The 143,176-nt window shown below is 44.1% G+C and overlaps 7 protein-coding genes and 1 non-coding gene across 14 annotated transcripts in view; 5 read left to right on the forward strand and 3 right to left on the reverse strand.

Moving 5' to 3' along the window:
* Positions 1 to 1,835: 1,835 nt before the first annotated feature.
* LOC129854645 (U7 small nuclear RNA) lies at positions 1,836 to 1,890 on the forward strand. Its single transcript, XR_008759352.1, has one exon. It is a non-coding gene; the product is annotated as a U7 small nuclear RNA (small nuclear RNA).
* Positions 1,891 to 10,588: 8,698 nt separating this feature from the next.
* Positions 10,589 to 63,781, forward strand: LOC129854478 (solute carrier family 12 member 4-like). Of its 3 annotated transcripts, none has more exons than XM_055921560.1 (24): positions 10,589 to 10,609; positions 38,939 to 39,033; positions 39,553 to 39,684; positions 40,318 to 40,464; positions 41,868 to 41,922; positions 42,120 to 42,250; positions 42,692 to 42,933; positions 43,283 to 43,497; positions 47,792 to 47,956; positions 48,128 to 48,226; positions 48,444 to 48,501; positions 48,708 to 48,882; positions 50,256 to 50,374; positions 52,100 to 52,198; positions 57,179 to 57,298; positions 57,420 to 57,524; positions 57,719 to 57,887; positions 58,139 to 58,334; positions 58,611 to 58,780; positions 59,083 to 59,214; positions 59,443 to 59,550; positions 61,031 to 61,218; positions 62,255 to 62,388; positions 62,726 to 63,781. In XM_055921560.1, exons 1-24 carry the CDS (start codon positions 10,606 to 10,608, stop codon positions 62,815 to 62,817), a joined length of 3,150 nt encoding a protein of 1,049 aa, XP_055777535.1. In that variant the 5' UTR covers positions 10,589 to 10,605; the 3' UTR covers positions 62,818 to 63,781. The 3 variants fall into 3 exon arrangements, with proteins under 3 accessions (XP_055777535.1, XP_055777533.1, XP_055777534.1); XM_055921558.1 differs by lacking the exon at positions 10,589 to 10,609 and adding an exon at positions 20,154 to 20,602; XM_055921559.1 differs by lacking the exon at positions 10,589 to 10,609 and adding an exon at positions 37,117 to 37,274.
* A 58-nt stretch (positions 63,782 to 63,839) lies between these two features.
* Positions 63,840 to 83,040, reverse strand: LOC129854480 (dipeptidase 2-like). 2 transcript variants are annotated; one of them, XM_055921561.1, is made up of 11 exons: positions 82,719 to 83,037; positions 76,363 to 76,508; positions 75,834 to 75,960; positions 75,484 to 75,613; positions 73,649 to 73,790; positions 69,563 to 69,632; positions 68,435 to 68,611; positions 66,213 to 66,297; positions 65,959 to 66,034; positions 65,622 to 65,757; positions 63,840 to 65,294 (listed from the first exon to the last, which is right to left on the reverse strand). In XM_055921561.1, exons 2-11 carry the CDS (start codon positions 76,503 to 76,505, stop codon positions 65,070 to 65,072), a joined length of 1,311 nt encoding a protein of 436 aa, XP_055777536.1. In that variant the 5' UTR covers positions 76,506 to 76,508; positions 82,719 to 83,037; the 3' UTR covers positions 63,840 to 65,069. The 2 variants fall into 2 exon arrangements, with proteins under 2 accessions (XP_055777536.1, XP_055777537.1); XM_055921562.1 differs by having other exon boundaries at positions 65,208 to 65,294; positions 65,560 to 65,757; positions 82,719 to 83,040.
* A 995-nt stretch (positions 83,041 to 84,035) lies between these two features.
* Positions 84,036 to 95,996, reverse strand: LOC129854481 (E3 ubiquitin-protein ligase AMFR-like). The gene is made up of 14 exons (XM_055921563.1): positions 95,673 to 95,996; positions 94,697 to 95,084; positions 94,496 to 94,588; positions 94,048 to 94,212; positions 92,745 to 92,897; positions 91,991 to 92,031; positions 90,337 to 90,469; positions 88,525 to 88,658; positions 88,165 to 88,275; positions 87,583 to 87,785; positions 87,287 to 87,393; positions 86,924 to 87,058; positions 86,515 to 86,702; positions 84,036 to 85,984 (listed from the first exon to the last, which is right to left on the reverse strand). Exons 2-14 carry the CDS (start codon positions 94,982 to 94,984, stop codon positions 85,834 to 85,836), a joined length of 1,902 nt encoding a protein of 633 aa, XP_055777538.1. The 5' UTR covers positions 94,985 to 95,084; positions 95,673 to 95,996; the 3' UTR covers positions 84,036 to 85,833.
* Positions 95,997 to 97,624: 1,628 nt separating this feature from the next.
* On the forward strand, positions 97,625 to 99,204 carry LOC129854483 (leukotriene B4 receptor 1-like). The gene has a single exon (XM_055921566.1). The coding sequence runs from the start codon at positions 97,641 to 97,643 to the stop codon at positions 98,730 to 98,732; it is 1,092 nt and encodes a 363-aa protein (XP_055777541.1). The 5' UTR covers positions 97,625 to 97,640; the 3' UTR covers positions 98,733 to 99,204.
* An 85-nt stretch (positions 99,205 to 99,289) lies between these two features.
* On the forward strand, positions 99,290 to 101,523 carry LOC129854482 (leukotriene B4 receptor 1-like). The gene has a single exon (XM_055921565.1). The coding sequence runs from the start codon at positions 99,537 to 99,539 to the stop codon at positions 100,668 to 100,670; it is 1,134 nt and encodes a 377-aa protein (XP_055777540.1). The 5' UTR covers positions 99,290 to 99,536; the 3' UTR covers positions 100,671 to 101,523.
* An 8,888-nt stretch (positions 101,524 to 110,411) lies between these two features.
* Positions 110,412 to 137,759, forward strand: LOC129854486 (epithelial splicing regulatory protein 2-like). 3 transcript variants are annotated; one of them, XM_055921571.1, is made up of 17 exons: positions 110,413 to 110,577; positions 110,749 to 110,901; positions 111,380 to 111,508; positions 120,889 to 121,002; positions 124,681 to 124,795; positions 124,886 to 124,987; positions 125,342 to 125,396; positions 125,949 to 126,059; positions 126,223 to 126,355; positions 126,575 to 126,617; positions 127,182 to 127,483; positions 128,464 to 128,691; positions 128,883 to 129,081; positions 130,269 to 130,479; positions 131,350 to 131,545; positions 135,631 to 135,730; positions 136,237 to 137,759. In XM_055921571.1, the coding sequence occupies exons 2-16, from the start codon at positions 110,770 to 110,772 to the stop codon at positions 135,718 to 135,720; spliced, it is 2,160 nt and encodes a 719-aa protein (XP_055777546.1). In that variant the 5' UTR covers positions 110,413 to 110,577; positions 110,749 to 110,769; the 3' UTR covers positions 135,721 to 135,730; positions 136,237 to 137,759. The 3 variants fall into 3 exon arrangements, with proteins under 3 accessions (XP_055777547.1, XP_055777546.1, XP_055777545.1); XM_055921570.1 differs by having other exon boundaries at positions 110,413 to 110,901; XM_055921572.1 differs by lacking the exon at positions 135,631 to 135,730 and having other exon boundaries at positions 110,412 to 110,901.
* Positions 137,760 to 138,903: 1,144 nt separating this feature from the next.
* LOC129854485 (nuclear factor of activated T-cells, cytoplasmic 3-like) overlaps positions 138,904 to 143,176 on the reverse strand; it is a 104,723-nt gene continuing 100,450 nt past the window's right edge. For both annotated transcript variants that reach the window (XM_055921569.1, XM_055921568.1), the window contains exon 10: positions 138,904 to 143,176. This exon is cut by the window's right edge and continues 1,601 nt beyond it. The gene's annotated coding sequence lies outside the window, so the exon portion shown is untranslated.

Genomic DNA, 143,176 nt, shown 5'->3' on the forward strand with positions numbered 1-143,176 from the left:
TTCCAGGCACCTGCAGCCAGTCTGTCTTCCTCCATGCATGTCTGCCTGCCTCCATGCCTGTTTTTCTGCATTTATGTCTGCCTGCCTGCCCGCCTGCCTGCCTGCCTGCCTGCTGCATACCTACCTACCTACCTACCTACCTACCTACCTACCTACCCACCTACCTGCCTGTCTGACTGTCTGTCTGTGTTCCTGTCTGCCTGCCTGCTTTTCTGTCTCTGTGTACCAGCATCCGTCCATCCATCTGCCTACCCGCCTGCCTCCTTCCCTTCCTCTCCCTCTCTTCCTTCCCTCCGTCTTCCCTCTGGCCCGGGGCCTCGTCTCTCCATGGGCCAGCTAGATCCTGATCTCAGATCAGATGTTGATGAGATGTGAAATGTCTCTCACAACAGTCCAGAAAGGCCCCGGCCTCCTCTAGGACCACAGCCAGCCAGGGACCCCTGTGCTCTCTGTCCACACCGCTCTCCATCTTCCAGGCCTGCACAGCCATCGGAGTACCACCCCATCTCTTAACCCTGGAAAGAGCAGAGGCATTTCCACCTCTGCCTGGCCATTCAGGCTCAGTCCAAGTGACCCAGACAAGAGAGTGGGGAAATGTTGTTTGAGCTAGGATGTGTAGGTCACTTTACTTTAGATTGTTTTCCATATGTTTTTGAGATTAAATGAAATGAGCAGTTTCTTAAGTACCATGTTCTTATGTTCCATATTGTACTGAATGCATTGCCAAAGTTATATGGCATTCAAGTTGATTTCCATGCACTTGTAATATGAACTTAGGCTACAGTACTTTATGTTTCTTTATAGATTTAGCCCACATTAAAAAATACTAAAGTTTACTATGGAATACTACAGTACTTACTGTAGACTCCTGTAGTAAACTGTAGTATAATGTAGAATACTATACTACACACTAATATCCCTCGATCATGTGAACAACTTAGTATATAATTTTGCAGTATACTGTAGAATACTATAGTAAATACTACAGTATTATCCCCAAAAAACATTGTAGTAAATACTATATTTAGTATTAGTCCGCAAAAACACATTTTTTGAAATACTACAGTATTTCATTTGAATTTACCCTGACCATTCCTCTCACCATATCCCAATTTGTGAGAAACCTACAAGCCAAGTATAGTTGAAGTCGGAAGTTTACATACACTTATGTTGGAGTCATTAAAACTCGTTTTTCAACCACTCTACAAATTTCTTGTTAATTAACAAACTATAGTTTTGGCAAGTCGTTTAGGACAGTTACTTTGTGCATGACACAAGTAATTTTTCCAACAATTGTTTACAGGCAGATTATTTCACTTATAATTCACTGTATCACAATTCCAGTGGGTCAGAAGTTTACATACACTAAGTTGACTGTGCCTTTAAACAGCTTGGAAAATTCCAGAAAATGATTTTGTGGCTTTAGAAGCTTCTGATAGGCTAATTGACATCATTTGAGTCAATTGGAGGTGTACCTGTGGATGTATTTCAAGGCATACCTTCAAACTCAGTGCCTCTTTGCTTGACATCATGGGAAAATAAAAAGATATCAGCCAAGACGCCAGAAAAAAACAAAGGGAGACCTCCACATTTCTAGTTCATCCTTGGGAGCAATTTCCAAACACCTGAAGGTACCACGTTCATCTGTACGGACAATAGTATGCAAGTATAAATACCATGGGAATTGTGAAAAACTGAGTTTAAATGTATTTGGCTAAGGTGTATGTAAACTTCCGACTTCAACTGTATATACCATATTCCATACAGGTTATAAAAAAGAGCAGAAGCTCTGAACTCTCCGTTCAGAGCCCAGTCCTACCTACCTACAGGTTATAGAAAATTTGCTCTCTTCATATTTCTCCAGTAGGTTTCCTCAAGGAGAAAGCCCCCCCCCCCCCCCCCCCCACACACACTTCTATGTCCCCAAAAACACTACAGTAAATCCTGCAGTATACAATCAATCAAGTTTATTTTATATAGCCCTTCGTACATCAGCTAATATCTCGAAGTGCTGTACAGAAACCCAGCCTAAAACCCCAAACAGCTAGTAATGCAGGTGTAGAAGCACGGTGGCTAGGAAAAACTCCCTAGAAACGCCAAAACCTAGGAAGAAACCTAGAGAGGAACCAGGCTATGAGGGGTGGCCAGTCCTCTTCTGGCTGTGCCGGGTGGAGATTATAACAGAACTATGCCAAGATGTTCAAAAATGTTCATAAGTGACAAGCATGGTCAAATAATAATCATGAATAATTTTCAGTTGGCTTTGCATAGCCGACCATTAAGAGTTGAAAAACAACAGGTCTGGGACAGGTGGCGGTTCCATATCCGCAGGCAGAACAGTTGAAACTGGAATAGCAGCAAGGCCAGGCGGACTGGGGACAGCAAGGAGTCACCACGCCCGGTAGTCCCGACGTATGGTCCTAGGGCTCAGGTCCTCCGAGAGAAAGAAAGAGAGAAGGAGAAAATTAGAGAGAGCCAAGATTTTCAAAATGTTCATAAATGACAAGCATGGTCAAATAATAATCAGGAATAAATCTCAGTTGGCTTTTCATAGCCGATCATTAAGAGTTGAAAACAGCAGGTCTGGTCTACTACAGTCCATAAAAGCACTACAGTAATTACTATAGTATATACTACTTTTTTTACCACAGTATCAGTCCTCAAAAACACCACAGCAAATACCACAATAAAGTCCGCAAAAACACTATAGTGATTTTTATAGTAATCCTAACATACACTGCTCAAAAAAATAAAGGGAACACTTAAACAACACAATGTAACTCCAAGTCAATCACACTTCTGTGAAATCAAACTGTCCACTTAGGAAGCAACACTGATTGACAATAAATTTCACATGCTGTTGTGCAAATGGAATAGACAACAGGTGGAAATTATAGGCAATTAGCAAGACACCCCCAATAAAGGAGTGGTTCTGCAGGTGGTGACCACAGACCACTTCTCAGTTCCTATGCTTCCTGGCTGATGTTTTGGTCACTTTTGAATGCTGGCGGTGCTTTCACTCTAGTGGTAGCATGAGACGGAGTGTACAACCCACACAAGTGGCTCAGGTAGTGCAGCTCATCCAGGATGGCACATCAATGTGAGCTGTGGCAAGAAGTTTTGCTGTGTCTGTCAGCGTAGTGTCCAGAGCATGGAGGCGCTACCAGGAGACAGGCCAGTACATCAGGAGACGTGGAGGAGGCCGTAGGAGGGCAACAACCCAGCAGCAGGACCGCTAACTCCGCCTTTGTGCAAGGAGGAGCAATGTGCATGTGTCAGCATATGGTCTCACAAGGGGTCTGAGGATCTCATCTCGGTACCTAATGGCAGTCAGGCTACCTCTGGCGAGCACATGGAGGACTGTGCGGCCCCACAAAGAAATGACACCCCACACCATGACTGACCCACCGCCAAACCGGTCATGCTGGAGGATGTTGCAGGCAGCAGAACGTTCTCCACGGCGTCTCCAGACTCTGTCACGTCTGTCACAGGTGCTCATGTGCTCAGTGTGAACCTGCTTTCATCTGTGAAGAGCACAGGGCGCCAGTGGCGAATTTGCCAATCTTTGTGTTCTCTGGCAAATGCCAAACGTCCTGCACGGTGTTGGGCTGTAAGCACAACCCCCATCTGTGGACGTCGGGCCCTCATACCACCCTCATGGAGTCTGTTTCTGACCGTTTGAGCAGACACATGCACATTTGTGGCCTGCTGGAGGTCATTTTGCAGGGCTCTGGCAGTACTCCTCCTGATCCTCCTTGCACAAAGGCGGAGGTAGCGGTCCTGCTGCTGGGTTGTTGCCCTCCTACGGCCTCCTCCACGTCTCCTGATGTACTGGCCTGTCTCCTGGTAGCGCCTCCATGCTCTGGACACTACGCTGACAGACACAGCAAACCTTTTTGCCACAGCTCGCATTGATGTGCCATCCTGGATGAGCTGCACTACCTGAGCCACTTGTGTGGGTTGTAGACTCCATCTTATGCTACCACTAGAGTGAAAGCACCGCCAGCATTCAAAAGTGACCAAAACATCAGCCAGGAAGCATAGGAACTGAGAAGTGGTCTGTGGTCACCACCTGCAGAACCACTCCTTTATTGGGGGTGTCTTGCTAATTGCCTATAATTTTCACCTTTTGTCTATTCCATTTGCACAACAGCATGTGAAATGTATTGTCAATCAGTGTTGCTTCCTAAGTGGACAGTTTGATTTCACAGAAGTGTGATTGACTTGGAGTTACATTGTGTTGTTTAAGTGTTCCCTTTATTTTTTGGAGCAGTGTAGTATATAGTCCACTATAGTATTTTTTCATGTGGGAGTGGGTGGGAAAGTAATAGTGGGTGGTTGGGTTGGGTTGGAACATCTTGTTTATAGAATTCTAATTTCTAAAATGTTCTCATGCATCATAGATTTGATCATTGTGTGAAATTCACACCAATATTGTAATTTATTAACAGGACATGATCGTGGAAATGTGCTAATTCTTTTGATTTTGAATTAGATTTACAAATAAAATGTGTTATAATGTATTAATTTACATTACCGGTCAAAAGTTTTAGAACACCTACTCATTCAAGGGTTTTTCTTTATTTTACTATTTTCTACATTATAGAATAATAGTGAAGACATCAAAACTATGAAATAACACATATGGAATCATGTAGTAACAAAAAAAGTGATTCTTCAAAGTAGCCATTCTTTGCCTTAATGACAGCTTTGCACACACTTGGCATTCTCTCAACCAGCTTCGTGAGGTAGTCACCTGCAATGCATTTCAATTAACTGGTGTGCCTTCTTAAAAGTGAATTTGTGGAATTTCTTTCCTTCTTAATACGTTTGAGCCAATCAGTTGTGTTGTGACAAGGTAGGGGGGTATACAGTAGATAAAAGACCAAGTCCATATTATGGCAAGAAACAATGGTTTTATAGTCTTTAAGACATGAAGGTCAGTCAAAACGGAACATTTAATGAACTTTGAAAGTTTCTTCAAGTGCAGTCATAAAAACTATCGTGCGCAATGATGAAACTGGCTCTCATGAGGACCGCCACAGGAAAGGAAGACCCAAAGTCACCTCTGCTGCAGAGGATAAGTTCATTAGAGTTACCAGCCTCAGAAATTGCAGCCCAAATAAATACTTCACAGAGTTCAAGTAACATACACATCTCAACATCAACTGTTCAGAGGAGACTGCGTGAATCAGGCCTTCATGGTCGAATTGCTGCAAAGAAACCACTACTAAAGGACACCAATAATAAGAAGAGACTTGCTTGGATCAAGAAACACAAGCAATAGACGTTAGACCGGTTGAAATTTGTCCTTTGTTCTGGAGTCCAAATTTGAGATTTTTGATTCCATACGCTGTGTCTTTGTGAGACGCAGAGTAGGTGAACGGATGATCTCCGCATGTGTATTTCCCATCGTAAAGCATGGAGGAGGAGGTGTGATGGTGTGGGGTGGGGGTGCTTTGCTGATGACACTGTCTGTGATTTATTTAGAATTCAAGGCACACTTAACCAGCATGGCTACCACAGCATTCTGCAGCGTTACGCCATCCCATCTGGTTTACGCTTAGTGGGACTATCATTTGTTTTTCAACAGGACAATGACCCAATACACCTCCAGGCTGTGTAAGGGCTATTTGACCAAGAAGGAGAGTGATGGAGTGCTGCATCAGATGACCTGGCCTCCACAATCCCCCGACATCAACCAAATTGAGATTGTTTGGGATGAGTCAGACCGCGGAGTGAAGGAAAAGGAGTCAACAAATGCTCAGCATATGTGGGAACGCCTTCAAGACTGTTGGAAAAGCATTCCAGGTCAAGCTGGTTGAGAGAATGCCAAGAGTTTGCAAAGCTGTAATCAAGGCATATGGTGGCTATTTAAAGAATCTCAAATATAAAATATATTTTGATTTGTTTAACGCTTTTTTTGGTTACTACATGATTCCATGTGTTATTTCATGTCTTCACTATTATTCTGCAATGTAGAAAATAGTAAAAAAGAAAGAAAAACCCTTGAATGAGTAGGTGTTCTAAAACTTTTGACTGGTAGTTTATGTGTGATTTATTTTATATACAGTAGATGCGTATGCACATGTTCTAAATTGTATGACCTCACTTTGAAGAACTGACTCCACGCTGAGCACATTTTATAATTTAGGCCCTGATCTATGGAAGTACACAATGTGCTGGACGAGACCTAGTGCAAGCTGTCATTACCAGCGTTAAGCCCTGTTAGTGTCCCTGAACATGCCTTATGTAGGGCAGCACTTTACCATGTGCATCTATGTAGCCTGGCTGGGTAATCATCATACCAGGAGAATGGCACTAGCAGTCAGGTCAAATGAGATTTCTGAGGGGCTCCTTAGGATGTGTGTGTTGGCTCTAAACACCCTGTCTCAAACATCATACTCTACTATACACTTCAGCTTCTTTTACAAATCCTCTGGTTCATATTGTGGTTCATTTCCTTTGTGCCTATAAGCCTCTCCGTGTGACCTACAGATGTGAAGAGATTTAAGTACCCCAGCAATGTTAAGTCTTACTGAGTCAGACCCCATCCACACAGTGAGAGAAAAAACTCCCTTCAACTGTCATTTGATCAATCGACAATTAATAATAGGACTTTTCATCCAGTTTCAGCTGCTTATAACAGACATACAAATTAATCACCAATCAGAGATGCACAAAAGCTCTTCGTAGTGACAATAGGATCAGCTGTGCAACAAATTTGAAGCAGGGTTTATTGGTTGGTGTGGAATGCTATTTGGCATCACAGAGAAAAGATGGTTAGAGTGATTGATAAATCGGTGTAAAGCCTAATTTACCACTTCCCCAAAATTAAAAAAAAATTAAAATCCTATCAAATACATTAATAATTCCTTATTAATCAAGCAAAATATCCTATAAATCAACTTCAATTTCCTATCAATCGAACAATAAGATTGATTGACAAGGGGACATGGGTTTGTGTTTGCAGTGTGGGCATCTTCCTCTGCCCAGGCGTTGCTGACGCATGCCAGATCTTACAACGCTTGCATAGCTATTTTACGTATCAGCTAACCCCATCATATGTTGTAGCAATCTGGTTCCCGACTGGCACAGTCGATGATGTGGCACGCAACCATTGGTTGATGGATGCAACGTCTGAGCAGGGGAAGGCGACCTGTGTCTGTGCTCAGTAGTCAGACATGTAATCAATCTTATTGTTTCGTTGGCAGGAGGCCTTTTGTTGGATTTATAGTCTTTAGTTTGGACATGCCTGTAGTTTCCCTTTTGTACATATTTATGTTTCCTCACCATGTGAACAAATAATAGTCTGCTTTGACTGACCAACCAAGAGGTCAAGATAGACAGAGCTGGCCCTGGACCACGTTTAGGTTGCTGTGTCCTAGGGCACATGTATCTTCAACACCTAGGCGCATACGCTGATTTCTCACATAAATGCACATATTCATTCAGGTTACAGACCATGTAACTAGGCCTAGGAACCCTACACAAAGCGAGTGCAACAATATTCGTAGGCTAGTTATTGGTTTCGTAGCAAACTAATAACTGGCCTACCTAACAAACCTTCCTCTCCCAGCTGTCTCCCATCTTCTCTGGCCACTTTCACCCCATTAAGGATCCTCTTTTCCAACCTAAGAGCAAGCTGACCCACACTTGAGCTAGAGCTCAGGAAAACTCTATCCCGCTCCAAACAGATGTCTGGAAACAAATCACACACACTCTATCCCAGGGTTGTGAAATTATACAATGAGTTGGAAAACAAACGTGCACAACCAAATATCGGTTAGTTGGCCATTGATATTCAAAACTTTCTCCCAAAATATTTTTCTTTGCCCAGAACTTTGTTATTATTCTGGAAAGCCGTTGAACAGGATTTTCTTTTTGAGAAAATAAGAGAATTGAGAAAATCAAGAAGATGTCCTCTGCCAGTTTAAGCTAACTGGAGGAACTAGTAAGTGCCAACAATGAGGTGTTGTGGCACTCCCTGAAACTCCCAGAGGGCTGAACGGTAAACTGGGGGACTGTGCTACAGCCAAGGGTGACTGGGTGTCAGCTGGAAGAGCAAGAAGACCCTACAGATACAGTCAACTCCAAAATTATTTGGCAAAAAAAATACTATCAAAAACTGTTGAGGGCCTACCGAGTGGCGCGGTGGTCTAAGGCACTGCATCGCAGTGCTAGCTGTGCCGCTAGAGATTCTGGGTGCGAGTCCAGGCTCTGTCGCAGCCGGCCGCGACCGGGAGACCCATGGGGCGGAACACAATTGCCCAGCGTCGTCTGGGTTAGGGGAGGGTTTGGCCGGCAGGGATGTCCTTGTCCCATCGTGCACTAGCGACTCCTGTGACGGGCCGGGCGCAGTGCACACTGACACGGTCGCCAGGCGTACGGTGTTTCCTCCGACACATTGGTGCGGCTGGCTTCCGGGTTAAGTGGGCATTGTGTCAAGAAGCAGTGCGGCTTGGTTGGGTTCTCAAGGCTCTCAACCCTCTCCCGAGTCCGTACGGGAGTTGCAGTGATTTTTTTATTTTATTTTTTTGTTAAACAAAATATATTTCCTGAGCAATTGTATTAGTACAAAATGATATAATTTTAAAATGTTTGTTGGGCGTATAAAATAGCTCAGTATTTATATAATTTATTTTATACAGTCTTGTTTGCTCATCTTTATCAAGGATGTCAATCATTTTTGAGGTGACTCTATGTCACACCTCTATGTTCAATGCCTGACTGGGGGGTGGTGGACTCTGTAGGGGGGCATAGATGTACAGCACCTCCTAGGCTCCATCTTAAATATCAACACATGAATCAACACGTGTATACACTCAGATAGACACTAGGTCACTGTCCTTTACAGTCAAGGGAGGGTCCTACTACTTACAGTGTTTAGCACCCATCAAGATTGATTGACAGACACTCGGCACACATGTTCTTAGTGGAAACCTCCAGGCATGAAACACACATAAGTTCATCTTTCAGTGTTTGCTGTCTGTATTATTAAGCCGTCAGCGCAAAGGAGAACACGCACCCATCTGACTCCTCCTACCTTCCTGATGAGATAAATAAAAGCCATTCAATTGCAGCGTGTCAATTAGCCTGTTGTTGCTGTCAGGGATGACCTTTTCTTTATGGCCCTGGTCAGCACTGAGGCCTCTCATCTGTCTGACCGCTCGGTCCAGCCACAGCACCAATGACCAGCCACATCTCTGCAGGAGAGGAGGCCAAACCCGATTACAAACACTGATCGCCTGCAATCTAACCAGACAGGTTTACCCCCGGGTAGGGTTGGAATGGATACGGTAATATTGAGAGAGATGCAGAACAGACTGAGAAAGAGAGAGAGTAGGAGAAAAACAACACCAGACAAGACAACAACAATGTGATTTAATTGATTTGAATTGTGATTAAAATTAAATGGGCTCTGTACATTTGAAAAGGTTAAATTCAATTGAAGGTGGAAATCACAGCTGGCAATCACGGTCTGTCTAACAGCAGGCTTTTAATGAAGCACCCTGGTCCCCATCATTTATCTGGAGGTGTGTGTGTGTGTGTGTGTGTGTGTGTGTGTGTGTGTGTGTGTGTGTGTGTGTGTGTGTGTGTGTGTGTGTGTGTGTGTGTGTGTGTGTGTGTGTGTGTGTGTGTGTGTGTGTGTGTGTGTGTGTGTGTGTGTGTGTGTGTGTGTGTGTGTGTGTGTGTGTGTGTGTGTGTGTGTGTCTGTGTGAGAGAGATGGAGATAGAGAAATTGCATCTGGGTAGTATACACTCTTCATGCATCGTTCTAGGGCAACAGACATCATGTTGACAGTTATCAACTGACAAGTCACAGCTATGATGTAGACCTGTTACTTTTGTCATGACTTTCTTTTATGTATTGTATGTTGAAGTATAGGTTCCATTTCATTTAAGAAAACAATGAGGACCAATATGATCCAGTGACATTTAGACCTCTCCTAGATTCCAAATCCTTCATCTTCTGAATAATTATTTCCAGGCTGTGTTATGTTATCAATAACTCTTTACTGAATGAAACATATTAATACTGGATAACGTCATGATCTCCATCTATTGTTCATTGTCAGCTCCTGACTGCACTGCTCTGTAATGTCAACGAGGAGCGTTATTGGTCATATTGGTAAGTTCATCTTAAAAGTCCCAGATTTTCTAGTTAAATTAAATATTACAATCTAACTGCTATACATGTTGAGTTGAGTCAAAGATACTCTGTGGTTGAGTGAGTAAACCCTTTCTTCTCTAACAGATGTGTGGTTTTAACATGATAAAGTGTATGTAAATACCTCCATCTAGTGGTTAATTTAGAACTGCGCACCTGTTTTTTGTTCTGGCAGTGGACTATGGGAATATCCAATTGCATACTCTGTGCGTCCTCTTTTCTCTCTCCTCATCTCCTTCTCAAACCCATTGGATGAGAATGCCAGAGGTCCCGCCTCTCTGACCTTCTCCTCCAATGGGGTTTGAGAAGGAGGCAAGGAGAGAGGACTCGAGGAGTATTCATTTGCGATATTTTCTATGCCCGCAGTGACCATTGACCAATTAGGAGTCGGGGGTGGAGAATGGCGAGAACAACAATGAACAACATTTTAATCAATGGGTTAGTAACGCTCACATAACATTCAAGTGATGCTCCAGAACTTTTGTACAATTTCAGACAGTAGTTTTGAAAGTAGTCCTCACGTTTATGTACTAGAGTACTTCATCCAACTGTGTATTACGTCATCCATTTCGTATGATATGTTGTTGAATTTTTTTGTAATTCATACATTATGTTAGGAATCCAATTCGTACAATATGTTACAAATTTGTTCTGCTTAAGATCCCAGACTGCATCTTTAACTCAAAGTTGTGACATGGGATTTACACTAAACACCGATTGACATCTAGGCTTACTGTTAATGATGTAGAAGTCCTTTTGTTGACCTCTAGGCTTACTGTTAATGATGTAGAAGTCCCTTTGTTGACCTCTAGGCTTACTGTTAATGATGTAGAAGTCCTTTTGTTGACCTCTAGGCTTACTGTTAATGATGTAGAAGTCCCTTTGTTGACCTCTAGGCTTACTTTTAATGATGTAGAAGTCCTATTGTTGACCTCTAGGCTTACTGTTAATGATGTAGAAGTCCTTTTGTTGACCTCTAGGCCTACTGTTAATGATGTAGAAGCCCTTTTGTTGACCTCTAGGCTTACTGTTAATGATGTAGAAGTCCTTTTGTTGACCTCTAGGCTTACTGTTAATGATGTAGAAGTCCTATTGTTGACCTCTAGGCTTACTGTTAATGATGTAGAAGTCCTATTGTTGACGTCTAGGCTTACTGTTAATGATGTAGACGTCCTATTGTTGACCTCTAGGCTTACTGTTAATGATGTAGAAGTCCTATTGTTGACCTCTAGGCTTACCGTTACTGATGTAGTCTTATTGGGGGGAAATGCGCTTGACCACTTTGAATGGATTTGCTTGTAGACTTGTGTGTTCAGAACAGTTGTTTTTTAGCCTCACCTCATGGTGAACGTTGCTTGAAGTTTACTTCTCAGTTGGTAGTGTCAGTTGGTAGTGTCAGTTGGTAGTGTCAGTTGTATGACGTCCTTCCCAGAGTTTGTTTAATCTTGTTAAAGATAAAACAAGCCTTTGTTGTCTAAAAGCAATTGTTTGTTTTAGTATGGGCCTTTCTTTAGACATATCTGTCATGCACAGAATTCATTCAGGATTGCAAAGGTACTGTACTTTGTTATTTATCCAAAAGAGGGCGCTAGACGATGACACAGACAACTAATCAAGAGCTTTTGGGTCTGCCAAATCAAATGTAGAAAGGTGAGTAAAGGTGTAAATTGTGTCGAGAGTATGCTTTCGTGTGTGATCAATTATCTCCCACACATGGCTTTGCTGCTTGTTCAAAGCTTCTGTTTGCACTCTAACCATAAATTTACAGTGGCCTTGCTCTAACCCCCTGATCTGCACCACACAGCACACTTTCATAGCTCTGCTCTACCCTGAGGAAATGCTACACTAGGTCTATACAAGAGATTGTGTAGTGGAGAACTATGTCCAGCAGCTCCTTTGGTCAACTCACTTCCTGCTGTGAATGTCTGTACACAAGCTGACCCCTGTTTACAGGAACTTTTTCCCCATGACTGGGTCACTGTGAGTGGGAGAGTCTGTCCCTGGCTGCTTGGCTGCCTAGTGTTCACTGACGCCGCACTTACCGTACACCAGGGGTGTCAAAGTCATTCCATTGAGGGCCTAGTGTCTGCTGGTTTTTGTTTTTTCCTTTCAATTAAGTCCTAGACAACCAGGTGAGGGGAGTTCCTTACTAATTAGTGACCTCATCAATCAAGTACAAGGAAGGAGCGAAAAACCCGCAGACACTCGGCCCTCCGTGGAATGAGTTTGAAATGTGCCGTACACAGTGAGCAGTGGGCTGAAGCTGGGGTTGTGCCTAGGAGCTGGGGTTGTGCCTAGGAGCTGGGGTTGGAGCAGGGGCTGGGACTGGGGCTGTAGCAGGGCCTGGAGCAGGGGCTGGAGCAGGGGACACTCGGCCCTCCGTGGAATGAGTTTGAAATGTGCCGTACACAGTGAGCAGTGGGCTGAAGCTGGGGTTGTGCCTAGGAGCTGGGGTTGTGCCTAGGAGCTGGGGTTGGAGCAGGGGCTGGGACTGGGGCTGTAGCAGGGCCTGGAGCAGGGGCTGGAGCAGGGGCTGGGACTGGGGCTGGAGCAGGGCCTGGAGCAGGGGCTGGAGCAGGGGCTGGAGCAGGGGCTGGGACTGGGGCTGGAGCAGGGGCTGGGACTGGGGCTGGAGCAGGGGCTGGGACTGGGGCTGGAGCAGGGGCTGGAGCAGGGGCTGGGACTGGGGCTGGAGCAGGGGCTGGGACTTGGGCTGGAGCAGGGGCTGGGACTGGGGCTGGAGCAGGGATTGGGGTTGGAGCAGGGGCTGGGACTGGTACTGGGGCTGGAGCGGAGCTGGGGCTGGAGCAGGGACTGGGGCTGGAGCAGGGGCTGGGACTGGGGCTGGAGCAGCGGCTGGGACTGGGGCTGGAGCGGAGCTGGGGCTGGAGCAGGGACTGGGGCTGGAGCAGGGGCTGGGACTGGGGCTGGAGCAGTGGCTGGGACTGGGGCTGGAGCAGGGGCTGGGACTGTGGCTGGAGCAGGAGCTGGGACTGGGATTGGAGCAGCGGCTGGGGCTGGGACTGGGGTTGGAGCAGCGGCTGGGACTGGGGCTAGAGCAGGGGCTGGGACTGGGGCTGGAGCAGGGGCTGGGACTGTGGCTGGAGGAGGGGCTGGGACTGGGGCTGGAGCAGGAGCTGGGACTGGGATTGGAGCAGCGGCTGGGGCTGGGACTGGGGTTGGAGCAGCGGCTGGGACTGGGACTGGGGTTGGAGCAGCGGCTGGGACTGGGGTTGGAGCAGGGGCTGGGACTGGGGCTGGAGCAGGGGCTGGGACTGGGGCTGGAGCAGGGGCTGGAGCAGGGGCTGGGACTGGGGCTGGAGCAGGGGCTGGGACTGGGACTGGGGCTGGAGCAGGGGCTGGGACTGGGGCTGGAGCAGGGATTGGGGTTGGAGCAGGGGCTGGGACTGGTACTGGGGCTGGAGCGGAGCTGGGGCTGGAGCAGGGACTGGGGCTGGAGCAGGGGCTGGGACTGGGGCTGGAGCAGCGGCTGGGACTGGGGCTGGAGCGGAGCTGGGGCTGGAGCAGGGACTGGGGCTGGAGCAGGGGCTGGGACTGGGGCTGGAGCAGTGGCTGGGACTGGAGCAGGGGCTGGGACTGTGGCTGGAGCAGGAGCTGGGACTGGGATTGGAGCAGCGGCTGGGGCTGGGACTGGGGTTGGAGCAGCGGCTGGGACTGTGGCTGGAGCAGGAGCTGGGACTGGGATTGGAGCAGCGGCTGGGGCTGGGACTGGGGTTGGAGCAGCGGCTGGGACTGGGGCTAGAGCAGGGGCTGGAGCAGGGGCTGGGACTGTGGCTGGAGGAGGGGCTGGGACTGGGGCTGGAGCAGGAGCTGGGACTGGGATTGGAGCAGCGGCTGGGGCTGGGACTGGGGTTGGAGCAGCGGCTGGGACTGGGACTGGGGTTGGAGCAGCGGCTGGGACTGGGGTTGGAGCAGGGGCTGGGACTGGGGCTGGAGCAGGGGCTGGGACTGGGGCTGGAGCAGGGGCTGGAGCAGGGGCTGGGACTGGGGCTGGAGCAGGGGCTGGGACTGGGACTGGGGCTGGAGCAGGGGCTGGGACTGGGGCTGGAGCAGGGATTGGGGTTGGAGCAGGGGCTGGGACTGGTACTGGGGCTGGAGCGGAGCTGGGGCTGGAGCAGGGACTGGGGCTGGAGCAGGGGCTGGGACTGGGGCTGGAGCAGCGGCTGGGACTGGGGCTGGAGCGGAGCTGGGGCTGGAGCAGGGACTGGGGCTGGAGCAGGGGCTGGGACTGGGGCTGGAGCAGTGGCTGGGACTGGAGCAGGGGCTGGGACTGTGGCTGGAGCAGGAGCTGGGACTGGGATTGGAGCAGCGGCTGGGGCTGGGACTGGGGTTGGAGCAGCGGCTGGGACTGGGGCTAGAGCAGGGGCTGGAGCAGGGGCTGGGACTGTGGCTGGAGGAGGGGCTGGGACTGGGGCTGGAGCAGGAGCTGGGACTGGGATTGGAGCAGCGGCTGGGGCTGGGACTGGGGTTGGAGCAGCGGCTGGGACTGGGACTGGGGTTGGAGCAGCGGCTGGGACTGGGGTTGGAGCAGCGGCTGGGACTGGGATTGGAGCAGTGGCTGGGGCTGGGACTGGGATTGGAGCAGGGGCTGGGACTGGGGCTGGAGCAGCGGCTGGGGCTGGAGCAGGGGCTGGGACTGGGGTTGGAGCAGCGGCTGAGACTGGGGCTGGAGCAGGGGCTGGAGCAGCGGCTGGAACTGGGGCTGGAGCAGGGGCTGGAGCAGCGGCTGGAACTGGGGCTGGAGCGGGGCTGGAGCAGGGGCTGGGACTGGGGCTGGAGCAGGGGTTGGGACTGGGGTTGGAGCAGGGGCTGGAGCAGCGGCTGGGACTGGGGCTGGAGCAGCGGCTGGGACTGGGGCAGGAGCAGGGGCTGGGACTGTGGCTGGAGGAGGGGCTGGGACTGGGGCTGGGGCTTGGGGCTTGGGTTAGGGCTTGGCAGGCTGAGGCTAGGCAGTCCGGGGCAAAGCCTTATATGGCCTTTCACTGGCATCCCGGTGGCAATTACACTCCAAGACAGGCATGGTAAATGCAACGTAGGCGAGTAGTTAGGAAAAATCTCTCCTCTACTACGTCAAAGGCTTCTGTCAGTGGAGACTGGAGAGAGAGAGTCTGTGTGAAGAACTGGGAAATGTTTGATGGGGAGCTGGGGAGACACAGAGGTAACAATTAGTTTAGAGGGCTGGGTAATACTACTGAATGAATGAATTGTGAGTAACTAACTTGTTACCATACTGTTCCATGTAATAACTTTATTCCGTTCTGTAAAGTAAAGTGCTACCGAATGTTCTACAAAGGACCACCGCTTTCATTCTGTCACGCCCTGACCATAGTTTGCTTTGTATGTTTTATGTTTTGGTTGGTCAGGGTGTGATCTGAGTGGGCATTCTATGTTGTATGTCTGGTTTGTCTATTTCTATGTGTTTGGCCTGATATGGTTCTCAATCGGAGACAGGTGTTTTGCGTTGTCTCTGATTGGGAACCATATTTAGGTAGCCTGTTTTGTATTGTGGGTTGTGGGTTATTGTCTATATGTTAGTTGCTTGTGTCTGCACTGTTTATATAGCGTCACGTTCGTTTGTTGTTTTGTAAGTTTGTCAAGTGTTCTTCATTTCTTCTTTAATAAATAGAAGAATGTATTCACTTCACACTGCGCCTTGGTCCTCCTCTCTTTCTCCCGAAGACGATCGTGACAGAATAACCCACCATCAATGGACCAAGCAGCGTGAAATGGAGGAACATCGCTTTGTGGAGAAATTAACTTGGGAGGAGATTCTGGACGGTAAGGGACCCTGGACACAGGCTGGTGAATATCGCCGCCCAAAAGCTGAGCTGGAGGTAGCGAAGCGGAGAGGCGGCTGTATGAGGAGGCTGCACGTAAGCGCGGCTGGAAGCCAGAGAGGCAGCCCCAAAAATTTCTTGGGAGGGGGCACACGGGGAGTGTGGCTAAGCCAGGTAGGAGACCTGAGCCAACTCCCCGTGCTTACTGTGGAGAGAGAGCGACCGGGCAGGCACCGCGTTATGCAGAGATGCGCACGGTGTCCCCGGTGTGCAGGCATAGCCCGGTGCGGTACATAACAGCACCTCGTATCGGCCGGGCTAGATTGGGCATCAAGCCAGGTGCCATGAAACCGGCTCTACGCATCTGGTCACCAGTACGTCTCCTTGGGCCGGGGTACATGGCACCAGCCCTACGCATGGTGTCCCCGGTTCGCCAGCACAGCCCAGTGCGGGCTATTCCACCTCGCCGCACTGGCCTGGCTACGGGGAGCATTCAGACAGGTAGGGTTGGGCAGGCTCGGTGCTCGAGACCTGTAGTGCGCCTCCACGATCCGGTATATCCGGTGCCTTCTCCACGCACCAGTCCGCCTGTGACAGCCCCTCGCACCAGCCCAGTACCACCAGTGCCTACACCACGCACCAGGCTTCCTGTGCGTCTCCAGAGCCCTGTACGCCCTGTTTCTCCTCCCCGCACTCGCCCGGAGGTGCGTGTCCCCAGCCCAGTACCACCAGTGCCGGCACCACGCACCAGGCTTATAGTGCGTCTCGGCAGTCCAGTATGCCCTGTTCCTTCTCCCCGTACTCGCCTTGAGGTGCGTGTCCCCAGCCCGGTACCACCAGTTCCGGCACCACGCACCAGGCCTACAGTGCGCCTCGGCACGCCTGAGCTGCCCGTCTGTCCAGCGCCGCCTGAGCTGCCCGTCTGTCCAGCGCCGCCTGAGCTGCCCGTCTGTCCAGCGCCGCCTGAGCTGCCCGTCTGTCCAGCGCCGCCTGAGCTGCCCGTCTGTCCAGCGCCGCCTGAGCTGCCCGTCTTTCCAGCGCCGCCTGAGCTGCCCGTCTGTCCAGCGCCGCCTGAGCTGCCCGTCTGTCCTGAGCCGTTAGAGCCATCCGTCAGTCAGGAGCCGCCAGAGCCGCCCGCCAGTCAGGAGCCGCCCGCCAGTCGGAAGCCGCCAGAGCCGCCCGCCAGTCAGGAGCTGCCAGAGCCGCCTTTCAGTCGGAGCTGCCCGTCAGTCCGGAGTTGCCTCTCAGTCCTGAGCTACCCCTCAGTCCTGAGCTACCCCTCAGTCTTGAGCTACCCCTCAGTCCTGAGCTACCCCTCAGTCCGGAGCTGCCCCTCAGTCCGGAGCTGCCCGTCAGTCCGGAGCTGCCCGTCAGTCCGGAGCTGCCCCTCAGTCCTGAGCTACCCCTCAGTCCGGAGTTGCCCCTCAGTCCGGAGTTGCCCCTCAGTCCGGAGTTGCCCCTCAGTCCGGAGCTGCCCCTCAGTCCGGAGCTGCCCCTCAGTCCGAAGCTGCCCCTCAGTCCGGAGCTGCCCCTCAGTCCGAAGCTGCCCCTCAGTCCGGAGCTGCCCCTCAGTCCGGAGGTGCCCCTCCATCCAGTGGCGCCCTCTAGGATGGTCTTCAGTCCGGGACCCGCTGCAAGGGTCCCCGCTCCAGAGGCGCCACCAAAGCGGGTTATGACTATGGTGGAGTGGGGTCCACGTCCCGCGCCGGAGCCGCGTTGTCTCTGATTGGGAACCATATTTAGGTAGCCTGTTTTGTATTGTGGGTTGTGGGTTATTGTCATGTTATGTACGGAATTGAACTTAAAGACACAATGTACTGTGTATTGAACTGTTCTGCTTATAATTGTTACTGTTACTAGGCAGGCCAAAGTACGATATGTGACATTGCCAGCATTGCCTGGATTACGCAAGAAAGTCAGACTGTTTAATGTCCTAACACAGTCATTGAACTGTGAACCATAAACTGAAAACAGTCAGTTTTGGCTGTTGTGCAATAAGATAGAAGGGGGTAAATATGTAAACCCATGACACCCACTACATAATATAATAATAATAGTAGGTGCCATTTAGCAGATGTTTTTATTCAAAGTGACTTACACTATTCAGTGAGCACAAACATTTCCGTACAGGTGAGTCTTGAGTGACCCCAATAAGAATTGAACCCATAACCCTGGTATTGCAACTTGTAAGTGCCATGCTCTACCAACTGTGACACAGTTTTCTACAGAGGCCCCAGAAGTCCAAAGAGAGCAGAAGAGTAGAGCTCAAATGACTTAAAATAGGATGTTTAATGGGCCTCTGTAATTACAGGCTGCTGTAGGCCCTGTGATCTGTCTTCCTGGGGACTTCTGGTTTTCAGTGAAAGAGGGAAGGAAAGAGATTACGTTATTTAAGGTTAGTTCCCCTGATATCTTAAATAGATGCCATGAAACGCACAACTAAAATGGTCTGTTCTGGATTATGGGCAAAAAGGTATTAGTAGGCCATTTATATTTACAGGAGGCCAACATTCTCTTGCCTATAATTTACATTGTTACTTTAATGTCACAGTACCCTACATTTCACTTTAAATTTATGTCAAACAAAAAACAATGATTACAAAGTTAAACAAACCATACAACTCTATGCACAAGGCCTACTTTTATAAATTTCCCAAGAAAATTTTACAAAAACACATGTATTTGAAGAACAGTGCAGATGCAACGTTTGGTAATCATCATTGTTTTTTGTTTGACATACATTTTAAAGTGAAAAATTGGATTCTCAGCATCATTACCGTGGAATTGCCTGTAGGGTAAAGCTTACTACATTCAAGGTAGATTTAGAAAATAAAAGAGGACCTTAGCTAGGAGTGCCAAAGACATGAAAGCGCATGAGGTTTTTCTTCCAGCTGCAGTCTGTTACTGATGCTTTGGGTTGGGTCGTTGTGGTAAAGACGCTGTAAAGATTCTGTTGTAAAGATTCCGTTCATCTTCATTTTACTGTATACAGTAATTGTACTGTATAATTTTACTGTATAATTTTACTGTATTGTATTACAGCTATAAAGGCTAAAAGGAAAGCAGAATAATTTATATCGTAGGCCTATACAGTTTAGGAATACAGAGGATGTTGCTGTCTGTTCCTCAGGTCAAAGGCTGATATGACATCAGCATTATGTTGTTTGTAGGAATAGGAGGGGGAGAGTTGGGTAGTTCACTGTGTCATATTTTCCTCTGCTTATGCCAAACACAGGGGTTGTGTTACACACTTTCTCTCTCTCACTCCCTCTCTCGCTCTCTCGCTCACTCTCGCTTTCTCTCTCGTCTCTCTCCGTCTCGCTCTCTCTCTCACTCCCTCTCTCGTCTCTCTTTTATCTCTCTCTCTTTCGCTCTCTCTTTCTGTTGTCTCGTTCTCGCTCTCTCTTTTCTCTATTGTCTCGCTCTCTCTCTCTCTCAAACAAACAAACACGTGGTTTATTTGATTATTTTCCAAACTGCCACGTCTCAGAGTTGTGTGTGTGTTTTGGTAAAGACCCACATACACAGAGGACTGTTTGTCTGCCTGACTGTGTGTGTGTGTGTGTGTGTGTGTGTGTGTGTGTGTGTGTGTGTGTGTGTGTGTGTGTGTGTGTGTGTGTGTGTGTGTGTGTGTGTGTGTGTGTGTGTGTGTGTGAGTGTGAGTGTGAGAGTGTGAGAGTGAGAGTGTGAGTGTGAGTGTGAGTGTGAGTGTGAGTGTGAGTGTGTGAGTGTGAGTGTGAGTGTGAGTGTGAGTGTGAGTGTGAGTGTGAGTGTGAGTGTGAGTGTGAGTGTGAGTGTGAGTGTGAGTGTGAGTGTGAGTGTGAGTGTGAGTGTGAGTGTGTGTGTGTGTGTGTGTGAGTGTGTGTGTGTGTGTGTGTGTGAGTGTGTGAGTGTGTGAGTGTGTGTGAGTGTGTGTGAGTGTGAGTGTGAGTGTGAGTGTGAGTGTGAGTGTGAGTGTGTGTGTGTGTGTGTGTGTGTGTGTGTGTGTGTGTGTGTGTGTGTGTGTGTGTGTGAGTGTGAGTGTGTGTGTGAGAGAGAGAGAGGGTTCAGTGTGGAGTCAATTAACAACATATGGGTCTCCCTGCTTTTCTGCCTCTCTCTCAGTATATGACCACTGAGTATATGATATGAGTCAGTGGTGCTGACGACAGTGGGACACTGACTGTGTCTCAGAGTCCTCTCCTCCCCTGCCAGACTGAGTATCCCAGGCTACATGACAGGCAGCACCTCTTTTATTCACACAAGCAGCCCAGGAGGCCGGGCCTGGTTGGGGCCGGGGCTGGTAGAGGGGGCAGGGCCATGGTATGGTAATGTGCTCAGAGGAAGTGAGCGCATGGTAGTGGAATGCTGCTGAGATTAGTAGGACTGACTGACTGCCTGGGAGTTGAGCTGGCTGATCAAGGCTGGCAGGACAGCGCTAACCGCTAGCTGCTGAAAGCCTATCCGGAGATACTGAGGATTATTAGCGTCAGGGCCTAACCAGCGGATGAAAACATGCCCCATTTCACAGTGGTACCGGTGGAGGACAGCGCTACGTCCAACTATGACAGTCTGGAAGGAATTAACTGGGTGGACTACAGAGACACAGGACAGGGGGGACACCCTGGACATCTAGACACTGTCAGCTCTGATGGTGAGTCTCTCTCTCGCTCTTTCTCAGACAACAGACAACTGTTCCTCTCAACTCTTTACAAAGTAGAACAACATAGTTGTTTTGTTAACTAAGAAGTGCTTAGAAGAACAGACAGACAACTGAGATGTTTTCTATAGTGTGTTGTTATGAGTGTGACCTGAGGAGAAGTTGTGGGAATGCTTTACATTGTCCTGGGGGCTGGCTGGGACAGAACAGCTGGTTGTATGTTTACCATGGCAATCCTCCAACCTACCTGGCAGATTTACTTTTCTGGCAGACAGTTCTCCAGCCTATTTTTGACAGCTCAGGGACTTTTCTATGGGGTGTTATCGATTTCAGAGATTCAGGACAGATTACCCCATCATGAGCCCCCTCATGCCAAATATGTCTGTGGTGACAAAGGGAAAATAATTGGAAGGAGGAGGGGGTAGAGGGGGCGGAGATGCAGGGGGACCAGCCCTGCTTAGGCCTCAAGTGTTCCATCTGACAAAAGATGGAGCACTCTTTGTGCAAAGCGTTTATTTCTTTTCACACACAGGGGTTGAGCAGGCTGTTAAACCAGTGTGAAACAGCTTTTTCTTTCTCTCAGTTGATCTCGGCTGTATATCTAGCTCTAGTCCCTCTTTCAGTTTCTCAATTCGCTTCTGTATCAAGTACGAGAAAGTGGATAAACCACTCCTAGGTGGAGAGGAGAGGAGTTTGTAGCCAGGGGGCAGGATTATATGAGACTGCTGATATGCAAGGCTTACATGGAAACCGACCAGGCGTGAGTCTGCTGTATGAGGGAGAGAAAGGAGAGCTTTAATAAAAGGGAGCTGCCTCGTAATGAAGCACCCACACACAACCACAGGCTGGCCGGCCGGACACACAGACCTACGCCTGCCTGGCCTTCCATCCATTACTGCCAGGGTAATGAATACACCACCATCACAGGCTGGCCAGCCGGACACACAGACCTACCCCTGCCTGGCCTTCCATCCATTACTGCCAGGGTAATGAATACACCACCATCACAGGCTGGCCAGCCGGACACACAGACCTACGCCTGCCTGGCCTTCCATCCATTACTGCCAGTGTAATGAATACACCACCATCACAGGCTGGCCAGCCGGACACACAGACCTACCCCTGCCTGCCTGGCCTTCCATCCATTACTGCCAGGGTAATGAATACACCACCATCACAGGCTGGCCAGCCGGACACACAGACCTACGCCTGCCTGGCCTTCCATCCATTACTGCCAGGGTAATGAATACACCACCATCACAGGCTGGCCAGCCGGACACACAGACCTACGCCTGCCTGGCCTTCCATCCATTACTGCCAGGGTAATGAATACACCACCATCACAGGCTGGCCAGCCGGACACACAGACCTACGCCTGCCTGGCCTTCCATCCATTACTGCCAGGGTAATGAATACACCACCATCACAGGGTGGCCAGCCGGACACACAGACCTACGCCTGCCTGCCTGACCTTCCATCCATTACTGCCAGGGTAATGAATACACCACAACCACAGGGTGGCCAGCCGGACACACAGACCTACGCCTGCCTGGCCTTCCATCCATTACTGCCAGGGTAATGAATACACCACCATCACAGGGCGTGTACATAGTACTGAGTTATAGAGGAAGTGGGTGCTCAATGTTCTGGCCTGGGATGAATTACTATTGTTTCCAAGATAGTTACTATTGGTTGCGCAGTTTTATCTCTCCTGTGGAAAATGCGCAGGCAGGGAGAATGGGTGGGTAGGGAGAATGCGCTGGTAGGGAGAATGCACGGGTAGGGAGAATGCGTGGACAGGGAGAATGCGTGGACAGGGAGAATGCGCGGGTAGGGAGAATGCGCGGGCAGGGAGAATGCGGGGGCAGGGAGAATGCGCGGGCAGGGAGTATGCGCGGGCAGGGAGTATGCGCGGGCAGGGAGAATGCGCGGGCAGGGAGAATGCGCGGGCAGGGAGAATGCGCGGGCAGGGAGAATGCGCGGGCAGGGAGAATGCGGGGGCAGGGAGAATGCGCGGGTAGGGAGAATGCGCGGGCAGGGAGAATGCGCGGGCAGGGAGAATGCGGGGGCAGGGAGAATGCGCGGGCAGGGAGTATGCGCGGGCAGGGAGTATGCGCGGGCAGGGAGTATGCGCGGGCAGGGAGAATGCGCGGGCAGGGAGAATGCGCGGGTAGGGAGAATGCGCGGGCAGGGAGAATGCGCAGAATGCGCGGGCAGGGAGAATGCGCGGACAGGGAGAATGCGTCTGTATACGTTTGTGGTGCACGTCTTTGTGACTGTGTCCCTGCATGTGGCGGGAACCTGTGCAGTAGAGATATTTTCCACTAGACCACAGGACTGATATCATCATCATAATCTCAAACACCCCGGAATTATGGGACATCTTTGCCTAAAGTCTCCTCTATATTCCTGGAATGTATGGAATTCATTCATGGCTTGTTTTGTTGGATTTTGGCCCGGGAACAAACTGAAATACAAAGTGAAACAAAGCAAATCTAGTGTTCACAATCTAGTGCTCACAATCTAGTGTTCACAATCTAGTGTTCACAGGCAACCTCAATTTAACCCAGTTTGCAAAAACACAGCTGTTATGTGTTATCACTGGCAGTTCATGTTTTGCCCATAAGAGGGGCTCCTGAATTAATAAAACAGCTGATGGTATGAAAGGACCTGGAATGGTTTTCCAAGCCTGTTGAGCTCTCTTTCTGCACATGCTTGTTTTGAGATGACTGGGAACTCTTACCTTCTTCTTCCTCTTAATCTCTCTCTCTGTCTTTCTCTCTCAGGCAGTGGGGGTTTCCAGAGAGAGATAGAGAGAGAGAGCTATGTCACCATTTCCTACTGACAGGAAGAATAACATCTAGGAAGTGAGATGGAAACAGATGACTAGGAAGGAGTAAAAATGTATATTATTATCTTGGGTGGAGTGTTGCATATGTGTTTGTAGGAAAAGGAGGAGTGGGAGGTGAGGTGAAGTGAGGCAGGAGATTGTTGAAGTAAAGGAGGCTATAATAGATGGTGTGATGGAGGGAGGAGGTGTGTGGGTCTGGTATGGTTGGGTAGAGAGGGTGGAGGAGAGGAGGGAGACAGCCACAGTCACAGTCACAGTGCTAACTCTGTTCCAGGCTAATCGCCCTGCTCTCTCCAGAGCTGGTCTGGACTGGACTACACACTGTGGCCATTGTACCAGAGAAGCCTTCCACTAGAGTGATAGCTAGCTAGGCATCAGTCAGTTCTAGTCAGTCAGCCAGTCAGTTTATCCACTGTGCAATATCTGGCAAGGCCGCATTTGCGTATGACCGAATTAGTTGTGAGAATTTGTGTGTGTGAAATAGTGTGTTTGAGTGAATGTGTGTGAGAGTGTATGTCTGAGTGAATGTCTGCATCAGCATTATCATCATGTCCTACAGTATTGTTGCCTTGCTGTAATCTAATCCACTATTAAAGGAATCTTTAGTTTTGTTTTCTATACAGAAAACAGTTGGCCTCATACTGAACTGTACAGTACAGAACAGAACAGTAGATTACGTAGGGGGAGAATCATTGTTTTCCTTCCTGGGTCTTCCCAGCCTGTCTTCAGGAGAACAGTGTCCATTCCTGTCATTCTGTCCCACATGCTTCATAGATAGGCTTAACCTCATAGAGATAAACACCCACCCTGCAGACAGCTGATTCTGTTTGTGTGGACTGAGGGATGACCGCTGGACTGCTAATTTGAACCCTGAGACCAGTGACAGATAAAGAGTCAGTCAGAAGAATTGATCATGAAGGGAAGCTGAAGGGTAAAGGATGGCTTGGAGACCTGTGTCAGTTACTGATTTGTAGTAGAATAAGGATAGCTAGTTGGCTGTGTTGATGAGGGGGCCTTTCCACTATACATTTCTTCTATACATTCATGTTACATGACAATATTTTCTCACAACCGTTTCTTTCTGTAAATCTGTAGGCAATTCTTTACTTCCTATCACATCAATGCTTCCTTTGATAGAAGTGGTGACTAAGCTCCTATATTTAGAACTGTTAAACATATGATTTTAGACTGAGAAAACCACATACAAATAATGCACTATAGAGTGTTCATGGGTGTACTCTGCTCTGCTGTCCCAAGTGGCTTACACATTACCCTGTGTTCCCCATAGGGCTCTGGTCAAAGTAGTGTACTATTATAGGGATAGGGTACCATTTTAGGACACAACCCCACTAGCTACAGCTATAGTTGTCTCCCTGAGAGGCTATAGCATAGCACTGCTTGTAGGGTTAGCTGTATTATTCTACTGGAGCCCCTGGGGTTAGAGCTATAAGAGACATGTAACAACAACACTGGGCTGTTTTAAAGTGGGAGTTGGCAGTCCTTTATGTAGGGATGACTATGTTTTCCACAGCCTCTAGCTTGCCCGGTAACAATGAATCCCCTCTCTCCTGATTGGGCTGCTACAGTGTATTAGCTTCTGTTGAAAGACAAACAGTCCTCAAAGTCTGTGTCCCAAATGACACCTTATCCCCTATATAATGAACCCTTTGGGCCCTGATCAAAGGTAGTGCACTATACAGGGAATAGGATGCAATTTGGGACTAACCCTAAGTCTTCAGCAGAGTGTCACTGTATGTATAATAGCTTGACTTGAGGAATTAACCGCATGCACAAAAACAACACACCTACCTAACACAACTCTCTGAAGAAAGTCATGACCTGATGTGCAATTATGTTGTATCTATTTGTCACTTTGCCTTGTTACACCTGTATCCAAAGAATGTTCACCTGTTGCTGTTTCTGTCTGCCCTGTTTCTGAATCCACCATTTCTGTCAATTTGATTTTCCAGTTGGTGGCGCCCCTCCTCTGTACAGATGTAGGATCTTAATTTGATCACTCTTTTGTTGCTTAGAATTTTCCTGCACAGCAGGAAATACTAACTTGTAGTTTATTTGAGTTTTAAAAAGGCTTCTAAAGTTTGTAATTTCCACTTTGAAATTTGCCCTAAAGAAAAAGGTATCAACCCCTACAAGAATGTTCATGAATTATAATCCACGTAATAATTCACATTTCCTGTTGCTGCAGGATTCTTTTTCTGCTGTAGCTGGTGAAAATTAAGATCCTACATCTGTACTGTACAGCGCTCCTCTGCCCCTCACTGTTGTGCTGTAATCGCCCTCTACTAACCCTAACCATAACCTACTCTAATCCTAACCACCCTCCTTCTACGCCATTCTCCGTCATTAGCGCATATCACAGCTAGCACACAGCGCCTCAGCACAGCGGGCTAGCATTCCTCTGCTCTACTGGGCAGCTGCTGTTGTTCATGAAAAACACCACTATAGTTAATGACGGTATATTGTTGTGGCAGAAAACACTGTTTTTTTTCCAGGAAAAAAAGGGATGAGGGTAGATAATAACAACAAAATGGAACAGTCCATTTAAATAACATTCTCCTAGGTAGCTCAATATGTTCTTAAAAACTTGGAAGAAAAATAAACTGACATGAAAAATACTTCAGTCATTCAGAATTCTGAAGAATATTACTAGTGAATTTGGATATAGTTGTCTTTATTTTTTAGATGACAGTAATTGAACAATTTATGTATATATCAAAAATATCCACAATCTCACTTCAGTCCTCAATCAGAATATATCTTCATCTCCATAGCCGATTACAAAGGGAATCCCAGACGAGAGCTGCCCAGTGACACGAGCCTACCAGACGAGCTAAATGCCTTTTATGCTCGCTTCGAGGCAAGGAACACTGAAGCATGCACGAGAGCACCAGCTGTTCTGGATGACTGTGTGATAATGCTCTCGGTAGCCGATGTGAACAAAACCTTTAAACAGGTCAACATTCACAAGGCCGTGGGGCCAGACGGATTACCAGGACGTGTACTCAAAGCATGCACGGACCAACTGGCAAGTGTCTTCACTGACATTTTCAACCTCTCCCTGACTGAGTCTGTAATACCACCATGTTTCAAGCAGACCACCATAGTCCCTGTGCCCAAGGAAGCGAAGATAACCTGCCTAAATGATTACCGCCCCGTGGCACTTACGTCGGTAGCCATGAAGTGCTTTGAAAGGCTGGTCATGGCTCACATCAACAGCATCCTCCCTGACATCCTAGACCCACTCCAATTCGCATACCGCTCCAACAGATCCCCAGGTGACGCAATCTCAATCGTACTCCACACTGCCCTTTCTCACCTGGACAAAAGGAACACCTATGTGAGAATGCTGTTCATTGACTACAGCTCAGCGTTCAACACCATAGTGCCCACGAAGCTCATCACTAATCTAAGGACTCTGGGTCTAAACACCTCCCTCTGCAACTGGATCCTGGACTTCCTGACGGGCCGCCCCCAGGTGGTAAGAGTAGGCAACAACACGTCTGCCACACTGATCCTTAACACTGGGGCCCCTCAGGGGTGTCTACTTAGTCCCCTCCTGTATTCCCTGTTCACCCACGACTACGTGGCCAAACACGACTCCAACACCATCATTAAGTTTGCTGACAACACAACAGTGGTAGGCCTGATCACCGACAATGATGAGACGGCCTATAGAGAGGAGGTCAGAAAACTGGCAGTGTGGTGCCAGGACAACAACCTCAACCGCAATGTGAGCAAGACAAAGGAGCTGATCGTGGACTACAGGAAAAGGCGTGCCGAACAGGCTGTAGTGGAGCGGGTGAGAGTTTCAAGTTCCTTGGTGTCCACATCACCAACGAACTATCATGGTCCAAACACACCAAGACAGTTGTGAAGAGGGCAGGACAACACCTTTTCCCCCTCAGGAGACTGAAAAGATTTGGCATGGGTCCCCAGCTCCACCTATACAATAGGCGGCGTCTGAGGAAAGCCCATAAAATTGTCAGAGACTCCAGTCAACCAAGTTTTAGACTGTTTTCTCTGCTACCGCACGGCAAGCGGTACCGGAGCGCCAAGTCTAGGACCAAAAGGCTCCTCAACAGCTTCTACCCCCAAGCCATAAGACTGCTGAACAATTCATAAAATCACCACGGGACAATTTACATTGACCCCCCACCCTCCCTTTTGTACACTGCTGCTACTCGCTGATTATTATCTATGCATAGTCACTTCACCCCCACCTACATGTACAAATTACCTCAACTAACCTGTACCCCCGCACACTGACTCGGTACTGGTGCCCCCTGTATATAACCTCATTATTCTTATTGTGTTACTTTTTAGTATTACTTTTTATTTTAGTCTACTTGGTAAATATTTTCTTAACTTTTCTTGAACTGCACTGTTGGTTAAGGGTTTGTCAGTTAGCATTTCATGGTAAAGTCTACACTTGTTGTATTCGGCGCATGTGACAAATAAAGTTTGATTTGATGTGATTTGAGAGAAAGAGTGGCCTATAGCGTACTTGAAAGAGCTACAGAGACTGGATGGCTGTGCTTTGAAATGTATAACCAACCCGCTGATAAGCATGTGCAACTTTTAGTTTTAAAATGAATCTCAACTTCATTTCCCCATTAGTGGTAAGGAAACAGTTCATCTGATTAAGTTCATCTGATAAACAATATATCAAACAGAACTGGATCCACAAATTCTTCTTCCTCTTCTTTTCTCCAGTGTCATTAAACACAATCTAACATCTTATCAGTCAGTCATTGTTGTTTGTATGATTATTAACACGGTCCAGACAGTGACTAAGTAGACACATTTCTAACTATGAAATATGAAGTATATATTCACAATGACTTAGTTGAGCACTTTACCGTCCTTTATAAATGTGTAAGGACAAGTCAAATCAAAGTTTATTGGTCACATGTGCCGAATACAGCAGGTGTAGACTATAGGTGTAGACAAATATTTTGTAAATAGAAAAGGAAGTAGTAACACAATCAAAACAATAACGAGGCTGTATACAAGCAGATCATGGATCAGTTCAAATGAGCTAGACAAACTAACACCAAGTTATCATACAATACACACTATTACAGTATCAAATCAAATGTAAGTTAACTGCCTAAGGCTCTGGTATAGTTGTGTAGCCACCTTAGTGTTGGTTGGTACAGTAGCAGACTAGCAGCATCTCTGTTGTGGACCCTGCTGTCCGTTGAGAGTCTAACCAGTGTTGACAGCTACTGTAGCTAGCTGACTAGTGTTCTTACACACACCCAAATGCTCACTCACATACACACACTCACGTTTAGGCATTCTATCTCGCGTGCATTTTAATCTGTGCTTGCATGCACGCGCACACAGTCTTGTTTTCGTGAATTTTCAGGGACTATTTTATTCCCATTCAAAATCCTATTAACTCTTACCCTTAACCTAACCCTAACCCTAACCTTTACCCCTAAACCTAACCCTTAAGCCTAAAATTGCATTTGAACATTTTTTTTATCTTGTTTTCCTACCTTGTCAGAACATTCTGGGGAGTTGTCAGAACATTGTGATCCTGATAATGTAGGAAAACATGTACACTTTCTCTCTCACACACACACATTGCCTTTGAACAGCACTAATCAGAATAGCATCTCTGCCAGCTAACCACACGAGGTAGAGCCATAGAGAGGTCTAAGCTGCATGACTTCTCCGCTGCTTAATAAAGTCTTAAATGTTCATTTAAGGAGAAGTTTAGCAAAGAGGCTTTCATACCGAATGAGCTAATAGGGTGACAAAGTGTTTTTCATGGATAAGCAGCTTTGGTGATTGCTGACATGTTGAAGTTTTCTTGCTTTCTTTTGCATTATTGGTTATATAAATGGTTAGCCACTGAAAAGTCACAACTCCAGAGTCTAGAGCCCAGATTCAACCTTATTAAGAAGAAATGCCATTTTTTCCTTAAGTTATACTTAATGTCTATTCCTCAATAAAGTTATTGGAAATGTTCTCAAGTTTCTTCCTAAGAAGAAAGTTGCGAAGAAATTTCATTCTTGAAAATAATGTTCTTGGATTTCTTCTTGGAAACATTTTTCATTCCAAGATACCTAAACCCTTGTCTTAAATTTAGGGCAGTGAGAGATTAAGCTAATGAAAGCAATTGAGAATGTTTAATTAATTTACAAACTTCATATGAAACTCTCAGTATTGGTTGTTTTCAACCGAAGAACATGTTTTAGAACAGTAATCTCAGTTTGAAATATGCTAGGAGGATTGTCATTACTAGCTAGATTGGTTGCCTAGTGGCAATCATCTTAAGAAGATTGTTAAGAAGTTTGCAAGAAGATATTTGGGAAGTCTGTAAGAAAAAAATGAAATCTTGAGATATTGTTAAGGAATTGCTCTTACGAATTGTCTTATGAACTTTTTTTCTTTATTAAGAAGCTTCTTAAGTTTTTGTGTTAGAAGTGTTCTGTGAATCTGGGTCCAGAACATCTATCGGGTTCTTTTGATGCTGACGCTCACTGTGCCTTTCTTAGAGATGAGAAGATTCTGACCGTTGTCTGGGACCAACAAGGTTGCATGGGTGTGGACACTGGTTCTGTGTCAGTCAGACTCTAGTCATGGGTATAGTTCTGTGTCAGTCAGACTCTAGTCATGGGAATAGTTCTGTGTCAGGCAGACTAGTCTGGGTATAGTTCTGTGTCAGTCAGACTCTAGTCTAGGATAAAGTTCTGTGTCAGTCAGACTCTAGACTAGGATATAGTTCTGTGTCAATCAGACTCCAGTCTAGGGTATAGTTCTGTGTCAGGCAGACTCTAGTCTATGGTATAGTTCTGTGTCAGTCAGACTAGTCTAGGGTATAGTTCTGTGTCAGTCAGACTCTAGTCTATGGTATAGTTCTGTGTCAGTCAGACTCTATACTAGGGTATAGTTCTGTGTCAGGCAGACTCTAGTCTATGGTATAGTTCTCTGTCAGTTAGACTCTAGTCTAGGTTATAGTTCTGTGTCAGTCAGACTCTAGTCTATGGTATAGTTCTGTGTCAGTCAGACACTAGACTAGGGTATAGTTCTGTGTCAGGCAGACTCTAGTCTATGGTATAGTTCTGTGTCAGTTAGACTCTAGTCTAAGGTATAGTTCTGTGTCAGGCAGACTCTAGTCTATGGTATAGTTCTGTGCCAGTTAGACTCTAGTCTAGGGTATAGTTCTGTGTCAGTCAGACTCTAGTCTAGGGTATAGTTCTGTGTCAGTCAGACTCTAGTCTATGGTATAGTTCTGTGTCAGTCATACTCTAGTCTAGGGTATAGTTCTGTGTCAGTCAGACTCTAGTCTAGGGTATAGTTCTGTGTCAGTCATACTCTAGTCTAGGGTATAGTTCTGTGTCAGTCAGACTCTAGTCTAGGGTATAGTTCTGTGTCAGTCATACTCTAGTCTAGGGTATAGTTCTGTGTCAGGCAGACTATTCTGGATATAGTTCTGTGTCAGTCAGACTCTAGTCTATGGTATAGTTCTGTGTCAGTCATACTCTAGTCTAAGGTATAGTTCTGTGTCAGTCATACTCTAGTCTATGGTATAGTTCTGTGTCAGTCAGACTAGTCTAGAGTATAGTTCTGTGTCAGTCAGACTCTAGACTAGGGTATAGTTCTGTGTCAGTCAGACTCTAGTCTAGCGGATAGTTCTGTGTCAGTCAGACTCTAGTCTAGGGTATAGTTCTGTGTCAGTCATACTCTAGTCTATGGTATAGTTCTGTGTCAGTCAGACTCTAGACTAGGGTATAGTTCTGTGTCAGTCAGACTCTAGTCTATGGTATAGTTCTGTGTCAGTCAGACTCTAGTCTAGCGGATAGTTCTGTGTCAGTCATACTCTAGTCTAAGGTATAGTTCTGTGTCAGTCAGACTCTAGTCTAAGGTATAGTTCTGTGTCAGTCATACTCTAGTCTATGGTATAGTTCTGTGTCAGTCAGACTAGTCTAGAGTATAGTTCTGTGTCAGTCAGACTCTAGACTAGGGTATAGTTCTGTGTCAGGCACTCTAGTCTATGGTATAGTTCTCTGTCAGTTAGACTCTAGTCTAGGGTATAGTTCTGTGTCAGTCAGACTCTAGTCTATGGTATAGTTCTGTGTCAGGCAGACTATTCTGGATATAGTTCTGTGTCAGTCAGACTCTAGACTAGGGTATAGTTCTGTGTCAGGCAGACTCTAGTCTATGGTATAGTTCTGTGTCAGTTAGACTCTAGTCTGGGGTATAGTTCTGTGTCAGTCATACTCTAGTCTAAGGTATAGTTCTGTGTCAGGCAGACTCTAGTCTATGGTATAGTTCTGTGTCAGTTAGACTCTAGTCTAGGGTATAGTTCTGTGTCAGTCAGACTCTAGTCTAGGGTATAGTTCTGTGTCAGTCAGACTCTAGTCTAGGGTATAGTTCTGTGTCAGTCAGACTCTAGTCTAGGGTATAGTTCTGTGTCAGGCAGACTCTAGTCTAGGGTATAGTTCTGTGTCAGTCAGACTAGTCTAGGGTATAGTTCTGTGTCAGTCAGACTCTAGTCTAGGATAAAGTTCTGTGTCAGTCAGACTCTAGACTAGGATATAGTTCTGTGTCAGTCAGACTCTAGTCTAGGGTATAGTTCTGTGTCAGTCAGACTAGACTAGGATATAGTTCTGTGTCAATCAGACTCTAGTCTAGGGTATAGTTCTGTGTCAGGCAGACTCTAGTCTATGGTATAGTTCTGTGTCAGTCAGACTAGTCTAGGGTATAGTTCTGTGTCAGTCAGACTCTAGTCTATGGTATAGTTCTGTGTCAGTCAGACTAGTCTAGGGTATAGTTCTGTGTCAGTCAGACTCTAGTCTATGGTATAGTTCTGTGTCAATCAGACTCTAGTCTAGGGTATAGTTCTGTGTCAGGCAGACTCTAGTCTATGGTATAGTTCTCTGTCAGTTAGACTCTAGTCTAGGGTATAGTTATGTGTCAGTCAGACTCTAGTCTATGGTATAGTTCTGTGTCAGGCAGACTCTAGACTAGGGTATAGTTCTGTGTCAGGCAGACTCTAGTCTATGGTATAGTTCTGTGTCAGTCAGACTCTAGTCTATGGTATAGTTCTGTGTCAGGCAGACTCTAGACTAGGGTATAGTTCTGTGTCAGGCAGACTCTAGTCTATGGTATAGTTCTGTGTCAGTCAGACTCTAGTCTATGGTATAGTTCTGTGTCAGTCAGACTCTAGACTAGGGTATAGTTCTGTGTCAGGCAGACTCTAGTCTATGGTATAGTTCTCTGTCAGTTAGACTCTAGTCTAGGGTATAGTTATGTGTCAGTCAGACTCTAGTCTATGGTATAGTTCTGTGTCAGGCAGACTATTCTGGATATAGTTCTGTGTCAGTCAGACTCTAGACTAGGATATAGTTCTGTGTCAGTCAGACTCTAGTCTAAGGTATAGTTCTGTGTCAGGCAGACTCTAGTCTATGGTATAGTTCTGTGTCAGTCAGACTAGTCTAGGGTATAGTTCTGTGTCAGTCATACTCTAGTCTATGGTATAGTTCTGTGTCAGGCAGACTATTCTGGATATAGTTCTGTGTCAGTCAGACTCTAGACTAGGATATAGTTCTGTGTCAGTCATACTCTAGTCTATGGTATAGTTCTGTGTCAGGCAGACTATTCTGGATATAGTTCTGTGTCAGTCAGACTCTAGACTAGGGTATAGTTCTGTGTCAGGCAGACTCTAGTCTATGGTATAGTTCTGTGTCAGTCAGACACTAGACTAGGGTATAGTTCTGTGTCAGGCAGACTCTAGTCTATGGTATAGTTCTGTGTCAGTTAGACTCTAGTCTGGGGTATAGTTCTGTGTCAGGCAGACTCTAGTCTAGGGTATAGTTATGTGTCAGTCAGACTCTAGTCTAGCGGATAGTTCTGTGTCAGTCATACTCTAGTCTAGGGTATAGTTCTGTGTCAGGCAGACTCTAGTCTATGGTATAGTTCTGTGTCAGTTAGACTCTAGTCTAGCGGATAGTTCTGTGTCAGTCATACTCTAGTCTAGGGTATAGTTCTGTGTCAGGCAGACTCTAGTCTATGGTATAGTTCTGTGTCAGTTAGACTCTAGTCTGGGGTATAGTTCTGTGTCAGTCAGACTAGTCTAGGGTATAGTTCTGTGTCAGTCAGACTCTAGTCTAGGATAAAGTTCTGTGTCAGTCAGACTCTAGACTAGGATATAGTTCTGTGTCATTCAGAATCTAGTCTAGGGTATAGTTCTGTGTCAGGCAGACTCTAGTCTATGGTATAGTTCTGTGTCAGTCAGACTAGTCTAGGGTATAGTTCTGTGTCAGTCAGACTCTAGTCTATGGTATAGTTCTGTGTCAGTCAGACTCTAGACTAGGGTATAGTTCTGTGTCAGGCAGACTCTAGTCTATGGTATAGTTCTCTGTCAGTCAGACACTAGACTAGGGTATAGTTCTGTGTCAGGCAGACTCTAGTCTATGGTATAGTTCTGTGTCAGTTAGACTCTAGTCTGGGGTATAGTTCTGTGTCAGTCAGACTCTAGTCTAGCGGATAGTTCTGTGTCAGTCATACTCTAGTCTAAGGTATAGTTCTGTGTCAGTCATACTCTAGTCTAGGGTATAGTTCTGTGTCAGGCAGACTCTAGTCTAGGGTATAGTTCTGTGTCAGGCAGACTCTAGTCTGGGGTATAGTTCTGTGTCAGTCAGACTCTAGTCTAGGGTATAGTTCTGTGTCAGGCAGACTCTAGTCTAGGGTATAGTTCTGTGTCAGTCAGACTAGTCTAGGGTATAGTTCTGTGTCAGTCAGACTAGACTAGGGTATAGTTCTGTGTCAGTCAGACTCTAGTCTGGGGTATAGTTCTGTGTCAGTCAGACTCTAGTCTAGGGTATAGTTCTGTGTCAGGCAGACTCTAGTCTAGGGTATAGTTCTGTGTCAGTCAGACTAGTCTAGGGTATAGTTCTGTGTCAGTCAGACTAGACTAGGGTATAGTTTTGTGTCAGGCAGACTAGTCTAGGGTATAGTTCTGTGTCAGTCAGACTCTAGTCTAGGGTATAGTTCTGTGTCAGGCAGACTCTATACTAGGGTATAGTTCTGTGTCAGTCAGACTAGTCTAGGTTATAGTTCTGTGTCAGGCAGACTAGTCTAGGGTATAGTTCTGTGTCAGGCAGACTCTAGTCTAGGGTACAGTTCTGTGTCTGGCAGACTCTAGTCTAGGGTATAGTTCTGTGTCAGGCAGACTCTAGTCTAGGGTATAGTTCTGTGTCAGTCAGTCTCTAGTCTAGGGTATAGTTCTGTGTCAGTCAGACTCTAGTCTAGGGTATAGTTCTGTGTCAGTCAGACTCTAGTCTAGGGTATAGTTCTGTGTCAGTCAGACTCTAGTTTAGGGTATAGTTCTGTGTCAGTCAGATTCTAGTCTAGGGTATAGTTCTGTGTCAGGCAGACTCTAGTCTGGGGTATAGTTCTGTGTCAGTCAGACTAGTCTATGGTATAGTTCTGTGTCAGTCAGACTAGTATAGGTTATAGTTCTGTGTCAGGCAGACTAGTCTAGGGTATAGTTCTGTGTCAGGCAGACTAGTCTAGGGTATAGTTCTGTGTCAGGCAGACTCTAGTCTAGGGTATAGTTTGTGTCAATCACTCTAGTCTAGGGTATAGTTCTGTGTCAATCAGACTCTAGTCTATGGTATAGTTCCCTGTCAGTCAGACTCTAGTCTATGGTATAGTTCCCTGTCAGTCAGACTCTAGTCTATGGTATAGTTCTTTGTCAGTAAGACTCTAGTCTATGGTATAGTTCTGTGTCCGGCAGACTCTAGTCTATGGTATAGTTCCCTGTCAGGCAGACTCTAGTCTAGGGTATTGGTTCATTGTATATTTAAATCCAGGGGGAAGAGTGTATTTTAGAGAACTCCATATCTAATAGGGAGAAGATAGTCAAGCAGATACAGCCTGTGTTTCCATTAGGTGGACTTCACCGCTCTTCTATTGATTGTTTATTGATTGACAGGTAAGTAACAGGTCAGGAACACTTTGGTCTTAGTGGTTGTTTTTACGGTGGCACACAGCAGCACTGATCACAGGCCTTTACACAAAAAGACACAAGCTCAATTGGTGCCCCACCCTCGTGCTTACTAAACCATTTGGATTTGCCTGTTCCTGTTTCCTTTCTTTGAATGGGACCACATTGAAAATATGGCAACCAAATGTGTGGTGGTTTTACTGGTGTGTTTAAAGCCTCAAATAATCTGCAAATATGGTATTTGTTCATATCTTGGCTAATAGTCTGCTTTGTATTAAATGTAAAAAGACAAAGAAAGAAGCGGTTGGAACTAGGAACAGAGTAAAGAAGGATCTTCCACAATTCATTCTGCAGATGGAAGTTGGCCTGTAACTTCACTACACCAGGGATATTTTGACCATTCTAGTAATAAGTCTAGTTCAAAGACCTCTTCAGTCAAGCACATATAAAACAACTTCATTATATGTCTGGATAGCTTTGGAAACTTGGGTAGTCATACTATTTCACTGGGTAAAAAGCTCAAGTGAGTGCTGCCAGTAATGTGCTGTCTAATAGTAACAAGGCGTTCAGACAGAGGTGCCTGGTCAGCACAGCAGGAGGGGCGGGACGCTCTGCAGGGTTGGTAGTCTGTCTCACTTTGTTGGCAGTCGTTTGATCTTGTGGCTCAGAGGCATTTTTGTTCGTTGACTTGTTGGGACCTGTCGTTGTAAATCCCTGTGTGCTGTTCTTTCAGCGCAGTGGAACTCAGGGGGGCTCTCTGTGAGTCGTTCATAACAGTTCTGTTAATCTTTCATCTGTTTTAATTAGACATCAAACGTCAGGTCAGGAGAACCCCCTCTGGACCCTTCAACTTTACAAACGGCACCCCGTCCCCATACTCTCCATCCTTTTAATAAGACCGACATGAGGAGGGTGTTGTGGTAGAGAGAGAGAGACATTTGGAAACATATAAGCGAACAGTACAGACAGAGATAAAGGATTATATGTTGTTTTCAAGTTCAGCATCCTTCGGTCATTGTTTAGAACTGACGCTATGATGGCATGCACATTGCAATGTAAACACAAACACAGTGACATCCTTCCTGTCATGTTCTCACATGGCACTAACAGCAAACTGACACTAGAGGACAGTATTTGAATTGATTTGATCTTGTCTCTTTCCCTGCCCATTTTCAATTACATCATACTAGTGAGTGAGTGTTAGGTCTTTACACACGTATTCCCATCTAATCTCAGAAATGGTACGAGGAGTTGACTCCCTCATCATTAGTGATTAAGTGGGCCATTTTTTTCTAAATGTTTCACAGCATATCATTTTGAGTTGCCATTATGTGTTGTCAGCATCCAATGACAAGCCCATCATGGCCCATAGTAATATCAATGTACTGTATGTAGTTGCGAAATACTTTAAGATCTTCATATGCTTACTGTGTGTTTGCTCTGGCCTCTGCTCTACAACCCACAGTATATATGTATTTGTGCCTGCGTGCTTGCTTGTGTGTACTCGCTCCTGTGTGTGCACTCCCCCTCCTGTGTGTGTGTGTGTGTGTGTGTGTGTGTGTGTGTGTGTGTGTGTGTGTGTGTGTGTGTGTGTGTGTGTGTGTGTGTGTGTGTGTGTGTGTGTGTGTGTGTGTATGCAGCCTCACACTGTGTGTTCTGGCCCAAGCCCCTCAGTGAGTGACAGTTTGCCCTGTGTGACAGTGTGTTCTGAATGGCGCCTGACTATGTCCCGAGCCAGAGATCACAGTACACTGCTCTCTGCACACACTGTGGCAGCATGATCACCCTCAGCAGCACTGAGGTACTGAACACTGTGGTACCGGAGACAGGTGAGTAGAGAACCTTGGCACCACAGAACCAGCATGGGTCTAGTTTTAGAATAGATGCCGGAGAGAAGTTACCATTTTTTGTCTTGTGTTCAGCCCTACTTATAGGGTACAGCAGTTGGGTAATTGTCTGTGGCTCAGGATGTTAGTATTGTAACCAGTTGGATATTGTTTATACCCAAATATTGTTTGAAGAGACTCGACGACTTGTCATGCTCTCTGTTGAGCCAAAGGTCAGGATCCTAATTTCTAGAAATAGATTGGTTTGTGTGTCGTGTATTATCATATCACACAGATGCTGTGTGCACTGCCAGTAGCCCCAGGCTCATATCCTGCCTCAGCTTGATGTATCAAGAGAAACAGAGAACAGAGTTTAAAACAGTGAGAAATTACAAAGCAACTTTTTTGTCATCTCTGCTCTATTTAACATGGACTGATTTTAGTTTTTGCCTGGATGATGTTTGGATATGAATTTATCTTTGGGTGAATGCTTTGCTTGCTGGTGATGCAAGAGAAGTCGCTCAATTGCTCAATCTTGTTTAATGACATCACATTAATCTTGATCAGCAATGCTGGGTTGAAACATTTTGCAATAGAGGGTTTGAGTGAATTCCTTCCTCTTTTCTCTGTGCCTGATATGCTAAAGACATTAAAAGCAGTATAATAGTGTAGGACGCAGGTCTCTGGTTACAGAATACCTCACATAGCAGCTGCCGGGGTTGATGACTTTGAACGTGGGAGTGGGAGACTGAGACAGACAGTGATGTCATACTGTAGGTTGTAGGCAGACTGTGGGAACTAACTTGGAGATTCATCACAGTTAGCACCATAGACCGTATATACTGTGGTTGACAGGGTTGCATCGTTGCATGGTTTTGATGGCTATAGTACTGTAGTTATTATTAGTCGTCCCTTTTCCTGTAACCTCTACAGATATCGCTAAAGTTTATTTGTCTCAAATGTCATTTTTCGTGTTTTTATGTTTCAACGTGTTGGCTGAGATGAAAACAAACAGACTGCTGGTTTACAATAGAGCACCAGCATGCATGATGGGAACTGATCACAAACAGACTGCTGGTTTACAATAGAGCACCAGCATGCATGATGGGAACTGATCACAAACAGACTGCTGGTTTACAATAGAGCACCAGCATGCATGATGGGAACTGATCACAAACAGACTGCTGGTTTACAATAGAGCACCAGCATGCATGATGGGAACTGATCACAAACAGACTCCTGGTTTACAATAGAGCACCAGCATGCATGATGGGAACTGATCACAAACAGACTGCTGGTTTACAATAGAGCACCAGCATGCATGATGGGAACTGATCACAAACAGACTGCTGGTTTACAATAGAGCACCGGCATGCATGATGGGAACTGATCACAAACAGACTGCTGGTTTACAATAGAGCACCGGCATGCATGATGGGAACTGATCACAAACAGACTCCTGGTTTACAATAGAGCACCAGCATGCATGATGGGAACTGATCACAAACTCTCTCATTATCACATTTCATACTTTATAATAACCCCTGTTTATCTTACCAAGGTACTGGTTGAAAATGTTATCCTTGCCTACTTTATACATGTTATCCTTGCCTACTTCATAAATGTTTTATTTCTCTACTTCTATCTTCTTCTATCTCTTTTTTCAGGCCATGGAAATCACAAGGAGGATAGTCCTTTCCTCAGCAGTGCAGATGCTGACAGGAAGACTGATTTCTATGACAGGAACCTGGCCTTGTTTGAGGTCTGACTTTAAAGAACCGTCCAGTGTTTCGAGATTTCTAGGAAATATGACCTATAATTAATTACAATTTGAGTGAAAAGTTTTCCTTCCAAAAAAAGTGTAATTAAATATGTTAACTGCTTTTTTGTGTTGGAATGTTGGTGGGTGTTTGTTCTCCAAATTATGATTTGGCCACAGATAGGAGCATAGGATGAGTCAACAACATTATTTGGGTGTGAGTTAACAGAATATGGACTTTTAAACGTGATATTTTCACTGGACAGTTATTTTAAGTGGCTCTCACTAATACATGACCTGATTATACACAACATATCACCTTTTAACATCAATATTTGCTAATCTCAACTGCCTAGATTGATCGATCACTAGATAGACCACCACTCCTCCTTCAACCTATACAAATTGAGTTCCTTACACTGCACTATAATACCTTTTTACTGTAGGCTATTACACCCCACAGACACATCAGGTACCAATCCAGCTCAAACTGTTCCCTGTTCTGCTGTCCCTGTCCTGCAGGAGGAGTTGGACATCCGTCCCAAGGTGTCGTCCCTCCTCAGCCGGCTGGTCAACTACACCAACATTACCCAGGGGGCCAGGGAGCACGAGGAGGCCGAGAACACAGAGACGTCACGCAGGAAGGCCCCAAAGGTCAGAAGTCACAAAAACTACCTCTCTTTCTCTTCTTTTGAGATTCAAACAGGCTTTAGTCTCTCTCTCTCTACCCCTCTGTCTCTGCGTATGTTTGGATCTGAGCTTGCATGCGTGTGCTTTGGTTGTGTTGGTGCCTGTTTGTTACAGGCTGTGCCCTGTGGGCCCCCTGGTGAGAGTTGATCAATATCTTACCTGATCAATAATTCTGATCAATTAGCTATTTCCTGTGGGTCTATCTGTGCTACATACCATATTCAGAAACACACACAAAAACAGACACTGAAACACACTACTCAAACAAATATGGAAAACTACAGCAGTACTATCATAGTTATCTTGACAACCAAATCACTCACATCTGTTTCCTGTCTTCTTTCTGTCACTATTTATGTTTGGTTCCTTTTCCCTTCCTGATTGATATTAGATTAAGATTGTAATGATATAAATTATAATTCATGTGAATTTTGTTTTCTTCTTTCCCTCTCTCTTTCTTAATTTCTATCTCTCTCTTTTTCTCTGTCTCTCTTTCTCTCTTTCATTATTATAACCCATCTCTCTCTCTCTCTCTGTTCTGTTTGCTCTCTCTCTGTCACTCGCTTTGTCTCACTTCATCTCTCTCTCTCTCTGCAGTCCCCCAACATGGGTACCCTGATGGGAGTCTACCTGCCCTGTCTACAGAACATCTTTGGTGTCATCTTGTTCCTTCGCCTAACGTGGATCGTGGGCACAGCCGGCATCGTCCAGTCATTCCTCATTGTCCTCATGTGCTGCTCATGTGTTAGTACACACACATACAGTGCTGTAAAAAAGTATTTACCCCCTTCATGAGTTCTTCTTTTTTGCACATTTTCACACTTAAATGTTTCAGATCATCAAACAAATCTAAATATTACACAAAGATAACCCAAGTAAACACAAAATCCCGTTTTTAAGGGATGATTTTATTTATTAAGGGAAAAAAGCTATCCGAACCTTCATGGTCCTATGTGAAAAAGTAATTGCCCCCTAAACCTAATAACTGGTTGTGCCAACCTCAGCAGCAACAACTGCAATCAAGCGTTTGCGATAACTGGCAATGAGTCTGAGGCAAGTGATGCCTGCAGTTCTTTAGATGTTGTTGTGGGTTCTTTTGTGACCTCTTGGATGAGTCGTCGCTGCACTCTTGGGGTAATTTTGGTAGGCCGGCCACTCCTGGGAAGGTTCACCACTGTTCCAAATTTTCTCCATTTGTGGATAATGGCGCTCACCGTGGTTCGCTGGAGTCCCAAAGCTTTAGAAGTGGCTTTATAACCCTTTCCAGACTGATAGATGTCAATTACTTTGTTTCTCATCTGTTCCTGAATTTCTTTTGATCGCGGCATGATGTCTTTCTTTTTGAGATCTTTTGGCCTGCTTCACCTTGTCAGACAGGTTCTATTTAAGTGATTTCTTGATTCAACAGGTCTGGCAGTAATCAGGTCTGGGTGTGGCTAGTGAAATTGAACTCAGCTTTCCAAAAAATGTGATTAACCACAGTAAATTCATGACTTAACAAGAGGGTCAATTACTTTGTCACATAGGGCCATGAAGGTTCGGATAGCTTTTTTCCCTTAATAAATACAATGATCACTTAAACTGCATTTTGTGTTTACTTGGGTTATCTTGGTGTAATATTAACATTTGTTTGATGATCTGAAACATTTAAGTGTGACAAATGTGCAAAAAAATAAGAACTCAGGAAGGGGGCAAATACTTTTTCACAGCACTTTACACACATTGTGGATGCACACACAGGCACACTCACATGCATGCACACACACACACTGCCTGGCAATGTTAGAAGGCCATTGACACACTGTTCTTGTCCACTTGCCAAACCCCATGTTAAAACTGGGTCACCAGCCAGTCAGCCAGTTAACATTACCAGGCTGAATAGAACCCACAGCAGTTTCCACACCCTGCTGTTTACTCCAAAGGACATGTAATATATTTGTGGTTTATGTCTCAACCTTTCCAATATGATTGATGAATTCTGTTCAGTTGTCCAATGACAAGTGATGCCTCTATTGCTAAGTGTGTTTATTATGTGGATAAAGAGCAGAGTGTATTGGTTGATGGGCACAACATAAAACATCCACAACTTTCTCATAAAGACTGACTGGCCTTATTTGATGGTGTTCACATTCTCTCCTGTTTGACAGACAATGCTCACTGCCATATCCATGAGTGCCATAGCTACAAATGGTGTTGTCCCAGGTGAGGGTACAGTACAAGCTTTGAAGACTGAGAATCCAAACTTACATTTTACACTTAAAACACTTTAGTTGTAACAGTTACATAAACATGACATTAACAATATAATATAATTTATGACATGACTAACAAATGATCCCACCGTCAGTCTATTCTGACCAGTTTCATCCATGTTAACTCTGTTCTGCTCTCTGTTGTAGCCGGAGGGGCGTACTTCATGATCTCTCGTTCCCTGGGTGCTGAGTTTGGGGGGGCTGTAGGAATCTGTTTCTACCTGGGAACAACCTTCGCTGCTGCCATGTACATACTGGGAGCTATAGAGATCTTCCTGGTGAGTTATCATCTGCTCCCAAATGGCACCCTATTCCCTATTTAGTGCAATACTTTTGATCAGGACCTATAGTAGTGCAATATGTAGGGATAGGGTGCAATTTGGGATGCAACCAATATACCGCAGTAAAATAGGTCAATGTACTCAATCATATTGAGATGGAGTAACTTACATGTAAAAATGGGATCCAATAACATTAGCTGAACCAACATTTGATCCACATAATGTTGCTTTTGTAGACTGTAGTATATGATTGATATTCGTTAATATTCGGAGTACTCAAAATACATTTAAAGTGAAAGGCTTCTGTTCTGCTCTTACTGTATAATGAGTTGTAGAAGCCATTATAAGTGCATTATGACTGCACATATAAGGTATTAAATGTGTGTGCCTCACAGAAAGTGTACCTTAATTACTTTTGTTGTCATTGTCCTCTCCCAGAAATACCTGGTTCCCCAGGCGGCCATCTTCCACGCCAGCGACCACCACGGGGGCGACAGTGCCATCCTCAACAACATGAGGGTGTACGGCACCATCTGTCTCAGCCTCATGGCCGTGGTGGTCTTTGTGGGGGTGAAATACGTCAACAAGCTGGCCTCTCTCTTCCTGGCCTGTGTCATCATCTCTATCGTCTCCATCTACGCCGGGGCCATTAAGTCCGTTTTCCAACCGCCCGACTTCTCGTAAGGCACTGGGGATTTTTTTACTTCTTTTTCTGAACAGGAAATGGGGATAATGGTATAATTGATGTGGATTTAATTTGGTGTTAATGATCAGTTTGCCCCTGACGGAAGCCAAAACACTTTCTGTTCCGCTGGCTGGAATGGTCAAGGGAGATATAATTGTTTCCATTGTTGAACTTTGTCCTAAAGATCTAGCTACTGTACGCATACTGTACATTTTTTTCAGTGTAGCTATAATATAGCTAATATCTGATCTAAAGTAGAGTGAAAACACATATCATCACATTATCATGACATGTTATCATCACTCTGTTGATAATCAGAACCAATAATATTCCTCTTTCTCCAGGATCTGTATGTTGGGTAACAGGACATTGGTGAGAGATCAGTTTGACGTGTGTAGTAAGACGGTTCTAGAGGGCAATGTGACTGTACCTAGTCAGCTGTGGAGGAACTTCTGTAGCTCTGGCAACATGAGTAGTCCTCAATGTGACGACTACTTCAACCAGAACAACGTTACAGAGATACAGGGAATACCAGGACTGGCCAGCGGCATCATCAGAGGTAAAGACCAAAGTCAGAGGATGGACCATATTTGTAATGATATGGCTATTACCACACTCCTGGGTCTAGGATACAGATCTAAGATCAGCTTCCCCCTCCCACAGTCCTTACCTTAACCATTAGTGGGGGGAAATGTATAACTGACCCAAGATTAGCATCTGGGGGCAACTACACCCTATTACTATAGCCAATGGGGGCCAGCCAGCTAGGGGGCAGCAGAGCCACATTCACTTTTATTTATTTTTATTTGCTTTACCTTTATTTAACCAGGTAGGCTAGTTGAGAACCAGTTCTCATTTACAACTGCGACCTGACCAAGATAAAGCAAAGCAGTGCGACACAAACAACAACACAGTTACACATGGAATTTACAAACACGCAGTCAATAATACAATAGAAAAGGTGTGTGCAAATGAGGTAAGATAAGGGAAGTAAGGCAATAAATAGGCCACAGTGGCAAAATAATTACAATATAGCAATTAAACACTGGAGTGATAGATGTGCAGAAGATGAGTGTGCAAGTAGAGATACTGGGGGGCAAAGGAGCAAGATAAATAAATAAATACAGTATGGGGATGAGGTAGTTAGATGGGCTATTTACAGATGGGCTATGTACAGGTGCAGTGATCTGTGAGCTGGAGATGCTTAATGTGAGTCTGGAAGGAGAGTTTACAGTCTAACCAGACACCTAGGTATTTGTAGTTGTCCACATATTCTAAGTCAGAACCGACCAGATTAGTGATGCTGGACGGGCAGGCAGGTGTGGGCAGCGATCGGTTTAAGAGCATGCATTTAGTTTTACTTGCATTTAAGAGCAGTTGGAGGCCACGGAAGGAGAGTTGTATGGTATTGAAGCTCATCTGGAGGTTAGTTAACAGTGTCCAAAGAAGGGCCTATCCAAAATGGTGTCGTCTGCGTAGAGGTGGATCAAAGAATCACCGCAGCAACAGCGACATCATTGATATATACAGAGAAAAGAGTCAGCCCAAAAATTGAACCCTGTGACACCCGCCATAGAGACTGCCAGAGGTCCGGCCAACAGGCCCTCCGATTTGACACACTGAACTCTGTCTGAGAAGTAGTTGGTGAACCAGGTGAGGCAATCATTAGAGAAACCAAGGCTGTTGAGTCTGCCGATAAGAATGTGGTCATTGACATAGAGTTGAAAGCCTTGACCAGGTCGATGAATACAGCTGCACAGTTTTGTCTCTTATCGATGGCGGTTATGATATCGTTTAGGACCTTGAGCGTGGCTGAGGTGCACCCATGACCAGCACGGAAACCAGATTGCATAGCAGAGAAGGTAGGGTGGGATTCGAAATGGTCGGTGATCTGTTTGTTCACTTGGCTTTCGAAGACCTTAGAAAGGCAGGGTAGGATAGATATAGGTCTGTAGCAATTTGGGTCTAGAGTGTCTCCCCCTTTGAAGAGGGATGACCACGGCAGCTTTCCAATCTTTGGGGATCTCAGACGATACGAAAGAGAGATTGAACAGGCTAGTAATAGGGGTTGCAACAATTTCGCCAGATAATTTTAGAAAGAGAGGGTCTAGATTGTCTAGCCCGGCTGATTTGTAAGGGTTCAGATTTTGCAGCTCTTTCAGAACATCAGCTATCTGGATTTGGGGGAAAGAGAAATGGGGAGGCTTGGGCAAGTTGCTGTGGGGGGTGCAGTGCTGTTGACCGGGGTAGGGGTAGCCAGGTGGAAAGCAAGGCCAGCCGTAGAAAAATGCTTATTGAAATTCTCATTCTCAATTCTCATGGATTTATCGGTGGTGACAGTGTTTCCTAGCCTCAGTGCAGTGGGCAGTTGGAAGGAGGTGCTCTTATTCTCCATGGACTTTACAGTGGCCCAGAACTTTTGGGAATTAGTGCTTCAGGATGCAAATTTCTGTTTGAAAAAGCTAGCCTTTGATTTCCTAACTGCCTGTATATATTGGTTCCTAACTTCCCTGAAAAGTTGCATATCGCGGGGGCTATTCGATGCTAATGCAGTACGCCACAGGATGTTTTTGTGCTGGTCAAGGGCAGTCAGGTCTGGAGTGAACCAAGGGCTATATCTGTTCCTGGTTCTACATTTTTGAATGGGGCATGCTTATTTTAGATGGTGAGGAAAGCACTTTTAAAGAATAACCAGGCATCCTCTACTGTCGGGAATTAGGTCAATATCGTTCCAGGATACCCGGGCCAGGTCGGTAGAAAGACCTGCTCGCTGAAGTGTTTTAGGGAGCGTTTGACAGTGATGAGGGGTGGTCGCTTGACCGCAGACCCATTACGGACGCAGGCAATGAGGCAGTGATCGCTGAGACCCTGGTTGAAGACAGCAGAGGTGTATTTGGGGGGCAGGTTGGTTAGGATGATATTTATGAGGGTTCCCGTGTTTGCAGATTTGGGGTTGTACCTGGTAGGTTCATTGATAATTTGTGTGAGATTGAGGGTATCAAGCTTAGATTGTAGGATGGCCGGGGTGTTAAGCATGTTCCAGTTTAGGTCACCTAACAGCACAAGCTCTGAAGATAGATGGGGGCAACCAATTCACATATGGTGTCCAGGGCACAGCTGGGGGCAGAAGGTGGTCTATAGCAAGCGGCAACGGTGAGAGACTTGTTTCTGGAAAGGTGGATTTATAAAAGTAGAAGCTCAAATTGTTTGGGCACAGACCTGGACAGAACTATGCTGGCTATCTCTGCAGTAGATTGCAACTCCGCCCCCTTTGGCAGTTCTATCTTGTCGGAAAATGTTATATTTAGGGATGGAAATTCCAGGGTTTTTGGTGGTCTTCCTAAGCCAGGATTCAGACACGGCTAGGACATCCGGGTTGGCAGAGTGTGCTAAAGCATTGAATAAAACTAACTTAGGGAGAAGGCTTCTAATGTTAACATGCATGAAACCAGGGCTTTTACGGTTACAAAAGTCAACAAATGAGAGCGCTTGGGGAATGGAAGTGGAGCTAGGCACTGCAGGGCCTGGGTTAACCTCTACATCACCAGAGGAACAGAGGAGGAGTAGGATAAGGATAAGTATAAGAACTGGTCGTCTAGTACGTTCGGAACAGAGAGTACAAGGAGACGTTTTCTGGGCACGGTATAATATATTGTACAGACAAAGGTATGGTAGGATGTGAATACAGTGGATGTAAACCTATGCATTGAGTGACGATGAGAGAGATATTGTCTCTAGAAACATAATTTAAACCAGGTGAGGTCACCGCATGTGTGGGTGGTGGAACTAAAGGGTTAGCTAAGGCGTATTGAGCAGGGCTTGAGGCTCTACAATGAAATAAGGCAATAATTACTAACCAAAACAGCAATGGACAAGGCATATTGACATTAAGGAGAGGCATGCGTAGCCGAGTGATCATTGGGTCCAGTAAGTAGCTGGGCGGGCTGGAGACACGGCGATACAGACAGCTAGCGGGCCGGGGATAGCAGGCTAGCAGAAGGGCCTTAGAGGGATGTCGTGACGGAAGAAGTCAGTTGTAGCCCCTTCATACGGTTACGTTAGCAGATCAGTCGTGATGGATCAGCAGGGCTCCGTGTAGAAAAGCGTCCAGGCCAATTGGCAAAATAGGTATTGTAGCCCAAAGAGTGGCCAGCTCCAGGCTAATTGGTGGTTGCTTCGGGACAGAGACATTAGCCAGGAGAAGCCAATCGGATAGCCGCAAGATAGCTGCGGTGATCCAGGTGAAGAGGTTCAGAGCTTGCGGTAGGAATCTGGGGATATGGAGAATAAGAAGTCCGATACGCTCTGGGTTGAATCGCGTTGTGCAGACTGGCAGGAGTTGTCCAGGCTGAAGGTTAGCTGATGACCGCTAGCAGTGGTTAGCTGACTACTAGCTAGTAGCTAGTTAGCTGGCTAGCTTCTGTTCCGGTTCTGAAGTAAAGAAAATAGCAGATCCATACCACATTGGATGAGGCTGGTTGCAGAAGAGTATGTTGAAGTTGGGGTTAAGAAAAATATAAACAATATATGCGAAGAAAAAATATATAAAAAGATATATACACGGGACAAGACGAAGACAAAAGACACCTGACTGCTATACCATTTTACAATAGTGATGACATCTAATTACAGTGAAACATAGACTTTGTGTACAACATGTTTATAGTGATTTAGCTATCTAAAAAGTGAATATATATACTTTGTAAAACATTTTCTGTTATTATAACAATAATTTGTGATGCTGTAGAGCTTTGGTGGGTGTTGTCGTGCCGTTAGGTGGATGCATTACGTTGCTTACTTTGTGGATGGCATGCTAGCATTTCTATAAACTTGGTTCCTGATGTATGTTTTAGATAACATGTGGGGAGACTACCTGGAGAAGGGTCAGATCTTGGAGAAGGCAGGTCTGCCCTCAGTAGACGTCCACGGGGCTGTGGAGAGCTTCGGCCTGTACGTCTCAGCTGACATCGCTACCTCCTTCACCCTCCTGGTGGGAATCTTCTTTCCCTCCGCCACAGGTAAGACCTGGAAACCCAGATCCATAACTGGCAACCCAGACCATGAATTGGCAACACCAGACCAATAAACCAGCTGGCAACCCAGAGACATTTTTGTTCACTGATTGGTTGAGTCAACATTCTGAGAGTTGTCAGTAACTGATGTGTGTCCTTCATGTCCCTGTACTGTAGGTATCATGGCAGGCTCCAACAGATCAGGAGATCTGAAAGATGCTCAGAAGTCCATCCCTATTGGAACCATCTTGGCTATAACCACTACTACCCTTGTCTGTATCCTTTCATGGAGTCAATAGTCAAATCAAATCAACATTTATTTGTCACGTGCACAGGATACAGCAGGTGTAAATGGTACAGTGAAATGCCTACTTGCAAGCTCTTCCTCATCCATGTCAATAGGCAGTGTTCTCCCCAAGTTGTTCAATGTCTAGATACATCTGTCTTCCATACTGCATGTGTTTCTGTGTGTTCCTTAACATCCTGCCGTCAGATTTCAGCTCTGTGGTTCTGTTTGGGGCTTGTATTGAAGGAGCGGTCCTAAGGGACAAGTAAGTGAACTTGTCTGTAGCATTAGGCCACATCTTTGACATCACAAGATACATTCAAGTCCAGACAATAGCCTGTCTGCTTTTCAACAACATACAGTACAAGCTTGTAATTATATTTGTTGGTATGGCAAAGAACTTCAGATGCTGTGTTTGTTGGTATTGATAATGGCCCCGCTAACAGGTCCATGTCCTCTCCTGTCCTGTAGGTTTGGAGATGCAGTCAGTAAGAACCTGGTTGTGGGGACTCTGTCCTGGCCCTCCCCCTGGGTCATCGTGATTGGCTCCTTCTTCTCCACCGTGGGGGCGGGACTACAGTCCCTGACCGGCGCCCCTCGTCTCCTACAGGCCATCGCCAAGGACAACATCATCCCCTTCCTCAGGGTAGGACCAGCCACCTTGGCAGGTAGCTGTGTAATTTCTATACAATGCAAAGCATCTAGTGGCCTGAAAAAAACAACCATAATTCAAGGTTTCTCTAGCTGCCACCACTGTTTGTACACATTGCTTGATACATTGCTCGGCTCTATGCCCGTGTGTGCTCACAGTGGCCCTACTATTAGATACATTATGATACACAACTAAAAACTACAGTGAACAAGAGAATAGAGTTGTGGTTGTCTTTGCTTACTCATTTGAATGAAGCTGAACATAGGAGTTCATTTGCATTCCCACATGTAAATTATTGTTGGTAGAAGAGGATTAGCTTTATAAAAGAAGGACATTATGTAACCCTGTTCTAGGATCAGCTTAAGCGACCATGAAAATTCTGGTAAAAAAACTGGCCTAGGACCAGTACTTAGAGGCCCAATGCACCCGTTTTTCAATCAATAACAAATCATTTCTCGGTAACAATTAAGTACCTTACAATAATAGTTTTTCATTAAAATCAACAAAAATAGATTTTTTTTGCAAAAACATTTTTCTCAAGCAAGAATTTAGCCAGGACTGTCTGGGAGTGGTCCAAGTGGGGAGGGGGAAACTGAAACTAGCTGTTATTGGCAGAGAGGTTGGAACCCTATTTGTTATTGGTCTTTTATAGTTGCACTATGCAGAAATCGCTCCGCCATTTCCTGGTTGCAAAAATTTGAGTTTGTGATTAAACAAAGCACACGTATAGTGTAGAGAATCATTGTACCATCTAAACCGTTGTGAAATATATTTTCCATAACCAAACATATATTGTATTTTCAGCTGTTTGAAGCTGGTGTACAAAACTGAAAGTAAAATATGCAAAAACAAAATTTAAGAACTGGAAGCATAGAAATAGTGCACATAGAACACATTTACCGCTTGTTAGATTTGCTTTCAATGTGAATGACGGATCTATAACTCACATTTCTATGTGAATTTGTTCAGGTCCCCCAAAAAGTTAAATATTACAACTTTAACCAATTTACTGCCTGGTGATGTCACCAGACAAGCCGAAACTCCCGCCCATGCAAACCTGCTGATTAGGAGGTCCTGTGTAGATTGTATTTTCAACCAGTAACTATCAGGAAATAACACTGATCAAATGTTTTCACATACCACCTTTACAGTGTTAGTTTCATCAGCTGTTGTACAATCTGATATGAAACACAGGGAAAAATTGAATTTTGACTGCAGTAGGCCTTTAAGGCCACTAAATCCATAATTGATTGGTCCCATTCGCTACAATACAACAATCAGCCTAAAATAAAACAAATAAAAAACAAACCATCACAAAAAAAAAGAATGTATTTATAAAGTGTATATTTTTATATTTTCTGGTGCAGGTGTTTGGTCATGGCAAGGCCAATGGGGAGCCAACCTGGGCACTGTTACTGACAGGGCTCATCGCTGAGCTGGGCATCCTCATAGCTTCTCTGGACATGGTGGCCCCCATCCTCTCCATGTGAGTCACACACACATATGCACGCAGACATGCACACATCAAACATGATTATTTAAAAGCAGGCAAATAGGGATTATTTCAAATCATATAACGATCTGTTGGGTGAACTTGCTGAACTTGAGGCCTCCTGAGTGGCGCAGAAGTCTAAGGCACTGCATCGCAGTGCTAGCTGTGCCACTAGAGATTCTAGGTTGCAACCGGCTGTGACCGGGAGACCCATGTGGCGGCGCACAATTGGCCCAGCATTGTCCGGGTTAGGGGAGGGTTTGCCCGGCAGGGATGTCCTTGTCCCATTGCGCACTAGCGACTCCTGTGGCAGGCCAGATGCAGTGCACGCTGACACCATCGCCAGGTGTACGGTGTTTCCTCCGACACATTAGTGCGGCTGGCTTCCAGGCCAAGTGGGCATTGTGTCAAGAAGCAGTGCGGCTTGGTTGGGTTGTGTTTCGGAAGAAGAACGGCTCTCGACCTTCGCCTCTCCCGAGTCCGTATGGGAGTTGCAGCGATGAGACAAGACTGTAACTACCAATTGGATACCACAAAATTGTGGAGAAAAAGGGGTAAAAAATCTAATTAAAAATGAATTGCTGAACTTACTCCCATCAGCCAAAGTCATGTAGTTTACATGGGAGGAAACATACTCTTGATGACTTCCCTTCTCAAACACTGCTAATAAACCAGAAACCATTTTAAACCATAACCATCTCACAGATGTTTAAAAAACATTATGGTCCTCAGGCCAGTAACTGAAAGGCTGCTGGTTCAAATCCCTGAGCTGACTAGGTAAATCATCTGGGGATGGGCCAGTACAAAAAAAGTATGAATGTATGAAAAAAAGTATGAATGTATGTACTTGTAAGTCGCTCTGGATAAGAGCGTCTGCTAAATGACTTAAATGTAAATGTAAAATGTGCCCTTGAGCAAGGCACTTAACCCTAATTGCTCCTGTAAGTCACTCTGGATAAGAGTGTCTGCTAAATTATACTTTAATCAAATCACTTGCTTTTTAACAACCACTTCACAAGTGAAACACCTCATTCCAGCCAGGCACTCTGTACACAATCAGCACAAGTGGCTTTGTGTGGAAGGTCACCAAGTGCAGTGGTTCACAAACTGTGGGTCCAGTTATTTTAATTATATTTTAAGAAACTCAGTCCGGCTTTTAACTTACTGTTGAAAGTTCTAATAGTTGAATGCACAAGGTAAACATTTTAAATTGGGTAGTGCATCATCAGTATTCCTCTTGTTATGTCAGTCATTGCATACCTTAGAGAACTATTTATAACATGTCAGAAATGTCCAGATCAACTAGCCCATTTCAGCTAATGTTTTTTAGCTAGGTTTTTTAGCCCATACATTTTGTAGTAATGTTCGAGTCACACAAATATCACATGAATACAGATTAGACATGGCATAATGTATAGAACTGCAGGAAATAAGCTTTAAACCTGAAAAATATTCTCTACTTCAACAAGAGGGGTGTGAACAGTTTGTGTCGTGAACAGTGCTTGTGCCCATAGAAATAGATGTTGCGCACATGCACTTTCTTGTGCTTCTGTGTTTTGCCATCAGTTGAGATGTATTTTAGCAGACTACCAGGCCTATACATCCTGCAACAAGTACATAACTGCAAAATTAATATATTGGAATTCCAAATCAATATTTAAATGCCTAAACCGGTTTGGACTGAATTACATTTTTTGGTGTGTGATTTTTTTTTTACAGGTTCTTCTTGATGTGCTATCTGTTTGTGAACTTAGCCTGTGCTGTGCAGACTTTACTACGGACACCCAACTGGAGGCCTAGGTTTAAATATTACCACTGGTAAGTACAGTACAGGTGTATGTGCATGGCATGGCTGTGTATCCGTGCATGCTGTATGTGAGTGATGTAACACTCATTTGTATAAGCGTGGGTGTTGGGTACACTTTCACTCAATTTGAATAATCTACTTTGCTTCCTCAGGTGACATATTGGGAAGCTTATCAAAATATCCTGTTGACTGACTGGAGGACTTTATGCAGACTCCAGCTAGAGAGGCATTTTGTTCTCTGGTGTTCTGATGGTAACCTAGAAAGAAGGAACTTCACTGTAATAAGCTTCAGTAGCTGAACAAGTATAGCACCTGTCGTGGAAATTCACCACTCAAACTCAATGTAAAGGAATCAATCTTTATTATCACGACTGGAGAGGTTCACATTCTCAATCCAAGTTTGATGAAAACTCTGAAAAGGGCTTTCCCTCTCAGTCCTTTTATAGTGCTATACAAACAAGTCATATATTCCTGCATGTGACTGACAAGGCTTCTCTCAAAGCTGGGACCTTGAAACTGAGATACTCCTTTTGGATTCCCAGAACAATGTTCTGGCCGTTCTGCCAATTGGTCTGAGAAGGTCACAGTCATCTGCACGAACCAAGATAGAGTGAGAGGAGATGCTGTTTACAATTCAATGCTAGCTCTTCAGACAACAACATTTCCCCTCACATTTACATGTTACATTTTAAGGTAAGCATTAGATTATGGCTTAAACTATCAAAGGAGGTTCTATCAAAATACGTCTATTAAAGTAAGCGGAATCAACACATAAAACCAGACACTTTATCCTTTCAAACCCCTTCACTCTGGGTTGTAAAATCTAAAATACACACACACATACACAAAGGATCTGTAGACCCAGAGGTAAATAAATCTCTAAAGTTTTTTGTTTCCATAGCTCTTACCACAATCGGGTTGCATTGACCTATTCTGTACTAACTGTCCCTGGGACATTAACTAGTAAAAATATAAAGCCTGTTGTTTAACAAATCCCCTAGGGCACAGGTGTCAAACTCATTCCACGGGGGGCCGAGTGTCTGCGGGTTTTCGCTCCTCCCTTATACTTGATTGATGAATTAACATCACTAATTAGTTAGGAACTCCCCACACCTGGTTGTCTAGGGCTTTATTGAAAGGAAAAACCAAAAACCTGCAGACACTAGGCCCTCCGTGGAATGAGTTTGACACCCCTGCTTTAGACAGTCATACTCATCAGAACACTGAGGCTTTATTTCCCAGTCCCTTAAGATAGTCATACTCATCAGAACACTGAGGCTTTATTTCCCAGTCCCTTAAGATAGTCATACTCATTAAACACTGAGGCTTTATTTTCCAGACCCTTTAGACAGTCATACTCATTAAACACTGAGGCTTTATTTTCCAGACCCTTTAGATAGTCATACTCATCAGAACACTGAGGCTTTATTTTCCAGACCCTTTATATAGTCATACTCATCAGAACACTGAGGCTTTATTTCCCAGTCCCTTTAGATAGTCATACTCATCAGAACACTGAGGCTTTATTTCCCAGACCCTTTAGACAGTCATACTCATCAGAACACTGAGGCTTTATTTCCCAGACCCATTAGATAGTCATACTCATCAGAACACTGAGGCTTTATTTCCCAGACCCTTTAGACAGTCATACTCATCAGAACACTGAGGCTTTATTTCCCAGTCCCTTTAGACGGTCATACTCATCAGAACACTGAGGCTTTATTTCCCAGTCCCTTAAGATAGTCATACTCATCAGAACACTGAGGCTTTATTTCCCAGACCCTTTAGACAGTCATACTCATCAGAACACTGAGGCTTTATTTCCCAGTCCCTTTAGACGGTCATACTCATCAGAACACTGAGGCTTTATTTCCCAGTCCCTTTAGACGGTCATACTCATCAGAACACTGAGGCTTTATTTCCCAGACCCATTAGACAGTCATACTCATCAGAACACTGAGGCTTTATTTCCCAGTCCCTTTAGACAGTCATACTCATCAGAACACTGAGGCTTTATTTCCCAGACCCTTTAGACAGTCATACTCATCAGAACACTGAGGCTTTATTTCCCAGACCCTTTAGACAGTCATACTCATCAGAACACTTGGTAGTGGCCATTCCATCAATCCTCTTGGTTATGAAGGCCAGCAGGGTTCAGCAGGGTTCTCCTTCTCCAATGACCATCTACTTCTGGGCCACTACTCCAGGCCTGCGTTGGTCCCTTTGGCTCAGGACTCATCTCACCCTCTTCTGCACTACTCCAGGCCTGCGTTGGTCCCTTTGGCTCAGGACTCATCTCACCCTCTTCTGCACTACTCCAGGCCTGTGTTGGTCATTTTGGCTCAGGACTCATCTCACCCTCTTCTGCACTACTCCAGGCCTGTGTTGGTCATTTTGGCTCAGGACTCATCTCACCCTCTTCTGCACTACTCCAGGCCTGCGTTGGTCCCTTTGGCTCAGGACTCATCTCACCCTCTTCTGCACTACTCCAGGACTGTGTTGGTCATTTTGGCTCAGGACTCATCTCACCCTCTTCTGCACTACTCCAGGCCTGTGTTGGTCATTTTGGCTCAGGACTCATCTCACCCTCTTCTGCACTACTCCAGGCCTGCGTTGGTCCCTTTGGCTCAGGACTCATCTCACCCTCTTCTGCACTACTCCAGGCCTGTGTTGGTCATTTTGGCTCAGGACTCATCTCACCCTCTTCTGCACTACTCCAGGCCTGTGTTGGTCATTTTGGCTCAGGATTTATCTCACCCTCTGTCAGGTTTCCACAGTGGAGGTGGTCAGAAGAACTTGGTACGGCACTCTCCAACAGAGGTCCTTCCAACTCTTTCTCCTGAAGTCTTTGACCACCACGAAATCACCTGGGTTGAAATAGTGCTCAGCTCCACCTGCCAAGTTCGGCAAAGACACCTTCACCCGGGGGAAAAGTCTCTTAAGAACACTTTTAAGGGTGACACAATTCTCAACCATGTCTTCCTCCATTCCTTGCAGGGACAACCTGTTCTTGGGAAAAGGTGCATTAGTCATCCTCATGGGATGGCCAGTCAGAACCTTATGTGGAGAGAGACCAGTGACTGTTTGGGATCTGCCTCTCATACTCAGTGCCAATGGAAGCACCTTTACCCATGTCAGGCTTGTTTCACCAATTAGTTTAAACAATTTTGTTTTCAGAGTTTGGTTCAACATTTTTAGTCATGCAAATAAAACATTGTACAACCCCACCACCAGAGAAATGTCCTGCAAGCACAGTAAAACCTACTGTACACCAATATCAGCCCCCCGCACCTCTCTGATTCAGAGGGGTTGGGTTAAATGCGGAAACACACATTTCAGTTGAATGCGTTCAGTTGTACAACTGACTAGGTATCCCCCTTTCCCTTATTTATTCATTTATTTACAAGATCCACCATCCCTCTTTTTGACCATGTGACAATTTGGCAAGGAATTGGAAAGTACAACGGGGCATGGCTGGTCTGCTCCACTCATCCAGCCATACACCCGAGGCGTCCTTCTCTGATGCATCAGCCGTTGCCTGCAGAGTCATTAACAGAGAAAGGGTTAGTGGAAGCGGGAACTGCTGCCATGTGAAGGAGGGGGAAACAGAAGAGGAATCAGCCAATGTAGCTGCGAGGTCAGCCTTAATGTTCCCCAGAGGAATGTTGTCATTAGAGGAAGAATGCGTCTGACACTTGATTATAGAAACAGAGGAGTGCAGCTGGACCGCCTCTAAGAGAGACCAAACAAGATTACTGTGTGCAATCTGTTTTTCAGACGAGGTCAAAAACCCTCTATTCCTCTACAATGTTCCAAAATCATGCACAACACCGAACTCAGATTTACTATCAGTGTAAATGTTAACAGAGCAAAATATAAGCTCTAGTCAAACCTGGGCAGATACGTGTGAGGGGAGTCGAGAACTTTACACAGTTTCCAAAACAGTCCAACAGCATAACCAACTAATTGATTCCCTTTTTCGTTTCTCTGGGCAGACCCAACTACAACTACAACTAAAAGTCTGGATTGTCTAATGGGGTGTCTCTCAAGTCCAACCTAGAGCTACAGTCAGCTTCAATAGCTAAATCACAGTCATGGTCTTCACCGGTTTCTGCTGCAGGGAGAAGAGTTGAAGGGTTAAGAATGTTCTGATAGTCTAGCAGTCTCGCAGGCATCAAATGAGCCGTTTTTGCCTGATTAATAATTCCCTCCACCACATGGGGCACATGTAAGGTTAGAAGAGACATTGCCACAATATCAGAACATCTCACCAGTCCAGACCACAGCTGCACTTGCCTCCATCTTTCTCCCATAAATACAATCCTGCAGCGGTTGAACTTATTAATTGCCTCTAATCTACCAGTGGAGAGGGCGCGACCCTCAGAAGTAATGTCATGACCCAAATATTTAACCGGCATAATTGCATCTTACTGGGGGAAACTTTATGACCATTTTCTGCCCAAAAAAATCAACAATGCCTGAGTGTCCTCGTGACATATCTCCTCTGATTTTGAGCAAACCAACAAATGGTCAACATACTGAACCAAAACACTCCCTCCAGGATCAACAAAAGAAGAGAAGAGAAGAGAAAAGAAAGAAAGAAAGAAAGCATGAGCTAAATCAATTACTAAAAAACAAACTACCTGGAGGCACCTGGGATAAAATGGTAACAGTGTTAGGCACGAGGGGTGCTCTAGCATGTACAGCATCGTTTACTATTCTGTCTCGCACAAAACGATATTCACCAGATGGTTTAATTGCAGGTAAAATTGGTGTGTTACAGGGCAAATTCGGGCAGAGAACCAGAGCGCCTCTTTCAACTAATGCACTATGGGAATGATACCCTTTTTGGCTTCTTTGCTAAACGGGTACTGAGCTTTGTACCGTCTGAGGGTGCTTTTTGGAACGACCACAACTGGTGCAGCTCCTTTCATGCGTCCAATAGTATAGTATAAAGAGTACTACATTATATCTGTGTGTTTACCCCACAGGGCTCTGTCTTTTCTGGGTATGAGTATGTGTCTGGCTCTGATGTTCATCTCCTCCTGGTATTATGCCATCGTGGCCATGTGCATCGCTGGCATGATCTACAAGTACATTGAGTACCAGGGGTATGTCTGGACTCTTACCCGTCTCATATCATAATTGTATATCATTCGGTCAATGTATGAGTTATCTATTTAGGCCAGAGTATATATTCTGATGCTGTCACTCTCTCTGTCTCTCTCTCAGAGCGGAGAAGGAGTGGGGAGATGGGATACGAGGTTTGTCCCTCAGTGCAGCGCGCTACTCTCTGCTACGGCTGGAGCATGGACCACCTCACACTAAAAACTGGAGGTAAACATCCTTCCTCATCCATAGTCTTAGATATCCGGTATCTCCAACTTCAGATATGCATAACTACCTCTTCCTCTTCATACATTCTGTACTTTCTAACACTCTACAGTTTCTACTGTTGTTTTTTAGTTGTTTATTAGTACTTCCAGGTAGATTCTCATGTTCTTTGTCTCTCTTGCCCCTCCACTCTCCAGGCCCCAGGTCCTGGTGCTGTTGAAGCTGGATGAGGACCTCCATGTGAAGTATCCCCGTCTGTTGACCTTTGTCTCCCAGCTGAAGGCAGGGAAGGGCCTGACCATAGTGGGCTCTGTCATCCAGGGACAGTTCCTGGACAGCTACGGAGAAACACAGGCCTCTGAGCAGGTAGGGATAGAGCTGTAACTTATTTCTCCGATAGCCTAATGTGTGTAGAAGGAAAATACATTTTGCCGTACTGTAGCTTTATTGAATCAGCTCAGGATTGTTTGAAGGCTGTTACCTTCCTCGCTCGGTCATACAGTCCACTTTATAAAGCTATACAGCTATAAGCTGTTGTCTCCTCTGTGCCAATAAGAATAAGGGAGTTTATTACCAGCTTTATGATTACCTGCATTGTCTGCTCTCAACCTCGTCAGGCCGTAAAGAACATGATGGAGATCGAGCGGGTGAAGGGTTTCTGCCAGGTGGTTGTGGCGTCCAAGGTGAGGGAGGGCATTGCCCACCTGATCCAGTCATGTGGCCTGGGGGGCATGAAGCACAACACAGTGGTGATGGGATGGCCCTATGGCTGGAGGCAAAGTGAAGACCCCCGCGCATGGAAGACATTCATTAGTAAGACTCTGATTTACTTTAAACTAGCCTGGTCCTACACATAGATCTGACCCGTTCCCATAATAATATTCCAAACCATAACCTCATCCCAGTTTCTCCATGAGAGCATTGGCCATCTCTATGTTTCTGTGGGTTTGGTGCTGTCCTTCAGCCTGTATAATATTTGAAACATTACGTGCTGACTCTTTAGTTAACTGATAGCATCAGCATTGAACTGTATTACATTACATATTACACAAAGTAAACATATTTACCTCTCTGTGCCCCTCCCCACAGACACAGTCCGCTGTACCACAGCAGCCCACCTGGCCCTGATGGTACCCAAGAACGTTTCCTTCTACCCCAGCAACCACGAACGCTTCACAGATGGCACCATCGATGTGTGGTGGATCGTCCATGACGGAGGAATGCTCATGCTGCTACCTTTCCTGCTCAAACAGCACAAGGTAAAGTCCCGCGCACATCAATGCAGAAACTCTGGGAGCATTTACTGTTGGCCACCATGACTTGAGAGAGACTAAAGAAGAAGGGATTTCTTGGTCAGAAAAGGATCTACATTTACATTTTAGCAGACGCTCTTATTCAGAGTGACTTAGAGGAGCAATTAGGGTTAAGTGCCTTGCTCAAGGGCACATCGGCAGATGTTTCACCTAGTCGGCTCAGGGATTGGAACCAGAGTCCTTTTAGTTACTGGCCCAATGCTCTTAACTGCTAGACTACTCCATTCTTACCATGGTGTGTGTTTCAGGTTTGGAGGAAGTGTAAGATGCGTATCTTCACTGTGGCCCAGATGGATGACAACAGTATTCAGATGAAGAAGGACCTGGCTATGTTCCTGTACCAGCTGAGAATAGAGGCAGAGGTGGAGGTGGTGGAAATGGTGTGAGATGTTCTTCCTTAAAGCTAATTATGTAATGATGGTGGAGACGGTGAGAGATGAACCTCCTTAAATCTAATTATGTCATTATGGAGGAGATGGGTAGAGAAGTCCCTCATACCAGGAGTCAAACATGCAATCCAACTAAGAGTTTCCATTTTTAAATCACTTCTCTCCCCTTAGTGTTTTCAAAGGTCAGGTATTTACATACTACCATGTTAATCATTTCAGCATGACAGCGACATCTCGGCCTACACGTATGAGAGGACTCTGATGATGGAGCAGAGATCTCAGATGCTCAGACAGATGAGGCTGTCCAGCGCAGAGAGAGAAAGAGAGGTACATATTACACATCAACAAACATCCACAGAATTACACCTGTCAGACCAAACATACATAACAATAGTTGTAGACCACAGTGAAGGACATATTGAGCTGGTTTCCCAGACCCAGATGTCTTCTCCTGTATTTAAGCATGCTCAGTTGGAGAATCTCCATTGAAAGTGTGATTTAGTCCAGTAGTAGGTTTAATCTGGGGCTGGGAACCAATACACTACATGACCAAAAGTATGCTCGTCGAACATCTCATTGCAAAATCATGGGCATTAATATGGAGTTGGTCCCCCCTTTGCTACTGTAACAGCCTCCAGTCTTCTGGCAAGGCTTTCCACTAGATGATGGAACATTGCTGCAGGGACTTGCTTCCATTCAGCCACGAGCATTAGTTAGGTCGGGAACTGATGTTGGGCGATTAGGCCTGGCTCACAGTCGGCGTTCCAATTCATCCCAAAGGTGTTTGATGGGGTTGAGGTTAGGGCTCTCTACAGGTCAGTCAAGTTCTTCCACACCGATCTCAACAAACCATTTCTGTAAGGACCTTGCTTTGTCATGCTGAAACAGGAAAGGGCCTTCCCCAAACTGTTGCCACATAGTTGGAAGCATAGAATCATCTAGAATGTCATTGTATGCTGTAGCATTAATATTTCCCTTCACTGGAACTAAGGGGCCCAGCCCAAACCATGAAAAACAACCCCAGACCATTATTCCTCCTTCACCAAACTTTACAGTTGGGGCAGGTAGCATTCTCATTGGCATCTGCCAAACCCAGATTCGTACGTTGGACTGCCAGATGGTGAAGTGAGTTTCATCACTCCAGGGAATGCATTTCCACTGCTCCAGAGTCCAATGTCGGTGAGCTTTACACCACTCCAGCCGATGCTCGACATTGCGCATGGTGATCTTAGGCTTGTGTGCTGCTGCTCGGCCATGGAAACTCATTTCATGAAGCTCCCGACAAACAGTTATTGTGCTGATGTTGCTTCCAGAAGCAGTTTGGAACTCGGTAGTGAGAGTTGCAACCGAGGACGGCGGTCCCATTCTGTGAGCTTGTGTGACCTACCACTTCGCGGCTGAGTCGTTGTTTCTCCTAGATGTTTCCACTACACAATAACACCACTTACAGTTGACCGGGGCAGCTCTAGCAGGGCGGATTGACTTGTTGGAAAGGGGGCATCCTATGATGGTGACACGTTGAAAGTCACTGAGCTCTTCAGTAAGGTCATTCTACTGCCAATATTTGTCTATGGAGATTGCATGGCTGTGTGCTCGATTATACAACTGTCCACAACGGGTGTGGCTGAAATAGCCAAATCCACTCATTTGAAGGGGTGTCCACATACTTTTGTATATTTAGTGTATCTACCCTTTTGTATATTTAGTGTTAATCTAGCATTAAATGAAGCAATGTTTGGCCATGCATTTCAAGTCACTCTAGTATGGACATTAGGACATTGTATCGCCTGCACTCTGCCCCCTATAGGCCCAGCTGGTAAAGGACAGACACTCTCTGATCCGTATGGGAAGCCTGTACTCAGACGAGGAGGAGGAGGTGGTGGAGCCTGTAGCTGATAAGATCCAGATGACCTGGACCAAGGAGAAGTACGAGGCAGAGAGGAGGAACAGGAACAACGCACCAGAGAACTTCAGAGAACTCATGAGCCTCAAACCGTGAGTCACTTGTTGTTGGTCTATTGGAAGGCCAGGAGTTTTTCTTGAGACACGTTATCTGACTAGGAAAACCCCCAGGCCTTTCATGTGGTTAGGAAAATCTTCATCCGGCCCCATCTGAGGTATTCCACTCTCGCTAGTCATCCTTCTTCCCTCTCTCCTCCTCATCTCCTCTCTCTCTTTTTTCTTCCTCTGTCATCTTGCAGACAGAGAATGGTTCATCCTTTGAGTGATGTGTTATTCTGATCACTCTGTCTGTAAATTCCTGTGAGTAATATGTTAATCTGATCACTCTGTCTGTAGATTCCTTTTAATGATATGTTATTCTGATCACTCTGTCTGTAAATTCCTGTGAGTAATATGTTAATCTGATCACTCTGTCTGTAAATGTATTTTAATGATATGTTATTCTGATCACTCAGAGTCTGTAAATTCCATGCAATGGATTGGATGGAGGGGTGGGGTGTGCTTTGTTATGTGGACTGCACTTGATGTCTTTCTGCTTTATGACTGAGTTGGTTCATGCTGTCCACTGTTGGATATCTGAACATTATTCCACGGCATTGTTAAAGGTATAGGTCACCCAAATTACAAAATGACATATTGGATTTCTTACCCTGTAAGCAGTCTATGTACAAGGTATGACAGCAATCCATGCTTTGGTATAGTTTCCTTGGCACCTTTTCCACATACTAACGTTTTAGCATTTGTGGCACAAATCCCATTAAAATCATGGGACCAATATTCACATTTTTTGCGCATCATGTTCAAAACTTCTATAAGGAACTTTTTTGAGGTTCAAAATCAATTGTAGATACTTTCGGATGATTTGAACACGATGAGTGAAAAATTATAATATCGGTCCCATGACATGAGCATGTGGAAACAGAGCCAGGGAAACTGGATTGCTGTCATACGTTGTCCATAGACTGCATACGGGGTAAGGAAACCAATGTGTAATTTGGGTGAACTATCCCTTTAAATAATTTAATGTTCTGGATTGCATTTGTAACATCTGTTTGTGGTTGTGTCCCAGGGACCAGTCCAATGTGCGGCGGATGCACACGGCAGTGAAGCTGAACGAGGTGATTGTCAACAAGTCCCATGATGCTCGCCTGGTGCTGCTCAACATGCCGGGGCCGCCACGCAACACAGACGGAGACGAGAACTGTATCCTTCACTAACAGCTGCTCTCATTGTACTGGACAACACTGGTCTTAGAGGTCTGTGTGATACAATATAAAAAAATTTAGGACAATGTTTTAGGGCTCATTATGGGGTTGGGGAGTGTAATTTGGGGTTGAGTGTAGCATGAGTTGTGTGAAAGAATGAGTAGGAGTAGATGGCCAGCCAGCATACACGAAAGATTTGGCAATGTGACCCGAGATGAAAGACTACTGGCTTTTAAGCTGAACATCAAATCTGTTGCGTACACAGATTTGCAGATGTAATCGCAGGTGCACTGATGCAGAGTTGCTGGTTATAACAGTGCTTAACTCTGGCCCAGATATGGAGTTTCTGGAGGTGCTGACGGAAGGTCTGGAGAGAGTGCTTCTGGTGAGAGGAGGAGGACGAGAGGTCATCACTATCTACTCCTGACCTATCAGAAACCACTCTGGTCACAGGTCATGACACTGCCTCGACAGGAGACATTCCACCCCGACCACCGGGGGTACTGCAGCACCGGCAGCAGCATCCAGCCGATCCTCAACATACAGTACATACAAACTGTGCCAATTAATGATGGAATTAAGAGGACTTTTATTGTGGAAAGCAATAATAATTTGCCTGGCATTTCTGCGGAATGTATTGCCTTCCATGAGGACAGTAGCCTTTAAAGATTACATGCTATAATTCCCTCATGAATCCCTTATTGCCAAGGCAACTAAAGCTTGGGTCATTCACAAACCTATTTCTGCAATAGGAGACCATTAACAACTGCTACTTTTACACATACATCCATCGAACATGAATTTTCTATGTCGACTGAGTCAGTATTTTTGGGTTTGCAGCAAAGAAATGATGGTGGGCTTTCCCTCATCAAGGATTAGCTTGCCAGATAGCACAGTCTTGGGTGGTCCGTATGAAGGCCTCTGTGTAGAGTGCCAATTTGAGTTCTTTTTTCACAACCTTTTTATGGTTGGTGGAATAAAAACTTTTGTATTTATTTTCTTATTTATTTTCTCAACCTTCCCCTGATCAGGATAAGATTTTTCGGATTGTAGATAATGAAATGCCAGTTGGGGTATTTCAACAGATGGCGCAGAGAGTGCTTGTAAATGTGGAGGCCAGAGATTGTATTGAAACATTATTTTACTGGATTATGATTTGTAATTGTTGAAAGAGAAGAGGTTTTAATTCATTGACAATTATACATTACATTTAATCTGCTATTTCTGTACAAAAGTCATTATTATAGGCATGAAGACTACTTACAGGGCCACCTGAACAGAGTAGCAGATGCACACATTTCCTTTTTTTTTCTGTAGACTGCAAGAGCTGTAAAGGCGAAGAGTATTTATCTGAATTTAGCAATAAAATCATAATTAATTTCCCTATTCAACCAGAATTGAACTATCTTGACTTCAGATATATCAATGTGTTCATAAAATGAGATGGTATAAAAACAGAAAACTCAAAGCATTATTTACTTAAGAGAAAGGCAAAATAAATACGATATAACCTATGAATACAGAATACAACATTCCTGAGATGATTGTAGGAGGCATTACAGTATATTAACATGTTACATACTGTTTCACTGCACACCCTTGTGAGGAAATGTTACATGAATGTTAATTTTAAGATGAAATGGTCTTTCTATGAAAGAGTTTCATTGTGAAACTCAGGTTTGTGTGATGGACATCAAGGTCTGTGTCCTCAGAGAAATACAGATAGTTTATAAATGCCTCAGTATGACCTTGTGGCCTTGATTGTATCATTAAACAAACATAACACAGAGATATTTTTAGAATGAGATATGTTAAAAGTGATTGTTACATGAAATTCAATGTAATATAGTATAAAGTGCGTGCAGAGCATTGTGTAAATATACAACTCCTTCAAGATCAGAATGACCAAAACTAAAAATTAGGTAAAGTTCTTTGTAGGGAAGATCACATGTAAGCAAGTGACACAGTAAACACGTTAAAGCTAGGCTTGTCACTGTCGGAGAAACATGTTTGTAGTGGATAGTGTATTGTAATACAACACTAGTAATACTACTAAATAGGTTCCGGTACTCATTTTGGGTGCAAGTACTGTTTATATTTAGGTGCAGGAGCTCCACTATACTTTTGAGCTAATATTCTATAAGAGTAAAACGAGCTCAAGCAGTAGAGAATTTGAGGTGCCGGGACTCAGATCCGTGCTAGCCGACATCCGGTTGTTTTGGCAGTGTCGAAGGTGGAACTGTGTTAGAACTGCTCCTTATGTTACATTATCACGGACACTGTCATTGGATGAAATGAAACCACACAGACTTTATATCTGACAAATCCCATGCAGCCGAGTTAGAAGTTAATGTAGCCACATTACAAGTACAAACACTCTAACGCGTAATGGTCTATTGTCTACATAGACTGATAAATCCCCCCCATCCAAATGAAAATGAAAACATGCATTTCATAACATCTATTGTCGATAGAGCCTGCACTTTCTTTTGTCGTTTTGAACATCTAATGCATAGGGATAATAAGGAAGGGAGTGGTTGGTGACACAAAAGAGCAGCCACACACTTATTTGTCAGCTCACACTACAGCTACACCTCTAATACTGCCAAAACATTCTTGGGGATATCGGTCAACGCGGGTTACTGCTGGATCTGATTGAATCGAGGCCATATTATAGTCTTAATGGTCCATCAGGACACAGAGGCAGGAGATTAGAATAACCATGGTCCAGACCAGACTCCTGGGGACCACCAGTTCACTGTGGCCCTTGGAGTACATCTGTTCCATCTTTGTCGTCTGGTGGTCAGGTCGCCTGAGTACCAGTCTGCAGGGGTTCTGAACCTCAGCCAAGTCAATCTGAGCTTCACTGGGTAGAGTTCCTTTCGCTTTCTGCCTGTCACGCTCCTGGGGAAGGGATAGAGGGGAGGGAGGGAGAGAGAGAGAAGTTTACACTGTATTATGATGCTGTGACAGTGATTCTACTGAACAAGAAAAAACAAGTGGGATTTTCCATGCACTATACAAGGCTCTTTTTCCAGTTCTCAGTTCCCTTCATACCACAAAGTACTCAGATGGACATTCAGTCCCAGACAGAGATGCCTTTCATTCCTGTCATTCCTTTGATGTTACTACTGCGGGTGTTTTTGATGGGCTTTGATACAATACTCACACTGTAGCAGTGAGCCTTTATAACGAGCAAGAACACCGCGCTCTTGTTCCTTTAGCACTCACTTTCTCGACCTCCTTGAACACACGTAAGAAGTTGTGTCTGAGGACCCCGGACAACTCGTTCTCTGTCCAGTGTCTCTTCAGCAGCTCCTGGATCAGAGCGGGATACTTGGACACATCCTCTAATCCAAGAGGAAACCTTCAGACAGTAGAACATAAGGCTATTCAGGCTATGTATTACTCAAACCCTCAGGCCACTTAAAATGCAGCTGATATCTGTTACCAGCCTGCTTACAAAAAAGTGAGTAATTCTGATAGCATTCAAGCTGGAGCATAATGTGGCTGTATTAATGAACTAACGCTGAATGTGCTGCTGTTACTCTGAGGTAAAAGTTCTTACTTAGAAGCTCCATCAAAGTCCCCTCCTATTCCTATTGACTCAGATCCAACCACCTTCCTAATGTGGGTAAAATGGTCTGCAAAAAGTAAGAGGAATATCAGAAGATAAGATAATCATAAGATAAATCATGTGTACACATGTTATTGATGTTCTTGATACTGGTCTTCTAAACAAGTCTTGATTGATAACAAGGCAGCAGATTTTGCGCATAAATGTTTGATGCCAATAAACACTAATCAAAGGCAACTGCTCACCAGCCACGATGGAGACATTGGCTTGGCCATGGCAAGCCACAAACCCACTGTGCAGATTAACCATGATGAGTCCTCCGTTCTCCTTCTGAAACAACAACACCCAGAATAGAACATAAAAAACATTCCACACTTCCAGGGACCTTCCATCCGTGTAGATACAGGGCCTTCAGATCGTATTCACACCCCTTGATGGTTTCCGCATTTTGTTGTGTTCCAGCCCAAATTTAAAATGGATTAAATTTAGATTTTGTTTCACTGGCCTACACACAATACCCCATAATGTCAAAGTGAATTATGTTTTTAGACATTTTTACTAATTAATAAAAAATTACAAGCTGAAATGTCTTGAGTCAATAAGTATTCAACCCTTTTATTATGGCAAGCCTAAATCATTTCAGGAGTAAAAATGTGCTTAATAAGTCACATTATGAGTTGCATGGACTCACTCGGATAGCAAAACTTGTGTTTAGCATTATTTTTTAATTACTATTTAATCTCTGTACAACACATACAATTATCTGTAAGGTCCCTCAGTCGAGCGGTGAATTTCGAACACAGATTCAACCACAAAGCCTCGCAAAGAACGGCATCTATTGGTAGATAGGTTTTTAAAAAAGCAGACATTAAAAAGCCCTTTGAGCGTGCTGAAGTTATTAATTACACGTTGGATGGTGTATCAATACACCCAGTCACTACAAAGATACAGGCGTCCTTCCTAACTCAGTTGCCGGAGAGGAAGGAAACCACTCAGGGATTTCACCATGAGGCCAATGGTCACTTTAAAACAGTTACAGAGTTGAATGGTTGTGATAGGAGAAAACTGAGGATGGATCAACAACATTGTAGTTACTCCACAATACTAACCTATGTGACAGAGTGAAAAGAAGGAAGCGTGTACAGAATAAAAATATTCCAAAACATGCATCCTGTTTGCAATAAGGCACTAAAGTAAAAAGCAAAAAATGTGGCAAAGAATACAAAGCATTATGTTTGGGGCAAATCCAAACAACACATCACTTAGTACCACTCTTCATATTTTCAAGCATGATGGTAGCTGCATCATGTTATGGGTATGCTTGTCATCGGCAAGGACTAGGGAGGTTTTTTTAAATAAAAAGAAACGGAATAGAGCTAAGCACAGGCAAAGTCCTAGAGGAAACCTCGGTTCAGTCGGCTTTCCAACAGACATTGGGAGACAAATTCACCTTTCAGCAGGACAATAACCTAAAACACAAGGCCAAAATATACACTGGAGTTTCTTACCAAGACGACATTGAGTGTTCCTGAGTAGTCTGGTTACAACTCTGGGTCTTCCTTTCCTGTGGCGGTCCTCAAGAGAGCCAGTTTCATCATAGCCCTTGATTGCTTTTGCGATTGCACTTGAAGAAACTTTCAAAGTTCTTGACATTTTCCCTATTGACTGACCTTCATGTCTTAAATTAATGATGGACTGTTGTTTCTCTTTGCTTATTTGAGCTGTTTTTGCCATATATGGACTTGGTATTTTACCAAATAGGCCTATCTTTTGTAAACCCCCCTACCTTGTCATAACACAACTGATTTGCTCAAACGCATTAAGAAGGAAGAAATTCCAGAATTGTACTTTCAACAAGGCACACCAGTAAATTTAAATGCATTCCAGGTGACTCCCTCATGAAGCTGGTTGAGAGAATGCCAAGAGTGTGCAAAGCTGTCATCAAGGCAAAGGTTGGCAACTTTGAAGAATCTCAAATATTAAATATATTTTGATTTGTTTAACACGTTTTTGGTTACTACATGATTCCATATGTGTTATTTCATAGTTTTGATGTATTCACTATTATTCTACAATGTAGAAAATAGTACAAATAAAGAAAAACCCTGGAATGAGTAGGTGTGTGCAAACCTTTGACTCGTACTGTATATTTAATCCATTTGAATTCAGGCTGTAACACAACAAAATGTGGAATAAGTCAAGGGGTATGAACACTTTCTGAAGGCACTGTAAAACAGGAAATGCACATAAAGGACAAGTGGATTAAAGAAACATTGCAGAAAGGAGATATCATCAAAATAATTCCAAAAGACTCTCCTGATAAGAAGTAAACGCAGGCCACCCACAATGAGTGACCGTGCCGATGGTGGTTGAAAGGGAGGAGGGATGGAGGAGTGTTAGAGAGAGAGAGAGAGAGAGAGAGAGAGAGAGACAGACAGAGAGAGAGAGTTCTTGCCAGGGGTCTCACCAGTTCGCGGAGCAGGTCATCAGGAACATTGCGACTGTGGTTACAAATGGCATGGGCTGAGGAGTGGCTGAAAATAACTGGAGCCTTAGAGATCTGCAGTACTGCCCTGGCTGTGGCCGAGGAACTATGGGACAGGTCTACTATCATCCCCAATCTGTTCATCTCCTTCACCACATCCTGAGAGAGAGAAAGACACAGAGAGAGGGAGAGAGAGTGAGAGAGCGAGAGAGAGCGAGAGAGAGAGTGTGAGAGAGAGTGAGAGAGAGAGAGAGAGAGAGAGAGAGAGAGAAAGACAGAGTGAGTGAGTGAGAGAGAGAGAGAGAGAGAGAGAGAGAGAGAGAGAGAGAGAGAGAGAGAGAGAGAGAGAACAGGAAGATCATGTTACCACTTGCTGTGAGGTTTCCCAGTAATTATATATTATGTGCTCTATGTACGTCATTGTGCATATCTGCTGACAGTAAAAAACAAACACTTTGCGCCACTTATCTACAAACAGTAAACACTTCAAACAGTAAAACGCTCAGTTGAGACTGGGGATCACATCAGTCTTACACAGCTCCCTAAAAATCGTCAAGGATCAAGAATGTTTGTGTACAACTCTTAGAGACTGTGAAGGAAAATGTTATGTTTGTGTATCAAATCAATGCTGCTTTTCTAATAACCATTAGGATGTGTTCATGCGGGTGACTGACTGATCGTGTATGGAGGAATCCTCTCTATCACTGATAAGTAACTTGGCAGTACGCCTAGAACATTGCTCTGGGTGTTTCAGTTATTTAAGGTATTTCAGTTTCAAGGTCTCAACTTGAAGAGAGGAAGCCTCGTGAGGTATTGGTCCATCACATGCAGGAGCCAATGATGAATAATAAATCAAGTAAATCATGCAAATATAACTGGTCTGTGTAGCAGTATATCAGAGGACTGAAGGGACCGCCCTGGCGGAGCTTCTGATCCACCTGCTCTGACTGTACAAAGTTTGTTCTAACCTCTCCAGCTTGTTGACTTCAGGTGTCCCTGAAGACGTAAGTGTCGTAAATGTCATTACGCTCCAGTATGACGCCTGAGGTGACCAGCGTAGGCTACAAGTATTGGCTTGAACACAGACTTAGTGTTAAAGGTTCACCTTACCTTACCGAAGTCTGTTAGGCTGTCATTTTCTCTTTGATAGACATCATAAATTGTTGAGGAGGACTCAGCCCTGAAGCAATAAAAAAACTACTGTGTTATAGCCCAGTAGCAAGAACCTGAGACGTCAAACCAAAATATAACACATATTGTGCATGAGTCTGTAAGTTTTAATATCACATGCACAAGTACAGTGAAAGGCCTTTCTTGCAAACTCAAAACCCAACAATGCAATAATCAATAACAATGTATTACAACAACAAAAAAACACAATAAATAAGAATAAGAAATACAAAATACACAATAAAGTAAATAAGTAAGCAAGAAACTGTACTGTACAAGAAATACTTAAAAAGTCATATCCAATACCATATTTCCATGTGCAGGGATACTGGAGTGATGGAGGTAGATATGTATAGGGGTAAGGGCGCTAGGCAACAGGATATAAGATAAACAGAGTAGCAGCAGCTTTCATGTGAGTGAGTATGCATGTGTGTAGAGTCAGTATATACAGTTGAAGTTGGAAGTTTACATACAACTTAGCCAAAAACATTTAAACTCAGATTTTCACAATTCCTGACATTTAATCCTAGTAAAAATTCCCTATATTAGGTCAGTTAGGATCACAACTTTATTTTAAGAATGTGAAATGTCAGAATAATAGTAGAGAGAATGATTTATTTCAGCTTTTATTTCTATCACATTCCCAGTGGGTCAGAAGTTTACATACACTCAATTAGTATTTGGTAGCATTGCCTTTAAATTGTTTAACTTGGGTCAAACATTTTGGGGAGCCTTCCACAAGCTTCCCACAATAAATTGGGTGAATTTTGGCCCATTCCTCCTGACAGAGCTGGTGTAACTGAGTCAGGTTTGTAGGCCTCCTTGCTCGCACACACTTTTTCAGTTCTGCCCACAAATGTTCTATAGGATTGAGGTCAGGGCTATGTGGTGACCACTCCAATACCTTGACTTTGTTGTCCTTAAGCCATTTTGCCACAACTTTGGAAGTATGCTTGGGGTCACTGTCCATTTTGATGACCCATTTGTGACCAAGCTTTAACTTTCTGACTGATGTCTTGAGATGTTGCTTCAATATATCCACATAATTTTCCTCCCTCATGATGCCATGTATTTTGTGAAGTGCACCAGTCCCTCCTGCAGCAAAGCACCCCCACAACATGATGCTGCCATCTCCGTGCTTCACGGTTGGGATGGTGTTCTTCGGCTTTCAAGCATCCCCCTTTTTCCTCCAAACATAACGATGGTCATTATGGCCAAACAGTTCTATTGTTGTTTCATCAGACCAGGGGATATTTCTCCCAAAATTACGATCTTTGTGCCCATGTGCAGTTGCAAACCATAGTCTGGCTTTTTTTATGGTGGTTTTAGAGCAGTGGCTTTTTCCTTGCTGTGCGGCCTTTCAGGTTACGTCGATATAGGACTCGTTTTACTGTGGAAATAGATACTTTTGTACCTGTTTGCTCCAGCATCTTCACAAGGTGCTTTGCGGTTGTTCTGGGATTGATTTGCACTTTTCTCACCAAAGTACGTTCATCTCTAGGAGACAGAACGCATCTCCTTCCTGAGTGGTATGACGTCTTCGTGGTCTAATGGTGTTTATACTTGCATACTATTGTTTGTACAGTTGAACGTGGTACTTTCAGGCGTTTGGAAATTGCTCCCAAGGATGAACCAGACTTGTGGAGGGCTACAATATTTTTTCGGAGGTCTTGGATGATTTCTTTAGATTTTCCCATGATGTCAAGCAAAGATGCACTGCGTTTGAAGGTAGGCCTTGAAATACATCCACAGGTACACCTCCAATTGACTCAAATGATGTCAATAAGCCTATCATAAGCTTCTAAAGCCATGAAATCATTTTCTGGAATTTTCCAAGTTGTTTAAAGGCACAGTCAACTTAGTGTATGTAAACTTCTGACCCACAGGAATTGTGATACAGTGAAATAATCTGTCTGTAAACAATTGTTGGAAAAATGACTTGTGTCATGCACAAAGTAGATGTCCTAACCGACTTGTCAAAACTATTGTTTGTTAACAAGACATTTGTGGAGTGTTTGAAAAACGAGTTTTAATGACCCCAACCTAAGTGTATGTAAACTTCCGACTTCAACTGTATGCATGTGTTAGTGAGCAAATTATTGAGTGAGTGTTTGTGTGTGTGTTGGAGTGACAGTGTGTGTGAGTGTGTAGGGCTCTGTGAGTGGGCAAATGTTGAAATAAAAGGTAAATAAAAATACAAGGGAAACTCAGTCCGTGTAGCTATTTATCAGTTGTATCGCTTGGGGATAGAAGCTGTTCAAGAGCCTGTTGGTGTCAGACTTTATGCACTGGTACCTCTTGCCATGCGGCAGCAGAGAAAATAGTCTATGGCTTGGGTGGTTGGGGTCTTAGACGATTTTCTGGGTCTTCTTTTCATACTGTCTGAAATAGAGGTCCTGGATGGCAAGGAGCTCGGCCCTCGTGATGTACTGGGCTTTCTGCATAAACCCCCTGTAGCGCCATGCGATCGAGGGTGGTGCTATTGCCACACCAAGCAATGATGCAGCTAGTCAATATGCTCTCAATGGTAGAGCTGTAGAATCTTTCAGGATTTGAGGGCCCATGCCAAACCCTTTCAACCTCCTGAGGGGGAAAAGGCACTGTTGCGCCGTCTTCACGACTGTGCGTGTATGTTTGGACCATTTTAAGACTTTAGTGATTTGGACACCTGCTCCACTGCCGCAACGTTGATGTGGATGGCGGCGTGCTCACCCCCCATTTCCTGCAGTCCTCGATCAGCTCCTTGGTCTTGCTGGCGTTGAGGGAGAGGTTGTTGCTCCGGCACCACACTGCCAGGTCACTGACCTCCTCCCTGTAGGCTGTCTCATCATTGCCGGTTATCAGGCCTACCACCGTTGTGTTGGAGTCGTGCGTGGCCACACAGTTGTGGGTGAACAGGAAGTGAAGGAGGGGACTAAGCACACACCCCTGTGGGGCCCCTGTGTTGAGGGTCAGCGTGGTGGAGGTGATGTTGTCTACCCTCACCAACTGGGGTCGGCCCGTCAGGAAGTCCAGGATCCAGTTGCAGAAGGAGGTTTTCAGACAAAGAGTCTTATGCTTGGTGGTGAGATTAGAGGGGACAATGGTGTTGAACACTGAGCTGTAGTCAATGAACAGCATTCTCACACAGGTATTCCTCTTATCTAGGTAGGTGAGGGCAGTGTGGAAAGCAATAGAGATTGTGTCATCGATGGATTTGTTTGGGCGGTATGCAAATTGGAGTGGGTCTAGGGTGGCTGGGATGGTAGATATAATGTGTGCCATAAACAGTCTCTCAAAGCACCTCATGATTACAGAAGTGAGTGCTACAAGGCGGTAATCATTGTAGCATGAAGCCTTAGAGTTCTTAGGTACAGGAATGATTGTGGTCATCTCAAAACGTGGGGATTACAGACTGGGACAAGGAGAGGTTGGAAATGACTGTGAATATGCCTGCCAGCAGTTCTGCACATGCTCTGAGAACGCGCCCTGGAATAACATTGAGACGTGTGGCCTTGCGGGTGTTGACCTGATTAAAGACTCTTCTCACGTCGACCTAGGAGAGCGAGATCACCCAGTCCTCTGGGTCGGTGACGGCCCTCACCCCCGGCTCGATGTTGTTACTGACAAAGCGCGCATAAAATGCATTGAGTTCGTCTGGTGCATTGAGTTCGTCACGGGTTGGTCTTCCTTTGTAATCCGTAATGGACTGTAGCCCCTGCCACATGCAGCGGGCGTCAGAGCCTGTTTAATATGATTCCACCTTATTCCTATATTGTCCTTTTGCTCGTTTGATGACTGCGAGGAAGTCATAAGTGTGTGTGTGTGTGTGTGTGTGTGTGTGTGTGTGTGTGTGTGTGTGTGTGTGTGTGTGTGTGTGTGTGTGTGTGTGTGTGTGTGTGTGTGTGTGTGTGTGTGTGTGTGTGTGTGTGTGTGTGTGTGTGTGTGTGTGTGTGTGTGTGTGTGTGTGTGTGTGTGATTGTGTGTGTGTGTGTGTGTGTGTGTGCGTGTGTGTGCGTGCGTGCGTGCGTGTGTGCGTGTGCTCACCAAGGTGTGTTGCAGGTGTGTGTGAGGGCCATGGAGCGAACCCCCAGCTGGTAAAACATACGCAGGGTTGGCAGGCTGCTGTCTATTGAATGACCTCCCTCAATGCTGATCAGACACGCTATCCTCTTAGTGTCATTTAGTTCTGTTGAATACACACATCATCATCATTATCATCTTACTGCTGTAAATTGGGCAGAAATATGTTTTTACTAGGCATCAACCCACTTACACACCCACTCATTTCCATATATTGGTGGAAAGATCCATTTGGAAAACACATCAAATTCCTTCAGAGAGCGTAAATTATGGGCCAGAAGACCAACTGGCAAGTGTCTCCCTGCCCAGTCTGTAAGCCCAACATGTTTGAAGCTGCCCACCATTGTTCCTGTTCCTAAGAACTCCAAGGTAACCTGCCTAAATGACTATAATCCAGTAGCACTCGCATCTGTAATTAGGAAGTACATCGAAAGGCTGGTCATAACACACATCAACACCATCATCCCCGACATCCTGGACCCACTCCAACAGATGATGCAATCTCAATTAAACTTCACACTGCTCTCTCCCACCTGGACAAGAGGGGAAATAACTATGAGAGAATACTGTTGATAGACTACAGCTCAGCGTTCAACACCATAATCCCCTCCAAGCTCATCACCAAGCTAGGGACCCTGGGACTGAACACCTCCCTCTGCAACTGGATCCTGTACTTCCTGACAGGCCGCCCCCCAGGTGGTGAGGGTAGGCAACAACACCTCTGCCATGCTGACCCTCAACACAGGGGCCTCTCAGGGTTGTGTGTTTATTCCCCTCCTGTACTCCCTGTTCACCCACAACTGCGTGGACACGCACGACTCCAAAACCATCATCAAGTTTGCTGACAACGCGACGGTGGTAGGCCTGATTACCGACGGCAATGAGAAATCCTACAGCCATAGACTGTTTTCTCTGCCACCGCCCTGCAAACGGTACCAGAGCATCGACTCTCAGAACCACAGGCTACAGAACAGCTTCTACCCCCAAGCCATAAGGCTGCTAAATAGTTAATTAAATGGTTACCCCGGACTATCTGTATTGACCCTATCTTGCACTGACTCTATACACACTCGCTAGACTATATACTGTATACACCATATACAGCATACACTCACTTACTACACTGACATTCGCACACGAAACCACACACATTCACATACACTTTGAGTTTTTTTAGGGGGAACAAATACTAAAATCACCAGGAATTCAGAAAAAAATATATAATAACTTAAGAAATCTGTTCACAAGTATTCCCACAAATAAAAAAAGAAACATAATCATGTCTCAATGTAATCAAAGTATGAAACTATTGTTATTGTCACGCCCTGACCTTAGAGAGCCTTTTTATTTCTCTATTTGGTTAGGTCAGGGTGTGATTTGGGTGGGCATTCTAGTTTTCTATTTCTTTGTTGGCCGGGTATGGTTCCCAATCAGAGGCAGCTGTCTATCGTTGTCTCTGATTGGGAATCATACTTAGTCAGCCTGTTTTTCCACCCTAGTTTGTGGGAAGTTGTTTTTGCACAGTAGCTGAGAGCCCTGCAGAACTTTACGTTCGTTTATATTGTTTTGTCTGTGTTTCATTATTAAATTATGATGAACACTTTCCACGCTGCGCTTTGCTCTCACTCATTCAACGACGGACGTAACAGTTATTTTCAAATGCTATCTCTTTTTGGGCTTATTTGTGGTCAATTTGCAGTGTACAAATTATTATAATTATGTTACGGGCCAACGACCATTCTCACAGAAAAATATCGGCCCGCGGCTAAATCTACTTGCATACCCCTGGTATATCATACCTTTGGCAGATGTAACTAGCTCCAGTTCCGGGTTCTCTGTACACATACGGTTGATCACGTCTATCTGTTCCAGTGTGAGCCTCACAGCATCCTTCGCCTGGGCGCCACACAACACGTAGGCTGCAAACACCTGATCAGAGCATGAGATGGGACAGAGACAAAGCAGGGGGTCAGAGAGCAACACTTGAGTTAGAAGGGTATTATGGCTTTAGTACAACTCAGTGTATACATGCACGGACACACATACACACTCACACACACACACACACAAACATGCACACGCATACACACGCACACACAAACACACACACACACACACTTAGGCTACTATTAACCATATATTAACCTACCTGAGCGCCGACATGTCCCGTTGTGAGTCTGTTGATGTCCGTGGCCACTTTGCTGATGTTGTGCAGGTCAACCTGACTCAGTCTGTTGTCGTGGAGAATCCTCAGCATCAAAGCTAGGTCATTATGTCTAGGAGAGAAAGGGATGAGGCAGACAGATGTAATAGAGGCGAGGGACTCAAGGTGGAGCTGGAGGGAGATTTTTATATATCAAATGTCAAAAGCGACAGCTCCATACAGTACCACGTGTGTGTGGGTGAGTTACATACTGAATTACTCAGTTTGGGATGGTAATTATTTGTATTTGGAACCACACTTGTTTTGGATACTTGGTGGTGAAGTTCCAAAAGTTTACTGTTGAAAATCCATGAGCTATTAATATTTTAGGCTGCATATGGTATGGTAAAAAATGTCTATGTATCTCTGCACAGACAAATATATCATCAACCAATAATAAGGGATATTGTAGGATAAACTTGTCTCTATTTTAGGAAAACCAGAATAACTAAGACAACTTTCCTCTGTTACTTACCCATCAATCAAAGGATATTTTGTCATCAAGCCAAATGCACTTCCTGTTGTAGGATCTCCCGATGTCATCCCACAGAGAAAACACAGCATCAAGTTCGTCCCCAGGTTGAGAAAATCACCTCTATGGAGTATCCGCGATATCATACTCTATAAATAAAATTATTTTAAGACGTGGTAACTTCAATTAGTCCAGTTCTTTTAACTTTTGGTACCACTTTAAACAAACTACAATGTATAAACGCTTTATCAAATCAAATCAAATTGTATTAGTCACATGTGCCGAATACAACAGGTGTAGACCTTACAGTGAAATGCTTACTTACAAGCCCTAAAACAACAATGCAGTTTAAGAAGATTTTTGTTTTGAGAAAATAGAAAAATAACAAATAATTAAAGAGCAACAATAAAATAACAGTAGTGAGGCTATATACAGGAGGTACCGGTACAGAGTCAATGTGTGGGTGCACAGGTTAGTCGAGGTAATTGAGGTAATATATACAGTACCAGTCAAAAGTTTGGACACACCTATTCATTCAAGGGTCTTTCTTTATTTATACTATTTTCTACATTGTAGAATAACAGTGAAGACATCAAAACTATGAAATAACACATATGGAATCATGTAGTAACCACAGTGTTAAACAAATCAAAATGTATTTTAGATTTCAGATTCTTCAAAGTAGCCACCCCTTGCCTTGATGACAGCTTTGCACACTCTTGGCATTCTCTCAACCAGCTTCACCAGGAATGCTTTTCCAACCGTCTTGAAGGAGTTCCCACATATGCTGAGCACTTGTTGGCTGCTTTTCCTTCACTCTGCGGTCCAACTCATCCCAAACCATCTCAATTGGGTTGAGGTCGGGTGATTGTGGAGGCCATGTCATTTGATGCAGCACTTCACCCCTTTCCTTCTTGGTCAAATAGCCCTTACACAGCCTGGAGGTGTGTTGGGTCATTGTCCTGTTGAAAAACAAATGATAGCCACACTAAGCGCAAACCAGATGGGATGGTGTATCGCTGCAGAATGCTGTGGTAGCCATGCTGGTTAAGTGTGCCTTGCATTCTAAATAAATCACAGACAGTGTCACTAGCAAAGCACCCCCACACCATCACACCTCCTCCTTAATGCTTCACGGGGGGACCCACACATGTAAAGATCATCTGTTCACCTACTCTGCGTCTCACAAAGACATTCCAAGAGTGTGCAAAGCTGTCATCAAGGCAAAGGGTGGCAACTTTGAAGAATCTCAAATATAAAAAATATTTTGAATTGTTTAACACTTTTTTGGTTACTACATGATTCCATATGTGTTATTTCATAGTTTTGATGTCTGCACTATTATTGTGCAATGTAGAAAATAGTAAAAATAAAGAAAACCCCTGGAATGAGTAGGTGTGTCCAAACTTTTGACTGGTACTGTACATGTAGGTAGATGTAAAGTGACTATGCATAGATAACAAACAGAGAGTAGCAGCAGCGTAAAAATGCAAATAGTCCAGGTAGCCATTTGATTAGCTGTTCAGGAGTCTTATGGCTTGGGGGTGGAAGCTGTTAAGAAGTCTTTTGGACCTAGACTTGGTGCTCCTGTACTGCTTGCCGTGCGGTAGCAGAGAGAACAGTCTATGACTTGGGTGGCTGGAGTCTTTGGCAATTTTTCGGGCCTTACTCTGACACCACCTGGTATAGAGGTCCTGGATGGCAGGAAGCTTGGCCCCAGGGATGGTCTGGGCCGTACACACTACCCTCTGTAGTGCCTTGCGGTCGGAGGCAGAGTAGTTGCCATACCAGGCAGTGATGTAACCAGTCAGGATGCTCTCGATGGTGCAGCTGTAGAATCTTTTGAGGATATTTTCATTCTCCTGAGGGGGAATAGGCGTTGACGTGCCCTCTTCACGACTTTCTTGGTGTGTTTGGACCATGATGTGGACACCAAGGAACTTGAATCTCTCAACCTGCTCCACTACAGCCCCGTCAATGAGAACGGGGGTGTGCTCAGCCCTCCTTTTCCTGTAGTCCACAACCATCTCCTTTGTCTTGATCACGTTGAGGGAGAGGTTGTTATTCTGGCACCACACTTCCAGGTCTCTGACCTCCTCCCTATAGGATGTCTCATCATTGTTGGTGACCACCACTGTTGTGTCGTTGGCAAACTTAATGATGGTGTTGGAGTTGTGCTTGGCCATGCAGTCATGTGTGAACAGGGAGAACAGGAGGGGACTGAGCACACACCCTTGTGGGGCCCAGTGTTGAGGATTAGCGTGGCAAATGTGTTGTTACCTACCCTTACCACCTGGGGGCGGCCCATCAGGAAGTCCAGGATCCAGTTGCAGAGGAAGGTGTTTAGTCCTAGGGTCCTTAGCTTAGTGATGAGCTTTGAGGGCACTACGGTGTTTAACGCTGAGCTGTAGTCAATGAATAGCATTCTCATGTAGGTGTTCCTTTTGTCCATGTGGGAAAGGGCAGTGTGGATAACAATAGAGATTGCGTCATCTGTGGGTCTGTTGGGTGGTATGCAAATTGGAGTGGGTCTAGGGTTTCTGGGATAGTGGTGTTTATGTGATCCATGACCAGCCATTCAAAGCACTTCATGGCCACAGACGTGAGTGCTACGGGTCGGCAGTGATTTAGGAAGGTTACCTTTGTGTTCTTGGGCACAGGGACTATGGTGGTCTCCTTGAAACATGTTGGTATTACAGACTCGGTCACGGAAAGGTTGAAAATGTCAGTGAAGACACTTGACAGTTCGTCAGTGCATGCTCTGAGTACACGTCCGTGTAAAACCTGCGGCCTTGTGAATGTTGACCTGTTTAAAGGTCTTACTCACATCGGCTCCCGAGAGCGTGATCCCACAGTCATCCAGAACAGCTGGTGCTCTCATGCATGATTCAGTGTTGCTTGCCTCGAAGCAAGCATAGAAGTCATTTAGCTCATCTGGTAGGCTTGTGTCACTGGGAAGCTCGCGGCTGTGCTTCCCTTTGTAGTCCGTAATAGTTTGCAAGCCCTGCCACATCCGACGAGTGACGGAGACGTTGTAGTACAATTCAATCTTAGTCCTGTATTGACGCTTTGCCTGTTTGATGGTTCGTCAGAGGGCATAGCGGGATTTCTTATAAGCGTCCGGGTTAGAGTCCCGCTCCTTGAAGCGGCAGCTCAGTGCGGATGTTGCCTGTAATCCATGGCTTCTGGTTGGGGTATGTACAAACGGTCACTGTTGGTACGACATCATCGATGCACTTATTGATGAATCCAGTGACGGATGTTGTGTACTCCTCAATGCCATCGGAAGAATCCCAGAACATATTTCATTCTGTCCTAGCAAAACAGTCCTGTAGCTTAGCATCTACGTCATCTGACAACTTCCGTATTGAGCGAGTCACAGGTAGTTCCTGCTTTAGTTTTTGCTTGTTAGCAGGAATCTAGAGGATAGATTTATGGTCAGATTTGCCAAATGGAGGGCGAGGGAGAGCTTTGTATGCATCCTTGTGTGTGGAGTAAAGGTGGTCTAGAGTTTTATCCTCTGGTTGCACATGTAACATGCTGGTAGAAATTAGGTAAAAACGGATTTAAGTTTCCCTGCATTAAAGTCCCCGGCCACTAGGAGCGCCGCCTCTGGATGAAAATTGTCTTGTTTTATTATGGCCTTATACAGCTCATTGAGTGTGGTCTTAGTGTCAGCATCAGTTTGTGGTGGTAAATAGACAGCTATGAAAAATATAGATGAAAACTCTCTTGGTAAATAGTGTGGTCTACAGCTTATCAATAGATACTCTACCTCAGGTGAGCAAAACCTCTAGACTTCCTTGATATTAGATTTTGTGCACCAGCTGTTATTTACATATTGACACAGACCGTCACCCCTTGTCTTACCGGAGGCAGCTGTTCTATCTTGCCGATGCACGGAAAACCCAGCCAGCTGTATGTTATCCATGTCATCATTCAGCCACAACTTGGTGAAACATAAGATATTACAGTTTTTAACGTCCCATTGGTAGGTTAGTCTTGATCGGAGCTCATCCATTTTATTATCCTATGATTGCACGTTGGCTAATAGGACTGATGGTATAGGCGGATTACCCACTTGCAGTCGAATCCTTACAAGGCACCACGACTTACGTCACCGATATCTCTGTCTCTTCTTCATGCGAATGATGGGGATTTGGGCCTTGTCCGGTGTCTGAAGTAAATCACTGGCGTCCGACTCCTTAATGAAAAAATCTTTGTCCAGTAAGAGTTGAGTAATCACTGTCCTGATATCCAGAAGCTCTTTTCGGGGGTCATAAGAGACGGTGGCAGAAACATTATGTACAAAATAAGTTACAAATAATGCAAAAGAACACACACAATGGCGCAATTGGTTAGGAGCCCGTAAAATGGCGACCATTTCCTCTGGCGCAATTCTGCTTATATGGCATTCATAAAGCCTTAATAAGCCTTAATAAGCACAACATAATCTATAAACAAAGTAATACTGTATAACGTGTGATATGAAAGGTTTCGGCCTATATATAAATCCAGGGCTTTTGCAAATGTGATCCTTTGCCACTAATTATAAAGTATGACATTTGCTTAAAGGGGCAATCAGCAGATGCTACATACATTTTCTATTTACAAATTAAGGATATGTGTAAAAAGGCCGTCCTGCTCCTCTCTTCTCGACCTAACTTCACCGCACAGTCCCTTCAGTACTAATACTGTTCACATGTGTGCAAATCTTTGTCTTATAGAACCACTACAATAAGATTCCACGTCAATCAGATTACCAAAACCATATAAACCTCTTCAAATGGAAACAGCTGTGTCTGCGTGTGTGTGTATGGTGGTGACTGTCAAGAGTACTGTGATGGGCCTCAATATCAGGTTCTAACTGGACAACACTATAGAGGACAGAACCGAACCAATCTGTTGGGTGAGGGCATTCACAGCCGACCGCTCAGACGGGTGAGGGCATACCAGCCAACCGTTTTTACTTGGTCCTTCTAGACCAGGGGTGTCAAACTCATTCCACGGAGGGCCTAGTGTCTGCAGGTTTTTGGTTTTTCCTTTCAATAAAGCCCTAGACAACCAGGTGTGGGGAGTTCCTAAATAATTAGTGATGTTAATTCATCAATCAAGTACAAGGGAGGACCGAAAACCCGCAGACACTCGGCCCCCCGTGGAATGAGTTTGACACCTGTGTTCTAGACAGAGTTTTATTGTTTATGTAACCTTTATTCAACTAGGCAAGTCAGTTAAGAACAAATTCTTATTTACAATGACAGCCTACCCCGGCCAGACCCGAACGACGCTTGGCCAATTGTGTGCCGCTCCCTATGGGACTCCCAATCACGGCCGGTTGTGATACGGCTTGGAATCAAACCAGGGTCTGTAGTGACGCCTCTAGCACTGAGATGCAGTGCGCAGTAGCTGCGCCACTCGGGAGCCCATTATGAATTTAGTGGCCAACAGTTTTTTACATGGTCTGTAATTTCTCCGGATTTAGCGACCAATAGATTTTACAATATGTACACATTGATTCTTGAAGAATATCATTTATAGAATGCCTCATGAGTTTAGTTCAACTGTCGTACCCCATCAGAACCCAAAATATAAGCCTGTTTTACTCCAATGTTTGTAAATAGAGTAAATGTAAACAAACACTACATAGCCTAAAACATGATTAAAACTACATGGTAAACTGGGTGGTTCTAGCCCTGAATGCTGATTGGCTGACAGCCGTGGTATATCAGACACGGGTATGACAAAACACTTATTTTTGTCATATGGGTATGACAAAACGGGTCTGACAAAACACTTATTTTTACTGCTCTAAATACGTCGATAACCAGTTTATAATAGCAATAAGGCACCTCAGGGTTTGTGGTATATGGCCAATACACCACGGCACTCTGCATTGCCTTGTGCTTAAAAACAGCCCTTAGCCGCACACCCCCGTGTCTTATTGTTTAAGTATAATGTTGATACTGGGAATAAGAGAGTGGTTACATTTCTCCAGCTGTATGCCTCCGATTTTTACTGAAACATAGGCGGGATGACGGCTTAGTTATAATTTATTCTGCTGACTTTCGCTTTAGGAATGGTTTCTTAAACATCTATATTGGCTTTATAAAGGGTTTATGAAGTCTTCATTAATCCTTAAAAATTGTAGTTCGTTTAAAGTTGAGCATAACATTTAAAGTAACATTTACAGTTAATGGGTCAACAGTTTTAACGAGTGAACTAAAACATTACGCAACTAAATATGTGATGCGAATAGGCCTACAAATAACGGAAATTCTACTAAAAAACATAATAATTCAGTAAATCTAGGCAACATAATTATTTAAACAGTAAAGTATTTTTAGCAAAACAAAACTCACAGTAGAAGTTGTTCGATCAGCTGGTCGTTTTTTTTTACAACGAATGACGCAAAAATCCGAACATCACAATTCAATAATGCGAACTTTCTAGCTCCCTCCGCCCAGATGTAGGCTACGTGAGTAACTGAAATACATTGTACTGTAACGCATAGAATAGATCGTGTACATTACGCAGTGTGGTCATAGAGATGGGATTACTGCTATCTACTGTCCAATCTAACTAATAACACTATGGGCCAGTTTCCCAGAGACAGATTAGCCTGAACATAGACCGAGAAATAAAAATGATTTAAATGGAAATCCCCATTGGTCATGTTTTTAGTCCAGCTGTGTCCAGGAAGCCAGCCCTTTAAAAGCACAATCTGCAATTGCCACATACATTTTTGGATATATAAATTAATATGTACCCATTGATTTTTTAAATAATATAGAATTTATGTTTCATGAGCTAAATTCAACTGTCATACCCCATCGGAACCCAAAATCTAAGCTTGCTTTAATCCAATGTTTGTAAACATTGTAAATATAAAAACAAACACTGTATAGCCTCAAAACATGCTTAAAACTATAATTTTCATATATTGCATACACAGCTATGTCTATGCATTTGAGAGTGGTTACATTTATCTAGGCCCATCCTTGAGCTTTTTACCGGAACAGAGATGGGGGAAACAGTTTTGTTATTGTTTCAACTAAGTATTTCCCCTTTAAGTATTGTACTCATAGCCTAATCTCAGAAATCCCAGACCTAGGTGTGTATGCTGGAACACTGAGGGCATTTGATGAATGCCCTGGGACTGACCCGGGTATACCGGGAACAGTTTATTGGCCCAGCGTCGTCCGGGTTAGGGAGGGTTTGGCCGGTAGGGATATCCTTGTCTCATCGCGCACTAGCGACTCCTGTGGCTGACCAGGTCCGTGCGCACTGCGATGCAGTGCCTTAGACCACTGCGCCACCCAGAGGTCATTTAAAAATTATTGCTTTTGATAAAAACACTTTATCTGTATTCCCAATGAAAGAGTTAGAAAATTGGTTAGAGGATGTAGGTTTCTGAACGATGCATCATGCTGCCTTGTTGACAACATGACCGAGTGGTGCAGATTACTGTTCCATTTGAGAAGGGTGCTCCTCCCTCATTGCATAGCCCGGTGCACTGGGTTCAGCTGAATCAAACTCCCTCTCAGTGGTAACATTGTGGGAGGCAACCCATCTGTCTAGAAAGAGATTACTCAATGTCTATAGCAGTGGTTCCCAACCTGGGGTATAAGGACCCCTAGGGGTACTTGGCCTATCAACAGGAGGCAAAGAAAAGCTAGTTTGGCTGTAGAAAAGCTCTGTTTATTATTGATCATTTGTTCATGTTACTTGAGCAGTTCTTACAAAAACTACATTATTTACACAATCAAACCATATAACTATTCGTGATTTAGGCACAAAATATGAGGAAAGCTCAGTCCAAAAGAATAATTCATGTTTTGATTAGATCAAATATACAATGGCTACAAAAATAACCCCTTATGAATATAAAAATATGACATGGATATGAAAATATGAGTTGATCAATAGCTTGAATCAATTAAAAACTGACTAGTGTATTTTGTTTTTGACAAGAGGTGCATCTCTGAAACAGTTAGAAACTTCTTACAATCTCACAGATGAAACAAGCTGAAAGAGAGAAATCTTTTGCATCAACCAAACACACAGAAATATGCACATCTCACAGAAAGACATCTGCATCATGTGGAAGTTCATGGGATCAATGTTCTTTGGGGTAAAAGTAAAATAAAGCATTCCATTGTGATTCACGCACAACACCCACTCAACTTTAAAAAGCCTTTAGAGTTAAAGACATCCAACACATAGGCCTACATATCGTCTGCAAGAATCCAACACATAGGTCTACATATCGTCTGCAAGAATGAACCTACCAGTACATGGAGTGTAGGAATGGAGTGTGTGAGTGAATCAGATGGGTTTGAATACTGATGAACCTAACTCCTCTGAGCCCATACAGTCTTCTGTACCTCTATCAATGGATGTTTAATACAGTGTAGGTATACTTTGGGAAGTTTTAGAGGTATACAGACTGCAGATAGAAACCACTGGTTGACCTAGAGGTCAGGGATCCACTATTCTATAACTCTGTACTGGTGAGTTTTACTGTCTGTCTGGATACAAAACTATTCCGTCTTCCTATTTAGATAGTGTTCTTTCTTGGGTGGATATCTGACATTTAACACATTAACAACCAGGTCTCCACAACGGCCAGAATTTAAACTCTTGTACTCTCTCTCTGCAGCATTATGTGGATAAAGTACATTCATATTTCAAAGAGGCTGTAATACTAAAGTGACATTCTCTTAAAAGATAAAAAGCTTCACAATGTTATAATCTATTAAACCTACTCTTAATTCACAGTTTTCACTCCATTTTTATAAAATAACATCAGTTTATCAACCCAACAAATTATATCAATATCAATCTCAGCCCATTACAACACAAATATTTTTGTTGTTGAATAAAACCAATACAAACTATGTCCCACTCCATTACACTATGAGCTGTATGTAGCAACAGCACCTTAACAAACCCTAAATAACCTCAGCAGCATCCTCGGACTGTGACACCATGCTCTTTCCTTCTCCATCATGGCCAGTAAAGAGAATGACAGGTAAGTCTAGTGAAGCTGGGGGCTAGAGCTATGTGATGACAGGTGTGCGAGGTGGCGTTTAACGGTGCACTTCAGAAACTCAACAGAGACACCCACCACTCCTTTAAAACGCTGGTGATCCATGTCCAATTAAGCCTCTGGTGCCTGGTGAAAGTTCAGGGGAGGCTGGTACCATTCCCAAGGACCAGTTCTCATATCTCACTAGAGCAGCCTAAAACAGCAGAGCCCCTCTGTGCCATGTGCAGCCAAAGCCCATGCTTCTTATAACACTTTGTAATGTAATGCTTTTATTTAGGTAATTCCATTGATCATATAACGTAGAGAGCTCTTTTGGTGGAGGTGCCTCTTAGGTGGGACGTGAGGAGATTGTGGACACTCCAAGGGCATTAGGTGTGGGTTCGAGGTGAGACTGTCCAGGTGGGAGTTTACAGTCCAGTATAGTCTCAGGGAGCAGGGTCTGGTTGGCTCTGCATGCGTCTCTCTGCAGCTGCTGCCATGGTCCTGCGTCTCAGCATGGTCATGTCTGAGACAGGGGCGTCTTCCTCCAGAGTGGGCAGGTCCTCCTCGTCCTCTGGGCTCTTTCTCAAGTATCTCCTGTGGGGAAATGAATTGAGGTCAATGTGGGCTGTGTTCAGCAGACACGAAACAGAAGGAAATGCTCAGAAACAGAGAGTGGCAGGGAGAAACTGTCTGAACCAGTCCAATAAGAAACTTTCAATTTGCTAAACTTTTGCTATGGTGTGTCCTTATAAACATGACAGTGATCTCAGTCATTTAGTTACAATATATCTATTCTGCTACTGTAGATACTCAGTAAAAGAGCCAGTGACTGAACCCTGACCTAACAGACAAGAAACCACCACCAAGACAGCAACAGGTGTTTGCTCTTATCTAAGAAGACTCTTATTTTGAAAAGATTGTCAGCTGAGGCCTGTTCAGGATGTCGGGTCAGGTTGCAAAACATTCAGACAGAAATTGATTGCGTAATAAGATATGATTGTCTGCCAAGTTGAACAGGGTAGGCTATATTTCTATCTGCAAAGCTGGTAAGGTTTCCCCTCACTAAATACACCCGTTTCGTTTGACAGACTGGTCTAGTACTGCCGGTGGTGACAGTACAGTACCTGCGTGCCTGTTGCAGCAGCTCATCCTTCCTCTGCAGCAGCATCTTCTGTCTCTCCTCTGCAGACTTGGAGAAGCGGCTCCCTCTGACCTCCAGGTTGTTCAGCTCGCTGGGAGCAGTCTCCACCCCCCCACTGGCTCCTGCCCCCTCTGGGCCTGGGTTCACCTGTACGGGGGAACGCTCAGCCGCCTGGAGGGGGAGAGGCAAGACATCTTTAATCAACACCAGTTAACACCACAGTATACACCTTTAAACACATTTGACTAGATCCTGAACTCATTCCCTCTCTTTTTCTACCTAATCCTCAGAAAGAGGTACAATCACACACAAGGGGAAAGTGTAGGCCTTCTGGGGTCTATATGTGGACCACCATGGTCAAAATACCCAATGCACTGAACTGGAGGACCTACCAGAGCAGGGAAGGGCACCACGATGCGTCCCTCCAGGATGTTGTCGGTGGTGACCTCCACAGAGCGGGTCAACTGCAGGTCCTGCAGCACCAAGTGGTAGGGCACCTGAGGAAACATCTCCTGGATCTGATGGGCCTGTGGGGAGTAGAACACTATGTTACCCAGCAGCCAACTCCATTCTAGTCAAGTCATATTGCTGCAATGAATACATTGAAAACAAAGCTGTTGATGAAGGGCAAGTGTAAAAACAATCTTCAAAGCTCAGATGATGCTTGCGAGACCTCTTGGAAGGATTAAACCTAGTCCAGGACTAAAAAACATGCTGATGTCCCGGGAGGGGATTAGAGTAAGGCTGTGACTCACCATGGTGTTGAGCTGAGAGTTGTTGGCCTGCTGAGCGATAGCCAGGATGTTAGTGGTGTGCATCACCTCTACTGAGAAACTAGGCAGCCAGCTGGCGATGCGGGAGCCTGGGAGGAGACATCACCACATTAATCACTACCTGAAATGTGCACTATAAGAAATGTCTCTAACAGTGTGATGTCTGTCTATGTGACTATCAACATGTTATATGCCAGAACTCATCATCAACTATACTCAATAGAATAGTCCATTCAGTGAGATCACCTGTGTTGTAAAACAAGTCTGTATGGCCTTACCATCAAAGTGGAAGAAGTGATTGTGTTGGTTGAGGTGTGGTCTGGCATCTGCAGCGGGGCCCCCAGGGCCCAGGTTGTTCTCCAGTGGGAGGCCAGCCCCCTGCTGCTGGCCTCTGGCCGGGCCTCCATCACCACTGATGTTCAGGGACATCCTGCATGTTGGACACGACGTGTCCTGCTCCAGCCACGACCGCAGGCAGGAACTGAGGAATAGCAAACAGGAACGTTAATGTACACAGACACGCAGCAAACACAGGTACAGACACAACACTCTTAGTGTCAATCAAAACATCACCTACATAATGCCACATTCAATCAAGCGTGAGGAAATAATGACTCCTGGGATTTTAGAGGTGCCAAGTGTTAAGTTCATGTTTAAAGTATCCCTATATTTCTGTTATTACGGGGCTATCACTCAGTCAAGAGTACGCATGCGCAGGAAGTCTGGGGGTTGTTGGACCTAGCCTGGAGTGTAATGGCTACCTTGTGTGTGTTCATATAGTAGAGTAAACTTTGTTAAACTGGAACCTTGTCGTTGTGTCATTTCGAGTTAACACCAAGGTGGCTGGGTCAGTCTCTTACTTGTGGAAGAGGTGTCCGCAGGGCAGTTTACGTGCTGTCTGCATGGTGTCCCAGCAGATGGCACAGTCATCATTGTTGGCTACCAGTTCCTCGTCTGTGGCCACTGCAAACCTGAGAGGTACAGAGCATAACAAATCTAGATCAACAACTGCACTAGTCTCATGAATAGCTAAATAGCTAACAGCTAGATAGCCCGTCATAAGAAAGCAGAGAGACTAGATTCACACACACTGCTACAGCTTCATAAACTGAGTCTCAGCTAAGAGTGAAAGAACACCACCCATTGCCTAATAAGTAACAGTAGGGATGTATTAAATACAAGACAGTGAGAGCCATCAGTAGGCTGGTCAGTAGACAGACCTGGCCTCCATGTTGTTGATGACACGGAGGTAGTTCTTGTGGCGTCGGATGCGGCGCTGCACCTCATGGAACAGATACCTCAGCTGCATGAAGATCACCAGACTGGCCATGGACAGCCAGATATTACCAAAGAGCTGAGGGGAGACAGGGGAGTCAAACATTAAACACAGCTCTAAGATATTACTAAAGAACTGAGGGGAGACAGGGCAGTCAAACATTAAACACAGCTCTAAGATATTACTAAAGAACTGAGGGGAGACAGGGGAGTCAAATGTTAAACACAGCTCTTAGATATTACTAAAGAACTGAGGGGAGACTGGAGTCAAATGTTAAACACAGCTCTAAGATATTACCAAAGAACTGAGGGGAGACGGGAGTCAAACATTAAACACAGCTCTAAGATATTACCAAAGAACTGAGGGGAGACAGGGGAGTCAAACATTAAACACAGCTCTAAGATATTACTAAAGAGCTGAGGGGAGACTGGAGTCAAATGTTAAACACAGCTCTAAGATATTACTAAAGAGCTGATGGGAGACCGGAGTCAAACATTAAAACACAGCTCTAAGATATTACTAAAGAGCTGAGGGGAGACCGGAGTCAAACATTAAAACACAGCTCTAAGATATTACCAAAGAACTGAGGGGAGACGGGAGTCAAACATTAAACACAGCTCTAAAATATTACCAAAGAACTGAGGGGAGACAGGGGAGTCAAACATTAAAAACAGCTCTTAGATATTACTAAAGAGCTGAGGGGAGACAGGGAAGTCAAACATTAAACACAGCTCTAAGATATTACTAAAGAGCTGAGGGGAGACAGGGCAGTCAAACATTAAACACAGCTCTAGGATATTACTAAAGAGCTGAGGGGAGACTGGAGTCAAATGTTAAACACAGCTCTAAGATATTACCAAAGAGCTGAGGGGAGACAGGGGAGTCAAATGTTAAACACAGCTCTAAGATATTAGTAAAGAACTGAGGGGAGACAGGGCAGTCAAACATTAAAACAGCTCTAAGATATTACTAAAGAGCTGAGGGGAGACAGGGGAGTCAAACAAACACAGCTCTTAGATATTACTAAAGAGCTGAGGGGAGACCGGAGTCAAATGTTAAAACACAGCTCTAAGATATTACTAAAGAGCTGAGGGGAGACAGGGGAGTCAAATATTAAAACAGCTCTAAGATATTACTAAAGAGCTGAGGGGAGACGGGAGTCAAATGTTAAAACACAGCTCTAAGATATTACTAAAGAACTGAGGGGAGACAGGGGAGTCAAATGTTAAAACACAGCTCTAAGATATTACTAAAGAGCTGAGGGGAGACAGGGGAGTCAAATATTAAAACAGCTCTAAGATATTACTAAAGAGCTGAGGGGAGACGGGAGTCAAACGTTAAACACAGCTCTAAGATATTACTAAAGAGCTGAGGGGAGACAGGGGAGTCAAACATTAAACACAGCTCTAAGATATTACTAAAGAGCTGAGGGGAGACGGGAGTCAAATGTTAAAACACAGCTCTAAGCTCAAACTCAACTCTCATCTAACTGAATACTGTGGTTCTCTCTCAATTCATCTTTCCTCGGTTACTCTCATCATCTGAGAGGAGACACCATACCTTCTTCTCCAATTCAGTTGAGGAGGCGAGGAGATAGAATGCAAGGAATCGAAGAAAGACAAATTGAGATAGAGCCCTTATTTTAAATTCAGGCTAGTTCAGTCAGCCATCTTGTGGGCCTCTCGGTGGTGCTATTACCCAGTCGGTTAGTTCCTTTACTAATACCAGCCCATAGTGACCCGGCTCTGTCACTCACCAGCATGTGGATGTGGTGCATAAGGTCCAGGGATAGCATAGACAGCTCCATGATGAAGTCAGTGTAGTAGACGTAGGAGCCCTTACTCTCCCAGGTGCCTGGGTGGTTCAGATCCCACAGGTGAATGGTGTACCTGCAGAGAAACAGACTTAGTCAGAACCCTGCCCTGGTCACAATAATGCCTTTTTATTTGAACATTTTAGCACTTGTGCTTTTGAATTGTACACACCACAAATCAATCAAATGTATTTATAAAGCCCTTTTTACATAAGTAGCTGTCACGAAGTGCTTATACAGAAACCCAGCTTAAAACCCCAAAGAGCAAGCAGTTCAGATATAAAAGCACAGTGGCTAGGAAAAACTCAATAGAAAGGCAGGAACCTAGGAAGAAACCTACAGGTGGCAAAAAAAAGTATGTGAACACTTAGGAAATACCTGGATTTCCGCATAAATTGGTCATAGAATTTGATCTGATCTTCATCTAGGTCACAACAATAGACGAACACAGTCTGCTTAAACTAATAACACAAACAATTATACACTGCTCAAAAAAATAGAGGGAACACTTAAACAACACAATGTAACTCCAAGTCAATCACACTTCTGTGAAATCAAACTGTCCACTTAGGAAGCAACACTGATTGACAATAAATTTCACATGCTGTTGTGCAAATGGAATAGACAAAAGGTGGAAATTATAGGCAATTAGCAAGACACCCCCAAAAAAGGAGTGATTCTGCAGGTGGTGACCACAGACCACTTCTCAGTTCCTATGCTTCCTGGCTGATGTTTTGGTCACTTTTGAATGCTGGCGGTGCTCTCACTCTAGTGGTAGCATGAGACGGAGTCTACAACCCACACAAGTGGCTCAGGTAGTGCAGTTCATCCAGGATGGCACATCAATGCGAGCTGTGGCAAAAAGGTTTGCTGTGTCTGTCAGCGTAGTGTCCAGAGCACGTCCTGCACGGTGTTTTGCTGTAAGCACAACCCCCACCTGTGGACGTCGGGCCCTCATACCACCCTCATGGAGTCTGTTTCTGACCTTTTGAGCAGACACATGCACATTTGTGGCCTGCTGGAGGTCATTTTGCAGGGCTCTGGCAGTGCACCTCCTTGCACAAAGGCGGAGGTAGCGGTCCTGCTGCTGGGTTGTTGTCCTCCTACGGCCTCCTCCACGTCTCCTGATGTACTGGCGTGTCTCCTGTTAGCGCCTCCATGCTCTGGCCACTACGCTGACAGACACAGCAAACCTTTTTGTCACAGCTCGCATTGAGCAGCGTTGAGAATTCTAAAGTACAAAAGCCAAAGGTCCAACATTCTAGAACACTGTGCGTACACGTTTTGGACTCTGATAGGCGCTTAATGCTATGGGTGTCCAGACAACACAAAGCAAAGCAACAACTCATACACTTGGCTACTGTTTACAGGGTTTTTGTATAATGTTTTAGCATAACTAATTAATGAACCACTCCAATAAATACAGCTGCCTGCAAGTCATCATGATCACCCTCTGTAGCACGAAGCAGTATTTCAACAGGTGCTCCTGGTAACACATCTAATAGTATGCTAATATTAGAACTGGTTCATTCTAGATCCACTATGTCATCTGTGTTGCAGTGCAAGAGGGTCTGCATTCTGCAAGGAAGGGTCTTACCTCATGATGACATGTCCAGTCCGCACAGTGACCAACAGACACTGAAAGACAGAGAAAGACATGAATTATACATAAGTATTTTATACATCCTTTTTTTTGTGGGAAACAAATGTAACTGATGACAATGACGTAATACTAATTTGACTGAGTAAACCTCCTTGTTACTGTAACTTACAATAAAACAACAGCTGGAACAAACTCCTGCAGGATGGTAGTCCCAACTGCCCAGGAGGTTCAGCCAGCCCTGCTCTAGTCTACACCAATGGGTGTGCCTATAGAAATACTCTCCGCCCAATAGAGAGCAATAGTAAGGCGGTCTTTTTGTAGACACCAACTCCACCATGGTTTGTTGGACAAAGTCTATGGGGAAATTAACAAAGTTTTCATAGGGTTTTTAGATAAACGCCTAAAATAAGGTCTTTGGTAAACAAAGGCTTAGGAGATCTGGAACGTTTTGTTCTATAAGAATCTTCATCAGCTAACGCCACTTTTTGTGAATTTTGAAACATTTATGAAATCAGAAAAAGCACATAAAGGCTTCATAATTCATAAAGGTCATGTTAACTGACTGATATTCTCTCATAGAACAAAATGTATAACATATCCTAAGTCTGTGTTAACCTCAGACCTTATTTTTGGTGTCTATTCCAAAACCCTATTCTTTCCCCATAGGAATTTCTGAATGAACCAGAGGTAACTAATTTCCGTTTATTAGGACTACAAGCTGGTGAGCTCTTTAGGGTCAGGTCCTCACCTCGGCAGCCATGAAGGAGAGAGTGTGCATTCCATGTGCAGCGCCCAGCAGACCACAGACCACAGCAAGACCACAGCAGCCCAGCAGCAGGGAAACCAGTAGGGTAAGGACACACACATGGCTGTTCATAGAAGTAGTGGGGGAGAAGGACAGCTGCAAGGGGGAACAGGTACACATTAACCTACTGTATACATTCATTCAGAAAGAGAGATTACTAAACACACACACAGATGTAGACGGACATGCACACCTACATATAACTTGTACTTTCATACAAAGAGCGACCGACACACAGAATAACAATTTAGGGGTGGTTGCAGACTTCATGGCTACTCTTTCAATAGACTTTCCCGTTGAGCATGTTTTTGGTCAAGAGGTAAGCTTTATCTGGGCAGTGTCACTGCAGCCCCATACTGTACTACTAACACATGCTCAAATAACATGTCTAGTGACACACAACAATATTGACACAGGTACAGTGACACACATACAGGCTTGTTAAGCAGCCTTTCATCCAACTTTTACTGCAGACAACAGAAACAAAGTACAGCATTCCAACAGCTACAATGTCAGTTGATATAAGGATCAAACCTAACACCCATTGATTGCAGACAGAGAGATGTAATTCTTCACAATATGGTGTGATGTTGTTTTCCTATAGCTACAGCACACTACCTAAATGTTCATCTTAGTTTTTTTGTACTCCCCCACTCTGTAGTTTGAGTCTATGAAGTGACTGAAACATTAGCTAAACCTAAAACCCTGGCCTACATACATACATACAGCAAGAACTAGGCTTATTAATAGGTCTGGCCTGGACCTGAAAGAGACCCGGTCTATGGCATTCACTGTGACTGAATGTATACCCAACAGCGTCATATCACTGGCATCTAACATAGGTATATATGTTTACAGTGTAAACAAGTCAACAAGGTCACTCTCCCTACAGTACAGTGAGTGGGCCAATCTACATTTTGTAATTTCCTTATTTCAGTTTTTTATTCAGTACTCTAATAAGTTGTCATGCACACTGTGTAATAGCACTTGTTACCCAATATAACTAGTTTTATAACAATCTTTTTTTTAATTGAACCTTTATATCATGCCGTTACTAATAATTGTTTAAAACTACTTCTGACAAATGTTGTTATATAGCTGTTATAAAGGTTTATGAATGCATTAATAAAGACACCAACAGTAAAGTGTTAAGCTATCTTAAGATGAATGCACCAATGTAAGTCGCTCTGAATAAGAGCGTCTGCTAAATTACTAAAATGTACTGTTAGAGGTTGATGAGACGTACGTATTCAAAGCGGTCCTTGCACAGCTGGACCATGAGGTGGAGGAAGACCAGGGCAGAGAACCACAGACACCACATGACCACCTCCTCCACCATCTGAACGTTCAGTACCCCGAAGATAAAGATGAACTTATAGAAGATGAAGTTCCAGAACTTGTCCTTAAGGTGCTGAGGAGAGAGAGGAGGGGAGTGGAGTAGAGAGATGGGAAGAGAGAGGGGTGGAGAGAGGAAAGGTCAAGACATTAGAACATGGATGGAGTGGTCAGACTACACTAATAGACTCAAACCACCAGTGTGGATTTCAATGATAAGATCTTGTTTTGCAGACTATTTGTGGAGGACATTTGTACTATAGTTTACATAAACAGTTAGATGCCTAACCTTCAATAAGGTGACATCAAATTATCCCAAATATCAGTTATTAGGTTACCACCACAACTCCAAGCCTCACCTGCTTCTCACTGACTCGGAGGGGCCCAAAAACCATGCACTGGATCATCTTAGCAATTAACATCAGAGAACAGCAAGCTGTATTCACCAACACCTGAGGAGTAGAGAAGAGCAGGCCACTTAGCAACCATGTAACAACTAAGTAACGTAACAACAATATTGGCTGCTTGGCTGAGCTGAGCCTATCTTGAATAAAACTTACCCATACAAAGAGACTGTCAGTGACCAGGTACCACATAACAGTGGTCGCCAATTCTGTATCTGCACTCACAACATCATCGCTAGTCACATGTTCTAGACCTAGGCCGCCTCTATTATCCCCTTCTAAGGGTGCAGGTGGTGGAGGCTCGTCCATGTCTGGAACCCCAAACCCCTGTTCAGTCACAGTAGTGTAGGCGCTGAAGATGCTTCCAGCCAGCAGAACCACACTCAGCGCTGTGTAGGTCTGCAGACTGGGCCAGGGAAACCTCTCCAGGAATAGCAGAGGCATTGGAATGTTAATATTGGAGGTCTCTCACACACAAGACTTGTGAAGTTAGGCCTAATAGGCTTGACACTGATTTCCACCACACCTTAGTTCTGTCAACAACCTGCAGGGAAGGAAAACAAATCAATAAGGCAACTGTAGGTAATGGTAATGCATGGAACTAGCTAGCTAGTGTAACGGTAGTAAGCCTGAGCAACAAGCCCTCTCTGTCTAGTACTAGTTTCTAGTGTTGTTTCACTGACCAGAGACAGTTGTAGAGGGTTAGCTGAGCAGCTAAACTTGCTAGTTAAGTTCATATTGTTATTAGCTAGCTAACTAACTAGCTACCGCTGTCAAAACAACGCCCATTTTGGTCCAGCTAGCTAGTGAGTGCTAGACTAATGTTAGCATGGAAGCTAGCTAGCTGTTAGCTACAAGTTTAGACAGCTAGCTAGCTACCCAATGTTGTATAGTTCAAATAAAACAATAAACTCCTATAGAGGACCTGATATTGCTTATAAATTAGCACTTTAGCTTGCTGGCTGTCTAGATAAAAGTCCAAACTCTCTAGCTAGCTAACGTTACCTGTCCCAGAGTCTATCTGTTGTTTCCGTACTCGACAGAGTACATTAGCAACTAGCTAGCTAGTGATTATGAAATACACCGAACCAGTCTGGTTAAAATTTGAGCAAAGACATTTCACTCAACTTACAAATTAATCAATTTGACATTAACTAGCTAACTTCATGTCCAACATCCAATTTCCTCTTGTTGAGGTTGACAGTAGACTCCGTTAAAATTCCCCGATCCGTGGTTATTGCTGCGTTCAGACACAAGTCGGAACTAGGAAACTCGGAAATGTCCATTTTGCCAAGTCGTTGACCGCAGCACGTGTATAACTTCAACCAGTTAGCAAGTCGGACATTTCCGAGTTTCCTAGTTCCGTCTAGTGTGGAACGCGGCATATGTTGACGACATCTTGTTTATTTCTCACTGACTGGAGATATACAATCTATGCTTGGAGACCCAGGACATGAAATTCTGAGTGTCATCACAACAACTTTCAAAATAAAAGTCTATCAAGTGCAATGTTGTCCAGTAAAATCAGAGTTGGGGTGTAACTGACTACACGTAATCAACTACATGTCTAATTAGGAAAAACAATTACCTGTAATCACTTACTTTACCAGCTAAAAATATTGCAATCAGATTACAGATGCTTTTGAAAAACTAGATGATTACTTCTTGGATAACTTTTTTATCAGAAAGGATGTTTGCAAAAAATAAATTCTGACATCTCTGTTTTCAATTCAACATAAAAAAAAAGGTGCAAGTTTAGTTTTGTTCAAGTCAGAGACTAGTATGACGACACACCAAATGAGTTTGATGGATCCTTTTTATCTTTTTTCTAATGACTCTTAAGGAAAAAGTAATCCAAAAGTAATGTAACTAGGATTACAGTTTTGGACAGGCAACTGGTAACTGTGAAAGTAATCAGATTATGTTACTGAATTTATGTTCTCCTAGTTACATTACTGATGACAAGTTTGTAATAGATTACATTTAGAACGTAACCTACCGATCCAAAAAATCTAATACATTTGTTTAATTAATTCATGACAAACTCTGTTTACAGCAGGTATAAAAGGTGCAGTCAAATGCTTATGCACTAGCTTCCTCAACAATGCAGTAGAGTCATCAACAATAACAATGAAAAGAGTCAACCCTATGTCAAATAAAATGCAATTTTTCACATGCGCCACATACAACAGGTGTAGACTTTACCGTGAAATGCTCACTTGCAACAATGCAGAGTTAAAAAGTAAGAAAAAAAATTTGCTAAAGAAAAAGAGAAACACAATAATTTAAATTAACGAGGCTACAGTATATACAAGGAATACCAGTACCGAGTCAATATGTAAGGGTACAAGGTTGTTGAGGTAATATGTACATGTAGGTAGGGGTAAAAATGACTAGGCCATCAGGATAAATAATAAACAGAGTAGCAACAGTGCATGTGAAGAGAGTGAAAAGGTGTGAAAGTGTGTCTATGTGTGAGTGTGTGGTGTCAATATGCATGTGTGTGTTTTGTGTGTGTGAGCGTATGTAGTGTGTGTTTTGTGTGTGTGAGCGTATGTAGTGTGTGTGTGTGTGAGTGTGTGGTGTCAACATGCATGTGTGTGTGTGTTTTGTGTGTGTGTGTGTGTGTGTGTGTGTGTGTGTGTGTGTGTGTGTGTGTGTGTGTGTGTGTGTGTGTGTGTGTGTGTGTGTGTGTGTGTGTGAGTGTAGTGTAGTATGTGTGGGTAGAGTCTACCGAGTGTGCGTAGAGCCAATGCAAGAGAAAAAAAAGGGGGGGTCAATGTAAAATGCTCCCAACACAATGCATTCACGCACAAAAAATAATTATTGTATAAACTGTAATGAGGAAGGCATACATAATCTACTGTAAAAAACTAAATACAATAAAAAATACATAAAATATTTAACAACCTGTTTATTTTTCTTTGTCACATCTAGCTAACCACATTACTTTCCTGTCACACTCAGACAGAAACCCTTGTTTGTTTTATTACAGAAGTAAAGTGACCGTTACTGCTTTTGAGGCCAAGGGTGATATAAGGAAGTACTCCCCAGACAAAATCATTATTTCTTAGGAAACAGCAGTTGACTGCAGTGCAAAATGAAAAGCTCGGGCTCCTCCATCTCAGACGATGATGATGCATTGTCTTTAGAAATGTCAACCGTAGGGCGATCAGTAGTCTGTGTGATCCTGGGCCTGTCGTTCCTGGTGGGGGTCCCGGGGAACCTGCTGGTGATCTGGACCATCCTGAGGCACGTCCAGCAGCGCTCCCACACCGTGGTGCTCATCCTCCAGCTGGCTGCTGCAGACCTGCTGGTGCTCATCACCCTGCCCCTGTGGATCTACTCCCTGGCCCGCTCCTGGGTGTTCGGGGATGCATCCTGTAAGGCCATGGTGTACGTCATCAACACCTGCATGTACAGCAGCGTCTTCCTCATCACCCTCATGAGCGTCGAGCGCTTCCTTGTCATCCGGTACCCGTTCAAGATGTTGCGTTGGAAGACCAAGGCCATTATGGACAAGGCTTTAGTGGCTATCTGGGCTCTGGCTTTCCTTTTAGGGATCCCATCCATTTTTACCCGCTCCATCGATGAGATCGATGGCACTGAGCAGTGTCTTTTCAGGGAGTACAGCTCAGGGGCCCACGAGGTGGTGTTCTTATGCCTGGAGACCTTGGTGGGCTTCGTGGTCCCCTTCTCCACCCTGGCTGTCTGTTCCTGTCTAGTAACAACACACCTGAGGACAATGCATTTCGGCAGCAGCAAACGGAAGTCGACAGTTCTGATCAGTAGTGTGGTGGTAGCCTTCGTTCTCTGCTGGCTTCCTCACCATGTCCTCAACACTGTAGATCTAGTCAGCATCCTGACAGAGGATCCAGATGATGCTGTGCCTGTTTCAGTGGCCCAGACTGCAATAGTGTTTATCTCTGGAGCGCTGGCCTTCATTAGTAGCTCTGTGAACCCTGTGTTCTATTCCTTCGCTGCAAGGAACTTCCAGGGCAGTCTCCAGGAGTCCCGCATGGTCAGGCTGTTCCAGGAACTCTCCTCACACACCTCCTCCAAGCTAAGGGGATCTGGCAACACAATAGGATCGGAAAACACAATAGGATCTGGCAACACAATAGGATCGGAAAACATAATGTCCTCAGTAAGGCCAGACTGCAACAATACCACAGACATAACTACCGTGTAGGACTACAGAGATGGTCGCGCTGGATAAGAGCATTCTAGATAAGTCGTTCTGGATAAGAGCGCCTGCTAAATGACTAAAATGTCAAATGAAAACTGTAACCTGATCATTGATTCAGATGTCAGCATTGATGAGAAATAAATATGTCTTGAATCTAGAAGTTTGATTATAAGTTGTATTTTTATGATCATGGTACAAAATGTAGATATTGTTGTGGCGCTTGTGATATACGGTGAGAAAAGCTCACACAAGTAATTCAATTGTGACTATTTAACACAATAAAGCTATTGCATTTGCTCATAAAGTGGTATAATTTAAATAACATGTATTCATGGTCATGTTACAATTCCTTGAATATTATTTGATTTATTTGATTTAACCTTTATTTTGTATTGAAATTCATGTTACATAAAATAACACACTGCCTTACTCTATTTGATCACAATAAAAATAAAATCATCTGATCTCAAGTTCATATCACTTCAATAAAAGTAATTTGTGGTCAATACAATTGCTTGAACTCTTAAAATATCTCAGAAGATATATTTTTCCAGACAGTGCCACAATAAGGACCCACTGGATGACTCAGTGCTATGTCTCTCACATAATGATGGCTCTGTGAAAAACCAACCTCTTTCCTGTTCTAGGCAAAGTTAAAGGGAAGTGAAAGCTTGCTGGTGCAGCACTTTTTTTCTGTCTGAGTATGTACACCAGATAGAAGGCACGTAAGGCGAGGTGAGGCAAGGCGATCGGCAGCATCAACCAGAACTGTTCGATCATCAGCTGTCTTCAGCTTCAGAGTCCACCATGGCTCCTGATGAGTTTGCTGGCGGGACAGTGGTGGCCTGTGTGATCCTGGGCCTGTCGTTCCTGGTGGGGGTCCCGGGGAACCTGCTGGTGATCTGGACCATCCTGAGGCACGTCCAGCAGCGCTCCCACACCGTGGTGCTCATCCTCCAGCTGGCTGCTGCAGACCTGCTGGTGCTCATCACCCTGCCCCTGTGGATCTACTCCCTGGCCCGCTCCTGGGTGTTCGGGGAGGCATTCTGTAAGGCCATGGTGTACGTCATCAACACCTGCATGTACAGCAGCGTCTTCCTCATCACCCTCATGAGCGTCGAGCGCTTTGTCGCTGTGCGACACCCCTTTGCCTCAGCCGGCTGGAAGAGGAAGAAGGCCTTGAATAAAGTTCTTATTGTTCTGTGGGCTGCTGCGTTCCTATTCAGCACCCCGGTCTTTCCAACCCAGGTGGTGGAGGGGGACCCTGGGGAGGAGCATTGCCTGTACAGGGACTACACCTCAGACGGCCAGGAGGCAGTGTGTGTTCTACTGGAGACGCTGGTGGGCTTTGCTGTCCCCTTTTGCATTCTTGTCGTCTGCTACAGCTGTCTCTACAGCCGCATCGCACAGATTACCTTTAAGTCCAAGCGTAAGTCCATGGGGTTGATTGCAAGCATGGTAGTGGTGTTCGCATTATGCTGGACCCCTCACCACGTCGGCAACGTGCTCTCCCTCGTCATCCTCACCATCAAGGGGTCCCACCGCGAGGCCGCAGCACGTATAGAGAGCGTCAGAACCACCATGACTTTCATCGCTGGAGCGCTCGTGTTCATCAGTAGTTCGGTCAACCCTTTGCTCTATGTGTTTGTGGCGCGTACGTTCCGGAGTTCCCTGAGGGAGACAGGCATTCAGAAATTGTTCCGGCACATCTCAAGCACGGCTCCTGGAGAGGGGACTAAAGAACTGTCCTTTGTGACCAAGAGACCAAGCATCTCTCAGACACAGAGCCACAGCTCCCAGTGTGTCACAGAGCCACAGCTCCCAGTGTGTCACAGAGCCACAGCTCCCAGTGTGTCACAGAGCCACAGCTCCCAGTGTGTCACAGAGCCTAAGGAACAAATGGATGTACTTCTAAATATATGTGAAAATGTTTCTTCCTGAGATTGAAAACGATGTTTATCATATGTTTTTGATAAAGATTTTTGTGTGTAAATTACAAAGTTTGATTTGTCACATTGTTTCTATATGTTAATTAACTTAAAATGTAGAAAAGCAATTGTTAGTAATGTTTATGTCAAACATAATGCATATAAAAACATTAAAATAGGTTCTGTATATCATTTTACATGTAGTGAATTTGAATTAACATTTGAAATACTTTTTAACATATACACATTTTTCTATGTAGGCCCCAATGTGTTAGACACATTTTTCAGTTGTGGTATAATGCTAATTTCATGCTCAAATGTTTTTATATTCCATGTGCCACAGAAAAAAGAGCTTCATAGAAAAAAGAACATAGTGTCACTCTATATGCTTGTCTGAAGCTATATGATATGAGTATAATGACTGAGTGTACTGTATGTATTCAGCTGCTTATCTTGAGGCCTTGCCTCCCTACATTTATTTTACACCCTCCTGATCTGGATAGAATATATTTCACCCACAGCTTTAGCCTTCATGATAATGGCAACCACAGATATCAGCCTCTTCCTGTCATACTGAGCTTTCCAACTGTCTTCATACTGATCATTTCATTGTTATAGTTGAAGTCAATGAACATGTGTATGTACCCCATGCCAAATGTATTTATATGTTTTATTTTACCTTTATTTAACTAGGTAAGTCAGTTAAGAACAAATTCTTATTTACATGACGCTGGGCCAATTGTGCGCCGCCCTTTGGGACTCCCAATCACGGTCAGATGTGATACAGCCTGGATTCGAACCAGGGACTGTAGTGACACCTCTTGCACTGAGATGCAGTGCCTTAGACCGCTGCACCACCCGGGAGCCCTTTATGCTTTTATTAAATAAAATAATACTTTTTTTTTTTTAAATATCACTTAAAAAAATGTGTTGAAAGTGTTTCAAAGACCATTATAAACTGGGTGGTTCAAGCCCTGATTGCTGATTGGCTGACAGCCATGGTATATCCGACCGTATAACACGGGTATGACAAAAAATCTATTTTTACTGCTCTAATTACGTTGGAAACCAGTTTATAATAACAATACGGCACCTCGGGGGTTTGTGATATATGGCCAATATACCACGGTTAAGGGCTGTGTCCAGGCACTCCGCAAAGCGTTGTGCTTAAGAACAGCCCTTAGCCGTGGTATATTCGCCATATACCACACCTCCTTGTGCCTTATTGCTTAATTATAAGTGTTACAACAACAAAAAATTCAGTCAGAAAGTATAAATCGGCTAGTTCTGTTGTTTCCAGTCTACACGAAACATCTGTTCTGCGACAGCACGAGTCAGGCTTTCAACTTCCCTCTCATCTACGGAGATTGCAACATGAAAATCTGCCTTGTGTCCCTTTGACCATTGACGAAATGAGGAATTGTGTACTACTCTTTGGCACAGTCATATTGGAGAGAAACCACATTGTTTTTGTTGGGCTAGAGGGTTTCCTATGTCAGCTAAATCTACATTTTATTCAAATAGGATACATTTTATTTTCACCAATATCATACTATTGATTGTAAATGATGATCCATCAATCCTTATAGTTCAATAGGTGGCAGTGTACCTATTTTCCAATGACTGTGGAATTCTGACACATTCACAAGTCATTGCCCTCTCTCTCCATTTAATAGCACAGTTTCTATATAACTTTTAAATCAACTGTAAATGAACACGCCTAAAAGATGTACGCTAAGGTGTAATTTCACTATATATTAGGTAAGATGTGATTAGCTTTATATCTGTGTTGATCGTCAAGAGGCTCCACAGTCTCCACATGTATTCTTCTGAAGGACTGAGTCACACAGCGTTTGGCTGGGAGTCAGACGGAGCTCTGTCTCATCCTGCTCCAGTAAGCTTGGCTCTATTCAATGTGTCACGCTGTCACTCAGACACACGTACACACACGTACACACACACATGCACACACGCACACACACACACATGCACATACACACACATGCACACACACACACACACACACTGAATGGAAGAATTACTGCAGGAGACCTCTCCAGGGCTGGGCAGGGCAGCTTGTGTCAACACAACGCAATTACAGGACATCAGTGCCTAAATTGTTTTTCACCTGCTCCTGTAGTGTGTACAATATTAATGCAAGGTGATCTCCTTTACCCTCTGTATATTTGTGTTAAATTATACTGTGACACTGTCTCCAGTAATCACAGCTGTGGGTGGTGGTGCTGGCTGCTGCTCCAGCAGGTGCTTCTGTCTTGTCTGAACCTAAGCCTAACTATGTGAACCTAGGTCAGTCTATGTGAGGATGAGCCTGTGGCTCCTGTGGAGTTCATAGTTTCACTTCTGGTCTTCATCACTGCTCTGGGGCCTGGGGCTGCTGACTAAATTTAAAAAATATATATTTTACTAGGCAATTCAGTTAGGAACAAATTCTCATTTTCAATGACAGCCTAGTGGGTTAACTGACTGTTCAGGGGCAGAACAACAGATTTGAACCTTGTCAGCTCGGTGATTTGAACTTGCAACCTTTCGGTTACTAGCCCAACGCTCTAACCACGAGGCTACCCTGCCGCCCCACTTGTGTCACACTGACAGAGGCCGAAACAGTCTGAGGCTTACCTCATCATATGACTGTCAACTAACCAATGGCCTTGGCTCATGTCTTGCTTCACTGATGTTGCTTGCATGGAGTGTAATAGGCTACACTCAACTGCACACTGAAAATGAGATGTAACAGGTTTGACACTGATTATCATCTCCTCTTTGACTTTCTGTGAGTCACAGTTATTGGTGTGACAATGTAATTATGGAAAATCACAGTGGGTAAATGGTGTGACGTGAGTTGTGTGCAGAGCCCATCAGCAAAAGGACTCTGCCAAGCTCTGAACGTGTGGTGCAAAATGAGGAAACAACCGTCAGTGCGTGAGAAAAAGTTAGCAGGGTGTCAAACACATGTAAACCATTGGTCACAGCTTGCCAGAGTAGGATTGTCTCTCTAGTCTTGAGAGAAAGGACAAGTTCATTCAGAATTGAAGTTTCTCACCATTAACACTCACTGAAGGAAACACAAAACATGGAGACCGACTACCTTATGGCAATTTCCTTTATGTGTAGATAAAAACACGTGGGAAATACATGCCAGTCCCATCATACATCACAGTCCCATCATACATGACAGTCCCATCATGCATCACAGTCCCATCATGCATCACAGTCCCATCATGCATCACAGTCCCATCATGCATCACAGTCCCATCATACATGACAGTCCCATCATACATGACAGTCCCATCATACATCACAGTCCCATCATGCATCACAGTCCCATCATGCATCACAGTCCCATCATGCATCACAGTCCCATCATACATCACAGTCCCATCATACATCACAGTCCCATCATACATCACAGTCCCATCATACATGCCAGTCCCATCATACATGCCAGTCCCATCATACATCACAGTCCCATCATGCATCACAGTCCCATCATGCATCACAGTCCCATCATGCATCACAGTCCCATCATGCATCACAGTCCCATCATGCATCACAGTCCCATCATGCATCACAGTCCCATCATGCATCACAGTCCCATCATGCATCACAGTCCCATCATGCATCACAGTCCCATCATACATCACAGTCCCATCATGCATCACAGTCCCATCATACATCACAGTCCCATCATACATCACAGTCCCATCCTAGTGTAACGGATGTGAAATGGCTAGCTAGTTAGCGGGTGCGCGCTAGTAGCATTTCAATCAGTTACGTCACTTGCTCTGAGACTTAAGTAGTGTTGCCGCTTGCTTTGCAAGGGCCACGGTCTTTGTGGAGCGATGGGTAACGATGCTTCGTGGGCGACCGTTGTTGATGTGTGCAGAGGGTCCCTGGTTCGCGCCCGGGGCGAGGGGACGGTTTAAAGTTATACTGTTACATTGATGCTTTTGACCCGGATCACTGGTTGCTGCGGAAAAGGAGGGGGTTGAAAGGGGGGTGAGTGTAACGGATGTGAAATGGCTAGCTAGTTAGCGGGTGCGCGCTAGTAGCATTTCAATCAGTTACGTCACTTGCTCTGAGACTTAAGTAGTGTTGCCCCTTGCTTTGCAAGGGCCGCGGTCTTTGTGGAGCGATGGGTAACGATGCTTCGTGGGCGACCGTTGTTGATGTGTGCAGAGGGTCCCTGGTTCGCGCCCGGGGCGAGGGGACGGTTTAAAGTTATACTGTTACATTGATGCTGTTGACCCGGATCACTGGTTGCTGCGGAAAAGGAGGGGGTTGAAAGGGGGGTGAGTGTAACGGATGTGAAATGGCTAGCGGGTGCGCGCTAGTAGCATTTCAATCAGTTACGTCACTTGCTCTGAGACTTAAGTAGTGTTGCCCCTTGCTTTGCAAGGGCCGCGGTCTTTGTGGAGCGATGGGTAACGATGCTTTGTGGGCGACCGTTGTTGATGTGTGCAGAGGGTCCCTGGTTCGCGCCCGTGTTGGGGCGAGGGGACGCCGTAAAGTTATACTGTTACACTACATTCCAGTCCCATCATACATTCCAGTCCCATCATGCATCACAGACCCATCATACACCACTGGTATGTTGTATGTATAGGCCTGAGGAAAAATAATGCATTTTATGAGACATCACAGTCCCTGTAATATAGGAAACCACCAACCATATAACGTCTTAAACACACTTTCTCTGACACAGCAGGGCCTAAAAGCTTTCATCTGAGTTTCATACACTCAGTGGGAGAGAGAGAGAGAGAGAGATGCTTCGTGGGCGACCGTTGTTGATGTGTGCAGAGGGTCCCTGGTTCGCGCCCGTGTTGGGGCGAGGGGACGCCGTAAAGTTATACTGTTACACTACATTCCAGTCCCATCATACATCACAGGTATGTTGTATGTATAGGCCTGAGGAAAAAAAATGCATGCAACACCTCATACGGTATGTTGTATGTATAGGCCTGAGGAAATATAATGCATTTTATGAGACATCACAGTCCCTGTAATATAGGAAACCACCAACCATATAACGTCTTAAACACACTTTCTCTGACACAGCAGGGCCTAAAAGCTTTCATCTGAGTTTCATACACTCAGTGAGAGAGAGTGAGAGAGTGAGAGAGTGAGAGAGTGAGTGAGAGAGTGAGAGAGTGAGAGAGTGAGTGAGAGAGTGAGAGGGTGAGAGGGTGAGAGAGAGAGAGAGAGAGAGAGAAACACCTTCACCATTAGAATTTCAATGTGAAGGGATCCACCACTCCTGAGGCTTGGGGAAATAATCGGGTGAAAAGAGATGAGACAAAAGTCCTTTCCTTTGTATTGTCTACAGCCCATAGTTACCTAAAGTACAGAAGGAATGGGCCAAGAGAGCAAAAAAAAACACCATCCTGGGAAACAGGCCATGTATTAACAATTCGCAGGGCTCCCGAGAGGCATCAGACGTGTGTCATGTGCCTGGACAAGTACCTGTAGGAATGTACAGAAGTTTTTTTTCTTGTAGCCTAGCTATGAGGTATGTATAGGCCTTAGGAAAAAATAATGCATGCAACACATCATACTGTATGTTGCAGTGGTGTAAAGTACTTAAGTAAAAATACTTAAAAGTACTACTTAAGTCGTTTTTTGAGGTAACTGTACTTTACTTTACTATTTCTATTTTTGACAACTTTTAATTTTACTTCACTACATTCCTAAAGAAAATAATGTTATTTTTACTCCATATATTTTCTATGAAACCCAAAAGTACTCGTTACATTTTGAATGCTTAGCAGGATGGGAAAATGGTCAAATTCATGCACTTATCAAGAGAACATCCACGGTCATCCCTATTGCCTCTGATCTGGCGGACTCACTAAACACAAATGCTTTGTTTGTAAATTATGTCTGAGTGTTGGAATGTGCCACTGGCTATCATACGTCAATAAAAAAAACAAGAAAATGGTGCCATCTGGTTTGCTTAATATAAGGAATTTGAAATTATTTATACCTTTACTTTTACTTTCAGTAATTAAGTATATTTTAGCAATTACATTTACTTTTGATACTTAAGTATATTTAAAACCAAATACTTTCAGACTTTTACTCAAGTAGTATTTTACTGGGTCACTTTCTCTTGTACTTTAGTAATTTTCTATTAAGGTATGTTTACTTTTACTAAAGTATGACAATTAGGTACTTTTTCCACCACTGGTATGTTGTATGTATAGGCCTGAGGAAAAATAATGCATGCAACACCTCATACGGTATGTTGTATGTATAGGCCTTAGGAAATATAATGCATTTTATGAGACATTTTCCCAAGACTTACCGTTGAGTTATTTTATGTCCTTCCACACAGGTGTGCTGTCACTCACACAACCAGTTTCTCTGAACAGCTTCGACCCCCAATCCATAAGACTGTTGAACAGTTAATCAAATGGCTACCCTAACTATTTGCATTGACACCCTTTTTATTTGCACTGGCTCTGTGCACACTCACTGGACTCTACCCACACAGTTACACATACTACACTGACACACCAACACACATAGACTACATACGACAACACACACACACACACACACACACACACACACACACACACACACACACACACACGCTGCTGTTACTCTGTTTATTATCTATCCTGATTGCCTAGTCACTTTAACCCCTACCTACATGTACAGTTGAAGTCGGAAGTTTACATACACTTAGGTTGGAGTCATTAAAACTAATTTTTCAACCACTCCACAAATGTCTTGTTAACAAACTATAGTTTTGGCAAGTCGGTTAGGACATCTACTTTGTGCATGACACAAGTATTTTCTCCCAACAATTGTTTACAGACAGATTATTTAACTTAGAATTCACTGTATCACAATTCCAGTGGGTCAGAAGCGCCTTTAAACAGCTTGTAAAATTCAGGAAAATTATGTCATGGCTTTAGAAGCTTCTGATAGGCTAATTGACATCATTGGAGTCAATTGGAGGTGTACCTGTGGATGTATTTCAAGGCCTACCTTCAAACTCTTTGCTTGACATCATGGGAAACTCAAAAGACATCAGCCAAGACATCAAAAAAAAAAATTGTTGACCCTTACAAGTCTGGTTCATCCTTGGGAGCAATTTCCAAACGCCTGAAGGTACCACATTCATCTGTACAAACAATAGTACGCAAGTATTAACACCATGGGACCACGCAGCCATCATACCGCTCAGGAAGGAGACGCATTCTGTCTCCTAGAGATGAACGTACTTTGGTGCGAAAAGTGAAAATTAATCCCAGAACAAATGCAAAGGACCTTGTGAAGATGCTGGAGGAAACGAGTACAAAAGTATCTATATTCACAGTAAAACGAGTCCTACATCGACATAACCTGAAAGGCTACTCAGCAAGGAAGAAGCCACTGCTCCAAAACCGCCATAAAAAAGCCAGACTACGGTTTGCAACTGCACATGGGGACAAAGGTCGTACTTTTTGAGGAAATGTCCTCAGGTCTGATGAAAGAAAAATAGAACTGTTTGGCCATAATGACCATGGTTATGTTTGGAGGAAAAAGGGGGAGGCTTGCAAGCCAAAGAACACCATCCCAACCGTGAAGCACAGAGGTGGCAGCATCATGTTGTGGGGGTGCTTTGCTGCAGGAGGGACTGGTGCACTTCACAAAATAGATGGCATCATGTGGAAGGAAAATTCTGTGGATATATTAAAGGAACATCTCAAGACGTCAGTCAGAAAGTTAAAGCTTGGTCGCAAATGGGTCTTCCAAATGGACAATGACCCGAAGCATACTTCCAAAGTTGTGGCAAAATAGCTTAAGGACAACAAAGTCAAGGTATTGGAGTGGCCATCACCAAGTCCTGACCTCAATCCCATAGAAAATTTGTGGGCAGAACTGAAAAAGTGTGTGCGAGCAAGGATGCCTACAAACCTGACTCAGTTACACCAGCTCTGTCAGGAGGAATGGGCCAGAATTCACCCAACTTATTGTGGGAAGCTTGTTGAAGGCTACCTGGAATGTTTGACCCAAGTTAAACAATTTAAAGCCAATGCTACTAAATACTAATTGAGTGTATGTAAACTTCTGACCCACTGGGAATGTGATGAAAGAAATAAAAGGTGAAAGAAATAATTCTCTCTACTATTATTCTGACATTTCACATTCTTAAAATAAAGTTGTGATCCTAACTGGATCCTAATTTTTACTAGAATTAAATGTCAGGAATTGTGAAAAACTGAGTTTAAATGTATTTGGCTAAGGTGTATGTAAACTTCCGACTTCAACTGTACATATTACCTCAACTACCTTGTACCAACTACCTTGCACATTGACTCGGTACCGGTACTCCTTGTATTCAGTCTCATTATTGCTATTTTATCTTGCTACTATTTCCTTAAAATTAGCTTATTTGTCTTACTTTTTAACTCTGCATTGTTGGTAAAGGGCTCGTAAGTAAGGATTTCACAGTAAAGTCTACACCTGTTGTATTTGGCGCATGTGACAAATACAATGTTATTTGATTCTATAGCAAATAAATAGGAGCTTGACAAACCTGGCGATGGTTAGTCATTACCAGCCAGGGACATATATGTATTTTCTGTATTAGGTGGTGCAACAGTTTCACTTTCAAACTTGGCACAAGAGAAGCTAAAATTCCTATATTCTTTGAAAAACATGGACAGACGCCATCATTGCATCAATGCTGGGTAATAAATTCTGCCGTCAAACTTGATCATTATGTAATCCCAAATTTTTACTGGATATGTGTTCAACAAAAGTTAAACATTGCAATTTTGTTACTATTTCTGTTAAGTCTACACATACAATTCGATGCATACCTTGGATATATCCAACCTATGCACCACACAGAATGCATTGCAACTGCCTGTGCAAAGCAATGCTGCAAGGCAAACACAGTGTTCTCTCATCTACCCTACTGCAAGCGGTACTGATGCACCAAGTCTGGAACCAATAGGACCCTGAACAGCTTCTACCCCAATGCCATAAGACTGCTAAATAGTTAACCAAATAACTACCCAGACTATCTGCATTGACCCCCTTTGAGAGACTGCATTTGACTCATCATATATGCTACTGCTATTGTTTATTATATTTTTCTAGTCACTTTATCCCTACCTATAAGCACATATCTATCTCAATTACCTCGTGCCCCTGCACATCAACTCGGAACTGGTACCCCATGTATATAGATAGACAAGTTATCATTACTCATTGTTTATGTATTCCTTCTGTTATTATTTTTCTGTTTTTCTCTACATTGTTGGGAAGGGCACATAAGTAAGCATTTCACTGTTAGTCTACAGCTGTTGTTTGCCAAGCAAACCATCATGGTCACCTAATAATCCCCAGTTTACAATTGGCTCATTCATCCCCCTCCTCTCCCCTGTAACTATTCCCCAGGTCGTTGCTGCAAATGAGAACGTGTTCTCAGTCAACTTACCTGGTAAAATAACGGTAAAATAAATAAATAAATAAAATGTGACAAATAACGTTTGATTTGGATTTGAATGTAGTCTTACTTCTGGTATGCCAAATCGCAAGGACACTGTCGGTGTGATCGAGGCGTTAGGTGCTGTACTGCTTCAAAGGTGTGTGAACAGCCGGATTCTTATTTGCTACTACTTCCGCCAAACAGGCTAAACCAATCAGGTTAGGTTACATAGGTATTGGTGCGCTATGTCCCGCCCTCACCTTTGCCAAACGGCCAATAGGCCAACTCCCCTGGGAGCTTGACAGAAAGTAAGCGGCTGAATCATACACAGGTAACTCAGAAAATAGCGAGGTACATTTTTTTTCTGGGCTTGTCATGGAGTTAGCGTGAAAGAAAACAGGGATTTTTTTCCAATTTTCTTTACCAGTTAAACCAGTATCTCTGGATAGAACACGCTCAAATTCTTGATCAGGTAGAGTCTTTGGTCGAAATCTCTTTCGTGTACTCTTGAAAGTAATCTTTCTTTCCCCCTATTCGTTTACTTGACTTCAATTGAATTTCCAGACCTTTTGTTTGCTTCTCTTATCACTGGAAAAAGGTGGACCTCGTGTTATTTTTATTTCATCTTTGCTTTTAATTGTAGTTTTTACCCTTGTGGTCCCTGATGGCTTCGCACAGTGATACTCTGGTGGTGTTCTTTGGGGCAACAGCTGGTGCAAATGGGGGTAAACTGGGTTCGGATGAGAGGGAAATAATTCTCTTGGTGTGGCAAATTGTGGATCTACATGAGAAAAAGGTACGGACTTTCTCACCCGTTGTAAAGGTTTCTTCTTGACTTTTTAGTGTTTTGTGTCGTCTAAGTTGTGGATTCATGTTTTAACTTGACAGCTGACATATTAATCAACAAAGGTACGCGTTCTGTAATTATTTGTGGGTCACAGTTTTAAAAGTGCGCATGGGCCTCAACTAATCCAACCGATAGGCTCATGGGTGTGTAGTCTACATCTGTCAGATTTCATTTCAGCGAAATGCTTTAAATATAGGATATAAGATAGCATACCTTTGGTTATATGTCAACGCCTGGACATTGGCAACTGTGCTTTGACAATTAAATGCTTTGTTTGACAATTAACTGATTGTTTGATGGTCTGAGTTTGTATGTCATGTTTAGTGCTGACTTTGGAAATTAGTTGCGTTTTCACCAAACTGTACTTTGTAGTTTATAACTAAAATGGGTGGCACATGCCGTGGTGAAACACCGATTCCGGTCACAGGTTGGGAAACTTCAGAGACGTCTTGTGAAGCCCGACTCTTTGGAGTTGACAGACCAGAGTAAAGAGGAGACTGGACTGTCTGTGGACGAACTCTACAAGGCTGAACCTCTGGACAAAGTTCTGCAACAGGTGAGACTGATTAGGCTACCGGTGAAGATTCCTGTTCAGGCCCTAAAACATTTAAGACTCAAATCTGGAGTCTTGTCCTTTGCTTTCCTGCATTCTCAGATTTAAATATTTTAAAACTGACTCCAAAGAAAAGCTTAAGATGCTGAACAAAGCATTGAATCTCTAATATGATAATGGCTGAACTTTAACTTGCAAAAACAACCATGCATGATAAGACTGACAGCATTCAAATGGTTTTTGTCGCCAACCACCTGGAGGGAGATAACAGGACATAACAAGCTTGATGATGAAGCTTTAGGTAAATGTCAAGGTGTGTCGATTTTTCTCAACAAATGGAAACCCCTGAAAGTTATCTGACCTTTACAAATGATTCCACTTGTTTGGCTGCTGTTTGGCCTATTAAACTCTTTGACAGGCCGTGAGTATGTGCATCCAAAATGGTACCCTATTCCCTATAGTGCTCTAATTTTGACCAGAGCCCTATTAGAATAGGGTGTCATTTGGGACCGGCTCAGTGTAGTTGCTGGTTTGAGTAGGCTTGCTTGGCTAAGTAGTGACTGCCGTGGGGTTGAGGTAGGGATGGGGAGGCAAGCAGGTCTAGTCTTGTCAGCAGCTCGCATCAGTCTGGGACATCTGGATGACTGAATGTTTACCTGGGAATGCAAAGAAATACCCGTCCTGGGTAGAGGACGGAGAGAGAGAAAGTGGGGGCGTGTCAGAGACCCCTGGCCATAGCCCAGCACCTGTATTCTCAGGCCAGGTAGTTGTGAGATAAGCAGTCTGTTCCTGTTTATGATGACCAGGATGTAGAAGTGTTTTCAGGTTCCACCTCCCCTGGTATGTTTTGACAAAAGAAGGGCTTATGTTGCCAAACGTGTTTCTCAACCGCTCTGTCTGCCTGCAGTGTTGAGAGTATTTTTATGCACTCTGTAGGTAGTTACACCAAATCCCATCCCTGCCCCCAGCAGTATTTTAATAATTGAAAACCCCATATTACCAGGCTCTCCTTGGGATTTAGGGTTATGATTAGAGACTCTGTCTGACTCAATGCTGTGGTCCTCTCCTATGCAACAAGCAGGTTTGTTGAAGTGACCAGTCCTTCCTCAACAACAACGTTTTGCAATAAGGCCCCTGAGTTTGACAGTGCTCTTGCTGTTGTGACACAATATAGATTTAGAGTAGATCCATACCGCAAGATGCTCTCTCACTGCTGATTTCTGATTGCTGAAGTCATCTCTAGTGTGAGTTTCTATACCTGCAAGCTGTCCCAATTCATTTGTTTTGTGAGTCTGTGGACCCTTTAAAGATTAACCAGAACAATCCATTTTTTACTGGCTTACCTCTGTCTGCTAGGTCACTTTCTCTTGCCATTGGTCAGGTTTAGTTTATTTATTTGTCTCTATTGATTTAAGCCAGGCAGTCAGTGGAGGAATGGAGATAAAGCTACATTCAGCTAATGTGAGTCATAGGAGAGACTGCCTTTGGTGTTGTAGGTAGGAATAGCTAACTAACCTAGCAGAGACCACATCTCAGTGGACCTGTCAATGTCATAAGGCCAGAGTAGCCAAGCCAAGGACGCAGATTTGTTTTCTTTGGTGAAAGATTTATTCAGTCTGAGAAAAATGGCAATAGAGATTAGAACTAGGCTGCACCCTTTCCATTGGGGGGGGGGGGGGCTTTAAATACCTACTGTTCCTTGTGGGCTTGTAGCCTGCCTTCCATTCAGCATATCAACAAGTTTCTCTCCCTAAGATTGAGTTTATAAAAATAAAAAGTCAGAATCCTGTTGTAGTTTCTCTAACTGTTCTCAGATCAATGGGTTTGTCTGGAAGACATTTGGGGTTTGGAGTCAGTGAACCACAGTCAGTCTTAGGCTCTCGCTTATTGGGGCCAGTATTGAGTGTGAAGAGCCTCAGATCAGTGATAGTACACAGGCTCGGACTTGCTCTTTTCCAGGGACCCCGAACCAAAGCTTGTCAGCTCTCTGTGCTGCTAAGTCTCTCTCGTAGGTGGGGCAGCGTCACCCTGTTCCAGGTTGTGAAAGCACTGGGGCAGGTGAACAGCAGAAGCAGATAATGAAAGATGAAGTGCCAGCAGCAATAAAACACTCCCTCGGTCTTCTCCCTTCCCGCTCTCCAACAGCATTGTGCCTTGTAGAGAACAAGCCAGAGGATCCTGTACAGAGCCAGGATTGTAAACATCTAATCTCCATAGTCCAGTCATAAAATGACTACAGTTTGGGACAGTGGTGTGACTGTAACAGGCCTAGCCATGAGTACTGCCTGGTACTCTCTACTCTATCGTGAGCCTCATCACCACCCCTGCTCTACTCCTCTCCATGGGTCCAGCCTCAACACCATGCAAACACACTAGCTATAGCTTATACCACAGAGCAAACACAGATGGGGCCAGGTTCACAAGTAAACTCCTACCTCATACTCACCCATGGCACAGTGCAGCACCCACCCTCCCAATGGGGAAAATGAAACCAATGGTTTGGCTGGTCAGGTATATTACAGTGACTGTCTATGCACGTTCTCATTTGTTGCATGTTGACATTTCCTATTCTGACAGCCTTGCTGCTAGTGTTGGTATATTTATCAATACCTGTTTCCTTTGTTAGGCCTGTCCTGTTGGACATGTTTGCTCTAATAGTATGCTGGTTTGGCAGAGAAGATAGAGTAAAGGGTGTGTCACTTAGTTCCTTGAAACCATTTGTTTCAATTCCTAATCCTGCTGCTGGTTGTGCAAGGTGAGGCTGCATAGATGTGAAAACAGCCGTGAGCTAACACACCACACCTCACCCACCATGCATTAGGCTGAACACAACTACCTTCACATCCTGGTCTGTTCCTGCTTGTACGTGTGTGTGGAGAGGGTTCTTGGTAACTAAACAAATGTGATATACACTGCTCAAAAAAATAAAGGGAACACTTAAACAACACAATGTAACTCCAAGTCAATCACACTTCTGTGAAATCAAACTGTCCACTTAGGAAGCAACACTGATTGACAATAAATTTCACATGCTGTTGTGCAAATGGAATAGACAACAGGTGGAAATTATAGGCAATTAGTAAGACACCCCCAATAAAGGAGTGGTTCTGCAGGTGGTGACCACAGACCACTTCTCAGTTCCTATGCTTCCTGGCTGATGTTTTGGTCACTTTTGAATGCTGGCGGTGCTTTCACTTTAGTGGTAGCATGAGACGGAGTCTACAACCCACACAAGTGGCTCAGGTAGTGCAGCTCATCCAGGATGGCACATCAATGCGAGCTGTGGCAAGAAGGTTTGCTGTGTCTGTCAGTGTAGTGTCCAGAGCATGGAGGCGCTACCAGGAGACAGGCCAGTACATCAGGAGACGTGGAGGAGGCCGTAGGAGGGCAACAACCCAGCAGCAGGACCGCTACCTCCGCCTTTGTGCAAGGAGGAGCAGGAGGAGCACTGCCAGAGCCCTGCAAAATGACCTCCAGCAGGCCACAAATGTGCATGTGTCTGCTCAAACGATTAGAAACAGACTCCATGAGGGTGGTATGAGGGCCCGACGTCCACAGGTGGGGGTTGTGCTTACAGCCCAACACCGTGCAGGACGTTTGGCATTTGCCAGAGAACACCAAGATTGGCAAATTCGCCACTGGCGCCCTGTGCTCTTCACAGATGAAAGCAGGTTCACACTGAGCACGTGACAGTCTGGAGACGCCGTGGAGATCGTTCTGCTGCCTGCAACATCCTCCAGCACGACCGGTTTGGCGGTGGGTCAGTCATGGTGTGGGGTGGCATTTCCTTGGGGGCCGCACAGCCCTCCATGTGCTCGCCAGAGGTAGCCTGACTGCCATTAGGTACCGAGATGAGATCCCCAGACCCCTTGTGAGACCATATGCTGGTGCGGTTGGCCCTGGGTTCCTCCTAATGCAAGACAATGCTAGACCTCATGTGGCTGGAGTGTGTCAGCAGTTCCTGCAAGAGGAAGGCATTGATGCTATGGACTGGGCCGCCCGTTCCCCAGACCTGAATCCAATTGAGCACATCTGGGACATCATGTCTCGCTCCATCCACCAAAGCCACGTTGCACCACAGACTGTCCAGGAGTTGGCGGATGCTTTAGTCCAGGTCTGGGAGAAGATCCCTCAGGAGACCATCCGCCACCTCATCAGGAGCATGCCCAGGCGTTGTAGGGAGGTCATACAGGCACGTGGAGGCCACACACACTACTGAGCCTCATTTTGACTTGTTTTAAGGACATTACATCAAAGTTGGATCAGCCTGTAGTGTGGTTTTCCAATTTCATTTTGAGTGTGACTCCAAATCCAGACCTCCATGGGTTGATATTTGATTTCCATTGATAATTTGTGTGATTTTTGTTGTCAGCACATTCAACTATGTAAAGAAAAGTATTTAATAAGAATATTTCATTCATTCAGATCTAGGGTGTGTTATTTTAGTGTTCCCTTTTATTTTTTTTGAGCAGTGTATATTTTTTTATGTCAGTGTCTGAGGTGACAGAAGAATGTTTAATATCCGATGGCTTCTGAGAATGATGCTCTACCCACCGAAACAGAGGAATAATTTAGAATTCCACAGCGCCACAACCTGTTTGGTCTGTTCCTCTCTTTGTCACATACTCAACTGTGTCAGTCGAGACTTTCCTTGACTAATATTTGTCCTATTATCTATGGGACTACTTAAATGACTGGGTTCTATATGTTACCAGATACATTACAGTATCTGTTGATACCCCTATGACATACGCTGTGTGTCGTCTGTCATGGCTCCCAGATGATGACTCATTGACCTCTGGATCATTGGCAGCCATTTTTTTCAGAGAAAGCCAATCAGTAGTCTTAGGGGCCTATCTGACTGGCCCACATCAGCCAATGAGCTTCCTGTGTATATCAGTCCTTCCCTAACCCAGATGTTATCACACTATGGTGAAATGTAGCGTACCAGGCCCTTAAGTGGCATGGGATCCCACAGCTCCATGTGTCAAGACAGACCTGTCCAACAATAACCCAGCATCCTGGTCCCGGTCACCACGAGGACTCAAACATCTCATCCCTTTTAGGGTGTGATGGGTTCCGGATAGCTGTAGACAATAGATGCAATGAAGGGTTTTTGTAGCTTTTGTAGTCTCAATACAATGCATATGATGGTATTTTTATTTTATTTTATTTTTATTTCATCTTTATTTAACCAGGTAGGCTAGTTGAGAACAAGTTCTCATTTGCAACTGCGACCTGGCCAAGATAAAGCATAGCATTGTGAACAGACAACAACACAGAGTTACACATGGAGTAAACAATAAACAAGTCAATAACATGGTAGGAAAAAGAGAATCTATATACAATGTGTGCAAAAGGCATGAGGTAGGCAATAAATCGAATAATTACAATTTAGCAGATTAACACTGGAGTGATAAATCATCAGATGATCATGTGCAAGAAGAGCTACTGGTGTGCAAAAGAGCAGAAAAGTAAATAAATAAAAGCAGTATGGGGGTGAGGTAGGTAAATTGGGTGGGTAGTTTACAGATGGACTATGTACAGCTGCAGCGATCGGTTAGCTGCTCGGATAGCAGATTTTTAAAGTTGTTGAGGGAGATAAAAGTCTCCAACTTCAGAGATTTTTGCAATTCGTTCCAGTCGCAGGCAGCAGAGAACTGGAAGGAAAGGCGTCCAAATGAGGTTTTGGCTTTAGGGATGATCAGTGAGATACACCTGCTGGAGCGCGTGCTACGGGTGGGTGTAGCCATCGTGACCAGTGAACTGAGATAAGGCGGCACTTTACCTAGCATAGCCTTGTAGATGACCTGGAGCCAGTGGGTCTGACGACGAACATGTAGCGAGGGCCAGCCGACTAGGGCATACAGGTCGCAGTGGTGGGTCGTATAAGGTGCTTTAGTAACAAAACGGATGGCACTGTGATAAACTGCATCCAGTTTGCTAAGTAGAGTATTGGAAGCTATTTTGTAGATGACATCGCCGAAGTCGAGGATCGGTAGGATAGTCAGTTTTACTAGGGTAAGTTTGGCGGCGTGAGTGAAGGAGGCTTTGTTGCGGAATAGAAAGCCGACTCTAGATTTGATTTTGGATTGGAGATGTTTGATATGAGTCTGGAAGGAGAGTTTGCAGTCTAGCCAGACACCTAGGTACTTATAGATGTCCACATATTCTAGGTCGGAACCGTCCAGGGTGGTGATGCTAGTCGGGCGTGCGGGTGCAGGCAGCGAACGGTTGAAAAGCATGCATTTGGTTTTACTAGCGTTTAAGAGCAGTTGGAGGCCACGGAAGGAGTGTTGTATGGCATTGAAGCTCATTTGGAGGTTAGATAGCACAGTGTCCAGGGAAGGGACGGAAGTATGCAGAATGGTGTCGTCTGCGTAGAGGTGGATCAGGGAAAAGCCCGCAGCAAGAGCAACATCATTGATGTATACAGAGAAAAGAGTCGACCCGAGAATTGAACCCTGTGGTACCCCCATAGAGACTGCCAGAGGACCGGACAACATGCCCTCCGATTTGACACACTGAACTCTGTCTGCAAAGTAGTTGGTGAACCAGGCAAGGCAGTCATTAGAAAAACCGAGGCTATTGAGTCTGCCGATAAGAATATGGTGATTGACAGAGTCGAAAGCCTTGGCCAGGTCGATGAAGACGGCTGCACAGTAATGTCTTTTATCGATGGCAGTATAGGGGGCCTAGTGTTGTTTTGTCCAGTGTGATGGTGCTTGTGGGTAACGGCAAGTGTGTTGAAATAAGAGCCACTCATTAACATAATTATTTCCTTTAAGTTGAACTCCCGAGTGGCGCAGCAGTCTAAGTCACTCCATCTCAGTGCAAGAGGTGTCACTACAGTCCCTGGTTCGAATCCAGGCTGTATCACATTCGGCCATGATTGGCAGTCCCATAGGGCGGCGCATAATTGACCCAGCGTTGTCCGGGGTAGGCCGCCATTGTAAAAAAAATAATAATAATAATTTGTTCTTAACTGACTTGCCTAGTTAAATAAATCTCCTCGTGTAGATTAGTGAGAGCCAGGCGGGGGTCATGTTTAGTAGGGCGAAGACATTTTGAAACCGAGAGGTACCGCTTGAACTTGACCAATAGGGACACTGATTTAAGCTTTGCGTTGCAAATCATTTTCCTACGGTGTGCCCTACTGAACAGCACCCATGGCTCCTCTCTCGGGTAGTTGAGTCGCCAGCTGTTGAGAGATCATGTATATATCTCCTGGCTCTCTGTGTGGAGAATGCTCTAACATGCACCAACACACACTCCTACTGTCTGGAGGCTGGATGTCGTATGTGGCCATGTGAAATTAGCCTCACTGACTGACAATTAGTCACTAACGACCAGTAGATCTTCTGGACAGATAACGTGATAAGTAGTAGCTTAACAAACCACGAATTGGTGAATAGTTTATTAGAAATGGAAAGAGTATTTGAGAGAGGTGTTGCCTACTTGATGTGGGTTAAATTGAGCCAATTCTTACTTTCAGTATCAGTCCGTCAAGGGAAATCTAGTTTTCTTTCTAACAAAGATCTCTACATATATTTCAGGATGTTGTGTATCAGAATTCATAAAAACATTAGTTTTGAACACAACTTGTCTAAAAAGTGGTTCCTTGGCACAACTTAAATTGAGCCACGGAACAGGGTATGTTAAGCCACCTACACATTTTTGTACTGAATGAATTATTACCGCTACGTTTTTAAACCATGCCCTTCTTTATTTCCTCAACACAATCAAAATAGCTTTTTTGTCTTTTAACACAGGCTAAACACCTAACAAACACTTGAGCTCATAGACTGGAGCTCTCTGTTAAGGGTGTCATTTATTTTACTGTCGCAGCCGACGTATATACTGTTGCGTCGTCAGTGTACATAGACACACATGCTTTATTAAAGGTCACTGGAATATCATTAGTGAAAACAATAATGGCCTAAGCCACAGGTGTCAAACTCATTCCACGGGGGGCCGAGTGTCTGCGGGTTTTCGTTCCTCCCTTGTACTTGATTGATGAATTAACATCACTAATTAGTTAGGAACTCCCCACACCTGGTTGTCTAGGGCTTTATTGAAAGGAAAAACCAAAAACCTGCAGACACTAGGCCCTCCGTGGAATGAGTTTGACACCCCTGGCCTAAGCGGGACACCACACTCAACCAAATTTGTTATAGAGGCTTCCGTGCTGGGTTTAGGACCTTATATTGAAGCTTATAGAAACCCCAACTGATGTATAGAACAATCTTAAAATTACCTACTGTGGTTTAGACACATGCATAATGAAACCTCTTAACACAATACATTAATTTGAAAAAATATATTTTTTGGACAACTTGCTTACCACTTTTTCCATGTGGTTTCTTCCTTCAGACTACATAAAATAGATGACCTCTTCCTCAATATTTGGTCAGATGATACATTTTGTGTATGGTTTCCTAGAAACAAGGGTGGCTCAACTTACCCCACTCTCCCCCAATAGACAGGATACCAAAACTGTATCCTCAAAGTTAACCAGCCTAGCTAGAAATACAATTGGAAGCACTAACTGGCAAATTGGAGAGGTCAGTTTGTTGGTTGAGGTGATGGTGAGCTGTTAAAACTGTTAAAAGACACCAGTAAAGTTTACACAACACTAGTAATGGGCCACATTAAATGTGATGATTATTACTAAACACAGACCTATTTGGGAGTCCCTGCTGTGGGGCTTGGTAAGTGTTTTTATAGGGGCTAGTGATTGGCGACCAGTGTTTTCTAGGAAGCGAAGCAGCGGCTGGTTTCTCTGGCTGGGGTTGGTTGTTTTCACATTTCCTGTCTGGTTGTGACTGTTGGTCTAACTGCTAAGTGAAATCCTCCTTGTTCCACGTGCTGATTAGCACCACAATCCCTCTTGTCTGCTTCCTTGCTATGCAAACACCTGAAAAAAAACAATTCACATCTGTCTCAGGACACCTCCCTACCTGTTCTTCCCCCAGAAAACACAAACCTACCTGTTCAGGGAACTTGTTTCTACCAGTAGGCTTAAAGACTTGGCCTCTTTACAGTGTTAAAGGTTAGCAACACTGTGCTAATTCTTATGGGAGAGAACTCCCTGAGCACTATTATTTTAAAACAAACCAAGCATAAAAACCTTTGTAGTTAGTAGTTTTCTGCAGCAGAGCATAATTAATCAGTACTGTGTTACTCTGTGGTTTTTCAGAGGTGACATTGGCACTCCCATGTTTGTCTGCTGGGCACAAGTGGTTTACACTGAATCTCTAAAAGACCATCGGGAGCTACTTGGCCGATTACCAACAAAGTAAAGTCATACTTTAGTTTTGTGTGTGTGACTCATTGTCTGTTCTCACAATAACTCTGTATCGTACTTCATTCTCTCCCTACAGTTCCAGCAGTCCGTCTCAGCGGAGTTGAAGGCTCTGGGCAGAAGCTCCTACACACTGTGTGTCGACGGGCCCCTCATCATACGACAGGCCCTTCACCCTGAGGCCTCCAAGAAGGTATTGAGTGGCCCTTGATTTTCTAACCTACCATTTAGGGGAAATGTAGCCATTTTGATAGAAAATACACTGCTCAAAAAAATAAAGGGAACACTTAAACAACACAATGTAACTCCAAGTCAATCACACTTCTGTGAAATCAAACTGTCCACTTAGGAAGCAACACTGATTGACAATACATTTCACATGCTGTTGTGCAAATGGAATAGACAAAAGGTGGAAATTATAGGCAATTAGAGGTCATGGAGGTCATTTTGCAGGGCTCTGGCAGTGCACCTCCTTGCACAAAGGCGGAGGTAGCGGTCCTGCTGCTGGGTTGTTGCCCTCCTACGGCCTCCTCCAGGTCTCCTGATGTACTGGCCTGTCTCCTGGTAGCGCCTCCATGCTCTGGACACTACGCTGACAGACACAACAAACCTTTTTGCCACAGCTCGCATTGATGTGCATTCCTGGATGAACTGCACTACCTGAGCCACTTGTGTGGGTGGTAGACTCCGTCTCATGCTACCACTAGAGTGAAAGCACCGCCAGCATTCAAAAGTGACCAAAACATCAGCCAGGAAGCATAGGAACTGAGAAGTGGTGTGTGGTCACCACCTGCAGAACCATTCCTTTTTTGGGGGTGTCTTACTAATTGCCTATTTCCACCTTTTGTCTATTCCATTTGCACAACAGCATGTGAAATGCATTGTCAATCAGTGTTGCTTCCTAAGTGGACAGTTTGATTTCACAGAAGTGTGATTGACTTGGAGTTACATTGTGTTGTTTAAGTGTTCCCTTTAGCAGTGTTTAATGTTTAATTAATTTAATTTTGAGCAGTGTTTAATTGCCCTTATTGACCTAGTTAGTGGAATTTCGACTAATAATTTTATATATATATATATGCATGCACACTACCGTTCAAAAGTTTGGGGTCACTTAAATTTCATCGTTTTTGAAAGAAAAGCACCTTTTTTTTGTCTAATTAAAATAACATCAAATTGATCAGAAATACAGTGTAGACATTCTTAATGTTGTAAATTACTTGTAGCTGGGAAACAGCTGATTTAAAACATTGAATATCTTCTTAGGTGTACAGAGTAGAGGTCGACCGATTATTGGAGGACAAAAAAGGCCAATGCCGATTTTATTTAAAAACTTTTTTTATATATGTCACACACACACACACATTTTTGTAATAATGACAATTGCAACAATACTGAATGAACAATGAACACTTATTTTAACTTAATATAATACATAAATACGCACACAGCTCTTAAGTGACAATGATACTGAAGTCTGCGTAGGAGACAAATACTCTCAACTGTTTGATTAAAAATAGAGTTTAAGTTACCTGTGATGAATGTTGAAAACAAAAACCTTAATTTCTATATGCAGGAAATCCTATTTTAATAATGGGCATGGTAAGAATTGACAACCAAAGTGCGAGTCATAATTCCCATGACACCTAGCAAAATCTGAAAAGCGGTTCCTTCATTTATTGCATAGGATCATTTTAGATTCACTTAAAATAAGGTCTGTGTTTTGTGTAGGCTTACATTACTGTGCCAATTTTATAACTGTGTAGATATCCATAGGACAAGGTAACTCTGATCAATATTGGCTAAATATAAGCGAAGATTTAAAAAATTGTAGAGTGGATTTATGAAAATATGTTGACAAACGTTACCTTATCCTAGTGAGATTTACACGGGTATCAAAACGTCGAGGCGGTTTAAGCCTGCACGAAACACAGACCTTATTTGAAGTAGATCAAGACATTCTCTATGGAAGACATGAACGGTAAAATAACGAAGGAACCCCTTTCAAATTCAGCCGCAGGTTATTACAGGAATTATAACGCGTCGACTATTTCTCTCTAAACCATATACCTTTGACTAATCCGGAAACTATCACCTCGAAAACAAAATGTTTATTTCGTTCCGTATTTTATCTAACGGGTGGCATCCATGAGTCTAAATATTCCTGTTACATTGCACAACCTTCAATGTTGTCATAATTACGTAAAATTCTGGCAAATTAGTTCGCAATGAGCCAGGCTGCCCAAACTGTTGCATATACCCTGACTCTGCATGCAATGAACGCAAGAGAAATGACACAATTTCACCTGGTTAATATTGCCTGCTAACCTGGATTTCTATTAGCTAAATATGCAGGTTTATAAATATATACTTGTGTATTGATTTTAAGAAAGGCATTGATGTTTATGGTTAAGTACACATTGGAGCAATGACAGTCATTGATTGTTTTTTATAAGATAAGTTTAATGCTAGCTAGCAACTTACCTTAGCTTACTGCATTCGCCAACAGGCAGGCTCCTCGTGGATTGCAATGTAATCAGGTGTTAGAGCATTGGACTAGTTAACTGTAAGGTTGCAAGATTGGATCCCCCGGGCTGACAAGGTTAAAAATCTGTCGTTCTGCCTCGTTCCTAGGCCATCATTGAAAATAAGAATGTGTTCTTAACTGACTTGCCCAGTTAAATAAAGATTAAATAAAGGTGTAAAAAAAAAAAAAAAGTCAAATCGGCGCCCAAAAATACCGATTTCCGATTATGAAAACTTGAAACCGGCCATGCCGATTAATCGGTCGACCTCTAGTACAGAGGCCCATTATCAGTAACCATCACTCCTGTGTTCCAATGGCACATTGTGTTAGCTAATCCAAGTTTATAATTTTAAAAGGCTAATTGATCATTAGAAAACCCTTTTGCAATTATGTTAACACAGCTGACAACGGTTGTTCTGATTTTAAAGAAGCAATAAAACTGGCCTTCTTTAGACTAGATGAGAATCTGGAGCATCAGCATTTGTGGGTTCGATGATAGGCTCAAATGGCCAGAAATAAAAAACTGTCTGAAACTCATCAGTTTCTTGGCAATTTCTCGCATGGAATAGCCTTCCTTTCTCAGAACAAGAATATACTGCAGATCTGGTACAACACTATGTACTACTCCCTTCACAGAATAGCACAAACTGGCTCTAACCAGAATAGAAAGAGTGGGAGGCCCCGGTGCACAACTGAGCAAGAGGACAAGTACATTAGTGTCTAGTTTGAGAAACAGCCATTTCCAGCTACAATAGTCATTTACAACGTTAGCAATGTCTACACTGTATTTCTGATCAATTTGTTATTTTAATGGACAAAAAAAATGTGCTTTCAAAAACAAGGACATTTCTAAGTGACCCCAAACTTTTGAACGGTAGTGTGTGTGTGTGTGTGTGTATATATATATATCTATCAATATCATAATACCATATATCAGTCTCTTGGACTTTGTTCAGGTGAGGTAGGCACAATGCTATAATTCAGTCAAGATAATGAGTCTTTGGTATTTGTTTGTATATGTTCTTTACATTTGACCTTTTAGCTACATGTGTAAGTTGTAATTCCTGGGTCACAGTTAGCAGTATGTCGCCTGTGCTTGTGTTGAGCAGTAACGTCATAATCTGCACAGGAAGGCTAGCTATCCACACAATCATCCGTAGATGGCGTCATGTCATTTTCCCCCGCATTATCTCATCACCTCTTTATGCCACCTCTTCCTGTCTCCATCCTTCATTGCATCACTCCTATTATCCCTACTTTTCATGAGGTCTGTCTACAGAGTACACTACTATTCAGTGAATGTTGAATGGACTAATGACTGACCTACCTGTTGTGTGTCTGTTTCAGAACCTGGTCCTGCCGGAGTGTTTCTACTCCTTTGTGGATGTGAGGAAAGAGTTTCACAAATGTTGTCCCAATGCTGGACAGGTCCAGGACCTAACGCTGCCCTCTATCCTAGAATGTAAGTCGGAGTCAGATGAAATGTCATTTCAGTCAACACTTTTGATGTTCCTATATAAATGACTGATAAAACATCCTTACATGTGTGTAGATGTGTGCATCCCAGAACTTCCCCTGTCAGAGCAGGTGATGGGGCTGAAGGAGGTGAGGTGTATGGTCCAGCTCACCCTGCACATCCTGGCTGAGCCATACAGTAAGTCTATACATCTCTCTCCTCTTTTGCTATCGCATTTCCCCCTGCTCTCTGTCTGTGCCAGTCCCACCTGGCCACCCCACAGCCCTGTCAATCTCTCTACGCTAGGTGGCTAACAGGAATGCTGCTGAAGTTGCAGGCCAAACCTGTTGAGCATGAAACAACTTGGCAGCGTGGCGCAACACTTAAAAACAACATGTGTTGTATTGTTCAGTCTGAATATAAGTGAAGTCGATTGGCTTCTGTTGGCGGATCCAATGTCAAGCCTAATGTGAAGTCATTTTTTATCAGTATGGTCCTGTTGATTGTAAATGTTTGATCCATATTGTAAATTAGTGTTTGAATCTCTTGCAGATCACAAATTCTCATGCTTTGAAGCTGTGAAGTACAAGCTTGAATCGGGAGCATGGTATGTATATTCTCAGTGCATCGACTTAATGTTACCTCACTCAACCATGAGGTTGTCTGGCCACGTCTCTATACAAAACCTGTTTAGTGTTTACTGTAGTTGAAGCCTAACCAACGTCCCTCCCATGTTCAGAGCCAGGCTCATAGCATTGATTACAGCAACAAGGGAAACCACAAGCGTGTCATTAAACCACTCCAGCTTTTCCATTAAGTACTTAACTGGCTATCCAATAGCACCACACAAATCCCACTACGGTGTCTGATACCCATTGCCCTGACAACCCCTGGCATGTGTGTTGCCGTGTTAGAGTAGTGGGAAGTAGACTGTTAAACTGCAGAAGTCCCCATTTTTACCATGTCTCTCTCTGACGAAGACAACTTACTGAAACACTTTGGTTTTGAACAATATTGAAGTACTATTCAAGTCCATTTACATTGTCTTCAAGAGTTTCTGAACATTACTTTCTCTGTCTCATGCAGCATTGAGTTTAGTGTGTAACCGTTAAACACCGTTCCCCATGTTGACTGTGCCCCTCTGGTTTGTCCCCTGCAGCAGTAAGACCGAACCAGTGGACAGTGAGACAGTGATCAGAGCCAGGGGGTTGCCATGGCAATCTTCTGACCAGGACATCTCCCGCTTCTTCAAGGGCCTCAACATCGCCAAGTATGTTACCAAAACATGACTGTGTGTGCGTCATGTGATTTAAGCCATGGTTCCACTGAGAATTGGCGACTAATACCCACAGGTAGTTGTACATGCAGCTCCGTCTCCATAGAGGGTCAAATTGTTCTGACCTTTCCTCCAACCTCTCCCTGTGTAATTCTAGGGGTGGTGTGGCCCTCTGTCTGAACGCCCAGGGCAGGAGGAACGGTGAAGCCCTGGTTCGGTTCATCAACCAGGAGCACAGAGACCTGGCCCTGGAGAGACACAAACACCACATGGGCAGCAGATACATTGAGGTCAGCAGCCGTATAACACAGCAGCCCCTACATCTAACACAGCCATACTAATGCTGTTGCATCACTAATGGATCCAATACCGTTACAGCATCAGCTATGCAGCCAATACTGTTTCAGAGGAAAAAACAGTCATGCTTTCCAACTGTAGCACAATGCATGTTGCATTGGTCAGATGAAAGGCCATTTGGAGTTGATTAAAGTCTCCTCTCATCCTCACAGGTATACAAAGCCACAGGAGAGGAATTCCTCAAGATTGCTGGAGGTCAGATTTCAGACTTTTTCCCCTTCCCTTGACTAGAGGGACTCTCCCTGTTCCTCCGCCCTGTACCGCTCCGGTTGTCTGGCTTATCCTGGGGGAATGAAGGGTGCTTTGTGAGCCTCACCCTCACCCCTCAGAGGCTAGTTGGAGGAAGGTAACTTTACCCCTGGCCCACAGTGTCTCACCTCATCCTCCCGGCGGCCAGTGAAAGGCCCAGCTCAGGGCCGTACAAAGGGGGCGTGAATAGACAAAGAGCAGAGCTGATACAGGAGAGAGAGCAGGGGGGAGATTAGTGTCTGTCTGTGGACTCTAGCCAGTCGACTGGAGATCAATAATATCTGTCAAGACATTGGACTTTCAGCAGATACTGTTTTCCCTAGACTCTGAGTCACTGCTCTTGTTTTAATGTCTACTCTTGTATTTTAAAGTGATGTAATGCGGTCTATTTTATTTATTAGTGGCAATAAGCAACAATAATTTGCATGTTAAAGGGACCAAGTAATTAGCTAAAGGTCTTACTTCTCACTTATAGTTAACTATGTTTCCTCTCCCTCTGTGTGACTGTAGGCACGTCCAACGAGGTGGCCCAGTTCCTGTCCAAGGAGAACCAGGTGATCATCAGGATGAGGGGTCTTCCATTCACCGCCTCTCCCCAGGACGTGTTGACCTTCCTGGGGACCGACAGCCCCGTGACGGACGCCAGCGACGGCCTACTTTTCGTAAAGTACCCTGACGGGCGGCCCACAGGCGATGCCTTCGTCCTGTTCTCCTGTGAGGAGTACGCTCTGAACGCTCTGAAGAAACACAAGCAGATCCTGGGCAAGAGATACATTGAGCTGTTCAGAAGCACTGCAGCGGAGGTCCAACAGGTAAAACACATCAGTCACTGTTTATAGGTGTAGTAGACAGCCACTATGAGGTAGAGCTGTTCAGAAGCACTGCAGCGGAGGTCCAACAGGTAAAACACATCAGTCACTGTTTATAGGTGTAGTAGACAGTCACTATGAGGTAGAGCTGTTCAGAAGCACTGCAGCGGAGGTCCAACAGGTAAAACACATCAGTCATTGTTTATAGGTGTAGTAGACAGTCACTATGAGGTAGAGCTGTTCAGAAGCACTGCAGCGGAGGTCCAACAGGTAAAACACATCAGTCACTGTTTATAGGTGTAGTAGACAGTCACTATGAGGTAGAGCTGTTCAGAAGCAATGCAGCGGAGGTCCAACAGGTAAAACACATCAGTCACTGTTTATAGATGTAGTAGACAGCCACTATGAGGTAGAGCTGTTCAGACGCACTGCTGAGGTCCAACAGGTAAAACACATCACAGTCACTGTTTATAGATGTAGTAGACAGCCACTATGAGGTAGAGCTGTTCAGACACACTGCTGAGGTCCAACAGGTAAAACACATCAGTCACTGTTTATAGGTGTAGTAGACAGCCACTGAGGTAGAGAGCGTTTGAAAGTACAGTTGAGGTCCTACAGTGTTCTAGGCACTGCCTGTCACTTGAGATCATTTCTTTAGAAAGGAGAACTACTGGAGATGAACCTCTTTCTCCATATTTAACCAGTTCTATTATTTTAATTTGTTGTGCAATGGCCATTGTCTTTATAGAGTAAGACATGACTAAAGTTGAAGGACTATACGTGACACAGCATAGAATGTGGTCCCCATGAGTCAGTTGGCTGGAGGATGGTGCTCGTGTCATGACACCAGAGTTGTTTTGTTTGACTATTACAAGCCTCTTGTAAATGACTGTCAACATGACTCAACACCACAGAGAACCGCAGCAATATAATGAAGTCAGTGCCGACTTTGTCTTCTGACCTTTTGACCTCTGCCCTGTTAGGTCCTGAACCGTTACATGTCCACCCCTCTGATCTCCACGCTGCCCTCTTCCATGGTCCCCATGCCGGTCTTGGCCACGCCCCCCTACCTGGCAACTGGCAGCACGCGGGACTGTGTCCGTCTGCGAGGTCTACCCTACACCGCTGCTATAGAGGATATACTGGAGTTCATGGGAGAACACACTATTGATATTAAACCACATGGAGTTCATATGGTGCTCAACCAACAGGTACTGGTACACACACACACGCCACGGTACTTTCACCCGTCTTATATTAAATACTTAGTGTAGATGAAGTGATGGGTACAAGCCGAGGATTCGGGAGCAGCTCTACACTATATTGAGATGCGACCAAAGTTCCCACACTAACCCTTCCATCAGAGCATCATTCTCATCTCTAACCTCCCTCTCTTCTCCAGGGTCGTCCCTCAGGTGATGCCTTCATTCAGATGAGGTCAGCTGACAGGGCGTTCATGGTGGCCCAGAAGTGCCACAAGAAGATGATGAAGGACCGCTATGTGGAGGTGTTCCAGTGTTCTACTGAGGAGATGAGCTTCGTCCTGATGGGAGGAACACTCAACCGCAGCGGCCTGTCCCCTCCACCCTGCAAACTACCCTGTAAGTCCATAATAGACCTCGCTGAATCCCTGCATGTCCCATTGATGTTTCAGAACTTATCACGTAGACAGGAGAATATGTAGCAAGGACAACAGGACAGTGGAAGTAGCTTTCAGAAATGCTTGTTCATTATTAAAACGGGCCTGTTTCAGTCAGTGTAATGCCGTTTTGAATGGTTTGTTCAGGGAACATATTACACAGGCAGGGTTAGCTGTAGTAATTAGGCCCTCCATATTAGTTGTAACACACCCATTAAAACTCTGAAGGGTTTGTTTGCCTACACATGGTTAAAGTGCGTGTCTATCTATCCCAGTGTACTTTGTTCTATTTGTGCCCTGTTGCTATAGAGATTAGATTCCTGCTTATCATATCACTAGAAGGCAGTGCACACTCTTGGTGTGGCTATTGGCTGTTGTGAATTCTGATGGCCACACTTTGAGAGCAGTTGCTCAAATGGCTGTTTCTGTTTGCTGTTGACTTTTTTTCCATTTATTCAACCTCATGTTTGACAACTAATCTCACTGGCTTGACCTGGAGTTATGGCAGTCACTCACTCGGGTTGCCAGGTTGGTAGCAGAGTGTACCTGGGAACGCTCATCCCCACAAGGTCACTCAGCGCCTTCAGCCCAACAAGGTCACTTGAGTTGCCAGATTGGTTTGGGTAGTGTACCTGCAAACCCACCCTCAGCCCACATGGTCATCTGACTGTGTTTTGTATCAGTGTGACAACAGACCCATACAGCCTGTTTGTGTGTAAATACACTAGCTCCCTCCATCCCTCACTGTTTATGTTGTAGGGTTAGGGTAACACCAAGGACAGAACTGGAGCAACTGAGTAGAATACTACCTTGAGGCTTTTATGTGACTAACATAGTCTTATCAATCATATGAAAAACTAGAGTTTTTCCTAGCGACCATGCTTCTGCGTTGCTTGCTCTTTGGGGTTTTAGGCTGGGTTTCTGTATAAGCACTTGGTGACAACTGCTTATGTAAAAAGGGCTTTATAAATACATTTGATTGATGTTGTATGCTGCTGGGAGCTGTGTGATGGTTCAGCGTGATGTTTGAAGTGCAGGCGTAGGCATGATGGTGTAATAATATGGAGGTTATGATAAGGATCCAATGTTCCTGTGTAGTTGTATGTTACTGTATCTGAGATTCTGAACTTCGCTCTGTCCTCTCCCCAGGTCTGGCTCCTCCAGCCTATGCTGCGTTCCCTTCTCCTGCCATGCTCTCTGAGGCTGCTCTGTACCAGCCCCCCCTACTGGCCACCCCCAGAACACCCCAGCCCCCACACAGCCCCCACCCCACCCCCACCCTGGCCTACTACCCCCCACAGCACCACCCTGCACAGCTCTACATGAACATGAACATGAACTACACTGCATACTACCCCAGGTTAGTGTGAACTACACTGCACACTACCCCAGGTTAGTGTGAACTACACTGCACACTACCCCAGGTTAGTGTGAACTACACTGCACACTACCCCAGGTTAGTGTGAACTACACTGCACACTACCCCAGGTTAGTGTGAACTACACTGCACACTACCCCAGGTTAGTGTGAACTACACTGCACACTACCCCAGGTTAGTGTGAACTACACTGCACACTACCCCAGGTTAGTGTGAACTACACTGCACACTACCCCAGGTTAGTGTGAACTACACTGCACACTACCCCAGGTTAGTGTGAACTACACTGCACACTACCCCAGGTTAGTGTGAACTACACTGCACACTACCCCAGGTTAGTGTGAACTACACTGCACACTACCCCAGGTTAGTGTGAACTACACTGCACACTACCCCAGGTTAGTGTGAACTACACTGCACACTACCCCAGGTTAGTGTGAACTACACTGCACACTACCCCAGGTTAGTGTGAACTACACTGCACACTACCCCAGGTTAGTGTGAACTACACTGCACACTACCCCAGGTTAGTGTGAACTACACTGCACACTACCCCAGGTTAGTGTGAACTACACTGCACACTACCCCAGGTTAGTGTGAACTACACTGCACACTACCCCAGGTTAGTGTGAACTACACTGCACACTACCCCAGGTTAGTGTGAACCACACTACCATTTCCCTCTAGGGTTTTGTCAATATGAACTGTACATCCTCTTGTCATGTGTGTTTCATGTATGTATGCAGTTCAAAGTGCCATGTTGGGTATTGATTTTGACACCTGAACATCTTCTGAATAATGTACACTTGCTTCCAATGAAAGACAAATGAATGTGTTTCTCCCTCGCTCTAGCCCCCCAGTCTCTCCCTCCACGATGAGCTACTTTGCGTCTCCTCCAGGGTCAGTAGCGTTAGCGGCCCAGCAGCCCCATGCCCAAGGCCACGTTGCCTCTCCCATGATGCCCCAGCACGGCGCTCTAGTTAGGATGCAGGGTCTGCCCTACAACGCCGGGGTCAAAGACATCCTCAGCTTCTTCCAGGGATACCAGGTCAGAACCTCCAATATGACCCCACTACTAACCTCTCCTTTTCCCTCCATAGTCCCCTAAAACAGTCCCTCCCTCCCTCTACCCCAGTCTCCTTAGTTCCAGTCTCCCCAGTCCCGCTCCTCAAACTCCATTGCAGTTTAATGTGTCTTGGTTGATTTCTTTGCCACTCTTTTTTTCTGTATTGTCCCTTTCATATACAAAGATTCCACAATTTTACCATGCCAGCTTTTTTGTAGGGGTAAAAAAACATGGCAAATTAAAAGCCACCTAAGACCTAGTCATGATTCCTGCATGTTCACAGATGCTGTAACCAAAATACAGGTATTGGGTCTGTGTGATTGGTTCTCTGCTTTTTTCAGGTAAATTCATGAACACTTCAATTGTTTTAATACCTCCCTAATTTGAAATGCAAACAGCCCCCATGGTTTAACAACATCCCTCCCAATTTGCCAGTTACTCACTGACATGTATAAAAGGAGTATATCTGCAAATGTGCTGGAAATAAGGGTCTGTTTGAAAGGGGCTCATATAAACATTGCCTTGTATTTTTACAGGTAACATACCACATCTTCTGCCTGATGTGGGTATATGTTTGTGCCTGTGTGACAGACGGTAGCAAAGCAGGATGTTCTGCTAGTTTTACAGGGTTTAGGAGCTGTCGGTTAGAGTCCTGCATCTGGTCAGCTCCCTGCGGTTGACCTGCAAAATAAATCAGCTAGCAGGTGCAATGAAAAACTTATCTCAACCCACGGGTCGGCTCAGAACAATTATATTGCGGGTCGGAAGCATTTTAAATCAAGATATATTTTTTTACAAACCCTGGAGATTATTGTGTTGCGAATTCCATTCTGTGAGCAGTGAGGCAGACATGTAGGCTACCAGCCATGCATGCAGTGGATCAAGGAACTGTCCATTGTGTGGTGCTGAAACTTGTTTTATCCCCCCACGCGAACACGTTGCCAAGTGTACTTTCCCTGGCTAGCCTAGCTCACGTGAAAATGGCTAATGTAGGCTGGAGAAATAAAAAGGTTATGAAATACACCATAGTGGAAACAGGTGCTGCACGGGTCATTGTGGACCAGGACAACAACCCGGTAGATGGCATGGCTATACAGCAGGTATTTGTTTAAGATGGGCCAATTCAGTTTATCAGTTAATTATTACGTTAATTCAGGCTTTCGTTCATTTGGACCATACGCAGCCATATCAAGTTTAAACCGGTGCTCTGGTTAAAGTTTGAGTAGGCTATAAATGTATTATTGCAGCCTATATTCGATTCTTGGAATTGTTTAAGTTTCAATTCAACTATTTGATCATCTAAACAATATTGAATGTAAAGGTTTTGTCAGCTATAGGCAATTCTATGCAGGTGGATCAGGTTGAGGAGGAAAATCTATGTCAGATGGGGCTCTGAATTGGTTTGGGGCGGGTGCAGTTCCAGAACTGACCCGTGTAGGACTCTACTGTCGGTACATTGTATGACTTGTGTTAAATAAAATGTTATTGGTCGCGTACACAATTTGCAGATGTTATCACGGGTGCAGTGAAATGCTTATGTTTCTAGCTCCAACAGTGCAGTAATATAAAACAATACACACAAATTAAGAATTACCTGGACAAACTGTCCAAACCCCCCTTATTCAATAATAGCATATTTGTATAATTCCCCCACCTCATGACAAAACCAGCTTTATGTTTAACTACAAGCTTGTAGGCAAACCCATCATTCAGAATTGAACAGTCAGTGTGCTCATATTAGCTCCCAGAATGCTTTACCTCAACACAAACCATGGTTCAGCACTGCAGCATATTCAATATGGGACGTGTGCACTTGTGCTCTCCCCTTCTTGCTTCTCCCTCATTGGCTGACTGGCTGAGTAGGCGGAGTGAGTCTACAGAGGAGGTATGAACTGAACTCACAGTACTGTGACTGACTGGGCTGGTTGGGCAGCTGTATTAGGTGTTCTAGCCTGAGTATGCAGGGATGGGACTGAGGTGTTTTGGGTCTCTTTGTGCTCTTGAAGGTTTGTTTAGAAAAGTTTCTGCTGGTTTTTAATGTCATGTGTGTGTTTTCCTCTGGGCTAACTCTAAGCTCCCAGCATGTGAGAACACCTGACCAGTCACTGTAGGGCTTTACAGTCCTACACACCATGTGTGTATATGCTAAAGAGAGAATGTTGCTGAGTTCAGTCCTGACTCTTGGCTAAACCATTGTAATCTCATCCTGACTGGTTATCCCCTGGTTTCAGCTATCTGGATCAATTAGAAACTTGTTGTGCTGTCTGTGACTGAGCACTCTCAGTTTGGGTGAGAAACTGTTCTGAGTGGTGGATTGGTGTCTTACATTACACTTGTAGTGTATGCATATACAGTTGAAGTTGGAAGTTTACATACACTTAGGTTGGAGTCATTAAAACTTGTTTTCAACCACTCCACAAATTTCTTGTTAACAAACTATAGTTTTGGCAAGTCGTTTAGGACATCTACTTTGTACACAAGTAATTTTTCCAACAATTGTTTACAGACAGCTTATTTCACTTATAATTCACTATCACAATTCCAGTGGGTCAGAAGTTTACATACACCAAGTTGACTGTGCCTTTAAACAGCTTGGAAAATTCCAGAAAATGTCATAGGCTAATTGACGTCAATTGGAGGTGTAGATGTATTTCAAGGCCTACCTTCAAACTCTGTGCCTCTTTGCTTGACATCATGGGGAAAATCAAAAGAAATCAGCCAAGACCTCAATTTTTTTTTAGGCCTCCACAAGTCTGGTTCATCCTTGGGAGCAATTTCCAAATGCCTGAAAGTACCACGTTCATCTGTACAAACAATAGTACGTAAGTATAAACACCATGGGACCACGCAGCCGTCATACCGCTCAGGAAAGAGACGCGTTCTGTCTCCTAGAGATGAACGTACTTTGGTGTGAAAAGTGCAAATCAATCCCAGAACAACAGCAAAGGACCTTGTGAAGATGCTGGAGGAAACAGGTACAAAAGTATCTATATCCACAATAAAATGAGTCCTACATCGACAACCTGAAAAGCTACTCAGCAAGGAAGAAGCCACTGCTCCAAAACCGCCATCAAGCCAGACTACGGTTTGCAACTGCACATGGGGACAAATATTGTACTTTTTGGAGAAATGTCCTCTGGTCTGATGAAACAAAAACAGAGCTGTTTGGCCATAATGACCATCATTATGTTTGGAGGAAAACGGGGGAGGCTTGCAAGCCGAAGAACACCATCCCAACCGTGAAGCACGGGGGTGGCAGCATCATGTTGTGGGGGTGCTTTGCTGCAGGAGGGACTGGTGCACTTCACAAAATAGATGGCATCATGAGGGAGGGAAATTGTGGATATATTGAAGCAACATCTCAAGACGTCAGTCAGGAAGTTAAAGCTTGGTCGCAAATGGGTCTTCCAAATGGACAATGACCCCAAGCATAGTGGCAAAATGGCTTAAGGACAACAAAGCCAAGGTTTTGGAGTGGCCATCACCAAGTCCTGACCTCAATCCCATAGAAAATTTGTGGGCAGAACTGAAAAAGTGTGCGTGAGCAAGGATGCCTACAAACCTGACTCAGTTACACCAGCTCTGTCAGGAGGAATGGGCCAAAATTCACCCAACTTATTGTGGGAAGCTTGTGGAAGGCTACCCGGAATGTTTGATCCAAGTTAAACAATTTAAAGGCAATGCTACCAAATACTAATTGAGTGTATGTAAACTTCTGACCCACTGGGAATGTGATAAAAGAAATAAAAGCTGAATTAAATGATTATCTCTCCTATTATTCTGATATCACATTCTTAAAATAAAGTGATCCTAACTGACCTAAGATGGGGAATTTTACTAGGATTAAATGTCAGTGAAACTGAGTTTAAATGCATTTGGCAAAGGTGTATGTAAACTTCTGATTTCAACTGTATGTATGTTCCAATAACAGTTTTTAGGTGGGTTGTTGGGGACTTATGGTGTGTGTGGTGTATCTACATTTAAGTGTGATTGTATTTGGGGTATGTGTGTGTGTGTATAAATGCTCTGAGTCTCCCTGTCTGACTGTAAACCTCATTACACTGTAGTACTCTCCTGAAGACTACAGCAGCATGATTCAGATGAGTCAGGGACAGACCAGGAGTCTGATCCAGCCCAAAGAGTGGCTCTGTCTGTAGGGAGACTAAGGTAAGTTACCAGCCTACCCTGTACCTCACATGGCCCCCGTCTGCCTGCCTGCCAGTCCACCTGCCTAATGTCAAATCAACAGTGTGCTCCAGAGTGACCTTCTGTTTCTCCTCTTTTCCTCCTTGCTCACTCCTCCTCGCTCGCTCTCTCCCTTACTCTCCTCATCCATCTAGCCCTTGACCTGAGTGTGCTAACCTAGTGGTGTTCTTTCTGACTTGATTAACACATTGCTAACCTGCTCCCACAGACTGATCAGGGGATTGCTTTTGGACTGTAGCTCTTCTAAAGGGAAGCATGCATTAGAAGGAAATGCAAAACCTGTGGTTTCTCGTCTGACTCATCCAACTCTACTGGGTTGATCAGTGCAGGATCTCCTCTCCAACTGGGTTGTGGCCCCCTGGTGTTGGGATGGTGCTAATGACTGAGCGGTGGGGCTTCTATCCCCTCTCTCTCTCTCCACAACTCTCTTCATCTCTCCTCCATCTCCTGTGGTTTGTTGCCTCCAGCTCCAGCCGGATGCCGTACTCCTGTTGTACAACTTCAGCGGCCAGCGTAGCGGCGAGGCCCTGATCACCTTCCCCAGCGAGGAGTCAGCCAGGCGGGCCGTGGCCGAGCGCGCCAACCACCCCCTGTCTGGTCTCCCCGTCCACCTGCTGGTGTGCTGCGACTGACCTCCACCAGCTGACCGCGAACATGGAGGGAGGAGTCGAGGACCGCAACCGCTGATTCCGCTTCTCCCTCGTCACCTCCTCTCCCTCCACTACTGATAAACACACACACACACACCTTCCCACAAACAATCTGCTGACTCTCCTCCCTCTTAGCCTCTTTCTCACGCTCCCTCTCAACATTCATACACAGATTGACAGACACCTCTCCCCACAGCACTAGGTTGTACACATATTTATATATGATGCACATCCTCGTTCCTGTGTCTGGCATAAAGTGCCTTGTGTGAATACTTCCACAACAGCCACTGACGATGCCAATGAAATGTACCACTCACCTAAAGCATGAAACCACTTCTCCCCTTATTTTAGCTAAATGACCACTACAGCCCCACTATATGAGATGTTCATACCTTCAAAATCCCTATTCCCCTGTGTCTGGTTTGTCAGTCTGAAAACACTACTGTATGTAGCCTACCGTGTGCATGTTTGCAAAAACTATGTACTGTATGCATGTTAATTGTAAATGATGTGCCTTCCAATGCTGGGCTGTACAGTGTAATAATAGATAAGAGCCATATAGACTGACTGGACCTGAAACTACTACTGTAGTGGATAGAAGGGAAATCAGACGCTCCTTCTACTACTCCCTTTTGTAAAACTAGAAAAGACAAGGCCACTATGTACAGTAGTGAGATCGACAGTAACATGCTGGATGCTGAGCTTAATGGCAGCTACTTGTGTAACAGTGTTTGTTTCTGCTGTGAAAGCATTTGTATGGCATGCCATTCTATTTAGAATATGTCCAAGCACTCTTTGTTACAATCAGACTAGGTTAAGGCTCAAGTAGCCGAAGTCTCATTTAGTTCTGTAGTATACTAGCATGACAAATATTGATTCTTTGTTTAATCCAAAAAAAACTCTTCCTAAAAGTGAAAAGAGTTGGCTGTTGGTCTGCATGATCTTTAAGCAATATCCTTTATCCCTAAAGAGAGTAGATCTCTGTGCCATCTCTGTTTTCTTCCAGACTATATTTTATAGAAAACCGCGGTCTTCTGCAGCATGCTTTCCATTCTCCCTTGTTTTTGGACCGACAAACAGTATAAATAAATATATATAAATAAAAAAAATGCAGAATAAGTTGTTCCTGTGACTGGGCTGCTGAGAACACTAGTGTCTGGTTTCTCATCTTCGCTGTGCTTATATTACCCAGAGTGCAATAGCAGCCCCCTCTGTGGCTTGGCTGACCTCTGGTGGCAGATGGATTTTGTTGTTTCTTTTAAGCAAGTTTGAGACTTGACTTGTATGAATTTAACTACTGTATGTGTATATAACTGTTTGAATAAATACATGAAACTTTATTGCCCCAGTGTTTAAATTGCCTTAATTTGTTCTGAACTGTATCAATTAAATTATATTGAAGAATTCAGACATTTTAGATGAGGCCAATAAACAGTCTGTGACATTGTGGATGGTGTGCTTATTGACAAGCAGTAACTTTTTTTGGAATGTATGGCATAATGCACCAATGAAATGTGTATATTTACACTGGATTGAATTGGACAACTTGTGGTGCAAAAGATGTCTCGGATCGTTAATGGCACATACACGTTTCTAAATAAGGTCTCCTAGTAATCCCTATTAGTAGGCTATTTGAAAGGCTGATCCAGTAAATTCCAGTGTAGGTATGGATGACTCCAATGAAATGAGGCCCTGCATAATAAAGTGATTTGTCTATCAGTGATAAGGTGATCTCTTCAGGATCATCATTCCTCCCACACTACCAATTTATTTACACTGAACAAAAATATAAAGTGTTGGTTTCATGAGCTGAAATAAAACATCAGACATTTTCCATATCCACAAAAAGCTTATTTCTCAAATTTTGTGCACATATGTTTACATCCCCGTTAGTGAGCATTTCTCCTTTGCCAAGATAATCCATTCACCTGACGTGTGTGGCATAAGCTGATTAAAGAGTGTGCAAATGCTCACCATCAATGGCCACTGGCATGCTGGAGAAGTGTGCTCTTCACAGATGAATCCCGGTTCCAACTGTACCGAGCAGATGGTATGTGGTATGCTGATGTCAACGTTTTGAACAGAGTGTCCCATGGGTGGCAGTGGGGTTATGGTATGGGCAGGCATAAGCTACGGACAACAAACACCATTGCACTTTATTGATGGCAATTTGAATGCACAGAGATACCATGGTGAGATCCTGAGGCTCATTGTCGTGCCATTCATCCACCCCATTACCTCATGTTTCAGCATGATAATGCACAGACCCATCTCGCAAGGATCTGTACACAATTCCTGGAAGCTGAAAATGTCCCAGTTCTGGATGACATATCTGTATTCCCAGTCATGGGTAATACATAGATTAAGGCCCAAGTTATTTCAATTTACTTGTTTGCTTATATGAACTAACTCAGTAAAACCTTAGAAATTGTTCCATGTTGCGTTTATATTTTTGTTCAGTATAGAAAGAGAAAAGCACAAAGCTTGACATTTGTATTTTTATTGATACACTACTGTAAGAGCCTAAATGCAAGGTATTCCCTTTGAATAAATTCAAAAAGCATTGAAGTCTTAAATTACAAAATGGTTTTAAAATATAAAATGTACATGAAATGACAATACAAGGTTCCTGTAAACATCATCTAAAACTTGTATTTCCCTTTTCTTTTACAAAACATATATTTATAGATATATGTATCCAACCGTTAGGAATGACATCCATTTCAAAGTATCAAAAATAGAGTTCTAATGTCAGTCTGTGTTGCTTTTTACCAGTATGTAAAATGGGAACATATTGTTTGATCTTTGGTTTTCCAGAAGAGGATGACAGAGAGCGAACGGTTACTGAATTTAATGCTGCTCTTGTTTCTGGACTCATATGCCTCATTCACACTATAGGGCCAAACTGCGCCAAGCCGAGCTGTACTGGGCTGCCCTGTTTACGCATCTACAAAGTGCTGGAAAGGACCATGTGAAAATGAAACATCCAAGCCAGCACAGTACGGTTCTGATCAGCTCTATACTGGGAATCAGGTAACAGTCTCACAAGCAGCACTAGAGCCAGCCCTTCCTCTTGTAACACACGTCCTGCTGTCCAAAATGTATATTCTCAAGTAAATTATTAACCCAGAAGAGCATAACAAACCAGTAATTCATATTCAACACATGAGTTAAGGCCTTCCTATAGTTTAAATAAACAAATAGTGACATTCTCTCCTCACTATTTGAAAAGGTTTTACACATAAAACAAAAGCCACGAGAGATTATTTTGTTATTTTGTACTTCATGCCAAATATCACGTTGTCATGGTGCTTTCGTCATGGTTTGCATAGTAGCCTTATGCATCTGTGTGCTTGTATTGTACAGAACTGAAATTCATTGTAAAAAAAACACTTATCTACAGTTTATTGGGTACAAGCGCACACATCCACACTTAATATAATCTACTAAATGCACTGTGTCCTTTACAAGGCAGATTCACTGACTGGCCCTCTGGTATGCAGGACTAATAAGTATTGTGCTCATACTCTAGAAGGCTGTGTTAATACAGGCAGCCCAATTCTGATATTTGTCCACTAATTGGTTCTTTGACCAACCACAGAACTTTATCAGAGCTGATCTGATTAGTGAGAAAAAGATCAGAATTGAACTACCTGTGTAAACGGAGCCTTGAAGTAACAGAACCAAGCATCTCTGCTGCATCTACAACTATAGGCATCAAGTTTTTTTTTTTAAACATTTAAAAAAATGTTTTTTAAAGGCATCAGGCAGGTTTTCTGTGTATAGCAGAATTATTTTATATTTCTGATTGGACTTGGACAGTTGTCATTAGCAACATCCTCTCAGAGAAAAAATATACATGCAAGAATATACATATATCATTGTCCAATCACAGAGAACATGTTAAGGCAATAGGAGTTGTTCCTATCCAGACCAATCAACATGTTATATTACAGCATGGCTAAGTAATGTATGGCATACATACATACATCTATCCAGCATTCAGAATCACATTCTGTAAACATCCTTATGATGATGTTGGACTGGAATATGTTGCTTTTTAACACTCAGCTTTGTCATTTTGTTTGGACTTTTTGTTGTTGTAATTCTCAGGCAAACTGAAAATCTTTTTATTATTGCTATCAATATTCCATACATTCGCAGTCTGTATGTCTCCCCAAGGAGGAAGATTGACAAATACATATTTTTGTTAAGGTACCATCCTGAAGACAAAATGATCATTTGTTGTGATTGTTGTGATGTGCAACACACAAGGGGCGTGGAAGAACCAACAACATACAAAAATGGAAGTCGTTTTTTAAAACTAATTTAACCTTGTTCGTCAGGGGTGGTGGAGGGGTGGCTATACATAAATACAGTATATATGAAGGACTATATATAAAATACTTTTATCAACAGTTTAAATCTGCAGTTTTCAATGTGTTATATTATTTCCAATAGTATTTCGATTGAAGCTGCTTTACCCTCAGAAGGTATGGTTGTTACAAAGTGGAAGGCACACAGTCTCTGGGCCCAGTTTTTCAAAAGTTATCTGATCGGATTTCTGCAATCGGATAAAATTACATGATAGAATTGGGTTTTTCAAAAGAAAACAAAATTATTCTGATCCTCCAGATTTGGTAATCCAATCTGACCATTAAATTGGGATTAAATGTATTTTTTGCATTTTATTTACTCAAAAAAGGTAGTGATGATGATAGTTTTGATGCCTAAAATCAGGATTATCTTGATCCCACTATCTTGATCCCACTGGAAGGGTGTATTCAGGGTGGATTTAGAATGTATGGATGATCTTGATCCCACTGGAAGGGTGTATTCAGGGTGGATTTAGAAAGTATGGATGATCTTGATCCCACTGGAAGGGTGTATTCAGGGTGGATTTAGAAAGGTGAAAAGCACCACAACCAATACATTTCAATGTAACTAAAAACATTCTTACATCTGAAAACGAAAGGTTCATTACGTTAAATTGACCGCCGTATTAAGTGTGTGGTCAGTTGGTATATTGAGAAGTGTCAGATAAATGCATGTACTTACTTATAAGTGATATGCAGGCTCTATTATTTGTTATATAGTTACCTTTATTCATGTAGTTTACTGATCTCTGTTTCCCTATGACAGTGTAGAAGTACCATAATCTGTCCACTAGATGGAAAAGTATAGGCCTGTTGAAAGCACTGACAATCTGGATTCTGTGATCTTCTTGTTGTGGATCAGAATGATCCTATCCGATTATTTTCTGAAAAACTGTTCCAAAACAGTCAGATCAATCTGATCCTGGATTGCAAAAATGGATTACAGAATCCGGATCATTCTTATCCAGACTAAAAGTTTTGAAAAACTGGGCCCAGGGCATCAAGACAGTTAGTGTGCATCCACAATTACACCCGATTCCCTGTATAGTGCACTACTTTTGACCAGTGTGCTGGCTAAACGTAGTGCACTATACAGGGAATAGGGTGCCATTTCAGACGCACATTAGTTATTGCATGACAGAGCTCAGAGGAACACAGGTCCGTCTTGCTCTGTGGATAATTCAAACACCACCTTTAATTAAACTCCAACGAGTCTACTTACAGTTACAAATATATATATTTACTTGTCTTAACGGGCTACCTCGGTCTGGAGAAAACCAGTGTTCATCTATCCATCGCATAAAACATTATATTCATCGAAAGTCAAGCGTCTCCATATCACAAACTCAGAAATCCATCTAATTTCTATAAAAATCAAAGTCATACTCTGCATGAAGAGTCAGCTGTGCAAACAAACAACAAAAGCGTTTACCATCCTATCATTCAAAGCTGCTATTTAACAATGTTTATAAGGCATTTGTTCAACCTGAAGAGGAGGTTTGGGGAGTCAGGAGGAAAGGGTAGTAATAATATACAGATACAGTGGCTTCAGAAAGTATTCATACCCTTTGACTTATTCCACCTTTTGTTGTGTTACAGCCTGAATATAAAATGTTGTGTTACAGCCTGAATATAAAATGTTGTGTTACAGCCTGAATATAAAATGTTGTGTTACAGCCTGAATATAAAATGTTGTGTTACAGCCTGAATATAAAATTGATTAAAGATTTTTTTATATTTATCTCACCCATCTACACACAATAACCCATAATGACAGTAAAAACATGTTTCTATAAATGTTTGCTAATTTATTGAAAATGAAATACAGAAATCTCATTTACATAAGTATTTACACCCCTGAGTCAATACTTTGTAGAAGCACCTTAAGCAGTGATTACAGCTGTGAGTCTTTCTGGGTAAGTCTCTAAGAGCTTTCCACACCTGGATTGTGCAACATTTGCCCATTATCCTTTTCCAAATTCTTCAAGCTCTGTCAAATTGGTTGTTGATCATAGCTAGACAATCATTTTCAGGTCTTGCCATAGATTTTCAAGCAGATTTAAGTCAAAACTGTAATTTGGCCACTCAGGAACATCCACTGTCTTCTTGGTAAGGAACTTCAATGTAGATTTGGCCTTGTGTTTTGAGTTATTGTCCTGCTGAAAAGTGAATTCACCTCCCAGTGTCTGGTGGAAAGCAAAATGAACCAGATTTCCCTCTAGAATTTTGCCTGTGCTCCATTCTGCTTATTTTTTTATCCTAAAACAATCCCTAGTCCTTATCGATTACAAGCATACACATAACATGATGCAGCCATCACTATGCTTGAAAATATGGAGAGTGGTACTCAGTAATGTGTTGTATTGGATTTGCCCCAAACA

The sequence above is a fragment of the Salvelinus fontinalis genome, chromosome 4, assembly GCF_029448725.1.
Source record: "Salvelinus fontinalis isolate EN_2023a chromosome 4, ASM2944872v1, whole genome shotgun sequence".
NCBI classification, from domain to species: Eukaryota; Metazoa; Chordata; class Actinopteri; order Salmoniformes; family Salmonidae; genus Salvelinus; species Salvelinus fontinalis.

What these genes read in the sequence shown, in the direction of transcription:
- LOC129854478 (XM_055921558.1), top strand. Translation starts at nt 20,464, where the DNA reads ATGCCCCATTTCACAGTGGTACCGGTGGAGGACAGCGCTACGTCCAAC. An exon ending in ACATCATCCCCTTCCTCAGG is followed by an intron (nt 48,883 to 50,255) that starts GTAGGACCAGCC and finishes TTTCTGGTGCAG; the next exon opens with GTGTTTGGTCATGGCAAGGC. An exon ending in AGGTGGAGGTGGTGGAAATG is followed by an intron (nt 59,215 to 59,442) that starts GTGTGAGATGTT and finishes TAATCATTTCAG; the next exon opens with CATGACAGCGACATCTCGGC.
- LOC129854480 (XM_055921561.1), bottom strand. Translation starts at nt 76,505, where the DNA reads ATGATATCGCGGATACTCCATAGAGGTGATTTTCTCAACCTGGGGACG. An exon ending in GCCTAACAGACTTCGGTAAG is followed by an intron (nt 68,612 to 69,562) that starts GTAAGGTGAACC and finishes TCTCTCTCTCAG; the next exon opens with GATGTGGTGAAGGAGATGAA. An exon ending in ATGACCTGCTCCGCGAACTG is followed by an intron (nt 66,298 to 68,434) that starts GTGAGACCCCTG and finishes TTGTTGTTTCAG; the next exon opens with AAGGAGAACGGAGGACTCAT.
- LOC129854481 (XM_055921563.1), bottom strand. Translation starts at nt 94,984, where the DNA reads ATGCCTCTGCTATTCCTGGAGAGGTTTCCCTGGCCCAGTCTGCAGACC. An exon ending in GCAAGGACCGCTTTGAATAC is followed by an intron (nt 92,898 to 94,047) that starts GTACGTCTCATC and finishes TCCCCCTTGCAG; the next exon opens with CTGTCCTTCTCCCCCACTAC. An exon ending in TGGTGCCCTTCCCTGCTCTG is followed by an intron (nt 86,703 to 86,923) that starts GTAGGTCCTCCA and finishes CTCCCCCTCCAG; the next exon opens with GCGGCTGAGCGTTCCCCCGT.
- LOC129854483 (XM_055921566.1), top strand. Translation starts at nt 97,641, where the DNA reads ATGAAAAGCTCGGGCTCCTCCATCTCAGACGATGATGATGCATTGTCT.
- LOC129854482 (XM_055921565.1), top strand. Translation starts at nt 99,537, where the DNA reads ATGGCTCCTGATGAGTTTGCTGGCGGGACAGTGGTGGCCTGTGTGATC.
- LOC129854486 (XM_055921572.1), top strand. Translation starts at nt 110,770, where the DNA reads ATGGCTTCGCACAGTGATACTCTGGTGGTGTTCTTTGGGGCAACAGCT. An exon ending in GCTGCCCTCTATCCTAGAAT is followed by an intron (nt 124,796 to 124,885) that starts GTAAGTCGGAGT and finishes ACATGTGTGTAG; the next exon opens with ATGTGTGCATCCCAGAACTT. An exon ending in AAGCTTGAATCGGGAGCATG is followed by an intron (nt 125,397 to 125,948) that starts GTATGTATATTC and finishes TGTCCCCTGCAG; the next exon opens with CAGTAAGACCGAACCAGTGG.